This window comes from Miscanthus floridulus, chromosome 4 (assembly GCF_019320115.1).
Source record: "Miscanthus floridulus cultivar M001 chromosome 4, ASM1932011v1, whole genome shotgun sequence".
Lineage (NCBI taxonomy): Eukaryota > Viridiplantae > Streptophyta > Magnoliopsida > Poales > Poaceae > Miscanthus > Miscanthus floridulus.
In genome coordinates this window covers 78,939,060-79,076,898 of record NC_089583.1, presented here as the reverse complement: position 1 = coordinate 79,076,898, position 137,839 = coordinate 78,939,060, and the positions used below count along the sequence as shown (strand labels likewise).

Here is a 137,839-nt window from a genome sequence, read left to right as displayed (position 1 = left end):
TTTTCCTCCTCTCCATGTGTATTTAAGCTATGGTATCAACCCTAGAGGCTAGAGTGAAGATGTCTTGTTCGTTATTGTTGTAACTCTTTACCCCATGTGTTAGTTTTGTTCGTTGTGTATATCTCAGTTAGTCATATTGACCCAAACAATCAAGGGAACCTCAGGTTCAGTTATTACTTGAGGGCCAAGGTGCAATCTCATTCGGTGGACATGATTCATATCTTGGTTACTGTGGAACAACTAGTATAGTGCATGTGCTAACGCTACGGCTTTATTTCAGGGATGAACATGGAAACAATCAAACAACGATTTTTATTTCCAGAGTTCAACTTTCACACAATTGTATATGACCATGTATATACAATCCGAGAAACACTTACACGTAACAAGACATAATAAAGTTATTTCTCGCATTAACCATATAATTTACAATCTGCCTAAGTCCTTAAACATGTCTTGGAGATCTTTATGGCCACTTCATACAAACTTCATCCCAAATAATCAAAGATGTCGTACCAAGTGTGGGGGTATTAACCCCTACACCCTTACGGCTAGGCTTGGGCCGGCCTGGATCAGAGGGTCCGGTCCACCAAAAGACGACGCGCAACCTGGCTAACCTGTTCGGAGTCCTGCGCAAGGAGTCAAGACAGATTTGGCGATCAAGCAAGACCCTGGTCGGTTAGAATAAGAATCCTTATCCGGCCACCTATGACAATTGTAACTGGCTAGGATTAGTTTCCAGATCTGTAACCCTGCCCCTCGGACTATATAAGGCGGGCAGGGGACCCCTCTAAAAAATATCTCTCATTGACATACAGCAATACAATCAGACGCAGGACGTAGGTATTATGCCTTCTTGGCGGCCGAACCTGGATAAAACCTCGTGTCTGTCTTGCGTCACCGTCTTGTTTGTGGCTTGCGCATCTGTCTGCCGATAATCTACTATCTTGGGCATACCCCTAGGTAGACTGTCGACCATATTTCGTCGACAGTGGCGTGCCAGGTAGGAGGTGTGCGTACTGCTCTCTAAGCGAACAAGATGGTCATCATCCCCGGCTCCATGGCAACACCGAACGGCTTCACGTTCACCGTCGGTCAGATCACCTGGACCACCGACTCCGATGACTTCATCGCCATGACCACGGAGGAGGCGCGAATTCAATCTGCGTCGACCGCTACTTCACCTGCATCGGCTACGGCTCCGACCACGGTGGATACGGCTCCGACCATGGTGGATACGGCTCCGACCACAGTGGATCTGACTCCGACCACGGTACATCTGGCTCCGACCACACTCGCGTCATCTTCAGCCACGCCGACAACCCGTCGTCCGCTTCCCCGCTACAAAGGGAAGCAGATCGACAACACCGACCTGCTCGACTCCATCGATCGGGTCGGCACCAAACTTGCTGAAACCCTAGCTCTGGTAAGTTCCATTCAAAGTCAACCTAATGAGCAGGTAACCGCTCCCCACAACAGATCTACCCGACCAGCTCGGGCCAGTCGTTCTGCACGACTCGGTACAGATCTCGTGGTCATATCTACTCCTGAAGGGCGCTCCGCTCGTCGCCGGCCAGCCTTCGCGATGGGTCTCCGGCTCTCCGAGTATGAAGCCTCGATGGAGAACTACCAGGCCCAGCCCTACGGCCTGCGAAACGCTACCTCCAACTATGCATATAATATACAATGCCGCTCAGATCTGTGTTTTATACATCGACCTCGGCCGAAGCCACGCAACTTCGTCAACATGATACGGATTGAGGATTATCAAGAAGGATCCATCCATACAATCCAAGAGGGTGACTCCAGCTCCTCGTCTGGCATCGCATCTAATGCCTCCGTCCACATCGAGCTCCAGCATCACGACAATGAAGGCATCGAATACGATCTGGATATCCCAGACCACACCCTAGGGTTCCCACAATTCCCGTCTTTCCCACCAAGGCGAGGAGATTTGATCAATGTTGTCAGTACTGATGAACCACCAGTAGTCGGCGAAACAGAACAAGAAAGGATTGCATGCGAGGCACGCAATATTGATCGATTTAATCGCTGACAAATCGAAGCCGAAGCAGAAGAGGAGGCACGACGCATAAGGGTCTAGCCACGCGACCTCAACAATGCCTTCGATAGGGTGGGGGACAAACAGGTCTTCAGGACTCCAAGCGCCAACGTGGCTGTTGCTATGGCGACAATGCAACGGCTACCCAATACCCCAGAAACCCAGGCAGTTCGTGATGAAATACAAGCTTATCTGACGGCTGCTATGGCCCAGACCGCAGAGATTGTAAATCAAGCCTGGGCTCCATCCGTCTCAGTCGAGTCAAGCCACAGCCGCCAGTACTCAAGTCGCTCACAGCCACCCAACCAATGTGGCTCGCGCAACAATGACCCATCAGAAAACCATCGAGGCGGAAACGGTGGCCATGATGGTGGTCGGGATGACAACTGCCGTCGGGAGGACAACCGCCGCGACGTCCGGGACGACAACCAACAAGACAACCGCGATAATCGCCGTGATAACCACGGTTGCAGGGCTAATCTAGATGGCAACCAAGATCACCGCGATGGCAATAACGATCTCCGCCATTACCTCGGAGGACGTGATCTGCGCGATCGCATCAACCAGAGAGCCAACGATCGTGCATCCCACGAAAGTTATCGCCGTATGGAATATGATACCACCCACGGCCCGCTAGGTTTGAAGCAGTTTACTCCGCACCTTCGCCAAGTCATATGGCCCAAGAACTTCAAGCTCAAAAAACTTCAGAAGTACGACGGTAAGGAGAACCCCGAATTATGGGTCATGCTCTACGAAACTACGTGCAGATCAGCCATGGCTGACGAGCACGTCATGTCTAACTACTTCCCAGTCGTTGTTGGCCATGCAGGTCACCAATGGCTGGTCAGCTTACCGGCAAACTACTTTGATTCTTGGCAAGAGCTCAAGCAAGCCTTCATCGACAACTTCATTGCTACTTGCGAGCAACCCAGCAACAAATATGATCTATAGCAGATCTGAGATTGGAAGGATGAGCCACTGCGAGAGTATGTCCAGCGTTTCTTAGAGATGCGCATCAAGGTCCCGTCAATCTCCGACAATGAGGCAATCGAGGCTTTCATCACTGGCCTACGCTTCCACGACGCCCTAAGGGATAAGCTCCTCCGCAAGAGACCTGAATCAGTTACAGCGCTCTTGGCCACTGCTAAGAAATATGCGGACGCCGACGACGCTAAAAAGATAATTATCGAAGAAACAGCAAGGGTTCCACGCTCCGACCACCACCCACACCGTGATGACTACCGCGGTAATCATGGTCGGAATGACAATTTTGACCGCCACAACCAGCGCAACGACTCCCGCGATCACCACGACCAGCGTAATCAGCGGCGTAACCGCCGTGACGATTACAGGGGCAAGCGTGCTCGAGAAGACGACGGCGAGGTCAACACCGTTAAAAAAGGTGGCGGGCGTCGTAACTACGAAGAAGACTACGCCAAAGCATTGAAAGGGCCCTGCCAGCTCCATCCCAAGTCAAACCACACCATAGAGAATTGCCATATTCTCAAGTCTATCTACACACGTCAACAGGCTTCGGATACATCCGATAAGCCTAATGATGCAGGGGAACAACGCAACAAGGATAACGATGGTACAATGACCAATCTATTTCATCCGTGAGGTGCTCAATGAATCCAAGACTAGGTACCCATAGATTCAGAAATTGATCTATGCCATACTGATAACATCCCGAAAGTTGAAACATTACTTTAACGGATATCGTGTGGTGGTCATGACTGAGTACCCTCTGCGAGACATCATTAGCAACAAGGATGCGAACGGGCGCATCGTCAAATGGGCAATGGAGCTATGCCCCTTCTCCTTGGAATTCACAAGCCATACTACAATCAAGTCTCAGGCACTCATCGATTTCATCGTCGAGTGGACAGACTTAAGCACGCCTGCCTCTTAGGGGCCCATTGAGTATTGGAAGATGTACTTCGACGGTTCTCTCAACATCGATGGCATAGGAGCAGGAGTCCTTTTCGTGTCACCATCCAAGGAGCATTTCCAGTACGTCCTCAGGATTTATTTCCCAGCATCTAATAATGCCGCTGAATACGAAGCATGCCTGCATGGTTTGCGCATTGCGGTCAAGCTCGATGTTAAACGTCTCTATGTCTATGGAGACTCAGCTCTGGTCATCAACCAACTCAACAAGGACTGGGACACGACCAGCGAAAGGATGGATGCATACTGCAAATCGATCAGAAAGCTGGAAGGCATGTTTTATGGCATCGAGTACATACATGTGGTACGGGACAAAAATCAAGCAGCAGATGTGCTGTCAAAGTTAGGATCATTCTGAGCCAAAGTCCCACATGGCGTATTTGTCCAAGACCTGCTCATGCCTTCCATCGAGGAGGAAGATCCCACGGTCGATAAGCCTCTAGACAAGCAATTGGTGGCTACGGTTCTGGCGTCGAGCACCACTGAGCCACCTCTGACCACTCATGAGCCCGACTAGAGAGTACCTTTCATCAAGTACCTGACAGATGGCAGCGGTTACACTGATCGGATAGAAAACAAGCACCTGATGCGTCGCAGTAAGCAGTATCTGCTCGTCGATGGCAAGTTATGGCGCAGGAACGCAAAGGAGGAAATATTGATGGTGAACATCTCCTAGACCAAATCCACTCTAGCTCCTACGGCAACCACGCGGCCTCAAGAACACTGGTCGGCAAGGCTTTTCGAGCAGGGTTCTATTGGCCATCAGCGGTAGCTGATGTAGAGAAGCTAGTCTGGCACTGTGAGGGTTGTCAGTTCTTCGCCAAAAGAATCCACATACCAGCACATGAGATCCAGACAATACCAGCCTCTTGGCCCTTCGCATGCCGGGGACTGGATATGATTGGGCCCTTCAAACCGGCTCCTAGGAAATTTACATGTGTCTTTGTGCTGATTGACAAATTTTCTAAGTGGATAGAGTACATGCCTCTGATACAGGCATCCTTAGAAAAGGCTGTCACATTCCTCGACCAGGTCATCCACCGCTTCGGCATACCCAACAGTATCATCACTGATCTGGGTACTCAGTTCATCGGGAACGCTTTTTGGGACTTCTGCGATGAAAGGAGCATAGTAGTAAAATACGTCTCGGTGGCGCACCCTAGAGCTAACGGACAGGTCAAGTGGGCAAACGGTATGATTTTGGACGCATTGAAGAAGAGGATGTATAGAGAAAATGACAAAGCTCCCGGAAGATGGCTCAAAGAGTTACCAGTCATGGTCTGGGGCCTCAGAACCCAGCCTAGTCGTAACACCGGCGTCTCACCATACTTTATGGTTTACGGCACTGAGGCAGTTCTCCCAGCAGATATAGCTTTCAGATCAGCATGGGTCAAAAACTTTGACGAAGGCAAGGTCAACGAAATGCGAGAGCTAGAAGTGAATAGTGCAGAAGAGAAGCGGCTCGATTCTTGCTTACGTACAGCCAAATACCTTGCTGTTTTGTGTAGGTACTACAACAAGAACGTTAAAGAGCGGTTCTTCATGGTCAGGGACTTGGTCCTGAAGTGGAAGACGAATCAGGCTGGTGTCCATAAACTCGCAACTCCATAGGAAGGGCCCTTCATGATCAAGGAAGTCACATGACCAACATCTTACAGGTTAGCTCACCTGGACGGTACGGACGTACCAAATTTGTGGCACATCGACAAGCTTAGGCGTTTCTATGCTTAACTGCTGAGATATGTACTCCTCTTGTACTTTTGATTTAATTCAATAAAGCTATTATGATTTCTCCGACCACTATGATTGTGTCACTTCGAATTTTATAGTTATTCTAACTTAGCCAGTCAAAGCCGACCACCATTCCTTCCCGGGTTTTCGGAGCAGGCCCTGTCTCTGGTTCCTCCCAACGCGTGCATTGGATCCACTCTCTACGCTATGGGTGATCGGCAGGTCCCCCCTGGTTTGACTTGTTCGCATCTATGTGTGCACAGGTCACGCACCTCACACTCCGACCACACGCCAAATTAGGTTCGTACAAACTTTTTAGGATGACGTGTCGAGTAAACTGGTACAACTAAACAGAACGCTAACATGTTCTCACTTAGTTACACCAACATGAGTTTCAAGCTTAAATATGTTTCATACAAAACAAATAAGCTTATAATGACATACAGTTACATTATTACAAGCTTGCCTGAAGAGGTACAAGTTTACAATAACACAACTACATCCTTCTTCTACAGCTCTAGCCTATCCTATTGGCTAGTCGGGGCACGCGGCACCTGCTGCTCGCTACTTCTGACATCCCGCTCGAGTCTTGGGGACTCTTATACTGGTCGAGCTGAAGAGGATGGCCCCACCAATGCCTGGCTGGTCGAGACCGCAGGCTTCACCAGTTGGCTCACAACCGATGGCGTGTCCAGCTAGCTTGTTGATGGCGTACCCTGTATAGGTGCTGTCCCACCTCCACATAGGTTAATGTCGCCAATTATCTTTGAAGATAGGTCCAGCTAGGTCATTCGAAGCTCCTCAGCCTTGTCTGGATCTACCTCCTTCGGGTACCCAGCCTCTAGGTGCTTGAGATCGATCAGGGGGTAGTGGGCACGTACCATGCTTAGCACATGTGCGCCTGTGTACTCACCCACCTCCTTCACGAACTCTTGGAACCATTCCCATGCCTTTTGGCATCTCTCGACCAGTCTGAGCTGCGGCGTCCTCGGTACTTCCTCTGTAAGCGCTGGGTCGATAAGGTTGAGGACGGGCAAAATGCCAGTTGCCACTTCCTGGCACTGGTTCTTCCATGTGTCCCGATCCTCGGTGATCTCTAGACATCGCGCCTTCCAGCCATCACGATCTTTCATCACGGTTTCCAGATGCTTCTTGGCATTGACTTTCAAAACTACAAACTACACAAGACATTAAAATGTCACGCCACGACAAGATAACACGGGCAACAGAATGAGCAAGGTGGTCTAGAACACTTACTTTTCAGTTCCTCCTTCATCTTGTTTGTGCGGTCCCAGAGTTGCGACTGGTCGTGCGCCAGTTTCTTGTTGTCCACCGTCAGGCGACCACACTCTATAGCCACATGACTGTTCTCCTCTTGGAGACGGACTACTTCGACTTCTAAGCCTACACTACAGCTGTTACTACCAACAATGCAACAACACGTGTCATGCACTTGTTGTGATAAAGTGACAACTTACTTGTTTTTTCCTGCTCTTTGTTACTAAGCTGGACGACCAGGTTCTGGTTCTATGCCTCTTACTCCATCCTCTCCTGGTTGGCGTCCTCAAGTTGGTGGCACAAGCGTTCCACCTTGGCCACCAGTTCTCTATTGCTTGCTGTGATCCCCTCAATCTGGTCGAAGCACTTCTTTTGGTACCTTGCGGTCTTCATTAAGTCCTGCATGTACAAAATCTAAGTTAGACAAGTTTGACTAGATAGTAGGATAAAGTGGTCATGCAAAACATACCTGGACTTCCGTCACCAGACGTTTTGCCGCTCGTTCAACTTTCATGGTCTCTTCGACCTCTGGGATTTCTTCATGGACAACCCATTGGTCGTTCCGCCAGCGCGACACATATACATGTTGTCATTTGTCCTGGGGATGGCCGAGGACCTCCTCTACTTTGTCCTCTTCGGCCTCTTGTTTGGGTAGCGGCGTTGGTCTGGAGTTTGTAGCCTCTACGATCACTATGGCTTTCCCACGGGCCATAGCATCGGCAAACATGCTCTGTGCCACCTCCGTCTACTGCTCCATGATTTGGTCTATTACCTTTGGCGCTGATGTGTCCCCCTCAGTAGGGTTAGTGCTCGGAGCACCTGTACTTGGCTCGGCTCTCCCCTCGACCACCTGCTCGGGGACTGTTGTCTAGCCACTCATCTGCTGAGGCTCTGGCAGACTTTCTACTATAGGTTCCTCCATAGCCGACTGCTGGGCAGTTTTCTTTGGGATTGCTGGCGGAGCCATGTTGCACCTGGCTAGCTGGTCAAGATTTTCGGTGGACGCTGACCTAATATATCAGAGATAAGTTCAGAAGACAACAGTATTCAATATAAATTGTAAGCTTACATCAAGGTTACAAATACTTACAGCTTGGAAGCATGGAATGATGTGGCGAAGGCACGTCTCTTCGTCCGTGCTTGCTCCACGTGCTCTGCGGGTGCCACCGGGTCTCTTTCCATGACCAGTACTGGCGCTGGGGCTTGATGCTCGACCCCTTTGCCGCTTGTCCTCTGCATTGCAGTGGTCGGTGATGCGAGTCCCACTGGCACGAAGGAGCCACCCTGCTTCGTCGACTCCAGTTGTCTCCTCCTCTTTCGAGGGACGAGTCGGAAGATGTCTGCATCCTCTGTTTCATCATCTGACAATGTAAAGATGGCCTGACGATGCTTGCTGGCCGCTGGCCGCTTACCAGCAGCCCTGGCCGTTGCCTCCTCCCCAACTCCGAGTATGGCCCAGTCGACGTCTTCGATCCTAGCGCTGGTCTGGGCGGTTGGCCCGGCAACTTGCGGCCAATCCACACCAGGGGGTGGAGACACGAACACTGCTGCTCTATCACGACCATTAATCTAGGAAACATAAAGGCGATAACACAGTAAGTTTCTGTTATAACATAACACTACGGGTACAAGGCAGCATAATTTACCTTTGGGGGAGGTCGGGCCAGCTTGAAAGCGTGCTCGATGTCGCTCAACCTAACATAATTTGGATTAGCTAAGTTGAATAGCTCTCCAATCCTAGCTTTGACTTCTATCTTGTCAAGCGCTTCTTGCCTGGTCCTCGTTGGGTCTGTGCTGCCTTGGTACTCATAGCTAGGATGTACCCTCCTCTGGCAAGGCTGAATCCTTCGGCTGATGAAGTTCCCGACCATGCTTGGACCGTCCAGTTTCTTCCATGGGATCATCCCAAGAAGTTCTGAGATCTGTTCCAAGTGCTCGGGCTTCTCCGACCAGCTGTTCTTCTTCTCCGGAATGAAACCCACGTCGCACAATGTGATCGTGTTTGGCTCCTCGTGGATGTAGAACCACTTCTTGTACTAGTCGTCCAGCGATGTGTTCCAAGGGCAGTGCAAGTACTAGGCCTTCATCTCGTCACGCAGATTGAGGTACACACCTCTGGCTATCTTCGAGCCACCGCTTCCTTTCTTCCGCAGATAGAAAAGATGGCGAAAGAGGTCGAAATGGGGCTGGAAGCCACCATATGCTTCGCAAAGATGGATGAAGGTGGAGATAAGAAGAATCGAGTTAGGATGCAGATTGCAAATCCCAATCTCGTAATACAAACAGAGCCCCTGAAGGAAAGGGTGCACTGGAACCCCAAAACCCTACTTGAAGAAATCCTCGAAAACCACAATCTCACCTGGTTGTGGATCGGGGTAGCCTTCTCCTTTCGGCGCGTGCTATCCTGAGAGTGCCTTGTTGTGGAGTACTCCCATGATGATGAGGTCTTCGATGGTCTGCTCGTTGCTCCTTGACTTCCACCACTCCTTCGCCATGACTCCAGCTTTCTTCTAGGCGTCTCTCTTTGCCATGAATCCGCCCTTGCTAAGGGGGTGGATATGGTGGAGGGGTGATTGGTGATGATCTTGGAGGTATAGGGTTTGGCAAGAGGAAGAAGAAGGCTGCGGCGGCGAATGGTAATGGGGATCGGTAAAAAGTAACTTACCAGTTCTATGCTTATAAATAACCAAGAGTTCCGCCGTTTCATCTGCCCGAGATTCTTGGGAGACGTGCGCACGCACCGTAGATGGTTGTTTTCACAACCTCAAGATCTATGCCAATATTTGCGCCCCTTCGTTACTAGTGTACGCACCTCTTCGTTCCTAGTGTGAGAGGGCCCACACTGACGCACCTCCTTGCAGGTGCCAAGCGACTGTTTGCTTGAAAGGGCAAGAAGGCAGTATGATGTGCTATACCCGTCTGCTTTTTTGACCAAACGTGTCAGATTGGACTTGACAGAGAAAGAAGATAAATAAATACACCAAATAATAGTACAAGCGGTATTCGTTTCTTCGCTACATGTCTCGTGCTCAGGGATGGTCTAGACCACTACCGTGCTCAGGGACTATCCAGACCACTAACGTGCTCAGGGACTGCCTCGACCACTGTCGTGCTCAGGGACTGTTCCGATCACTATTATGCTCGGGGACTGCTCCGACCACTACCGTGCTTAGGGACTGCCCAGACCACTATCGTGCTCGGAGATTGCCTAGACCACTACCATGCTCGGGGACTGCCCAGACCACTACCGTGCTCGGGGACTACCCCGACCACTACCATGCTCGGGGACTGTTCCGAAGAATGCTCGGTGATTGCTCTCCTCTGCTACATGTGATTTGTACTCACATACAGTTGAGAGAAATTTATTTAGACCCTGGCACCACGTGACTGTGTCACCTACTACCAGGCTCGGGGACTAAGTGGGCACACTTCACCTTATAGTGAATGTGTTTATTTAATTGACCCCTATGCTTTGATTGATTGTCAGGATTACTATCGTGCTCGGGAACTGTCCCGACCACTGCTCGGAGACCGCTCTCCTCGGCTACATGTGATTTGTGCTCGCATACAATTGAGAGACATTTATTTAGACCTTGCTACAAGGCTTATACTTTGCCTTCCAGCAAGCTCGGGGACTACATCGGTACGATACATCTGCCGGTGCATCTCGTATCGCTTGTATTATGATTGGATTTTCAACTTAAATGGGAATTCTTTTTAGACCCTGGCACCACGTGTCTACGTCACCTACTACCAGGCTCGGGGACTAAGTGGGTACACTTCACCTTACGGTGAATATGTTTATTTAATCGACCCCTACGCTCTGACTGTTGGCCATAACAACTACTGTACAAGGGTCACTTACATTTCTTTTCAGAAATACAAGTGGGCACACTTGATCAGGAAAGAAATCTTTTTCTTTTTTCTTTAAAAGCACCATGCATTCTTCAGACAACCGGGATTTTCGGCTATAATCGTGGTCTACTGCTCTCTATACTGATCAGAATGTTGGCGCATTTGATTGGTCAATGTTTCAATCAGTTGCAAATGACATGAAGACGGATTGCATTAGTCGAAGGAGATCAAACGGCGTGTCGCAGCATAATACATGGTGCTCGGGGACTAGCTGTGGGGGTATTAACCCCTATACCCTTACGGCTAGGCTTGGGCCGGCCCGGATCAGAGGGTCCGGTCCACCAAAAGACGACGCGCGGCCCGGCTAACCTGTTCGGAGTCCTGCGCAAGGAGTCAAGACAGATTTGGTGATCAAGCAAGACCCTGGTCGGTTAGAATAGGAATCCTTATCCGGCCACCTATGGTAATTGTAACTGGCTAGGATTAGTTTCCAGATCTGTAACCCTGCCCCCCGGACTATATAAGGCGGGCAGGGGACCCCTCTAAAAAATATCTCTCATTGACATACAACAATACAATCAGACGCAGGACGTAGGTATTACGCCTTCTTATCGGCCGAACCTGGATAAAACCTCGTGTCTGTCTTGCGTCACCGTCTTGTTTGTGGCTTGCGCATCTGTCTGCCGATAATCTACTACTTTGGGCATACCCCTAGGTAGACTGCCGACCATATTTCGTCGACACCAAGCTTCTTAAAGTAGATATAGCTTCTTAAAGTAACTCTATAATTCACTTTTGATAAATGAAAGAAAAAAATGTATTTGATCTTTTTTAAAATTAAATAGTAGATATAGTCGTAAATATATGTGCGCAACCACGATGGATATTTATCTGGTTGTTCCTCGGTTTCTCTCTCTCTCCCATCCTGTTTTTCTTTCTTCAGATGATTTTCGGGTATTAGAAAGCTAACTAATGAAAATTATTGGACAAAAGAAAAAAAACATTTTTTCTTGGCATAATCAACTGATTTATCAAGTAAGTTTTAAGTACTCCATCTGTTTTAAATTGTAAGCCATTCCAGCTTTTCTAGATACATACTCTCTCCATTCCAAATTATAAGTCGCTTTGACTTTTTTGGTTCATCTATTTTGCTATGTATCTAGATATATTATTATATCTAAATGCATAACAAATTAGATGTACCAAAAAAATCAAAGCGACTTATAATTTGGAATAGAGAAAGTAGTTTTCACTATGTATATAGACATAATGTATATTTAGGTGCATAGCAAAAGCTATATATCTAAAAATTAGAACAAAACTAATTGTCTCTAGCTTGCGTGTTCAATTTCATAATAGCCTTTTATTTTCATAATCACGTGTCAAGTCGGTTCGTTTATTTTGTAAACTCGGTCGGGGCGTGTAGTGTGTAACTTTTGTAACACAGTGGTCTAACTCCACTCGGATATTTCTTCTATTTTTTTTTAAATAGGCAAAACCAAATGTGCTAAACCTCTTCATCGATCTCCTCTCTGTGGGCCCGGACTATAAGTGACCCATTTTGCTTCCTTGTCCGCCGTTGGTATTTTATGAGAAGAAAGGGGTAGACCTTTCCAGGTTTAGCCATGCTGCAGACGCTCCACTGCTCCTACTGACGCGTGGGGTCACCAGACCAGGTCCCACGTGTTCTTGACGGAAACATGCGAGTGGGTATGTTGGTAGGTCTGTCGCTATTCCTTATTGACGCAATACTAGAACAACACGGAGAGTTTTGGAAGGGGCGCGTCAGATGGGGCCGGGCTCGACGTTGGGTTTTCTATTATAATGACAATTCTGGAAATTGCCTTGATCGAGTCACGGATCCCTCCTTCCTATTTGCCTTGACTGACTTCCATATTTGCCTTGATTGACTTTCATTTGTTTTTATTTTACCGTAGACTGCGGGATGTGCTGGAAATTGCCTTGATCGGAGTCACGGATCCCTTCTTCCTATTTGCCTTGACTGACTTTCATATTTGCCTTGATTGACTTCCATTGGTTTCCATTTTATCGTAGACTGCGGGATGTGTGAGGCGTGCGTTGAAGCCTGGGTGGGAGAGATCAAAATAGCGTTGGCCATCGGATCAAGTTGAAGCCTGTGAGAAAGGATTATAAGCCATATATTTTAATAATACGGTAATCCTAAGTACAATTTCGTTGGTGCACAATGGTTGTAGTCTCTCAGCAGGGGACCTTTTTTTTGGGAGACCTAGTATAGTTTTGATTGGTCCTTTGTAGTAGAGATAAGACTTGGGTCAGGGCAAGATGAGTCCATTTTTTGTTTGGATGAGGATAGACCGGCTAATTATGGCATGTGGGCCTACTTGACATTTATTCCTTTGTGAAAAAATATAATCATGTGCTCATTTGTATATTTAATTGCAACAGATACAATAATACAATCATGTCACAAATTAGAGATAAATGGTCGGGAAGACAAAATCATTTGAAGATTGCTAACAAAAAAAGCTAAGCACTTAATGCTATTGACCACATAAACGGCAACTAATCTAGTGTACTCCCTTTGTCCTCAAATATAAGGACCCTAAAAATTATAAATTATAAAAATATAATTTATAACGTACCAATGATACTAATTTGATGTCATAACTATTTTTTTTTATTTCTATAATTTTGATCAGAGTTAACACGTTTTGACTTAGGCCCTGAAGGCTACTTATGGAGGATTGAGGTAGCATGAAGAAGCAAGACGACTCTCCTAAAGGTCGAGAATGCAGTGGATGCCTTAAGGTATAACAAGAAAGCCCAAGGTTAGAGACCATGAGAGTACAAAGGTCCATGCATGTGGGCAGAAGCCTTTGGGGTCTCAAGGTTTGAATCGATGCCGACCTCGGCGGACTGGGCGCTGCTGCGCTAGCCTAATGAATTGAGGCAGGTGTAGCTGACGCGGGCTGCAGGATCAACGGCTCTAAAGTGGACAAAAGATCATTGTACCCCTTGAATATGGCAGGAATGTAGGGTGGACTGTAGAAAATATGGAGAGATTGTTTGCCTCTCCTATAAATGTCCCATTTATAACCAATGTATAAACAATGAATTTTACTTTTTACCAGATAAGCCCTATTTTATCTTCTTGTTCTCTGTTGTGTTTCCCTTCCACCCCTTGACCTTCAGCGTTGCCTGAAGGTGCAAGGAGAAGGTGTAATACAATCACGAGTGATTTAAAAATAAATTTGGGGGTTGCTTTAAATTTAGGGAAAGGTGTAATACAACCTCGCGTGTAACAGTTGAATTTGCTGGGAACGAAGGGCATCACAAGCCTACTCGATCACTCGTCATGCATGAACAGATGGTTTGCTCTCGAAGCATTTGGTAGGTTGGTCCGTCGTCGCATGCAGTTGCAACACATGTTTCAGCCCCTCGCCCGTAGCAGCATTGAACGAGAAGCTAACGAGACGTCGCCCTTTTTTGACCCACGGTGATCTGTGGAAACGTGACCAGGCACCTTAATTTGGTACGAACGTGCCCCCTCCAACCACCACCGCTCTGATCGTGTGTGCAACACGCACGCATGTCTGCTGACTGCTGCGAGCCTTGCTACATGTTTGCATTGTCAGAGTTCAGCTGTGTTGCTGCTAGCTGTCGGATCGATCGGAGAAACCGTCACGAGGAAACTAAGCAAGTGCGAACACATCATCCTTTTAATCTGTGCGATCTTTGGAGAAGAAAAACGTCGCAATCGCGAACGCGAAATGTAGGTGCGCGGTTGCAGCATCTTACGATCGACGCAAGTTTTGATCTAGTTGGCTTGGGATGCGTGCTTTTGTGTGGTGTTGTGATGCATGGTTGGCCCGTAGCCTGAGATGATTAAAGCCAAATATGACTGGTTGCATGCGCGTGCAGCGCGCTACAGTGAATGTTAGGCCTTGTTTAGATCATCTTCAAATTCCAAGTTTTTTCACTCTCTCTCCATCACATCAATTTTTGGACGCATGCATGGAGCATTAAATATAGGTAAAAAAAATAACTAATTACACAGTTTGGTTGTAAATCACGAGACGAATCTTTTGAGCCTAGTTAGTCCATGATCAGACAAAGTTTGTCAAATACAAACAAAACGTGCTACAGTGTCCAGATTGTAAAAATTTGCAATCTAAACAAGGCCTTAACGTGGCCATATCATGATAGTCTCGTAGGATCTCTGTTCCTCTTGTCCTTTCTGACTCATTCTTTGTTTGGGCTTTTATGGGTGTGTTTGGTTGAGTGGTTTAGCCTCCAACTAGGCTTCCTGGCTGCACCCTGTGTCCATGTACATGTTTGATTGTCTGTTTTTCGTTCCTAGCCAGGTTTAGGCAATGCAACTAGAGCCCCTTAGCTAGGCTTCCGGGAAACACCGGGGGTGGCCGTTCCCCCTAAGCCAGGCTCTGTCCAAGCCATTCGCCCATATCAGGTCACCTCCCCACCACCCTGTGCATCTTGCTCCCACCCCTCCGCCGTTGGTACCTCGAAGGACCCCGCCGCCGCTGGAGCCTCGGAGAACCTCTCCCTGCCGCTGATGCGACCGACCCATGTGGTGTTGGCGCGTCGGCGATCTCGCCAGCGCTCAGAGACAAAGGAGACGGAGACGAGTGGGAGCTCTCCCGTCCGGGTTCACTGGCGGTGGGCGCCGCGGTCGAGGCAGATTTGAACCTACCGAGCCATCCTTCCCCAAGGTCACCTACATCGGTTAGGTCCGCGTCAAGGGCGTCAAGCCCAAGCACGCCTCCATCGCCGTGCTGCGCTCCCGCTCAACCGAACACCTCGCGGGAGCCACTGCTCTTTGGCGGCGCACTCCCACTTGACGGCGAGAGCGTGGACTGAGGACGGGGACGACTGCATCATGGCGGATCTACATCCACAAGGAGAGTTCGCTAAGGATAAAGCTCGTGGCCATGTCGCTGTGAGCTACGGTGCAGAGGATGGAACACAAGGTTCGCCGTCCATGGTGCTATCATCCATTGCTTCTATGTCTGTGCTAGGCTACTGCAGTCCCTCCCATGGCATTTGTGTAGTGGTGCTCTCAGTGCTCACAACATGTGCGCCCATCGTGCCCCGACTGCCCTACTCCGCCATCCCCGCGCGTGCCCCATCCTAAGCCGCCTCGCCATCGTGGCCATCCACCGCCATGCCCCAACCCATGCTTTCCCGTTGCGGTCACAGTGTTCACCGCGCCACCACCACCCCGGTGCCACTGGTAGAAGGTCGTCACCGGCCGGGACATCGTCTACCGCAGTCGGGCAAAGACACCTCGGCAGGAGGACCCGTATGTTGCAAATGCATGTTTCTAGTGTTTCAGATGTTTTAGAGGTATGTTGCAAGTGTTTACTATAGATGTTGCAAAAGTAGATCGCGATGTTGCACAAGTTGCAAGTGTTTTAGAGGTATGTTGCAAGTATTTCAGAGATATGTTGCAAGTGTCTATTCAAATTGTTTTATCGATTTCAGATGTAAGTTGCAAGTGTTTTATCTAAATGTTGCATATGTTGCAGTGGCTATATACATATGTTGCAAGCATATATCGTAAATGTTTCATCTGTTTCAGACGTAAGTTGCAAGTGTTTTATCTAAATGTTGCATATGTTGCAGTGGCTATATACATATGTTGCAACCATATATCGAAAATGTTTCACCTATTTCAGACGTATATTGTGAAGCTAGCGTGGGTGGTCCCCACCTACATGTGCAGTAGTTGGCACGGGCGCATAACAGTATGTGTATGCGTAACGGCATGTGAGGGTAGGCGAGCAGGTGCAGCAGCATGTGCGGCGGACGTACGGCCGGCCCTGAGGGTGGGCAAGCGAGGCGACTGCCCTGACCCCAAATCCCAAGGGGCCCCACCCCAGGTATACACTTAGTATGTAGCTGTATCAGTATATGGCTTGGTTGGCTCGTTAAGGCCCACGACAGCCTAGCATATTGGTGTTTGCGATTTGTTTGTTGACTTTGCGACTGCGACTTCTCATCTCAGAACCAAATCGCAAATCTGAAACACAACGCAGCAACTGCGACGCGATCACCCAACTCAATGGCGGTGCCATGGCGGGTGGCCAACTCGGAGTGAGACTCCAATGAGGCGTACGTAGCTTCATATGAACTAGGTATGCACTAATATTCGAAGTCCCTTAACCACCCCAACGGGCTATGCTAGTGCCGGGACGTCCGGACAAGACGCCCGCGTAGCCTACCCCCATCGCTGATGCTGATTTTTATTCCCGCCCCACATGCACACCCCGCCCCTATCACAGCGCCTACACGTCCAGACGACTCACCTCACCCCCGCAGCACGCCCTGTCCGCCTGGATTCGAAGCCGCCCGCCTCATCCCGCACGCACACCCCGCCCCCGTCATGCCCCGACCGCCGGTCTCCAGCTCGCCACGGCCCATTCTCCAGCACCCGTGTCGTGCCACCATCACTCCCTGTGCCCATTGACTCTCCAAACAGTATGAAATACATGCAACATGAAACATTTGAATGCAACATCCGTATGAAATGGATAAAACATTTAGAACATACACTTGCAACATATATGTGAAACATATGCAACATTAGATAAAACACTTGCAACTTGCGCCATGAAAACATGTACTGCAACATAAAACTAAAACAGCTGAAATATTTGGTATATATTCTTGCAACATATGTGTGAAACATGTGCAACATCCAGGTCAGAATGCTTGCAACATACGTCTAGAACAAATGAAACATTTTGAACAACACCTCTGAAATACTTGCAACATGCCTCTGAAACACTTGCAATATGTGCAACATTCTTGATCTACTTTTGCAACATCCATATGAAACAATTGAACATACCTCTGAAACACTTGCAATATGTGCAACATCCCTAATCTACTTTTGCAACATCCATATAAAACAATTGCAACATACCTTTGAAACATCTGAAATACTTGAAATATACGCTTGCAACATGTGCTTCCATCGCAACATGCCCTTGTTGAAGTCGTGCGTCATGGTGGCTATGGCATCGTTCATGTGTTTTTTTCTCGAATACCTAAAAGGCATTTTGTTTCACCCTGGGCCCCTAAAAATTCAGGACAGGCCCTAGGCGGACGCGGGGCGTTCGAACGGTGGCTAGTATCTAGACATCCTAGTGCTAGGCGCCATACCGTAAAAATTATGAAAATTTACTTCGATCTCATATATTATAAAATTAAGCCAAATAGAGATATATGTAATTAAGCAAAGAATGGAGTGACTCAATAGCATTGGAACTTTTTTTACAATAATGAATAGCGTTGGAATTTGGAATATGTATGCCGATCCTTATATCTTGGAACCTAAAACAAATATATAGTAGTTTAAAAAAACAAATATATAGTAGTACAATTGTATAACTTTTATTTAGAAGCCAAATAGATATTTAAGGAAGGAGAGAGAAAGCATGGCACAAGTTGACCATGAGGTATACATACTTACATAGTAGTATATACAAATGCCTTTTTTGAATGGTACAAATGCATATGTTGGATTTTTTTGAAAAAAAACTAAATGCATATGTTGGATTTGGATCCGAGCATAGACTCGCTCGGACAGCTGGTCTTGTTTCTAGAGAGGAAGACGCGACGATCTATGTGAGTGGGCCTAATGGGCTGCCTACTGAGTAAACAGCCCAGGTCCAACGGAAGACGAACAACTTTTGTCTTTTGATGATATATATATTTTCTAGAGACAAAGCAAGTGCTTGGGGAAACAGAAGAAACCAACGACGAAGCTGAAAGGGCCCGGCCCATGCGCTCCCAACCCTAGGAGCCCCTTGCCTCCTCGCTGCCACTGCGACGTCGCCGCCCTCACCTCCCCCGCCCTCCTCCTCCTCCCTCCCCTCCCGGCATCCACTTCCCTCTTCCCTCCTCAATCACGCTCGAATCAGCATGCCAGCACGGCATGGCCTCCAACGCCGCTAGCGGCGGGTTCCTCTATCAGCATGCCCCTGCCACCGGGAGCGGACGCTGCGACCACGGGCTCCCTACAGCAGCGCGTGAGTGCTGGATATGGGCCGCAGCCGCCTACCCCTAAACTACGCACGGATCCCAGCGTTGGCGAGGGTGTGGCTCTGCCGCCATCCGAGGGTCTACGACCCATCCTGGAGGCTCCACCACCCCCTTTGCTAGGGCCAGACACGACCTCCACTGCAACATGCGAGGGGGTCAGATCTGGCGCCTACGCTTGCGCTGGACGTTGATCTATTGCTGCTACCGGGTACTAGGGGCGTTGATCCGAGGATGTCACCCAGTCACCCCTAGGCTACCGCAGTGCTGCCGGTCACCCCTAGCTATTCCCCCCTCTCGGTGTCCGCCACTCCGTTCGACACCACCGCAGCCACCTCCTCCACCGGTGCTCCAGCAGTGGACCCCCTCGATACCTTCCTCATCGACATGTTCAGGCCTTGAGACGCTGGGCTATAGACTAGCAGGAGTAGCTCATCCCCGAGGCCATCGTCCTCCCTTTCCTCATGCCACTCCCTTTTGACCTAAGGGAAATTCGGCTAGGCGCACCAAGCCTCGTCGTTGGGCGGACGATGACCTCAGCAACTCTGATGTGGAAGCATCACGACCGTCTACCCAAGCACCTACCTCAATGTGGTTCTTCATGAGCCACAGGTGTCGAGGACATCACTGCTGCCTAAGAGAGAACAAACGTGCTCCATCATCGTTGTTGGCGCTTGCGGTCGTGCTACCGGTCAGGCATGCGCCGACCGTCGGCGCAAGCGCAACAACCATCGCCGACCATGCCCGTAACTCATTCATCAACTTCCTGTCCGAGGCAAGGAAGCGGCAATCGAACATGATTGCGAGCAGCATGTACCGAATCACATGCGGTTTGGTCCACACTGTGGCACCCGCCATCGCATCTCTGCTCCGGATACTAACGGCTGGTGTGAGGTCCTATTGCAAGGGTCGCCAAACGGCACCGACGGGGCATGCCCCGCCCGCACTGCATCTTCGACGAAACGGCAGCCCCCTACCCACTATTTGGTGGACCTACATGAGAAGTGCTTCAACTGTCTCTCCTTCGCGCATAGGGTGGCAACATGCAAGCTGCCTTCATGCTGCCTCAGTTGCAAGGGGTTCGGACACCTCGCGCGGGACTGCAAGCTGCGGCGGATGGTGCCTCCTTCTAGCTCTGGCACATATGGTGCCTTCTTCTAGCTCTGGCACATCTGATGCCATGAAAGGCCGGCCACAATAACCTGATCGAGTGCATACCTCGGGCACCCAGTCACCTGCTCGACAGTCTACCCAGGGTTGCCGTGACCCCTCGTGCACTCAGGGCAACATGCCGAGCTTAGTTGGAGCTATGCCGGGTACGGCTGCGTGCGACAGTGGTAGGCACCGACGTCAGAGGCGTCACCGATGGTTGAAGGGGGACAACACCACTATGGCAAAGGTCTCTAGTGTCATCACCGATAGTGCTGGCTGTGATGGTCATGGCGGGCCGACTAATGAGACGTGCCAAATTTGGGGCCTCTTCGACCTTGACCCATTGTTGTTCTCACCATGCCTGGACACCACGCATGGCACACTCGAAGTCTTAGAGGACCTGATGCTGGAGGAGGTTGCAGTCTCATTCATGGCCATCAATGCATGCACGTACGCCACTTTAACGATGGTCTCCCACCCCACTCATCTGGCAACGGATGTGGTTCTACCGCCACTTGAGGATGGTTAGTCTCAGGTCACGCCACCACTGGTGGTGCATACCACCACCTCAGGAGCTGACGCACCTACATAGGACAGGGTGGGCAGTCCGCCTAGATTCGGTCTAGCCGAGCCCACGGCGGATGCAGACATGTTCAGAATGCCACCTCGGGAGGTCCACATGGTCGGTTAGCGACACCTCCATTCGCACGCTGCCTCAAGAGCTTCACCAGGTGTGTGCTGAAGAAGGTCGACTCCCCACTTATTCGTGATCCTCCCAAGCAGCCTCCTGCTAAGCCGGTGCTGCCATGCCAGAGCAGGCGGTTGGTGGCCTAGAGCCTCTCTCGAGTACCTACTTCTAAGCGAGGTGAGGTGCTGATCATGCAGCGTATGGCCAACAGTGCCATCCGCATCGGAGGTGGACGCCTTTGACAAGATCTTCGACGGAAAGTTGTTGCGTCCAACATTGAAGCACTGGACGCACACTTTCCGAATGGTGGAAAGGGTCATCTAGGCAGCCACGAAGGCGCAAGGCCACCTTCTAGGTCGCACCGCTGCGTCGTTTTTTGTTGTTTTCCATTCATGTAATATCGAAACTAGAGATCTTTTGCTAGCATGGTCCACAACGCTCGATAGAAGCGTGTTGTCTGTATGTTTAAACTCTTCTACTTAATACAATGATACGTAAATCTTTTGCGTATTCAAAAAAATATATTTTCTAGAATATGTTTAGACCCTATTTGCTGCAGCTTCGGCTGTGGTTGTGGTTGCAATTTTTGAACTGCAGCAGCCAGCTCAAGCGAATAGGACTACACTTGTTCATAGGATGGAATGACATCTAGGACTAGTTGGTTGGTAGTTCCTAGGGCAAATGTGTGTGTATATAGGGAGAGTATATTCAGTAGCCAACTATAAAATAATTTATTCTGTAGCCACCTCCATTTACGATAATTTTATATACTAATTTACGATAATGTCAATACATATTTACGATAGTTGAGTTACTATAGCACATGGGGATATTTACCATAACGTTATAGTAAACCACTTAGTAAAGAGTTACTATAATCTCATAAATTAACATAGTAATTATCGTAACTTAAAGTGGCTATAGAATAAGTTATTTTGTAGCCAGCTACGAATCATGATACTACTAATAACTCTTTGTAAACTATAGCTATAGGACAACAAATTTAGATAAAACACATACTAGATGGCTATTTTTTTGTGAAAAACTAGATGGCTATATTTGATTATTACCCTTGTGAGCTTGTCTCGTACTGGTGTCGGGTACCATAGAACGGGGTACCCCGAGCGTACACCAAAAGGATCACTTAAATCTCATCAAAAAACAAAGCTAGAGGGTAAGTCATGGGCTCATCACCGGCCACGTCCGAGCCCACCAGGCTCTCCACCTCGCCTCGAGCCTCGCACAGGAGGTCTCAGCGTCCTGACGCAATCTCCGCCTCACACGAGGCCTCTCACGGGAGGCCTCGGTGGGGAGCCCAATCTCCGTCTCGCCCGAGGCCTCGTGTATACAACCTTGAATGAGATAGCTATTCTCCGTATCGCTCGAGGCCGGCTTGTCGATAGCCCATCGCCCCCGCCTCGACTGGTCCTCCCGACAGCATGTCACGTCCCATTAATACATCAACCACTCTCGCAATCTCAGCCGGACGGTGGCTCGACACCGTGGAGTGGCCGACAGGACACAAGGTCGCATTAATGCCATACCGGCTGAGATAGAGCACGGCGGGGATTACCGGCAACTGTATTTTGACGCTGTGCCCATGATCGGCACCCACACTACACTGTGCCCCGTGATCCCCGCCTCGAAAACAACACAACATGGGCAGCCTTTCCTGGGTCATCATCGCCTCCGAACCAGCACACTAGATCAACCGCTCCCTCTGGGCCTCGACACTCTGCACCAGGGTCTCGGCTATCTCGAGATTCACATCTGCCGAGACCCCCCACCGTGATTTGGCCTCGGCACCGACTGAGCCTTGGCCTCGCGCACAGTCAATCCACAACGACCCGCACACTGACCGCTGCACCCGCTCTGAGGCAGCCCAGGAGCTCCCATGACGCATAGGATCGGATATGACCGGCACGTCGCCCCAGCGCTCCAAGGACGGACCACTCCGACGACCACACCGCCATAGGAACGGGCTACAGGGCTTGGACACGCTGCCTCTATTCACATGACACCATATAGTTAGCACATGTACAATCCTTGTTCTCCCTTCAGACTATAAAAGGAGAGGACTTGTGCTATTTTGAGAGAGGGAGACAGACACACAAAAAACAACACCCTGTAACACGCATACTCAACCGCTATCTGAGAACAACATCTCAAGCAGCCCCCATCACTCTGTGTCGAGACCTGGGATCAGCTCCCTCTCTCACCCAGCTTGTACCCCCTACTACAAGCACCTCGGTGCAAGGAATACAAGATCAATCTCTCAGACTAGATGTAGGGCATCGATCACCTGAACCAGTATAAGCCTTGTGTCTCTTTACATCATCATCCGGGATTGGGAACACGCAGTACAAATTTACTAGTTGGTTGAGGACCCCTCGGTCTGAAACACCGACAGTTGGCGCGCCAGGTAGGGGCCTCTGCGTGTCAGTTTTGTCATCCCAACAAGTTCTAGATGGCAGACCCCGTACGACCATTGCGTCTCGGCACGGTGGTTTGGTTTGGGAGCCTAGAGTTCATGTCTCTAGGGCATGAGTATGACATGGTACTCCTCACGCCCCGAGCCCCACCGACCGACGACGAAGTCACGCACCGGTAGCCTAGGCATAGGCAGTGCCTAGGTGGCCGCTCTCGCCGCGCTCGCTAGGCACGACGCGAGCAGGATCACCCTGACGCTATGCGAATCCAGGGCGACACACCGCTCCCCGCCGATATCCTACGACCAGCTATTGGCGCAAGGTCCCTGGTTGGGGACCTATCTAGCCTGAGCTTGGATAGGGGAAAAATGCTGGTGGCACATGGCGACGCCCAGTCATCAAGCTCCGCTCCACCACTCCCTGAGGAGCCAACTCCGGTGGAGTAGAGCCCGGCGATGGCACCATCCCCATACCCCTTTGGGTTGAGAAATGCCACCGCCTCTTATGCTTACGCTTACACTGCCACTCATGAGGATCCCTTAGGACGCCGCCAGCGCTTTGCTCTCGACCTAGACACCCACGCTGACTCCTCGGAGGATGACAAGGCATGGCCCTAGAGTGGATTTTTCCAGACTCCATGACCCTGAAGCCATGCGTCGCTTCTTGGCCACAAGCGACTACTGCTTCGGCTACTCCAACTCCGGTGACGAGGGCACCTATGACCCCACTTGTGAGTGTTTCCACGTCAGGCTCGGAATGCCGAGGGCAGACAAGGAGGACGAGGGGGCGGGTAGCCGTTCCCCACCTCGCTCGGGTACAGGCGCCGCCATAACTCCGCGCGTTGTCCTATCGGCAGCACGGAATGAGAACCTCGCTCTTGCATGACCTCAACGCCTGAACTTGGAACAACTCCATGAGCTCTAGGCCAAGGTCGAATAAGACTGACTCCTTCTACAGCAGCTTCAAGACTCTCTCGAACAGGAGCAGTGAGGTCATGGCAACGGCGGAGGAGCCCGACGGAGGGCCCGCGATGTGCATCACCGCATCCACAACGACGAAGGGAGCGAGCAACCCCCAGTCTTCAATCGTGCTAGCCAGAACATCATGGCTGTGACAATGCTGGTCCACGCGATGCCCGAGCCTTCTACCATGGAGGGGCGGTGGGTCCGCGGTGAGCTCTAAGATCTCCTAGAGACCACCACGGTGTAGTAGGCCGAGAGTTCCGCCTCCTGACGGCACAGGGGTGCCTCGAACCTGCCCACAACACCACCTCAACAGGATAGGGAAGCCTCGGTTCGTCCCAAGCCCGCTCGAGCACCGATTGCCCACAGGGTCCCCCTGCTGCTTGACCGCCTCGGCAATCGACGTGAGGCGCAGGGAGACCATGAGGTTGTCCGCAGGCGACGATGCCACGACAACGAGGGGCCCACCCGGGGCTACCACCCACACCGAGGTGGCCGCTATGACAGTGAGGAGGACCGCAGTCCTTCTCCTAAACTGCCAGGCCCTCGGGTCTTCAGTAGGGCCATCCGCGCTGCTCATTTCTTGGCCCAGTTTCAGCAACCAGCCAATCTCGCAAAGTATAGTGGCAAGACCAACCTCGAACTCTAGCTTGCCGATTACCACCTGGCCTGCCAGCTAGGTGGCATGGACGACGACCTGCTCATCATCTGCAACCTCCCCTTGCTCTTATCAGACTCGGTGCGAGCCTGGCTCGAGCACCTTCCTCCCTCACAAATCCACGACTGGCGCGACTTGGTTAGGATCTTCGTCGGGAACTTCCAGGGCACATACGTGCGCCCTAGGAACTCCTAGGATCTTAAGAGCTGTCGCTAGAAACCAGACGAGTCTCTTCGAGACTTCATCCGGCGCTTCTCCAAACAATGTACTGAGTTGCCCAGCGTCGGTGACTCAGAGATCGTCCAGACTTTCCTCTCCGGCACCACCTGCCGAGACTTGGTCCGAGAGTTAGGTCGGAACATGCCGTGCTCAGCTGCTGCGCTCCTTGACATTGGCACCAACTTTGCCTCGGGCGAAGAGGCTATTGGAGCCATCTTCCTCGATGGTGACGCCAAGGGGAAGCAAAGGGACGAGGCCCCCGAGGCCTCAGCCTCCCACCTCCCCAAGAGAAAGAAAAAGGGCCGCCTGGGGAAGCAGGAGGTCCTAGAGGCCGATCTGGTCATGGCCGCAGAATGCAAGAATCCTCGAGGCCTCAAGGGCCCTAGGCCCTTCGACGACATGCTTAGGAAACCTTGCCCGTACCATCAGGGCCCGGTAAAGCATGCCCTCGAAGATTGCTCCATGCTCCGGCGTTACTATGCCAAGCTCGGCCCCCCCCCCCCCCGACGACGACACCAAGCCAAAAGGGGTCGGCAACCGGAACGATGACAAGGACGAGGGGTTCCTCGAGGTTCACAATGCCTTCATGATCTTTGGTGGACCCTCGGCGTGCCTCATAGTGCGCCAGCGGAAGAGGGAGCACCGAGAGGTCTTCTCGGTCAAGGTGGCCACTCCCTGATACCTCAACTAGTCTCGGGAAGCGATCACCTTTGATCGAGATGACCACCTCGACCATGTCCCAAATCCCGGGCAGTACCCGCTTGTTGTCGACCCAATCATCGGCAACACCTGGCTCACCAAGGTATTGATGGATGAAGGCAGCGGCCTCAACATCCACTACGCTAGCACCCTGGAGCTCTTAGAGATCGACTGTTTGTGGCTCTGGGGTGACGTTGCGCCCTTCCATGGAATCGTGCCGGGGAAACGCACGCGACCCCTTGGGCGCATCGACCTTCCCGTCTGCTTTGGCACCCCGTCCAACTACCGCAAGGAGGTACTTACCTTCGAGGTGGTCGGATTCAGGGGAACCTACCATGCCATCCTAGGGCGGCCGTGCTACACCAAGTTCATGGCGGTCCCCAACTACACCTACCTCAAGCTCAAGATGCCGAGACCCAATGGTGTCATCATGATTGAGTCCACGTACGAGCATGCATACGACTACAACATCGAGTGCATCGAATACACCGAGGCTCTCGTGGAAGCCGAGACCCTCATCGTCGACCTCGACCGGCTCGGTAGCCAGTTGCCCGAGCCTAAGCGTCGAGCCAGGACATTCGAGCCCGCGGAAGCCATCAAACTCATCCTAGTCGACCCCACCTGCCCCGACGACCGGGCGCTGAGGATAAGCGCCACCCTCGACATCAAATAGGAGGTCGTGCTCATTGACTTTCTCTGTGCAAACACCGACATGTTCGCGTGGAGTCCCTCGGATATCCCGAGCATACCAAGGGAGGTCGCCGAGCATGCCTTAGACATCTGGGCCAGCTCTAGACCGGTGAAGCAGCGCCTATGCCGATTCGACGAGGAAAAGCGCATGACCATCGGCAAGGAGGTGCAGAAACTTTTGGCGATCGGATTCATCAGGGAAGTATCCCATCCAGAGTGGTTAGCTAACCCTGTGTTGGTCAAAAAGAAAAATGGGAAATGGAGGATGTGTGTAGACTACACCGGTTTGAACAAAGCCTATCCAAAAGTCCCCTTCCCATTACCTTGAATCAATCAAATCGTTGACTCCACTACGGGATGCGAGACTTTGTCTTTCCTTGACGCGTATTCTAGTTACCATCAGATCAAGATGAAAGAGTCCGACCAGCTCGCGACTTCTTTCATCACCCCATTCGGCATGTACTGCTACGTGACCATGCCTTTTGGCCTTAGAAACACAGGGGCCACTTACCAGCGGTGCATGACCTAGGTCTTTGTCGACCACATCGGGCAAACCGTCGAGGCCTATGTGGACAACATCATGGTCAAGTCCAAAAAGGCCAAGGATCTCATCGACGACTTGAAGATAGCCTTCAAATGCCTTAGAGAGAAGGGCATCAAGCTCAATCCTAAGAAGTGTGTATTCAGGGTACCCCGAGACATGCTCTTGGGATTCATAGTCTCAGAACGTGGCATCGAAGCCAACCCAGAAAAGGTCTCAGCCATAACCAGCATGGGACCAATCAGAGACCTCAATGGAGTACAGAGGGTCATGGGATGCCTTGCGGCCCTGAGCCGCTTCATCTCGCGCCTCGGCAAAAAAGGCTTGCCTCTGTACCGCCTCTTGAGAAAATCCGAACGCTTCTCTTGGACCCCTGAGGCCGAGGAGGCCCTCGCCAAGCTCAAAGCGCTGCTCACCAATCCTCCCATCTTGGTACCACCGGCCAGGGATGAGGCCCTCTTACTATACGTTGCTGTAACAACCCAAGTGGTCAGTGCGGCCGTAGTGGTAGAGAGGTAGGAAGAGGGGCACGCTCTACCCATCCAATGACCTGTCTACTTCATCAGCGAAGTGCTCTCTGAGACCAAAGCGTGCTACCCCCACATCCAAAAGCTCATCTACGCCGTAGTCTTGGCTCGACGCAAACTATGCCACTACTTCGAGTCCCACCCGGTAACGGTAATATCATCTTTCCCCCTTGGAGAGATAATCCATAACCGGGAGGCCTCGGGTAGGATAGCCAAATGGGCCGTCGAACTCATGGGGGAAGCCCTAACCTTTGCGCCTTGAAAAGCAATCAAGTCTCAGGTCTTGGCCGATTTTATGGTTGAGTGGACTGACAACCAACTGCCAGCTGCTCAAATTCAGACGGAGTGCTAGACCATGTACTTCGACGGGTCCCTGATGAAGACCGGGGCAGGCGCGAGACTGCTCTTCATCTCGCCCCTTGGAGTACACATGCGCTACATGGTTTGGCTCCACTTCGCCGCCTCCAACAACGCAGCCAAATACGAAGCCCTCATCAACGGCTTGTACATCGCCATCGAGCTTGGAGTTCGGTGTCTCGACATCTGGGGCGACTTGCAACTCATCATTGATCAAGTCATGAAGGAGTCAAACTGCCTCGACCCCAAAATGGAGGTGTACTACAGGATGGTACGTCGCCTAGAAGACAAGTTCGACGGTCTCAAACTCAATCACATCGCCCAAAAATACAACAAGGCCGCAGATGAACTGGCAAAGATGGCCTCGACATGGGCTCCGGTCCCCCGAATGTCTTTGCCAGGGACCTCAATAAGCCTTTCGCTAATTACACCTCAGCAGCAGAAGAGGGCCCACCAGCTGAACCCACAGCGGGGCTCGACGCCCCCTCGGTTGCCAAAACCCCTTCGGCCGAGCCTGAGGTCATGGAAGTGGACACGGGGCCTCCCTAGACCGACCAGAACATGGACTGGCGAGTCTTGTTCCTTGATTGGCTCGCTTAGGGAGAGCTTCCTAGCGATAGGACCGAAGCCCGATGGCTTGCGTGCCGAGCCAAGACTTATGTCCTCTACAACGACGAATTGTATAGGCAAAGCCCATCCGGTGTCCTCCAACGATGCATCACCACCGAGGTAGGCTGAGCCCTGCTTTGGGGCCTGCACATAGACAGCAACGAAGATGGCCGCCTGTGCGATGGAGTTGGGGTTGAAGTTGTGGAGCTCCATGCCATAGTGGTGTGGGAGCGCCCACATGAACCGATCCACTAGGACGCCGAGGCCGCGCTCATGAAAGGAGACGAAGCTCACGACATAACCATCGCGGGGCCTCAGCTCTGGCTCGCCTGACAGAGTGATCCACTCTGGCCTCTTGGGGTCCGTCACTAGACAAAGGAGTCCACCATCGACGAGTGACTAAAGTATCTCCTCAGTGACGTCCAATGGATCCTAGGGGTCCGCCTTGATGACAACAATGTCGCCGGCCATGGATGCGGTGGAGGGATCAAATGCGGCGGTGAGTTTTTCTCTCTCTCTCACTCTCCCGCTCTTTCTCGCTTTCTCCCTAGCTCGCTCTTCTCCCTTCTTCTTCCCAACACCCGCTGCTCTAGCGACGGCTCGAGGGAGGTAGAGCTAACGCAGTCAAGGTAAGGTGAGGAGGGGCGAGACTCTTTGAGTATTTATGCAGGGTGAAGGTGAAACGGTTGGGCGCTGAAATCAGGGAAGTTTCCCCTCGATCCGGCACGGTTAACCATGATCCGATTTTACTGCCCATGCGCCCACTTCTTTCTCATTAATTACGAGAACAGTTACGTCCCATCCACCACATCGCGCTCGGCCACTACGGCAGTAGGCGTTGTTTCGCCTCCCTAGGAAACTACCTCAAAAGGCGCGCCACCCGTTGCCGAGCTAATGGGGAAGATATTCCCCCCACCGTATTCCTTTCAGATGAAGGAATCGGGCTCTCTGAGCCTATTACGGTCCAAGGGTTCAAAGGCTGGGCCCCTAGGGGTTTCGATAGCTGCCCCAGGACAACAGAGTCAGGGACGACCGCGGGCGAGCCTATACGGGGCTAAGGCCCAAGCAAGCAAAACACTTGGGACGCCCTAAGTAATGTTCGAGACCGGCAGGGAGGTCTCCGAAATGGGATCCCACCGTAGGGAGGCATCGAGCCACAGAGGCCCAGCGAACGGCCTCGGCACCCACTAGAGAAACCCTCCGGTACTTTTGGAGTGCATTTCTGGACCGCTAGCCGTCCCTAGCGAACGGGGCACGGGCCTCCACTCGGACTTACCCGATAACAGCTCACCGGAAGTGCCAACGCTCGTGCCCACCGAGGGTAGCCTAGCACATTCCACCCCTCCTTCCAAGCAAAAAGGAAGCGTGAGGGTCATACAAAAAAGCCATGGGAACCTCCGACGGACCTCTTGCCCCGTGCGGAGGCTAGGGGGCTCTTCCTACAATCTTGTCGAGACCTAGCGACCCCAGTTCGCACTCGAGGGGGCTCGGCAAAACAACCCCTCCTTCTGAGCAAAAAGGAAGTGCGAGGGTCGTACAAAAAGCCAGGGGAGTTCTTGATGGCCCTCTTGCTCCGTGCGGAGGCTAGGGAGCCCTTCCTGCAACCTCGCCGAGACCCCGTGACCAAGGCTCGCACCCAAAGGGGCCTCGGCAAACAAACCCTCATGCGCGAGGGGCGTATAAAAAGCTAGGGGAGCTCCCGACGGCCCTCTCGCTCCGTGTAGAGGCTAGGGGGCTCTTCCTACAACCTTGCCAAGACCCAGCGGCTCTGGCCCGCACCCGAATGGGCTTGGCAAACAAACCCTCCGTCCGAACGAAAAAGATATGTGAGAGTCGAATAAAAAAGCTAGGGGACCCCTGACCGCCCTCTTGTTCTAGGCAGAGGCTCGGGGGCTCCTCCTGCACCCAAGACAAAGACAAACGATCTGAGTCCACGCTAGAAGTTTCGTTACAAATACGATAAAGGGCACCGAGCCCGTTACGGTCCAGGGGTTCAAAGGCTGGGCCCCCTGAGGTTTCGACAGCCGCCCTAGGGCAACAGAGTCAGGGACAACTTTGGGGTGAGCCTACGAATGGCCGAGGCCCGAGCGAATAGTCGCTCGGGGCGTCCCAAGTCGTGTTCGAGATCGGCAGGGAGGTCTCCGAATGGGATCCCACCGTAGGGAGGCACCGAGCCACCGAGGCCCAGCGAACAGCCTCGGCACCCACTAGAGAAACCCTCTGGTACTCTTGGAGTGCATCTTTGGACTGCTAGCCGTCCCCTAGTGAATGGGGCACGGGCCTCCACTCGGACTTACCCGATAATAGCTCACCGGAAGTGCCAACGCTCGCGCCCACCGAGGGTAGCCTGGCACATTCCACCTCTCCTTCCGAGTGAAAAGGAAGCATGAGGGTCGTACAAAAAGCCAGATGAACCCCTGACGGACCTCTTGCTCCGTGCGGAGGCTAGGGAGCTCTTCCTGCAACCTCGCCGAGACCCCCACGACCCGAACTCGCACTTGTGGGCTTAGCAAATATGATAAAAAAACTCCTCACTCAAATGAAAACAAAAAAAGCCCCTGGAGGAGTAACTCCACTCCTCCAGGGCCTCGGGGGCTACACTCGGTGGGTGCGCTCACGCGCACCCACCGAAACCTCAAGAAACAAAACATTATCCCTATGGGAGCGGCTACAAACCAAGCCTCAACAAACACTCAGAGAGAGTGCACGCACTCCCCCTGAGGCTCGGGGGCTACTGTCGGGTACCATAGAATGGGTTACCCCGAGCGTACACCAAAAGGATCACTTAAATCCCATCAAAAAACAAAGCTAGAGGGTAAGTCATGGGCTCATCACCGGCCACGTCCGAGCCCACTAGGCTCTCCACCTCGCCTTGAGCCTCGCACAGGAGGTCTCGGCGTCCTGACGCAATCTCTGCCTCGCACAAGGCCTCTCACGGGAGGCCTTGGTAGGGAGCCCAATCTCCGTCTCGCCCAAGGCCCCATGCATACAACCTTGAATGAGATAGCTATTCTCCGTATCGCTCGAGGCCGGCTTGTCGATAGCCCGTCGCCCCCGCCTCAACCGGTCCTCCCGACAGCATGTCACATCTCATTAATACGTCAACCACTCCCGCAATCTCAGCTGGACGGCGGCTGACACCGCGGAGTGGCCGACAGGACACAAGGTCGCATCAGTGCCATACCGGCTGAGACAGAGCACGGCGGGGATTACCGACAACTGTATTCTAACGCTGTGCCCACGATCGGCGCCCGCACTACACTGTGCCTCGTGATCCCTGCCTCAAAAACAACATGACATGGGCAGCCTGGCCTGGGTCATCATCACCTCCGAACCAGCACACCAGATCAACCGCTCCCTCCGAGCCTCAACACTCTGCACCAGGGTCTCGGCTATCTCGGGATTCACTTCTGCCGAGACCCCCCACTGCGATTTGGCCTCGGCACCGACCGAGCCTCGGCCTCACGCACAGTCAATCCACAGCGACCCGCACGCTGACCGCTGCACCCGCTCTGAGGCAGCCCAAGAGCTCCCATGACGCATAGGATCGGATGTGACCGGCACGTCGCCCCAGCGCTCCAAGGACGGACCACTCCAACGACCACACCGCCACAGGAACGGGCTACAGGGCTCGGACATGCCGCCTCTGTTCACACGACACCATATAGTTAGCACATGTACTGTCCTTGTCCTCCCTTCAGACTATAAAAGGAGAGGACTTGGGCCATTTTGAGAGAGGGAGACAGACACACAAAAAACAACACCCTGTAACACGCATACTCACCCGCTGTCTGAGAACAACGTCTCAAGCAGCCCCCATCACTCCGTGTCGAGACCTGGGATCAGCTCCCCCTCTCACCCAGCTTGTACCCCCTACTACAAGCACCTCGGTGCAAGGAATACAAGATCAATCTCTCAGGTTGGATGTAGGGCATCGATCGTCTGAACCAGTATAAGCCTTGTGTCTCTTTGCATCACCATCCAGGATCGGAAACACGTAGTACAAATTTACTAGTTGGTTGAGGACCCCTCGGTCCGAAACACCAACAACTGGGGTAGCGCTTTCACGACTTTTCGATATGGATTCTAAATTGGGCGTTCCACATATATGCATTTCGTTCGGCTCACTACTAAAAAACATTTGTCGTAATGGGATAATTTTTTTGTAGGGGTGGCTGGTGATGGAGCCACCCCTACAGTGGGCATGCTCGGGACCCACGAGACCAGCTATCCCTATAAATAGAACAGTAGGGGCGGCTGGTGATACGAGCCGCCCCTACAAATGGGTCGATTTATAGGGACGGCTCACTCACCAGCCGCCCTCGGTGTTGTGATTTGTAGGGACAGCTCAATCACCAGCCGCCCCTACAAATGTCCCACATATAAATACCTGTGATTTGTAGGGGCGGCTCAATCACCAGCCACCACTATAAATGACCCACGTATAAATACCTACATCCCCTTCTTCCTCAATGGGTCACTCACTCCAACCCGTGAAAAAAAGGTAGGGAGGCCTTGGATACCTTCCAAAAATTACTCTACTAAGAGGAAAAGGTTTTGGTCTTAAATCCTTTAGTGAAGAGGTTGTAGAAGGTAAGAAAATGCTATTCCATACTTTTTTTGAAGTTTTAACGGTTAGTTAGTGAGTAATTAGAGTTTTATTTTTCTCTCTCTTCTATGGTGCTTGAGCTACTTATGAAGCAAATTAGACCCAAGTTTTGAATGTACTAGGATAAATTAGGTAGAGGAATAAGATCATACCCTTATTTGGTCCATGTTTCTTGATTTTAGTGAATAATTAGTTAGTTTTATGGATATTTCATGTGCATGTAGATCTAGATCTGGAGTTTGTTTTTTTTTATTAATTTCATTTTTGTAAATTTATGTTTGATGAAATTGGACTAGGGTTTGCATGAAAGATATTGAGTAAAATATAATTGTTGCTGATTGTTGTCTTTGAAATTGTTTATTGTAATCAACAAATATGTATTTTAATTATTTATGGATAAATGGGCCATTAATTAATTTTCCTCTACCATGGTGTGTTTGTATGCTTCATGTAATTATATTTGATTTATATTCATATATATCTGAAGTATATACAATTATTCTCAAGTAATTATTAATTTGATTCATTTATATATATATATATGAATAAGTAGTCCTTTAATGTTTCTTTTGTTGTTGTTGTAAAAGATGGAGTATAGGAACTCTTGGATGTATGGTTTATTAAGGTTCAAGGCAGGTTTCCGTGAAGAGGTGGATAAATTTATTAAAGCCGTAGAGAAGCATGCAATAATGTTGATAGAGAATAAGAATATAATTATTTGTCCCTATAAAGATTGCAAGAACCATATGGCATGGATAGATGTGACTATCATCAGATCACATTTGATTATGCGAGGATTTGTTGAGGACTACACAGTGTGGATTCATCATGGTGAAATGGTTATTGTTAATGACGAGGATGAGGAGGAATACGACGACAAAACCCTAGAATCCCTGTCCCAATATTCAGCAGAGCTTGATGCATGAATGAATCCCGAGTTTGGCAATGAACAAGGTCATGATGCTGGTAGTTGGGATGGTAATGACGAAGGTGGTGCCAATAATGATGGTGGAGCATGTGTCAGTGATAAAGATGATTTGGAGGATATGATTCAAGCCTGTGGACCAGAGATTTTACTAAAGAGCCCAAAAGGACTAGAAAATTTGGAAAGGGTGATAAAAGCATCGAAGGAGACTGTGTATGGTGTTGAAAAGGGCTATCCGACACATTAGACATTGCTACATTTTATGCTTGAGCTACTCATCCTAAAGGCTAAGTACGGCTGGTCAGACTATAGTTTCAATGATCTATTGTGTCTCCTATCATGGGTGCTGCCACAACCAAACTCAGTTTCCACCAACACATACCAAGCGAAGAAGGTCATAAGTCCATTGACATGGGGGTTGAAAAAATCCATACATGCTCCAACCACTATATCCTTTTTCTTGGTGAAACGTTTAAGTCACTGGATAAATATTCTTGGTGTGGGGCTAGCCGGTACAAGAACAATGACCTTTACGGTGGGGACGAAGCCTCCACGGGGAAAAAAGAGGAATAAGAAGGGTACAAAAAAGGTGGTATAAGAATCTTAGCTCCTAGAGGACACTCCATTAGGCAACGATGCAAAGCAGAGAAGAATTCCTGCCTTGGTAATGTGGTATCTGCCAGTGACCGACTACTTGAGATGTATCTTCCTAAACCCTAAAGAAGCCGCACTCATGACATGGTGGGATGATGAGCGCAAGGTGGATGATGATAAGATTGCACACCCGGCTGATTATAGTCAGTGGCAAAGGATCGATGAGAAGCACAAAGAATTCAGCGATAATCCAAGGAATGTACGGTTTGGCTTGAGCACTGATGGAATGAATCCTTTTAATGAGAGGATGAGCGACCACAGCACTTGGCCAGTGATCTTGACCATGTACAATATCCCAACATGGTTGTGTCAGAAGAGAGTACCTTCTCCTCACTATTCTTATTTTTGGCCCTAAACAACCAAGCATTGATATAGATGTGTTCCTCGAGCCTTTGATGCAAGAAATGGAGAGGCTATGGAGGCATGGGGAGCCGATGTACGATGCATTTCGAAAGGAGGACTTCATATGTAGAGCAATAATATTTGTTACTACCAATGATTACCCCACGTTGTTTGCTTTGTCTAAACAGATCAAAGGGAAGATGTGGTGCTTAATTTGCTTGGATGGTACTACATGGGTGTTCCTGGATGTATCCAAGAAGATAGTTTACCTAAGGAACCGACGCTTCTTAAAGACAAGTCACAAGTACCACAGCAAATTGTTTTTTAGATTTTATGACAACACCCTGGAGATTGAACCCCCTCCGGAGAGACATCATAACGAAGAACGCGTGTACAGAATGGTGAAAAACATACGCGTCGTCTATGGAAAGAAGAATCCGGATAGGACGAATAGAGATAGAAGCACACCTCCTGTCGAAGGCGTACCTTTCAAGAAACAATCGATCTTCTTTCAGTATTTGCCTTATTGGCCAGACTTGGAGGTCCCCCATGCCATTGATGCTATACACGTGTAGAAGAATATCTTTGAGAGTCTCATTGCTACCTTGATGGACACAGACAAGTCAAAGGATGGTCTGAAATCATAGAAAAACATGGTGCAGCTAAACGTGATGCCACAGCTTCACCCGGTACCTAAGGCTAATGGAAAATACACTCTGCCCACGGCGTGCTTCAACCTAACACCAGAAGAAAAGAGAGCTATATGTACTTTCCTGAGGGGGGTCAAAGTTCTAACTGGGTTTTCAGCGAATATGAAGAAGGTAGTGTCGATGAAGGACTTGTCAATAACACACTACAAGGCTCACGATTGTTATGTGATGCTGACAGTGTTTCTATCTATTGCAATCAGGGCTATAAAGCCAGAGTTCTTGAAAATGGCCATCACTCGCGTATGCTACTTCTTTTCGAAGATCTCACATAAGACGATTGGCAAGAAAGAGCTAAGTGACCTATATGAATTTGTGGTGGAGACACAAAACTAACTAGAGATGTGTTTACCTCTTACTTTTTTGATATAATGCCACATCTCATGATTCACATGGTTCATCAGATACAGGCGCTGGGCCCTTCCTACTTGCATGAAATGTGGTCCTACGAGCGGTTCATGTTAGTTCTAAGCCAATACGTGCATAATCAAGCATACCCAGAGGGCTCCATGACAGAGGGTTACAGTACTGAAGAAGTCATCGAGTGCTATCAAGAGTACTTAAAAGTATAGAAAGGGATTGGTAAACCTGATTCTCGTCACAAGGGTATGCTGGCTAGGAAGGGCACCAGTGGTAGAAAAGTGTTCATCGACCATGATTACAAAGAAGTGAGTTGGGCGCATTACAGTGTCATGCAGAGTACATAACTGATGCAACCGTACATTGATGAACACTTGGCTATCATTATGGCGGAGAGAAATGGTCGTTCAGATGATTGGGTCATGAAATAGCACAAGCAACAACTAACTACATGGTTGAAGGACCAAAATATACCGCCTAGAGAAACCATAGACTCTATTACCATCAGTAGGTTGGTGGAGGGGCCATCGAGACAAGTGATATCTTAGAAAGCTTATGACATCAATGAGTACACGTACTATATCCACGCAAAGGATAGTAAATATGCGAACCAAAATAGCGGCCTTTGAATAGAAGCTCTCAATGGAGTGATGCGAAAGATCTAATACTTTGGCATCATTAAAGAGATATGGGAACTTGACTATGGAAGGGATATAATGGTGGCCCTATTTCAATGCCACTGGATCAAACAACACCAACTGAACAAGATCAGATTGAGAGTCCTAGACCTCGAGAATCTAGGCTACCAAGATGATCCTTGGGTGCTCGCTTCACGTGTCACACAAGTTTTTTTATATGTCTGACCCACAAAGTAACCTCCCCTTGAAGAAGAAGACAAAGCACGTGGTTGCCTCTGGGAAACAACACATTATCGGAGTTGATGGTGTGGACGATGTTGAAGCTTACAATAACTACGACGAGATGCCGCTATTCACAGACTTTCCTAAGAAGATCAGTGTTGTGGAAAAGAACCTGTCCAAAGATATATTGCCATGGGAATGAAAATGTGTCAAGAGAAAAGTTGTTATAGCGGGCTAACTAGTTGTTGAACGTGTAGTGTTTGTGTAAGTGTGTGTGTTTGTAAGACTTTATTTATGCATGTGTATGAGACTATATATTTATGTATGTGTATGAGATTATATATTTATATATGTGTGTGAGACTATATTTATACATATGTGTGATACTACCCTTTGCAACATCCAGATGAACCTACTGCAACATCCACTCTATTACTACTAAAATAGCCGTAACACGTAGATACTTGAAACATGCACTTATTACTACTGCAACATGTTCGGACTACTATTGAAACACTTAAAACGAGCACTTAACATTTTATGAAATAAAGAGATGACCAAAATAATAGAGCATGATTTTAGAAAAATTTAGAAAAAAATCCATCATATTTGGAGTTAGTATGAGGGAGAAAAACTAGTTATAAATTTCAGCCACAGATTAAAAAAAGAAATCACACTTGTTCATCATTGATCATCATGAACCGTTGTGATTTTCTTTTTAATCTCTGGGTAAAATTTGTAACTAGTATTTCTCCCTCATACTAACTCCAAATGTGATGATTTTTTTCCTAAAATTTTCTAAAATCAGGCCCTATCAAGTTACTGTGTTGATTTGGTCATTCTTTTCGTTTGACAAAGTTTGAGCAATTCAAATTTTCAAATTTTAAAAAAAATGATTTTGTTCTAACAAGATTTTGAAACACCAAATGATTTCAACTGAAAAAGTGATGAATACCAAAGATGTATAACTCAAGATCTACAACTTTTATTTTGGTTATTTCTTCTTCTAACAAAGTGATAGTAAATATTGTTCACAGATCAACATGTCTCTCATATAGTTAATGAAACTATGAGTGATATATGAATTTATAAACAATGTTTACTAATACTTTATCAAATGAAAAAGTGACCAAAATAAAAGTTGTAGATAGTGATGAGTTCAACATCTTTTATGTTTATAACTTTTGTAGTTGAAATCATTTAAGGTTTCAAAATCTTATTTGAAGTTGACATTTATTGAAATTCAAAATCTGAACTGTCCAAATTTGGTCAAATGAAAAGATGACCAAAATAAAAGTTGTAGATAGTGATGTATTAAACAACTTTTATGTTCATCATTTTTATAGCTGAAATTATTTAGTGGTTGAAAATCAGGTTTGAAGTTGTCATTTTCTGAAATTCAAAATTTGAATCGTCCAAAATTAGTGACAAAGATAGATGACCAGACTAATATGATAGAGCATGATTTTAGAAAATTTTAGGAAAAAAATCATCACATTTGGAGTTAGTATGAGGGAGAAAAACTAGTTACAAGTTTCAGCCACAGATTGAAAACATAAATCACACTTGTTCATCGTTGATCATCATGAACAATTGTGATTTTTCTTTTTAATCTCTGGGTAAAATTTGTAACTAGTCTTTCTCCCTCATACTAACTCGAAATGTGATTATTTTTTCCCTAAATTTTTCTAAAATCATGCCCTATCAAGTTACTGTGTTGATTTGGTCATTCTTTTCGTTTGACAAAGTTTGAGCAATTCAAATTTTCAAATTTAAAAATGACTTTGTTCTAACAAGATTTTAAAATACCAAATGATTTCAGCTGAAAAAGTGATGAATACCAAAGATGTATAACTCATCAAGATCTACAACGTTTATTTTAGTTATTTCTTCATCTGAGAAAGTGATAGTAAACATTGTTCACAAATCAACATGCCTCTCATATAGTTCATGAAACTATGAGTGACATGTGAATTTGTGAACAATGTTTACTAATATTTTGTCAAATGAAAAAGTGACCAAAATAAAAGTTGCAGATAGTGATGAGTTCAACAACTTTTATGTTCACGACTTTTGTAGTTGAAATCATTTAAGGTTTTAAAATCTTATTTGAAGTTGACATTTATTGAAATTCAAAATCTAAACTGTACAAATTTGGTCAAATGAAAAGATAACCAAAATAAAAGTTGTAGATAGTGATGTGTTCAACAACTTTTATGTTCATGACTTTCTTATTTGAAATAATTTAAGGTTTCAAAATCTTATTTGAAGTTGACATTTATTGAAATTCAAAATTTGAACTATTCAAATTTGGTCAAATGAAAAGATGACCAAAATATAAGTTGTACATCTTGATGAGTTCTACAACTTTGATGTTTACAAAATTTTCATTTAAGATCATTTAGTGGAGATGAAATTGTTTTAGTTGTTTTAAATTTTAAATTTTCAAATTTTAAAATATTCTTTTTGTAAAGAACAAAATATATAATTATACCTGTATATATATATCATGAAATTGTTTATATATATTTTTATTTATACATATATAGAATAATAAAAAAGTATTATATAAATTTACATTGTGTTCTTTACATATAAATTACAAAATTATTAATTAAAATAAATTGAAAAATATTTGTAGGGGTGGCTTGCTCAGGGACCGCCCCTACAAATCAATTTAAGCCGCCCCTACAAATCGCGTTGACTATATATGCCGCCGCACGCCCAGGGCTGACATTTGGCTAAGTCCTGGACGTGCCGCCTCCCTGACCTTTCCGCCGCGGACGCGCTCCGTGAAGCCACCGCCCCGACGCTGGCGCCCGATCTCCTCACCCTCGGGCCGGAGCTCGACATCCCCAGGCCGCGACGGTGCCACCCCATCTCCACGACAGCTAGGGTTTGAGAGGCCAAGGCCGGCTGGTCCACCGTCGCCCCATCTCCGACCTCGACCTCTGACGCTGCGACCTCCATCCCTCGGCTCTGTCCTTGAGGTCTCTCGGCCCACTATCGCGCCCTTCCAGCGTCGCCGCGCGGGGTTCTTCCTCTGACCCGGAGAGCCGCCGACCTTCCTCGCTAAGGCCTCCGTCCCTTGGGCCGGTCTTCTCCAGGTACGCCAATCCCCTTCTCCATTCCTGCTTGTTTCAGACTAAGGTTATATGATGACGTGGAGCATGAGATCAAAGCTTTACGTCCAAAATTCCATCCTTATAGAGGAGATAAGTTGCTTGCACTGATTCTTTGGAAATCTAAGAATATCAAAGGTGCTCAGAGAGTGAAAATACACAATCGTGGGGCACCAAGGACGCTGATACTTACTCCACTTCTTTAGTTCCTAGGATATAACAGTAAGACATTTCGTGGAACACGATAGCATAGCGTTGATAATGAAGAATGTTGTGTCTGATTACCCAACGTCTCTAGTCTAAACAACTCATTAGCAAGTAGTACAACCCTAGTCTAACAACTCACTATCCTAGTATAGAATGACTGCTACAGTGCTGCCTCTTTAGCAAGTACAGCCCATCCCTCGTTTCTAGCTTTTCATCCGCTATTAGACCAGAAAGAAAACTTTGGAGCTGCTGCAGTGACTTCTCGTATGACGGCTCAGCAATACAGAACATCTGAAAAATGAGAAATTTAAAAAGAGATCAAAATGCGAAGTAGAGAGAAAAAAAGGCCATGTTTTGGTCTTACCTTTAAAGTGTTATGTATCCTGTCCAGCGACATACTCCCAAAATTGGTTAGCATTCCGATGATGAATTTCTGCAGGGCATACGGCATCCCAATGGTTGAAAAGTGAGCACAAACAAAATGTAAATATATATTTATTCAGTATTTCTTCCTTTCGATCCATACCTCGTAAACTGTCATTTCTTTCTTAAGTTGATCCTCCACTGAAGCCACAGAGCTTTCACCTGACTCCTCAGTCATCTAATACTCTGCCAAGCGTTCATTCACAATACTGTTTTTGTTGACATCAGGCATGCTATCCAAACAACATTGAAATACTTTAGTTATTTAACAGTTGTGATGACATATTCAGTAATTAATGAAGCATATGTCTGTTGATTCGACAAGATAGCATGCTAATTGATGCAGAACTGATCTTGCCAATTCTGAAAATGGCTACTTCCATGTTTCTAATTTTTCTTTTCCATTGCGCAAGCTATTACTTATCCTGTTACCTATCTAGCATTTTTTTATCATGTTACCTGACTACCACCTGATGCTATGTGAATATGCTGTCGTGTTGAACTAGTTGCTGGAATGTGTTGCTCGTGATGAGGCAAGGTTTCGATTAAATTTTTATTTCAATTGGATTTCATTGGAGTAAAGGTGCGATCATCGGCATCTGGTCCTGCTGATTCAGTCAGGACCCCCTATATCAAATTACAGAATTGTTAAATCTGCTTCTTAAACAGATCGAAGCTAACAATTATACAAGGAAAAATGATTGTACAGACATCATGCAGCCTAGGGCATGCATAAAATTGAGAATATCTAGAATTTATTTCCACATATAATGAAATGCAAATTATATAGCTTGTGTACAACTCTAGATCAGTGTGTGATCAACTATCTAGTCCATCAAATTTTAGGCCAAACAGCTAATATAGATTAATATTGATTACACTCCAGTTTCGATGGTCATGTTACCATGATCTGCATAATGACAAGCATATTTCACATAAAAAAATAGAAGTAACAATTAGTCACTGATACATGTGTGCCAGACCTTGCTTGTCCAGAAGCTTATTCTTCTGTTAAGAGAATCCATAGGTATGCCAATTTCTGTAGCAAGTGCCTTTGAAGTCCAACTGCAAAGTTCGATAGATTAGTCAAAAGAGTATAGATGATACATACAATAATATAGTTCTTTAAATACCTAAATTTTTCTTGAAATTGCATTATGATTGCAGCATGCACAGGAGCTACAGTAAACTGCATGCTTCTTCCCTCAAATTGCAGTTCTAACTGCAAAAGCAAAGAGAATGTTATAGCTTATACCCACTTCACATACCAAGATATGTTTTCATAGTACCCATTAACTAAATCTGTTTTTCCAACCTTGACTGTTCCAAGATTTTTCTTCCATAATAGCTTTCGTGGAGTTTTTATCTGGTGAAACCGTTTTGCGTAATCAGATAGCAACTGATTGTTATCTGGTGAAACCGTTTTGCTCAAATTACAGTATCTCCAAAAGATTCGACGTTCCATCACGAAAACACTAGTGTTAAATAAACTAAGATATAAACAACAAATGTTGGTGTAGAATTTTTTTGACAGTCAATTATCCAAACAACATTGAAATACTTTAGTTATTTAACAGTTGTGATGACATATTCAGTTATTTCCTTTAGATTCAGATTAACTAACAAATTAAAAACCTCATTTAGATTTAGATTACTATTGACATTCAGAGACAGAGAGATCTAGTAGTTACCTGCAGCATGTTACAGGACACCCTTCTTAGTAGTTGGATCCCTATTGGATGAACATATATAAGCTATCTTGAGTTTTTGCTGCCTTTGTTTTACTGCTTCTTTCATCCCTCTGCGTGCAGTGTGTGATCAATTTTTCTACTGTTCTTTGCCATCTTTAGAAAACCTCCTAGTCATTTATGGCCTAATATGTTGGAAACTGGTCTCTCTGCGCATGTGAGCAGCAGCAGCTCACTCACCCTCTCATGGCTCACAATTAGAGGTAGAAGATGAACTTGAGCACAGAATGCAGCACGAACACGCCTCTGCTGGTGCAGCAAACTGAACTGCTTTCCATTGCTAAACAAGTTGATTGATATATATACATCTCTAGACAACTGTAACCACATCTAGTATGCCTGCTACTACTATATCCACTACTAGCTACAGCTGGCCAGTATCGGGCTGAAATCAGCCACTACTTACGGCAATACTGCTGCCACTGTAGATAGAGAAGACAACAAAGATGACCTATTGCCAACTTCCTGCTGCAGCAAAGGTGGAGTGTGCAGCAGACTACATGAATCCCAAACATGCATTGGTGCATGTTCTAAGTGTAGACGAGCAGTAGAGAACCACCCAAAATATGCATGTAAATTTAGTTAAGCAATTTAATATAATTAGTTAGGTAAGTTATTAGTAATCTGGTATAAACTGCACAACTAGATGAAACAAGCATTTTTTTCCCTTTCTAAATTTTCCTGCTTGCCTGTGTTATCTGGTGTTCCTCAAACCAGTCAAGGTTTTCAGAGCTTCTCTTTCAATGAATCAGCTTCATTGAATAAGCATTGGGATCTGTTGTAGTGCTAGAGTTGCAAGAACTACTTGCAGTGCCTGATCAGTCCTTGCTACTTGATTGATTTAATAGTTATTATTGTTTTGTTACTTCACTGCTCTATTGCTTCTAAAAATTCAGATTAAACCCATTTTCAGTGAACTGCTCATTTCAGTCAACAGTTTATATAGTTTGCTTTGTTCTTCCCCAACAGATAGCTGTAGTTTGCTATTCCTGGCTACATTCTATGGTTGCTGGCTTGCTGCTGTCCTAAACTATAATTCAGTACTATTAACTATATATTTTTATTTTGTTCAGATTTTTCTCTGTCCAATATGCAGCTTGGGGGCATAGGACCAGTGGGCCACTGCTGTTTTTTGGCTATTTTTGCCATCAGCTGCTGCTCTATGTTTGCTAAGCAGTTGTTGCTTTTTTTGCCAAATATTCCCTCACCTCTCCTCTCCTTTGTTTTGCCGATGATGAAATTGTCCAAGTCCATATATTATATAGAATATGAGCTGATGATCAAGAACTTGTGAGGAACTTGGCATCATTACCAGCCGCCCCTATATTACCTTCTCCTCTCTTCTCTGTTATGATGCCTTGATGCTCTAAGTTTATGATCAAATGATGATTGACATGTTTTTGAGGCCTCTACTACTGCTACTACTCGTTTTTTTTATATATTGTTGTTTTTATAGGACTACTTTGGTTTATATACCTTTTTGATTTCTTATACCTTCTCGCATATCTAAAGCACACTTTCTTGCATCTATTAGAACAAAGCGTGAAATAATGTCGCGGACACCAGACAGTGCAGCCCGATACCCCGAGCATGATGAGCAGCTAACCTGTGAGGAGCAAGCACTAGAAGACTAGCTTACTCAGGAGCAGTTCGATAACGAGTTAGAAAAGGATTTAGAAGTGATGCTTACTCAGAAGTAGTGTGACGAGGAGGAAGGGGGAGCAGAAGGAAGAGCAGGAGAGGCTATTGAAGGCAAAGAAGAAGAGGATGATGATGATGACTCAGAAGAGGGATATGTAAGTCCTGAGAATCCTTTCTCACATGAAGCCAGAAGAAGGCCAACGGAGGAAGATTTGGACAATAATTTTGACCCGAACGAGGAGGTATGGATAAAACCTTAGCTTATAAATTTTTCTAAAGCTTTGGCTGTGTTACCTCTGCTAATACTTTGACCTGTCGTATACACAGGTCCCTCCTGAAACTCGAAAAAGACAACGTCGACGTCCGTGACATCTCGCCGGACAAGACAGAGTAGAGGAAAGAAGAGCAGAGGCAACAGCCATAGAGACGGACATTGAGGCCTCTGCTCCACAACCTCAAGACACAACCACGAACATGACTACCAAGCCAAAGAGGAAACGATGTGATAGAAAAGCAAATCAATATCCAGATAAGGCATGCTATGTGATAACAGAGGTCGGGCCAGCAGGGGAGATCCTTGAGCCGAAGGAATTTAGAGGGCAATTCCGTAATGCGATCAGGGCCCTAGTAAGAGATAAATTGAACCCAGCAATCCCTAACTAGAAAGAGGTACCAGAGAAGAAAAAGGATGAACTATGGGATAAGCAGCTGAAGCTCAATTTTAGATTTCCGGAGGGTAAGCAAGAATTGGTAAAAAATGCTTTCAAGATCGTAGGAGAGTCATTCCGACGTTGGAGGTCGGAGCTCAATAAGAAGTATATCCAAAAGAGGTTAACTCCCTTCAACGAGTTCAGCAACATAACTCCTAGTCCATGGGAGGAGCTCGTGGCTCAGAAGACTTCACCGGAGGCATTGGAGCTCAGTGCCCGTAACACCGAGCCGGCGAAGAGGAACAAACATATTTGGAAGCCCAATCAGAAAAATTATCTTTGACTTCAATGACATGCAGACATGCTTTCACCTCGGAGCAATGGAAATGAATCTAATTCGCACGTGGTGCCTGTAAGTCCTTGTCCTCCCGATATAATATGAATATAATCTTTGAATTTTGTTGTAACTAACCCACGTCGTGATTTGTAGAATGCAAGTGCATATTATAAAACAAATGCTAAGTGTGAAAGCTGGGTATATAGACCCTCAAGCTATAACACAAACAAATTTTAATTACCCTAGACAGTAGAAACTAGATGACAAAGAGCTAGCTGCTGGAAAGACCCTTGGGGAGAAAGAGGACATCCGTACGAAGAAACTAAGGCAAGAGTCCCTTAAGGTTTCGGCATACATTGCCCTGACTTTTAAGAATCTCCAACAACACTCTACTATATGGCTACCATACAACTTCGAGTAAGTTCAACTCTATACTGAAAGCTTTGTTCGATATATTTTATTCTATGCAAAAGAGCTTATCTAATTCTATGATTAAATCCATGCAGCAACCACTAGATTTGTATAGGCATCGATGTTGGGAGGAGCATGGCATGGGTCTTTGATTCAATGGATAGGGACCCGGTGATATACAAAGACTTCATATCGATTCTCAAGACGTATACATATCGACAATCCTCATTAGCTTATATGTTTGTATACATACTTGTAACGTTCACTTTTAGATACTAACAAGTTATATTTACTAAAATAATTCAAACATGACATTTAGGTTCTATGTCAATAAACATCACGTAAGGCATGATCTAGTAAGTAAGGAAAGGCTGGCTATAAAAACACTATGTGCGGTAAGTGTAACTTACTTTAGTACTCCATTATATGGCTGTTAAAAGCATTACTTAACATTTCCATATGCAAAACACAGTACCTTAAGCAGAAGCCTGGGAGTGTACATTGTGGATACTATGTATGTTCTATGATGAGTAACATCGGTGTCTACAGAAGACATCCCTTAAGGGTAAGTTTGAACATCTTCACCCATAGTATAAAAACTTCGCATATGGTATAAAATACTAAACCAAAACTTGTTCTCTTGTAGTGGAAAGAAGAGAAAGAAATGAAAAGAGACTCATACAAGGATGATCAACTCTTAGAGCTCACCGGCGACCTTTATAACTTCATATTGGACCAGATTGTACACGTTAAAGGCACTTACCATGACCGAGATTCTGACTTAGGTAGAAATCCTCAGTACCAACACCTTCGTGAGACTGAAAGGCTAGTTCTAGGCCGTTGATAACAATGTATATAGAGTTTAACATTAGTCTTACCTTGTGGAACACCTATGCCGAGCGCCATAGCCACCAAGGTGCCACCCTTGGCCCACCGGTGAACTCGCCGTGAGCGCACGAAGCCGTAGAGCTTCCTAGCAGCCTTGCCTATCCACCCTAGCGCGAGAACATGTGAGCTCGCCGCCGGTGAGGAGCGCCGCCGCGAGACAGAGAGGAGAGAGAGCTGCTGCGCCACTGTCGCCCCGTTCACCCAGTGCACCGTGTGCCAAAGAGAGGGGAGGGAGAAGTGGAACGAATTAGACTTGTGAATTATGTCTATTTAATGATGGATTGTATATATTCTTGTGAATTAGACTTGTAATTGTAGTTTATATAATACTCTTGTGTTTGTGGTCAGATTTGAATTATATATGTTCTGGTCAGATTTGAATTATATATATATATATATATATATATATATATATATTCTGGTTTTGAATTGTAAATTTAAATTTTTTTTGACGGAAAATGTACTGTAGGGGCGGTTCTAGATTGAACCGCCCCTACAAATAGGTATTATAGGGGCGGTTGGTACTCGATTTGTAGGAGCGGCTGATAACACCAACCGCCCCTATAAAACTAATTTATAGGAGCGGTCTGGGAACCGCCCCTATAAATCAGCGATTTGTAGCCACGCTTTGGTAGGGGCGGCTGGCCAAACCATCCCTACAAATGCCCATTAGCCGCCCCTACAAAGCATATCTGGCGTAGTGTCTAGACAAAGCGACACAATGGTGGAATCCAATCATTGATTTGATGCTTTTAAAAAACCGAACCATCCAGTATAGCAATATCGGAACATCCTTGTATATATTTCCATATTGCACATAACTTGTCAATTTTAATTTGGTTGCAAACTTATCCCCCCTCCCCTCCCCCTCCATTTTTTGCAAAGCTTTCGTGCAAAAAATACTCTTCTATCTCAAAATTGACTAAGAGCCTGTTTGGTAGGCCTCCTCTCCGGCTCTAACTCTCAGCAGTGGAGCCCTGCCAAACATTTTTTGAGGAGCCGTTTTTTAGTAAAAACAGATGAGCTGGAACCGTTTTGGAGGAGCCACAAAAACGGCTCTGGCTCCTCCGGAGGAGCCCCTCAAGAGGAGCCATGCCAAACACCCCCTAAATGCAATAATGAACATAAGATTGGCCACGTACATGATCAATGGACTATCACTACAGCATGACTGTTTGTAGAAGACGTTTAAAGATGCCTTTAAAAGTCATCAAAATGCCTTCAAAAACCTTTAGGCGTACTTGAGAACGCCAGCTATACAATGGACTCAAAAGGTCTTTTAAGGCATTTTTTCAAAATGCCTTCCAATGTCAATATATAAAGGCATTTTGTAGCCGCCTATAATAGTTTTTAAAGGCGTTCTGTATAAGCCTTTAAACATTGATAGAGGCGTTATTAAAAATGCCTCCAAAACCAACTCACACATGCAGAAATTTGCTAGTAATTAATACCAAAACAACACAAATCCATCGAGAAATTAACCAATGAAAGAACATGTTAACAGCACAATCCAAACATTTAAATCTTTCAGGCATACACAATTATATTTGTAACCAAACACAATCAATAAGGTAGAAAAATAATCAAATATCTATCTTCAAATGATGTTCCCAAGTCCTTTTGTTTAGGTCCCCAATCCTGAATGATGCAAACGGAAGTAGTGGCAACAAAAGATGTAGACAGAGAAGTAGAGGGAGAGAGCTTCCATGATTCAGATCACCCATAGCTGATATATCTCTGAATCAAGTTGATTAAACTTGCACCAGCATCATCAGTTTTAAGACTGAGAAATAATCAAGCTGTCTGCAATGAAAACGAAAAGGTTAGTGCTAAATTTTGAAATCGAAACTACAACTTAGTAACTCAGTATTTAACTCATAATGATTCTGAAGAAAATATGTGTGTGCTGAGCCCAGCAGAAAGCACTGCGCGATTTGCTTATGCACAAGCTGTTAAGTGTGCCTGTGAGGCTGTGACTGAGCTATGTGTGAAGAATGTGTGCCTGTGACTGAGCTATGGAAGCCACAGTGAGGAAGCAATTACCCCACAAGAGGCTCAGGCCATCAAAATACCAAGGTGCTAAGGGACAATGTCATCTAAGAATTATAAGCTATCTATTCCAAACTAGTCCAAAATGCTTTTCAATAAAGGAATACTAAAATAATGGTGGGAAAGTGGTGATACCACGAAATTACTCAGTGTGAACTATAAACTGTGAAGCCTGCTCTATCGCCCTTTTAGAGGGCCCTGACAGTCTAGGAGAGAATCACTTTACCGACACTTCCCATTCACTAAACTAATAAAGAGATTCTTCTTACCTCGAAGCAATGTTAAAGAGATTCTTCTCTCTTCCATTGAGTTGCTGTGCTCTACTGGACTTGTTCTTCTCAGATTTAAGCTAAATAAATACATTAAGTTCAGGAAAGAAATTAGCTAGTATAGCAAGAAGTCTATGAAGCTTTAGTACAGCAAAACAAGCACCAATAGAAATAATTAAGCTAGCACAGCATACTTGTCCCTCATTTGACTTCCAGTGATTCACCAGCCACTCCCATTGAGGTGCTGGAATCCTTTTCCCACAACTATTACTGATATTTTGTCTCCTAGATAAATCAGATCAAAGTACTTTCTCTTCAAAACAACCTTGAAATCTTTCCACTTTTTGCTTGCAGACTTCAAAACCCAAGGCTTGTAAGACTCATCAATGTCAAAAAATTCCTGCATGAATTTACATTTCTAATCAACATTAACTTTCAAAATCAAGTAAATAAGTGCAAGTTGTGCCTATGTACCTTTACGTTGTCCACAACTTGTGAAAGCTCTAGTTTGGTTTTGATGAATTGATGAAACCCTAAGTGCTAACCCTTCTACTCTAAGTGATCATGAGATAGGGTAGCACATTCCAAGTGGTAGAGCTAATGGTGAAGATCATGATGGTGGTGATGGCCATGGTGATGATCAAGTGTTCGGGCTTGGAAAAGAAGAAAGAGAAAAATAAAAAGCTCAAGGCAAAGGTGATAACCATATGAGCTCTTTGTTTTGGTGATCAAGACGCCTAGTGGGTGTGATCACATTAAGGATAGATAGCCGTACTATTAAGAGGGGTGAAACTCGTATCGAAATACGGTTATTAAAGTGCCACTAGATATTCTAACTCATTGCATATGTATTTAGATTCTAGTGAGTGCTAATACCCTTGAAAATGTTTGTGAAAAATATGCTAACACACGTGCACAAGATGTTACACTTGGTGGTTAGCACATTTGATCAAGGGTGGTGGAGTTAGATATCAAAAGGAGTGAAAACAGGGCGTCGGACCCTGGTTTTCCAGGGCGTCGGACTAGGCTGACCCTGGGTCCGACGGTCCCCCTGCGCGTCTGAGCAGAGACCGAGAGTGAGGACTTCGCGTCGGACTCAGCGTCGGACCGGCCTCTGGCTGGGTCCGACGGCTGACCCTAATGCGCACACAGAGAGAAGGCGGCGTCGGACCGGGGCTCGCGGGGGTGTCGGACCGACCGTGTGCACTGTTCATTCAGTGCCGCGCGTGCAAGTGAGCGCGAGCGCGACGTGTGACCGCGTCAGACCAGGGGCTGCATCCGATGGATGGCGTTGGACCCGGGTCCGAGTCAAAAACTCGTTTTGAACCCTCACTGCATGATTTCGGAGGGTGTCGAACCCTGAGCTCCCGTCGGTCCGACAGTGGAAATTCAGCGCATGTCAGTGGCAACGATCACTTTGTTTTGAACGGGATGCGTGGCAGCTTGCGATTGGACGCGGTAGAGCGTCGGACCGAGCGTCGGATGGTCCGACGGCCCGTACTAGAGAGTCCGACGGTCACTTATGTAACCCAATGGCTCTATTTCGTAGGGGCTTCTATTTAAGCCCCATGGACGGCTCTAGCTCTCTCTTGGCCATTTTCATTGACATAGCAACCTAGTGAGCTAAGTCAAAGCCCTCTCACTCATCTCCATCATTGATTCATCATCTTTGTGAGATTGGGAGTGAATCGAAGTGCATTGCTTGAGTGATTGTATCTAGAGGTGCTTGGTGATTGTGTTTCGCTGTGGGATTCGCTTGTTTCTCTTGATGGTTGCCGCTACCTAGACGGCTTGGTACAGCGAGGATCGTCGAGCGGAGGAAGGTGCTTGTCTTCACCTCCGATCGTGGTGATTATGAGGGGTCATTGACTTTTCCCCGGCGGAGAGACAAAAGGTACTCTAGTGGATTGCTCGTGGCTTGTGGATCCTCATCTTGTGTGGATTGTGTGGCACCCGATTGCGGGTTAGGCATGTGATGCTTATTAGCGCGTGAACCTTTAAGTGAGTGGATTGCTACAACGAGGACTAGCTTGCCGGCAAGCAAGTGAACCTTGATGAAAAATCATTATGTCATCTTGTCCCGAGGATTTCATTGGTATTGATTGTGATTGATTGAACATCGCTTGCCACATCGGTATATCTTCACTACCTCACCCTTGTACTTACATTTCTAGTGTAGCTAAGCTCTTTAGTGTAATTAGTTTTGAGAGCTAGCTTGTGTCTTGTCTAGTGGTTAGTGAGGCTCTTTAGTTAGTCTTTGAGAGCTCACTAACTTAGTGGTAGCGACATTGCCTCTTGTGTGTCAAATAGATATCATAGCAACTAAAATTGTCGATAGGAGGCTTGCATTTTTAGTAGGCTAGCGCAACACTCGCTTTGCCGTTTAATTGACTAACCACTTGGCTTAAGTGTTGTTGTAAATTTTTAATAGACTATTCACCCCCATCTAGCCATTAGGACCTTTCAACTTATCTTTATGAGATTTATCTACCTTACTCCAATTTTTATGTCCTAAAGAGATTTCCTTCCCTCTAACAAGATATCCAATGAAGCTTTTAATTTGTAGGTCTTCAGTCCACATGGCTGACCGTATCTATTGAACTTCAACTGGATCTTGCTGTTAGGATCATACTCTTTCCACATCCTCTTCATCTTAGTTAGCCCTCTCACATTCCTTTTTTATTCTTTTGTTATGTAAAAACAAATTATTGCATCAATGTTTGATATGAAAAAAAACTCAATTTTCAGTGTTCAAAGACTCACCATGCATATTGATCTCATGAAAGTTATTTGCATGTTCTAAGCAAGGTTTAAATCTCTGGTTAAAGGTATTTAGCGGATGACCTCTAAAACAGCTATAGCGGAGGCTAAATGGGGCTATAGCCGCTAAGTTCTACATAAACACAAATAGCTTGATCAGCCTCAAAAAGCTATAGCTGGCTATAGCTTCGCTATAGCCAGAGATTTAAAACATTGGTTATAAGTCATCTTCACTTCCATCTTCCTCAGTGTACTGATATTCATTATCATCTTCGTCTTCGTCTTCGTCTTCGTCTTCATCCTCACCACTGTTGCTCAATTCATCTCCTTCTTGATTCTGCAGAAAAACTAGCTGTTCATAATCTCTCTGTTCATCCATGAATTTTCTTGGAAAGGCATCATCATCACTTCCTGAGGTGACCTAGAAAAACAAATAACAATCATTAGAAAACCGAAAGAAGAAAATTTAGCAAATTTGATGGTGCGATCCATTATCACCTTCAACATGTTTGATGGTGCGATGTTGGCTTCTCCAAGTCTATATTTAAATTTCTTATTAAGCCTTCTCTTGTTGCTAGTTTCAGGCTCTTCACAAGGATATTTACCGACGTCTCCTCTTGCTCTTTTTCTGTCCATCTTTACTGCAATTGTTTTATCCAATATATATTAGTAAAAGTAGCAATACTAGTGAAACAATATAGCATATGCAGAAAACATCATCTTTAAATATATATAGTCAGCACACAGACTAGTGAAACATCATGTATTTTCATACCACACAAATGATTTTGCAGCTAATTATTTACAGCAGTCAGTTCTTCCAAACAATCAAACTTTTAATATTGCAGCTAGTCATAAAAAAAGCTCAAGGAGAGAACTGCAGGTGGCGAGTTTGGGTTAGTGGTAAGGTTATGGTCTAGTAGAATACATGTTACTTCAGCTTAGATGAATGTACGTCTTTTTTATTCAGTTACTGCAGTCTTGTGGTAGTACTGTAGTAGTAATACACATGGAGTTCAGGAGATGTAGGAAGAGGAGAGGCAATGCAAGTACAGTCAGGTTGGTATGGGCAGTGGTGTGTACAGGTAAAAAGTAAAGCTTTTGTTTCTATAAAAACAGCCTGAACATGAATGGTCTTTTGGATTTTGTATTCTCTGCACTATACTTTGGCCTGAGTTTGGTAATAAGCATAATTGCAGTTCAGTACAAATAATTGCGGTCTTCGATCTACTGCTAAGATGTTCAGACATGTGGCATCCAGATCAAGCAGCTGACCCCCATGATTCAATCTGCACTGATTTAGCTCAAATGTATTCTAGAACCACAATTGCAAGCCTTGGGTTATCCAACTTGAGTATGTATAAATAATGGACAACTAGTTTCAGAATAACATCTCTGCTAAGCTAAAACTGTTTCAACTACTGGATCATCAACCCGCACTAGCACAAAGCCAAAAGACAATAAACCGAGAAGATCTGATAAATGTCCAGGAAAAGGTTTGAAACAGGTTGCAAGAAAATCATTTAAGTGTCAATGGCTCACTGTCAATTTACAGAAATTAGTATGACCATGCCTCATCTATCCTTTCATTCCTTATGTAAACAAAAAATTCAGGACTAGCTAGCAGCTTCCTTCAGTAATAGCAGTTCAGAAACAAAGTAAACATGGAACAGCAAGCAGTGACAAGCAGTAGAACTGAATGTCCAAAACTCCACAATCACTTATCTGCTGCCTCCAATTGGCAGGTAGATCAAGGTGTCTTGTAAGACACTGGTGAATGTATCCCACGCATTTAATAATAACCCCAATAGACCCAAATAATCATCACTCCCCAAGTCCGAAACCAGCTCTCGGAATATCTACTATACAAATATAAGCACCACATCCACTAGGAAGTGCACTATCAGAGTTTAGTCAGCACACAGATAAAGACAACCAGCAATGTCAATGAGTAATCCCCTATATTTACTAGTCAGATTAGAGCACTAGGGTCAGCGGTACCTTTACCTTAGTAGATCAATAGTGGTCCCACCAATATCATTCCTAATCCACTGCTTGTCCACCTAAGATGCAATGATGAAAATTCTATAAAGTTACGGAGGCCTTCATCATACTCGACTGACCACCTAAGATGCAACGATGAAAATTCAGCTTGTTATGGATTTGTACTCGACACAGGGGAAAAACAGGAGCACTTTCTAACTAGTATTACCTAGGTGCTTTCATCCACTGCTTGTCCATGATGGCTGAGACACTGTAAATCTCTCTACAGCTAATGTAGGTTGCCTAGTGCTGAAAGGTGAAGACAGTGACACCTATTAAAACTGAACAATCATGTGTAGTATATTTTTCCTATTATAACTGAACAAATAGTATAACTAGCACCATTTATTTAACACAGATCAGTCAAATAGAAAAAATTGGGAACACATTTTGAATCAATCAACATCTCAATAGAGGATTCAGAAAAAAAATGGGAACACATTTTGAATCAATCAACATCTCAATAGAGGATTTAGATGATTGGTGGCTATGGGGATATACCTGGATTAGTAGTCGTAGCAGGGAACAGCGTTGCTTGTGTAGGAACTCAGCGATGCTTGTGGAGGAGACCTTCACGATCTCGGTGGACACAGCGTACTCGGTAGAGAAAAACCTCCGCGTCGGTGACTTCGGCGTAAGGGCACAGCAACCTGACCTCGGCGAAGGGGAGGCACGGTGATGATACTGATGGTCGACGTCGGTTAGGATGTAGTGGAGGACCTCCTAGTCGGCGAGCTCGCAAGCCCTCGCGGCCGCCTCAGGCCGGCGTGATTCCTAAACATGAGCCCTAGCGGACGCCTAAGGCCGGGATGTAGTGGAGGACCTCCTTGTCGACGAGCCCTCGTGGCCGGCTTAGGCCAGGATGTGGTGGAGGACCTCCTCGTCGGTGAGCCCGCGCACCCACCTCAGACCGGCGTGACTCCAAATCGCGAGCCTAGCGGCCGACTCCTCCATCTCTTGCGATTTTGGGGAACGATGCAGCGACAGGTGTGCTACCTCTCCGATACTTTTTGTTTGAGAAGGTCCCATCGATGCGCGAGCAACGCTAGTTCAAGATATGAAAAGTCCACATTATCTCCCTCAATTTTTAAGAAAGTCTATTTTTCCTCCTGAATTCTAAAACCAGGTAAACCAACTCCTTGAACTTTTAAAACCGTTCGTTTTACCTCCCTGACTGGTTATAAGCGGTTTTCAAAGATAGTTTTGTCCTTTTCTTTTTTATTTATTTCGGCTGAATCTTTGAAAAATCATAGTAAATTATAGAAAAATCACAAAATAAAAATTCTAATTTTGCTGGCCTCCACATGAGTAGATCTACACAGTGAATATATAGTATGATATGCTTTAGTATAATTTTTTTGTTGTAGCTTTAGATATATGCTTTTCTGTAATTAATTCATAGTTGCAGTTTCTATGGTCTGAGCTTGGTAACTCCCATTCTACTCTAATGGCAAACTGCAAATAGACACAACTCATTGATACATATATGCATAATAAGTGGGAGTCGAAGAAATGTTCAGTCCTTTAAGTAGCTATCATACACACATGTACCATGCCCTTGGGGTACATGGCATGACACTCCAACTCATGGTGGCTACCTATGACCTTGTATGTTATGGTATGAGGGATGGGAGCACCCCTATATATAGGGCTAGGTGAGCCATGGACAACATGACAAGTGTCCATGCTCTAAAATATTCTTAGATTCTACACTCTTCTGTATTTATGAACCAAGTTCTAGAATCATCCAAGAGAACTCCATATCCTTTTAGAACTTTCTAGATTTTCTCTTTATTTGCTATGAAGTTTACTCTAGAATCTTTCATGACAAATATCTTAACTCATGTAATTTTGATAATCTTCTGGAATCTTCTAAGTATGCAGTGCAATTCTCAACAATTTAAAATGTATTAGAGTCAATGAGCGACCATTGAAACCATGATACACCGGTGACTCTGAGTAAGTTGCCACAATTGCGTAGGTTTGTAAGTGCAATCAAGCCCTAAGTGGGTTTTTGGTGATGTTGATCGTACAATTAAGGGACTAATGACTTTTGTGAAGTGTTGACAACACATTAATCATCGTGGGTGCATGTCATGTAAAAAGAGGTCCCTATTTCAAAAGGAATGGCTTGCAAGATCAAGAGGAATAGTTTAAATATATTTTATCTTTTGAAATTGCATATAGGACAAGTCGTACTATAAGAGGGATATCACTGGTAAGCTGGGATGAACTAAGTGTTCACAATCCTATACAAAACACAACAACATCCAGCCTACCGTAGCCATAAGCTTACTCTTTCATATCTTCTCTAGCTTACGTAGAACCTCCATGCCCGAGCATGGCATCTCTGCGTATTATGGGCGGAGCCTCTGCGCTCTGCTTGGTCGGCCATTTCTATGGGAGCTAAGGGGTATTTATACCTTACCCTCTCTTCCCCAATGGCCATCTTCTCCAACATTTATTCCCATCCGACCAACACTCACTTCTCTCTCCTCCATTGATGCTCCTAACCACCAAGCTCTAGATCTTAGTGATTCCTTGTGCTGATTGGCCTTAAGAGAGACTTGAGAAGCTAGAGAAGAGAAAGCTTGTAACACCCTAGGTGTTAGGCTCGCATAATTGCACTTGCATTACATAGCATAAGCATCATTCATTCATGCATAAGCATTTCTATGTGAAACATTGCTATGAAACATGTGAAACATGACTTGTATATTGTGTTTTTCCTATGTGTATGCTTGTGATCATGGGTGATTGAGTGCAAGTGATTGATGTTGGTAACTAAAATACCTTAGCTACACTTAGGATGTCTAATGGAACAATGTTCATGTTAATGACTTTGCCTAATTATGCTTTTAGGGTTTAGTTTGACTAGATGCTCCTCTTGAATGCTTGTGTTTGACTGAACTGGAACAATGCCTTAGAATGTTTGCATGTCTGAGCAACCTAAAGGAAAGTTGTAGAAAATTTTATATGGAACAAATTTTGTTTAGAGGTCAAGTCATGAAAATGTGTGGAACAGTCCCAAACATAGCCCACAAGTCAGATTTGGGGGATGATTCTACACTTAGGAAATTTTCTAAGTGTTGACTGCGTTTACAGTTTGACAGGCGCTACTTTGAGTTGATTTTACTCTCTATCCATTGCGAATTAGACTTTGATCTCTAAATGAGTTTTGTAGCTGGTACATAGGGCTTCAACTTTCGTTTAGGAAGTTTGCGCTAATGATCAAAGGATTAGGAAATTGATCGACTCCAAAACGCGTCGTCAGGCGGTTGATCGCAGGCCTAATGGCCGTCTCCGTCAGGCCGAGTGGCCGACCGGCGTCTGGCCGAGCGCACCAAGTGGCGGCCGTACGTCGGCGCTGCCCCCGCTAGTCAGGCTGTTGCTACCACAACAATGCCACGCGCCCGATGGCTCGCTTCTTTCCTTCATCCACGCCTCCTCGCCTCGCCAGTTCGCCAAAAGCAAAGCACCGCGCCTCACGTGGCCGCACTCCACCACTTCACCGCATCCAGTGGCAGTAATGTAGGGAGGTCTGCCTTGGTCCCTGGAAGCCTATGCGCATCTTAACTGGGCATTTAGCGCCGGGGTTCGCCGGAGCTCCGCCGTGCACCATGGCCGAGCCGCCGTCGCCATGGCCGATGCACCTAGAGGCCGATAGAGTCTAGGTTTAGGAGGCCAATCGACGTGGGAGGTCGAGGCGTACACGGAGGTACCCTCCTTGTTGCCAGAAAATCTCACCGCCAGCGAGCTTTGGCCGAGCAGCATAGCGCAGCGTCGCTCCCCTATTTTGGTGCCGATGACATGCGGGCCCTCCTGTTTTGTGGGCCCCGAATGTCAGTGACTCGGCTCCAGAAGGATAGTTTATTTGTCCAGTTTTGAATGCAACTTTGTAAAAATTTATATCTCGAGTTTGGTAGATTCAAATTGGGTGGTTCCAATTTGGTTAGGATCTTGGTGAAGTTTAGTATTTAGAAAAAATATAAAATGAGCACTTGTAGTAAAGTTTCTGGGAGAATTAAATTGGAACTTAAAATGTGTTTTTAAATGAATGCAAACTTGTTTAACTCATATCTAGAGTTGCAGTGCTCCACAAATTATGAAATTTGTATGGTGAGCTATTCTTGATGAGTATAAGCTCTGGTAAAAATTTGAGAGTCATTGCATGGATAGTTTTTGAGTTATTAATTTCCCTTTTATAATTAGGAGATTCTTGTGCTATTTTTCATGGTAAAAATATGTATCCAGTGAGCATGAAACTTTTTGTACAGTGTTATGGTGTTATGATGAACCTAAGAAAAATATAAAATCTGTTGCTTGACACTTTTCACTAGGGTTTTCTATTTATGCTATTTTAAGTCCTGCGGTCTTGTTATTTTTGTGTAGGATGTTATACTTGTTCAAATGATGTTAAATTTATACAGTAACCTATTGGAGACATGTGTAAGCTACTGTAATTTTTGTGGAATTTTATGTACACTTTGGATATGTGTTTATTATTTAACCTAAGTATCTAAATAAATTAATAAATGTATGAAAATAATTTATTTAGGAATGACCACTATGTTTTCTAGTGTTCATTTGATGTATGTTAACTGTTGGTAGCATTGGTAGTACTCATGGTGTTATTCTTGTATATAATGAAATATTATTTTCACTATAATTCATTTATAGTGACTTTCTGAACAGATTTTAGAGTTAAGCAAATTAACTGGTGAATTTGATGTTTGCTGTGAAATTGGTTAATAACAAAGTTGTCGGAAACTTGTTTATCTAGCTTGTGTCAGAATTTCAAGGCATTTGGCCTAGTAGTTTGAGAGTTATCTCAGTTGGAAGACAGCACTCCCAATTGCCTACTCTCCGGAATCCACAGATAGTTTTGTAATATTCGTCTATTTGACCTAGTTCGAGTTTGAATTAGACTGTTGTGATTAAATAAAAGTTGTAGACAATTTTATAAGCTTTCCAAAAAGTCTTAAATCATGGTATTTGGACCTGTAGAACTCCAGTTATGGATCAAACTTGTAGCTGCTGTTTGCATCCTGAAAACTGTGATTTCAGTGAATAACTTGTTTGCTTGATATGAGTCGATGTGATAAGTTAGATGCTAGGCTAATTAAAATAACTTGTTAGTTGCAGGTGCTAGACCCCTTACTGAAGATGAATGACTTTATCTTAGGTTATTAGAGCTTGGTGAGTGTGCCGTTCTTATTTTCTAAAAGAGATATGCACCTACTCAGTAAAATCGATGTTAATCTTGTATCATCATGTCTTTCATACGTCCGTCCATACATGGCTGTACATTTCATCATCACCTTCCATCTCTTGTGCATGCATGATTCTTATACTATGCATATGCATGCAATAGGTGTTTCGGAGGGAGTCACGCTTCTGGAATTCGAGCAAGTACTTCCGAAGGAGCAGCAGCAAGCTCAGGAGCAAGAGGTGCAGGCCCCCAAAGAAGGAGTCAACGAAGAAGTTCTTGAGTGCCCTTGTGACAGAACCGCCCAATTTATATAAGATCAAGTACGGTTGTCCCCGCTAACACGTTGACACACCCATACTTTCACTCATATAAACCCGGTAGTCCACCGAGTGTCCCGAAAGACCTCAGTAAATCAACATCACAACCAAGATCGCGTGATTAAGCAAATACACATCACATACACCGTCTTCGGGTTCGGCTCCAACATCACGTCCTTCATGTGGTTCATCTAGCGTACCTAGATGCGATGCAATATGCAAGTGCATAAATATGAAGAATAGTACCATGAGACACATCACAAAATAGCAAGCAAGACAAGCATAGTTTACACTAACACACTTAAGTACTTTGCGATGCTTAACTTAAACATCACACAATCTATCATGCTAAGATGGCAAAGAAGACGACAACACCAAGCATGACACAAGTTTCCCAAGATCTCAAGTGCTCTAACTCAGTCATCATTCAAGGCATACGTCACACTTAACAATATACAAGCAAGCGCTATAATTGGAATCTGTTAATTTCTGAACATGCAAACAGCAGCTACAAGATTTAGCTATAACTGGAGTTACACAAATCTAAATGACTTGCAAGAAGACATTATGGAAAGCTTATGAAATTTTCTACAATTCATCTTTAATCATCTTAGCATGATTCTCAAGTTAACTAAGTCAAATATATCCATTTACAGAAACTAGTCCACAATTGACAGAAAGCAACCATTTCTGAAACCCAACTTTAAACAGCTGTAACTCTTAAACTACTTAGCCAAATAACACCAAATTTAATAGAAGCTAGATACATGAATTATCTACAACTTTTGTATAAACAAGTTTCACAACAAAGCACATTATCATGAAGAACTTTGCTAAGTTCCCAGATCTGTCCATAAACCACATCGGCAAGAAAATAATTATTAACGTATGTTGCAAATACATAATTGGGCAAAACCAACTTTACCAACATTTCACACATGACTAAAGAACATCAGAAAACCTAGTGTCCATGACCAAATAAATTCTTTTAATGCATTTCTTAATTTATTTTAGATAACAAGGTGACTTAATGAACATATACCAAAAGTATACAATAACTTCTACAAAAATTACAGTGGCTCACATATACTCTCAATAGTCTAATGTACAAATTTTACTCCATTTGAATATGTATAGCAACCTCTATGAAAAGGACAAGTTGATAAAGCAAGAAATCATGTGAGAGCAAGATAAACCAATAACTCACTCATGCAGCAACCAATGACCATGAAATTTTTACCACACATCAACAATCACATGAGTAGCATGCCACAAAAATTTCACTTCATTTGGAGCCCTAGATCTGCAGTGGTGGAAAATAACAAATTCAACTAGCATTACAACCTTACTGCACAAATCTATTTTTACCGCAAAATATTTAAACTAAAATATGCCATATTATAGATCTAATGCATAGACAATTCCACAGGGATTCCAAAAAGTCCTTATTTGCTATTTTACGAATTCCCTATGATTTATTATGATTTTCCAAACTTTCAGCCAATTTAAAACAAATAGGTCCCTAATGGCACTATTCACCTGAGTCACGGCTTCGCAAAATGACCCCTGCTCTTTTTTGAATTGCTGTAGGAGGTCCTTGACGCGAACATGAACAGAGGAGGCACTGGAGCTTGTCGATGTCGGCCGGAGGAGGCTTGTCGGCGGCGGGGGAGTGATGGGGAAGCATCAAGGGCCTAGCGCGCATCCATAGGGCTACCCAGCTCGGCTCGAGGCGGCTTGTGGTGGTGCGGCCACGGCAGCCAATGACGGCGATGGCAGCGGCAGCTTCGGCGATGGCAAGCAGGGCGGCGAATCCGACCGGAGAAGAGACGCCGGCGAAGGAGCAGCGTGGCCGCCACATGATTGGGAACTAGAGAGGTTGGAGGAGTTGGAGGAGGCGCGCTGCGGGGGAGGAGCGGCGGCGGCAATGGAGCTCCCGCTTGCCTCAGCCATGGCGAGCTTGACTGAGAGGGAGAGGGAAAGAATGGGAGAGAGTGGAGAGGAGGTGCCGGTCCTTTACTTGAGCACGGTAACGAGACGAGCTGGCGGCCATGCAAGCAGCGAAGGCGCCACACGACCTGCAGCGCCTGAGCATCGGTCGGCCACTGTTCATCAATTTCAAATTTCCAATTCTACCTCAAACATACCACTAAAACCCGATGTTCAACCCTCCATATATCCTAAACCACTTAGTTTTGGCACAATCCGTAGTAATCAAAACTGTAGAGCTACGCGACATCTACAACTTTTCTTAAAGCGTCAAAGTCTGATTCAGCCTGGTTGGAGAGATACACGGCTACGAAGAGGGGTACATGAAAACTGAAATCGTGAAATTCAGGCATCCCAGACTTAGCCAATTTTTTGGACTCTGAAAACCGCAGTAGATTCAAAGTTGGAGCCTCGGTTTGACTTGCTTACAAGATGATCTAGCTCTTGGTCCAAAAACAAAGTTTGTTCTACTCCACTCAAACTTCAACTTTTATTTAGGTTCCACTGCCATGCAAACATTCTAAGCCATAGTTCAAACTAAGTCAAAGTAGCATCACGATAAAGCTTAAATTGCCATTTTTGATCTATTGGAGCATTTTCTGGCCACTTGTTCAACATGAACCCTTCATAACTTTTATTCACGAGTGTAAGTAGAGTTGTTTGAGCAAGGTTGCAATGTTTGTTTGTCATTACATGTTCTTATTCACCTAATAAAGTAATTCAGGCGAGGACATAACTTGTCATTTCATGTGATTTCTTGATTCCAAACTTTATGAAACTTTTCCAATCATCCATGTGGGTGGAAATTGATGTGAGGCACATGAAAGAAGCACCTTCAATATTACTTAGGTATATATATCTGAAAAGGGCCAATAAGCAAGCAAAGGTGTGTTGCCCAAGTTTAAGTTGGAGCTCGCTCTTGTAGAATTGATCTTGACACCGTCATCACCACTTAACATGTCATGTTTGAGCTCAAACCCATTGCTTAACTGGTGGCAAACACCTGGGGTGTTACAGCCATGATCACCAACCTTCATCTTTTCTGAAAGGCAAGCCCCGAAGCATTCTAAGTCTCCTATATTTTGAAAATGGTTACTTTGAGTATCTTTATTTATTGATGCATTAAGTGATAGGAATTGGATGCAAACACTTGCTGCATATATATCTATTCCTTGTCCAGTAAACGTACCCTGAATCCTATTTAGGTCCAATAGCGAATCAAAGCTTAGTCTTGCTTAGACCGGTAAAAGTCAGGTGATTTCCTATCACCTACAAGGTAGAATGATGTCTGGTCACGGTTGGCTATAATTGCTATCATGGAAAATAATCATGTGTTAATAATGAATTATGACTGGGCGGGATGTCGATAGAAGAAGCAACAAGGCAAGGAGGTCTTGGTGTGGATCTATCCCCGTCTGTGTCGGTTAAGGACCGATTCACTGTATGTCCCCATGTCATGTTGAACGCATGCCTGTCCCTTAGTTGGCTGGATAACTTGTTCCAACCGCGAAGCCGAGTAGCTCAACTTAGGCAGGGAACCAAAAAGTGAAACTGCGCACTCTAGAGGTAGTAAGGATGTGCGGGGAGCCATTGGCGTAAGTCCTAGGTGAGATTGACCCCCTGGCAGAGTGGACTCTCTGAGGGTGTGGGGCTGGGCGAACCCACGACTTTGTTCCTGAGTTGTACCAAAGGTGACCTAAGGCTGCCTTCGCGTGGTATGCCTGGGTTTGTGTTAGGAATACCCCTCCAGCTGGATAGGAATCGATTCGAATCGTCGTCTCTCCCGGATAGTGAGAACTTGACTGAGCAGCGGCAACGTAGATGCACTTAATTGAACTTGATGGTTAAATCGATGATGATGATTATACAACATTATACCGGATATGGTTACTAATGTTTGGAGTTAATCAAGTAATTGCTCTAGTATAGGTGCTAATCTAGTTGACAGGTTAATATGGATAACTTGCTGCTTACTAATAATTTAAATTATGCTCTCATATCACTAAAGCTTTTATGCAAAATGGTTGTCAAGCAAGATCCACCGAAAAAGCCTTGCATACTCCTTGGTGTCATTTATTTTTGGTTTATGATGGGTAAGTCTAGCTGAGTACATTCTTGTACTCAGGGTTTATTCCCCCTTGTTGCAGATGACGTGCTCTATAACGGCTACTGCAAGTATTGTCTCCACCCTGCGGGGGATGAAGACTAGATCATAGGCATGATCATCTATGTTATCTTATCATGTTGCTTTTGCTGGATATGACTATGGAACTGGCTTGTATTTGAACTAAGTGTGTGTGATGGTCTCAAACTACTTTGCTTCCGCTATTTGTGAACTCGTTTTGTAATAACTATGTGAACTCTGATGTATGAGGTACTTGTGAACTACTTGTGAAATGGATGTAACATGTGGCTTGTTATGTTGAATTACTATGATCTTGGTTGTATGCAAGTTGGTTTGAAATCCTTCGTGGTTTCAGTTGACTACCGAGTTTATATGGGTTCAAGTATGACGGTTTGATCACTCCGGTGATTGCTTTCGTACTTGTGCTCTTATAAATTGGTCGGTTCTGTTACAGCTGGCATCAGAGCTAGATTCAACATTAAACATGTCATATGTGTATTTAAAACAAAGGTTTTTGTTTGCGAAAATGAGTTTTGACAACTTATAGCTACTTATATATAGGTGTGTTCAAATCTGAAATTTTACTTAAGTGTGCCAGTGGTCATATCCTCTATGCCCAAATAAGGACTTTTAGGTGGCTTATTTAAGTAATGACTTTGGGGGGTAATTGCTTGCATTCTATTTTGTCGTCCATATGGCGTGCTATTGTATGGATGCCATCCACTTGGGTGGTAATGTATGGATCAATTGCCTCTACGCCCAGGTAAGTGTGAGTTGTGAGAGCATGACCGTCCAACTGTCGGTCTAGGGGAGAGTTAGTTGTGGTTACCGGAATGTTTACATGTTGCACACATGTACATATGAAGGTACTTAATTGTGGGTATATCTATCGGGTAGCTTTGGATACCAAAGTATATATATCCAGGGATGTATATATGGAGAGTATCTTAGTTTACTGCTTTCATTGTGTGCTTATTTCTCTTTTGTTGTGATGGACTGCAATGAATTTGTCTATAGGTACACTAACAATGCAACGTGTAGCTCGATTAGATACGTATATGAGAGAACGTATGTATGCCACCGTCTATGTCGCTAGAATTTTAAATTTTTCTTAAGATTCGTGAGGACGTACGAAACGTGCATGCATCATGTTCACTCATGCCATTACATTTTTGCATCACTCCCTCCCTTATCCTTAATTCTTCCATTATATATTTCTCATCCTGTAAGATAATCCCCTCACACCCAAACTGCAATGTTACTACAGATGGCTGCACCAGCACTAGCGCTCAGGAGCAGCACATTCCTGCACATGTTTGGCACTCCAACCCTGTTGTGGAGGGTGCTACATTCAGTGGGATATGTAGAGCCGCCTCATTATACTTGGAAACAAGGGGAGGTCGAAGGTGGGATGCCGTGGTATGACGTTGAGGTGGTTGTCCCGCCTCACGCAAATAGTCCCTAGTGGCTTGGCTGGAGCGTTGAAGCTGATGGACAAACCCCTTGGGAAGGGGCACAGTTGGTAGCTTTGGAAGTTCTACTTGATATTTGTCAGGAGTTTGGTGATGAGTTGATCAATGGACCAGCTGAGTCCATTCCTCGAGTAGCCCTGTCTGAGGTAGAGTGGCTGAATTTGGAGGATAATCCCTTGGTAATGGCTGAGGCAGAAAGGGCACAGAGCTCAGGGCCAGCCATGAGTGCTATGATGGTTGTTCTGAAGCTGTTCTAGGATCATCAGGGCACTTATGTCAGTGCCTTGACAGCCCTTCGGCATGCACTAAATGAATAGCTCAAGTGGAAGAAGCGTGCATGCAAGAATGGCAAGGAGTTTAGGATAGCTCGAAATGATATTGGTGGTCTTATGAGTGCTTTGGAAAACCATAGGCAGCAGTTTGTACATGCTGTTAGGGAAATGTGGCAGAACCGCCCAAAATAGCACACTTACGAAGGCGCTCGTCTTCCACCAGACACTAAGCACCCTGAAAGCAAGCTACAGCAGGCGGTATCCGTCGGGCACACCCCAAGGGAGAACCCGAAAGATCCACATTTTTCCCAAGGATCCAATAATGAGAATGAGTTACAATACTTATCCATTTCATACATTAGAGTTTCTTAAAAGTACATTATTACAATACCAAATATCAGAGTGCGGAATGATAACAGCGGAATTTAAAAATAACATCTAGCGGTAAGGGGCGAGGATTCCGTCTGAGCCCACCAGAAGGATCCTCCACACAAAGGTACTCTTCAAGCATCACCTGCAACAGGGGTAAATAAACCCTGAGTACACAATGTACTTGCAAGACTTATCCGACTAGTGGGAATAATTTTCCGACTCCAAGGGATATGATAAGCTATATGGCTTGCTGGTTTCTTTTGGTAGAAAGCAATACTAATAGTGAGTCCTTAGTTATGTATTATTATTATCAGCCGTATTAAGTTATCATCTAGCCAGTCTATATAAGCACCTATTCTACTTTCAAGCAAGAGTTGAGCAATCAATTCCATTTCTTCTCCTTTTAACTTTTAGTTCTTACTACGGTGCTAAACCGTAGACAAGCCGTACCGGATTTCTCGGCGATTCGCGAATCAATGTGCCTAGCCGGGTGCCCCGAAGACACACGCCTCGCTTGTACCCCAGGCACAAGCAGGACTAACCCATCACTCTCCTGTCCCGGGTGTCCAGGTCCCCGTCCAAACTTGGACTCCAAGCCCCTACATCCTGAGTCCTGAACTCAGTGTGGTGCAAGGACCTCCACCACCTCCTCTTCCCATCAGTCGGTCTAGAAAGAGCCAGATCCGCGACAAGAGAGCGACAAGTTTTCCCTACGCCCATACCCAAGTATGTGCTCGGGACAATAGATTTGTGACTTGCCTAGAGCCATATGCAACGACCGGTCCTTAATTGACACAGACAAGGAAAAAGTGTAACCGAGCTATGCCCTGTTGGCCGCAGGACACAACCCTTTACACCCACCAGAACCCAACCATATCCCTGCCCGGTCACCATTTTCCTTTCCACCATTTTATCATGAGTGATCATATTTATCACCTATTTGCGAGTAACGGCAGGTTACTCACGCTACCGAGATCCTGAGTATAGCAGCTACTCGACCTGTACTAGTAGGACTCATAGGTAGATATATTTATGCATGTAGTTTCCATAAAATGCCTGTAACGTAAATGCACATCATAGATATATATCCAGTTATTATTCAAAGTAAGGGTTATGCACCAGGGCTTGCCTTCAGTGGGCACGGTGTCAGCAAAGTCAGTGACGGGCGGCTCCGAAACGTCCTCCTGCATGAGGATCTCCTCCTCGTACTCTTCGACGACTTCGTCGTACTCCTGCTCGCCGAAGGTCACGATCTCCAGTGGTGCATTTTCTATATGCATGCGGTGATGATGATGCAATCCTTAGTAATACAGCAACAACAACTCTTAAAATAAGAATACATCTACCAAGCTACTAAGCTAACTCTAATGACTAATACGCAAAGTTACCTGTTATTCTCACTAAACAGGTATAAAACATTTCATGTATTATCTTAGCAACTAAAGGCATCCTTATTGTTAATATCAATTTACTATATATATGATAAAACAAGGTGCACTAGCTACCATATTTATCAACCTATTCTAAGGCCACAAAAATTATAGTGAGCACATAATAATACAATGAACCTACTGTAAAAGAATTCTAGGGCTAGCACTTCTACCAATGCATCACAAAAATTCATTCTCTAAATAACCATAATAATAATACACATCTTGAAATAATAAAGTAATCCTAAAGGTATCACTGAACTATACGAACTAATTACACTAACAGATAGATCATGAATTTAGGAATCTAACAAAATTTATTTCACAATAAATAAATTCAAATGAGCTCTTAGAGATGAAGAAAATGATATTATTAGAGGAGGATAATCATGCTATTGGACTTGTTGACTTGCACATGACTGTGGGTCTAGAAATACTAGATGAGACTGTGGGTCAAGAAAATAATAGAGAAGGAGGATGAAGGAATTCTTGTAGGCTAGCTACCTCGGAATTGAATGAAGTGCCGCCTACGGTGATCGATGTGCGGAGGCAATGCAAGAGGAGAGACACCAGGGTGCTTAGCAATTGCTTGCCCTACGTGGAGCGGAGCAGAACCATATATAGCACTGGTTGTGGGTGGTCATGACAAGTTAGGTAGTCTGGAAGCATGAAACGAGTTGGCAGGGTTGTCCTCTGGCTCCGTGCCGTGTGCGGTGGTGTGGTCTTTGGTCATGAGAGAATTAATTCAATGATGGACTTTGAGTGGTCTTGGACTTACGAGCACATCAGGACTGGAGTGTGCTTTGGGCGAAACGTGCTTGGCGGTGGGCGCTGGTTCATTCATGTAGGTCAAGAAATTAATGGGGGAGGAGACCACAGGTCAAGGAAACATTAGAGAATGAGAAGATCAATTGCAGACTAGCTACCTCAGCTAATTATAGCTCGAGAGAAATCGATAGACGCAGCTTTCACGGGCAAGAACAGAGAAACTTGATTTAAGAGAAGCAAGTGAGCAGCGGAGCGGGATGGCTCGGCGGCTCGGCGTGTCCTTTTAAAGACAGGAGACGCAGGAATGGAGAAGCAAAGGCGCGACAGCAACACGTCATAAGGTTAGTGGCTAACTAGCTTGCTTAAAGGTAATAAAGCGTCGTGGGAACGACGTGCTGCTGTGGATGAACAGTGGTTTCTGTGGAGCTACAGTGTTTCCCACAGGTGAACAGTGGTTTCTTCGCTGCTACGGTGCCGTCGTGTGGAAAAAGGATGTCTGACCTTCGCTTGCAAAGTAACTGAGTAGCGCGCAAGTGGAGTGTTTAGCGGGCCGAGCTTGCGAGTGATATTAATGCGTAGCGTGTGCGACACACTATGGCAGCAGCAGCGCGTCATGCACTGATAATTTTGCAAGGTGATTAGCAAGCGAAGTAAAGGCGGGATAATTATAACAACGAGAGATGACAGTGGCGCGTCGCGAGATTGATGGAGATATAAATCTTGCCAAGTGGTATGCTAATAATTCATGAATGATAATAATTTATCATTTGACTTTGTGGCTATGGAGCTCTCACGTGGAGAGAGATGACGTGCTGGAAGGACAACTTGGACAAGGAATAAATTAGAGCTCAATTTGAGAATTAGTACAATAAAATTTAATTTCTCATTTACCACATGCAATATATACATAAACATGATGCTCATGACATGGTTTAGTATTTTGATTAAGGCGTAACACCGAGGGTGTTACAGGAAAGAGATGCTAATCATGAGTAGATCCTACAGTTGACTCATGAGCGAGATGACGCACTCCGTCTGGCTCAAACCAGGGACAATGCTAGGGTCATGACAGGAATTCGAACTGAAATAAGAGAGAATGAACTCCTCCGCCAAATTGAAGAATTGCAGATTGATGTTCACCGTCTTAATAATTAGCTCAATCCGATTCCTCATCCTATTCCAGTGTTTCCCATGGTGGGAGGACCACAGGTGATCATTGCTAATGATGATGGCATGGACTTAGATGCTAATGTTGTCATAGTCCTAGAAGCTAAAGAAGATGAAGAAGAGGAGGAACTCGATCCTATCGAGGATGAAGATGGTGAAGGAGTGATCGACGCTGACACTGATGATGATGTGTAGTTTAGCTATAGCACCAAGCTAGATGCACTAGTGCTTATCTTTTGCTTTCTTTTGGGTGAACATGTAACTTAATTTTAGTTAGAGACTTGGATGTAATCTCTAGAACTTGCATGTTGGCTCCATATGGATGTGAGCTTAAATAAAAGTCCAGCTTTGATGTTGGCAAAATTTGGCATGTAAGCGTATGCATCGCGTGATGTGCGGAGTAAAGTTATTGGCGATGTTATGAGGATGAATTATTGTATGAATTTAATCTCTCCAATAAGTTTAGTTTGGCATAATTCTACAATTCATCTGTAATGTATCTAACATCGTCCATCGTTACTCACAAATGCACTTCTGCAGATGTCACGCAATCTACGTTCAGGCCGTGCTGGGGGTAGTGGAGATGATGATCTTCCACCGCCACCACCACCCACACTGTCTGATCTATTCGCCATGCTCGTGGAAGGTCAGCGTGCGTTGGGGGACGCCATGCGTACTCTAGCCCAGCATCAAGCACAGGGCCGCAATCAACGATAGGGACCAGAGCCCAATCAGTTTAGTGATTTCAAAGAATTCCAAGATACTAAGCCACCAGTCTTCAAAGAAGCTGAAGAGCCGCTCCAGGCAGAAGAGTGGCTGAACACGCTCGAGCATAAGTTCTGTTTGCTCAGGTTGACAGAGCAAATAAAGGCGGAGTATGCTTCACATCAGCTACAAGGACCAGCATGTATTTGGTGGCATCATTATAGGTCCACCTTACCTAAGAATGCCCAGATCACATGGAATCAATTCTAGGAGGCTTTCAAGAGTCATTATATTCCTCTCGGGTTGATGGCCATAAAGCATAATGAGTTCATGAAGCTGGTACAAGGTACTAAGACCCTCACTAAATATCTTCATGCCTTCAATCATCTAGCAAGATATGCTCTAGAGTTTGTTGATTCAGAAGCAAAGAGAATCGCTAGCTTTAAGACAGGACTTAGTCCCAAACTAATGAAGTCCATGGGGAACAACAAGAGTGTCACTTTCAATGAGTTCGTAAATGATGCTCTTACTCAAGAGAATAACAATAATGTCTATGCAGCTTCCAAAAATCGCAAGAGGGCCTTTGAGGCAAGTGCCTCTCAAGCTAAAGCTCTCATGTCCAAGACTTAGTTTCGCCCACCGGCTACAGCTGTTAGGTACCGGCCGCCACAGAAGAAGAATCAGGCAAAGACTAGTTTCAAGAAGGCATTTACTGTACCTCTTCTAAAGGGCACCATAGGACCAGGGAATTCTTTTGTTTTGCCAGCTAATAGGCCCTGCTGGAATTGTGGCAGGACAGGTCATTGGTCCAAGAATTGTCCATATCCTCAGAAGAACAATCAGAAGCAAGGGAATTCTGGTGCTCGTCAAGGACATGTTAACTACACAAATGTGATAGAGATACCCTCAGGAGAGGTGGTTACTGCGGGTAAGTTTCTTGTGAATCAACATCCTGCAGTTGTACTATTTGATTCTGGTGCTTCGCATTCATTCATGAGTCTAGCTTTTGCATCAAAGTACAATCAGGAGGTAATTACACTCTCCACAGGTAGTTATTGCATTAGTGCAGCTGGAAGTAGTATTTCTACCAATCTGATAGTGCAGGCTATGAGTATTGAAATAGTGGGATGAGTGTATACGTCGGATCTGGTAATTTTGCCAGGATTAGGTATAGATGTAATCTTGGGAATTAAATGGATGAGCAGTCATGGAGTGCTTATCAATACTTCCACTAGGGTTGTTATGTTAAGAGATCCTAGTAACAAGGAGGCTTTCCTAGTGCCGCTTCCTAGAGAGCTGGAACTCCACAACACTGCTAATGCTATCCAGACCCCAGGAATCGAGGATGTTCCGATAGTTTGTGAGTTTCCAGATGTATTTTCTGATGATTTACCTAGTTTACCACCGGATCGAGATATAGAATTCAAGATCGAGTTAGTGTCGGGCACTACGCCTATTTCTAGAAGGCCTTATAGGATGCCGCCTAATGAGTTGGTAGAGCTTAAGGTGCAGTTACAAGATCTATTAGAAAAAGGTCTTATCTGACCTAGTGCTTCTCCTTGGAGTTGTCCTGCTATATTTGTGAAGAAGAAGGACAAGTCATTGCGTATGTGTGTGGATTATTGTCCACTCAATGCTGTGACAATCAAGAACAAGTACCCATTGCCCCCACATTGATATTTTGTTTGATTAGTTGTCTAAGGCAAAGGTATTCTCCAAAATTGATTTGAGATCTGGTTATCATCAGATAAAGATTAGACCGGAGGATGTACCTAAGACCGCTTTCTCCACCAGATATGGGTTGTATGAGTATCTTGTTATGTCTTTCGGCTTGACCAATGCTCCTGCATACTTCGTATATCTGATGAATTCTGTATTCATGGAGGAACTGGACAAATTTGTGGTTGTCTTCATTGATGACATCTTGATCTTTTCCACAAATGATGAAGAACATGCCGAGCATCTGAGAGTTGTTTTATCCAGGCTATGAGAACATAAGCTTTATGTCAAGTTCAGTAAATGTGAGTTTTGGCTAAAGAAAGTACCTTTCTTGGGTCATGTGTTGTCCGATGAAGGGATTTCGGTTGATCCGTCTAAGGTGCAAGAAGTCTTGGATTGGAAAGCACCAACTTCAGTGCATGAGGTTAGAAGTTTCCTTGGTTTGGCTAGATATTATCGTCGATTCATCCCGGATTTCTCTAACGTAGCCAAGCCCATGACCAGGTTGCTTCAAAAAGATGTGAAGTTTGTTTGGACTCCGGAGTGTGAGACTGTTTTTTGCACTTTACGGACCTTGTTGACCTCAGCCCCTATTTTGGCACAACCTGATATCGAGAAACCTTTTGATGTGTTTTGTGATGCATTAGGTACCGGTTTAGGATGTGTCCTTATACAGGAAGGCAGAGTTATTGCTTATGCCTCACGTCAGCTAAGGAAGCATGAAGCCAATTATCCAACTCATGACCTTGAGTTAGCTATTGTGGTTCATGCCTTGAAGATTTGGAGGCATTACCTGCTTGGTAACATGTGGCATATCTATACTGATCATAAAAGTCTCAAGTATATCTTCACTCAACCAGAATTGAACATGAGACAGAGAAGATGACTAGAATTGATTAAAGATTATAACTTAGAAGTCCATTATCATCCGGGTAAAGCAAATGTTGTTGCTGACACTTTGAGTAGAAAATCTCATTGCAAATCTCTCTTGGAAGTAGATTATCATTTGGCACATCTGTTACATCCTGCTGTGTTGCACAGTATTACCCTTAGTTGCTCTTTGGAAAGTAAAATCATCGAGCTTCAAACAACCGATGTGGGTGTGTTCCACATAAAAAGGAAGATGAAGGAACAAGAAACAAAACACTTTCATGTAGATGAGAAGGGTGTTCTGTGGTTTAAGGACAGACTTGTAGTACCGAAGGACAAAGAGCTTAGAAACCAAATTTTACAAGAAGCTCACTCATCCAAGTTATCTATCCACCTAGGAAGTAGCAAAATGTATCAAGATTTGAAATCTCGCTTTTGGTGGACCAAGATGAAGAAAGAAATCGCAGCTTATGTTGCAAGGTGTGACAATTGTTGCAGAGTCAAAGCAATTCACTTGAAGCCTGCTGGACTTCTTCAACCATTGTCTATACTAGGGTGGAAATGGGAAGAGATTAGTATGGATTTCATTGTTGGACTTCTCCCTACCCAAAAGAATTTTAATTCCATATGGGTAATAGTGGATCGTTTAACGAAGTATGCTCATTTCATACCAGTTAGAACCGACTATCGACCAAGTGACTATGCTAAGTTATATTTTAATCAGATAGTGCGTCTCCATGGTGTTCCTAGAACCATTGTATCTGACAGAGGACCTCAGTTCACTGCTCATTTTTGGGAACATTTTCACAAGATGTTAGGCACCAACTTAGTCAGAAGTTCTGCTTATCATCCACAAACCTCCGGACAGACGGAGCGGGTGAATCAAATATTGGAAGACATGTTGAGAGCTTGTGTCATATCTTCCAAAGGTTCATGGGATAAGTGGTTACCCTTGGCTAAATTTTCCTATAATAATAGTTATCAAGAAAGCATCAAGATGGCTTCATTCGAAGCGTTGTATGGCCGCAAGTGTAGAACTCCTTTGAACTGGGTTGAATCTGGAGAAAGGAGATACTACAACATTGATTTCATCGAAGAGGCCGAACATCAAGTCCATACTATCCAGAAACATATGGAAGCCGCTCAAGCTAGGCAGAAAAGCTATGCGGATAAAAGAAGGAAGCCCATTGAGTTTGAAGTGGGTGATCACGTTTATCTGAAGGTATCACCGATGAAAGGTGTGCAACGATTCGGAGTAAAGAGGAAGCTTGCACCTAGGTATGTAGGCCCTTATCCGATCATAGAGAAGAGTGGGAATGTAGCCTACAAGATAGAGTTACCTTACGAGATGAGAGCTATCTTCAATGTTTTCATGTTTCTCAATTGAAGAAATGCCTCCGTGTTCCTAAAGAACGAGTCTCACTTAGAAATATCAAGTTAAAATCAGATCTATCCTATGAAGAAAGGCTAGTGCAGGTTATTGATACAAGAGAGCAAGTAACCCAGAACCATGTGGTCAAGTTTTACAAGGTTATGTGGAGTAACCAGGGTAGTGAGAGCGATGCAATGTGGGAACGGGAAGATTATTTGAAGGATGTATACCCTACCTTTTATTCAAAATGGTACACTTTTCAAATCTTGGGGCGAGATTTTTATAAGGGGGAGGGCTGTAACACCCTAGGTGTTAGGCTCGCATAATTGCACTTGCATTACATAGCATAAGCATCATTCATTCATGCATAAGCATTTCTATGTGAAACATTGCTATGAAACATGTGAAACATGACTTGTATATTGTGTTTTTCCTATGTGTATGCTTGTGATCATGGGTGATTGAGTGCAAGTGATTGATGTTGGTAACTAAAATACCTTAGCTACACTTAGGATGTCTAATGGAACAATGTTCATGTTAATGACTTTGCCTAATTATGCTTTTAGGGTTTAGTTTGACTAGATGCTCCTCTTGAATGCTTGTGTTTGACTGAACTGGAACAGTGCCTTAGAATGTTTGCATGTCTGAGCAACCTAAAGGAAAGTTGTAGAAAATTTTATATGGAACAAATTTTGTTTAGAGGTCAAGTCATGAAAATGTGTGGAACAGTCCCAAACATAGCCCATAAGTCAGATTTAGGGGCTGATTCTACACTTAGGAAATTTTCTAAGTGTTGACTGCGTTTACAGTTTGACAGGCGCTACTTTGAGTTGATTTTACTCTCTATCCATTGCGCTAATGATCAAAGGATTAGGAAATTGATCGACTCCAAAATGCGTCGTCAGGCGATTGATCGCGGGCCTGATGGCCGTCTCCGTCGGGCCGAGTGGCCGACCGACATCTGGCCGAGCACGCCAAGTGGCGGCCGTACACCGGCGCTGCCCCCGCTAGTCAGGCTGTTGCTGCCATGACAATGCCACGCGCCCGACAGCTCGCTTCTTTGCTTCATCCGCGCCTCCTCGCCTCGCTAGTTCGCCAGAAGCAAAGCACCGCGCCTTCGCCATTGCCGCCGAGCTAGCGTCGCCGTCGCGCGGCTCCTCCGCTGGCCAGCCACTGAGAAATCGCTCACGCGCATAGAAGCACCCTGCACTGCTCTACTCGCTCGAGCTCTCCGTAGTCGTGTTCGTGGTTAGGTGAGGGCCCATTGACCGATCCTGTAACCACCGCCATGACCGGCGCCTCGCCGGAGTGCGAGCTCGCCATGGAACTTGCTGACCAGCGCTCTTCCGTGTTCCTTTTCTTCTACATCATCTTCTCCATCACGTGTAGTTGCTCTAGTGAAGATGTTTCCGACAATGCCGGTCCGACCGAGCCGAAACACGGCCGCGCACCGCCGTGCGCCATGGCCGCACCTGTGGCCTCACGTGGCCGCACTCCACCACTTCACCGCATCCAGTAGCAGTAACATAGGGAGGTCCGCCTTGGTCCCTGGAAGCCTATGCGTGTCTTAACCGGGCATTTAGCGCCGGGGTTTGCCGGAGCTCTACCGTGCGCCATGGCCGAGCCGCCGTCGCCATGGCCGACGCACCTAGAGGCCGATAGAGTCTAGGTTTAGGAGGTCAATCGACGCGGGAGGTCGAGGCGTACACGGAGGTACCCTCCTCGTCGCCGAAAAATCTCACCACCGGCGAGCTTTGGCCGAGCAGCGTAGCGCAGCGTCGCTCCCCTGTTTTGGTGCCGATGACATGCGGGCCCTCCTGTTTTGTGGGCCCCGAATGTCAGTGACTCGGCTCCAGAAGGATAGTTCATATGTTCAGTTTTGAATGCAACTTTGTAAAAATTTATATCTTGAGTTTGGTATATCCAAATTGGGTGGTTCCAATTTGGTTAGGATCTTGGTGAAGTTTAGTATTTAGGAAAAATATAAAATGAGCACTTGTAGTAAAGTTTCTGGGAGAATTAAATTGGAACTTAAATGTGTTTTTAAATGAATGCAAACTTATTTAACTCATATCTAGAGTTGCAGTGCTCCACAAATTATGAAATTTGTATGGTGACCTATTCTTGATGAGTATAAGCTCTGGTAAAAATTTGAGAGTCATTGCATGGATAGTTTTTGAGTTATTAATTTCCCTTTTATAATTAGGAGATTCTTGTGCTATTTTTCATGGTAAAAATATGTATCCAGTGAGCATGAAACTTTTTGTACAGTGTTATGGTGTTATGATGAACCTAAGAAAAATATAAAATCTGTTGCTTGACACTTTTCACTAGGGTTTTCTATTTATGCTATTTTAAGTCCTACGGTCTTGTTATTTTTGTGTAGGATGTTATGCTTGTTCAAATGATGTAAAATTTATACAGTAGCCTATTGGAGACATGTATAAGCTACTGTAATTTTTGTGGAATTTTCTATACACTTTGGATATGTGTTTATTATTTAACCTAAGTATCTAAATAAATTAATAAAGGTATGAAAATAATTTATTTAGGAATGACCACTATGTTTTCTAGTGTTCACTTGATGTATGTTAACTGTTGATAGCATTGGTAGTACTCATGGTGTTATTCTTGTATGTAATGAAATATTATTTTCACTATAATTCATTTATAGTGACTTTCTGGACAGATTTTAGAGTTAAGCAAATTAACTGGTGAATTTGATGTTTGCTGTGAAATTGGTCAATAACAAAGTTGTCGGAAACTTGTTTATCTAGCTTGTGTCAGAATTTCAAGGCATTTGGCCTAGTATTTTGAGAGTTATCTCAGTTGGAAGACAGCACTCCCAACTGCCTATTCTCTGGAATCCACGGACATTTTTGTGAGATCAGTCTGTTTGACCTAGTTCGAGTTTGAATTAGACTGTTGTGATTAAATAAAAGTTGTAGACAATTTTATAAGCTTTCCAAAAAGTCTTAAATCATGGTATTTGGACCTGTAGAACTCCAGTTATGGATCAAACTTGTAGCTGCTGTTTGCAGCCTAAAAACTGTGATTTCAGTGAATAACTTGTTTGCTTGATATGAGTCGATGTGATAAGTTAGATGCTGGGCTAATTAAAATAACTTGTTAGTTGCAGGTGCTAGACCTCTTACTGAAGATGAACTACTTTATCTTAGGTTATTAGAGCTTGGTGAGTGTGCCATTCTTGTTTTCTAAAAGAGATATGCACCTACTCGGTAAAATCGATGTTAATCTTGTATCATCATGTCTTTCATGCGTCCATCCATACATGGCTGTACATTTCATCATCACCTTCTATCTCTTGTGCATGCATGATTCTTATACTATGCATATGCATGCAATAGGTGTTTCGGAGGGAGTCACGTTTCTGGAATTTGAGCAAGTACTTCCGGAGGAGCAGCAGCAAGCTCAGGAGCAGAAGGTGCAGGCCCCCGAAGAAGGAGTCAACGAAGAAGTTCTTGAGTGCCCCGATCACCAACCTTCATCTTTTCTGAAAGGCAAGCCCCGGAGCATTCTAAGTCTCCTATGTTTTGAAAATGGTTACTTTGAGTATCTTTATTTATTGATGCATTAAGTGATAGGAATTGGATGCAAACACTTGCTGCATATATATCTATTCCTTGTCTAGTAAACGTACCCTGAATCCTATTTAGGTCCAGGAGCGAATCAAAGCTTAGCCTTGCTTAGACTGGTAAAAGTCAGGTGATTTCCTGTCACCTGCAAGGTAGGATGATGTCTGGTCACGGTTGGCTATAATTGCTATCGTGGAAAATAACCATGTGTTAATAATGAATTGTGACCGGGCGGGATGTCGATAGAAGAAGCAACAAGGCAAGGAGGTCTTGGTGTGGATCTATCCCCGTCTGTGTCGGTTAAGGACCGATTCATTATACGTCCTCATGTCATGTTGAACGCATGCCTGTCACTTAGTTGGCCGGATAACTCGTTCCGACCGCGAAGCCGAGTAGCTCAACTCAGGCAGGGAACCAAAAAGTGAAACTACGCACTCTAGAGGTAGTAAGGATGTGCGGGGAGCCATTGGCGTAAGTCCTAGGTGAGATTGACCCCCTGGCAGAGTGGACTCCCTGAGGGTGCGGGGCTAGGCGGACCCACGACTTTGTTCCTGAGTTGTACCAAAGGTGACCTAAGGCTGCCTTCGCGCGGTATGCCTGGGTTTGTGTTAGGAATACCCCTCCAGCTGGATAGGAATCGATTCAAATCGCCGTCTCTCCCGGATAGTGAGAACTTGACTGAGCAGCGGCAACGTAGATGCACTTAATTGAACTTGATGGTTAAATCGATGATGATGATTATACAACATTATACCGGATATGGTTACTAATGTTTGGAGTTAATCAATTGCTTGCTCTAGTATAGGTGCTAATCTAGTTGACAGGTTAATATGGATAACTTGCTGCTTACTAATAATTTAAATTATGCTCTCATATCACTAAAGCTTTTATGCAAAATGGTTGTCAAGCAAGATCCACCGATAAAGCCTTGCATACTCCTTGGTGTCATTTATTTTTGGTTTACGACGGGTAAGTCTAGCTGAGTACATTCTCGTACTCAAGGTTTATTCCCCCTTGTTGCAGATGACGTGCTCTATAACGGCTACTGCAAGTATTGTCTCCACCCTGCGGGGGATAAAGACTAGATCATGGGCATGATCATCTATGTTATCTTATCATGTTGCTTTTGCTGGATATGACTATGGAACTGGCTTGTATTTAAACTAAGTGTGTGTGATGGTCTCAAACTACTTTGCTTCCGCTATTTGTGAACTCGTTTTGTAATAACTATGTGAACTCTGATGTATGAGGTACTTGTGAACTACTTGTGAAATGGATGTAACATGTGGCTTGTTATGTTGAATTACTATGATCTTGGTTGTATGCAAGTTGGTTTGAAATCCTTCGTGGTTTCAGTTGACTACCGGGTTTATATGGGTTCAAGTATGACGGTTTGATCACTCCGGTGATTGCTTTCGTACTTGTGCTCTTATAAATTGGTCGGTTCTGTTACAAAGCTTCTTCCCATTTGAGCACTTGGCGAAAACCCTAGCCGTTGTGGTGTTTGTTACTCTTGGAGAAAAGCCTCCTAGCCAACTAAAGGTTGCCTATGTAGCACTCCAAGCTTTGTGAGGTTCTCCGGGAAGTTTGTATTTCCTGGATTTGCTTAGTCGAACCCTCAAGTTCACTACTCGGTGGTGATCTTGAGAAAAGGTAAGAGTTGGAAGAAACTCCAAGCCTTTGTGGCTCCCTCAACAACGTGGACTTACGCAAGCCTTGGTGGCGAGCTAAACCACGGGATAAATATTGTGTCTCTTGTGTGTTGTGCATCTGTTGCTATTACTTGTGTTTCAATTGCATTTCCAGGGTTTGTACCCGATCTACTTGCTCCACAAGGTCTAGGTGCAACCACTTGTTTGGATAGCTCAACACAACCTCCAGGAAGACTGGTATAACAATCGATTCAAGTTTCATACATTTTATTCTGAAGTTATAAGTTGTGCTCTATTGTGCAGAGGCTCCGAGCATCTATTCGGAACCTTTGCGACACGGAGGTTCCATGGGGATACTCGGAAACTCCGTGGTCTGCTAATCAGTTTTGATTAGTCATGATTTTTAGAATCAGACCTACTCACCCCACCCCCCTCCTATGCCCTTACTAGATCCCTTCAAGGTTCTATTAAGAACTTGCAAATATATCTTAAATTTGTAAGCCAAGGAAAATAGACATGACAACATTCTCAATGGACTTCAGGTGAGTGGCATATGAGTTCTTTTGAAATTTAAAGATGACCATGACAAATGAGTAAAATTGCATTAGTTAACACTTATCATTATGTTTTAGGTTCTATAGGACTGTGTTTAATTCTTATTGGTGTCTCTACGCCTGCCAATAATGCCGCCACGCATGACTAATGGGCTATAGTGTCGTGTCTAGGCTGAGAAGGTGGCACGGCGTGCCAACATGGCAATGGCATGGAACGAATAGGTCATAGTGTTGATCAGTGTTGTACCTAATAGTACTAGGGTCTTGCCAGAGCGGACCGTTCATTTGGCGAAAGTCTTTTTTTTCTTTCTGAACTCTAAAACCGGATAAACCACCTCCCTAAACTTTTAAAACCGTTCGTTTACCTCCCTGACCAGTTATAAACGGTTTTCAAAGGTAGTTTTGTCTTTTTCTTTTTTATTTATTTTGGCTGAATCTTTGAAAATCATAGTAAATCACAGAAAAATCATAAAATAGAAAATCCAATTTTGTTTGACTCCACATGAGGTTCGGATTTGGCCTGTGGCATACTCGTTACTCCCTACAAAAGAACGCAACTTGCTCAAAAAATACAAAAGAACACAACTCTCGCTTTTTGAGGAGGCAAATGCTTTTAAGTTTGATAAAGTTATGCAAAAAATACTAACATTTATGATATAAAATAAGTATTGTTAGATTAACTTTGAGATATATTTCACAATAAATCGATTTGAAGACATAAACGTGAATACTATTTACTATAAACTTCAACTACTTTGACTGAATGGATACCTTATTTGCATTCGTTCGTGGACGAAGGTACGCTTGGCGGCGGTGTGGACGTGTCATCCTGGTGCCGGTGTCGTTTGACCATGGCATTGGCAGCGGTGCTTCTACCAAACACTATATGGAGAAAATGCCAACATCTCAAGGAGGAAGTTTCTCTTCTCATAATTTCAGAGCGGTGGACTATGTGGCTTCAACTACATTGCAGAGGGGTCCTCGATTATGTGGCTTCAACTTGCGTTGCTCCATTAGGAACTTTCTCTTGTCATAATTTTAGATCCCTATATTGCATTGCAGAGCGCCTCAACTTGCAGTTGCAGAGCTGTCCTCGATTATATGATTTTGTTTTAGAGGGGTGCTCATAATTTCAACTAAATCGCAGAGTGATCTTTGATGATGTGATTTTATTTCAAAGCCGTTCGACTAAATTGCGGAGCGGTTCTCATAATCTCAACTTCATTGCATAGCGGTCCTCGATTTTGTGATTTTATTTTAGAGCGGTCCTCGATTCCACCAAACTTTCTCTTCTCATAATTTCAGATCCCTACATTGCAGCTACCAATGCCAACACCTCAGCATCATGGAGCCACACAAGTTGAAGCTGCGACGCTTAGCAACTAAAGAAGAATATTTTTCTTGTATTTGGGGAGAGAGGAGAAGCTTGTGATGCCAGACGAAACAGAGTAGTCAGCATGTATATGGATCCTGTGCCTGTAGATAAGTAGATTGCTTCGGTTCCAATTACTCTACTTGCACACTATGGAATGTCTCGGGCAAGTTTTGCCTTACCTAGTAGCACAAGCCTCGAGAAGCTTGTCAGGGCTGGCCAACGATCCAAATCAGCTGGCTAAACATAGCAAGAAAGTTTTCTAGAAAATATGATTTACACAAAAACCAAGATAGTTAGCAAGCTAACCAAATTCATCCACTAGCCTAACATCCTCACTTGGCAAGGCTAGGCAAGGCTGGGCAGAAGAACCAAAGACCCACGGATTTAGCGTCTATTTGGTTCAGCTATCAACTATTAAAAAAAACTGGTGTGAGGTGTGAGCTATGAAAGACTATTGTGAGCTATGTGATGCAAAGAAGTTATAATCTATATTTGGTTAAAGCAACGGTGAAACATGTCTCCTTTCTTTATCTTCCTTGACTTGAAACAACGATAAACCATCTCTCTATTATTACCTATTTGGAAAAGATGAAAGCTAAAAACAAAAACGGAGTTTAAGGTACTGCGAAAATCATACTACATGAAAGTGGTTATTTCTGTCAAGACAGTTTCAGAATCCATCTGCTTGGTTAGCATTCTGCTTTTTAGCAACAAAAACAATTTCGAGAATCAAACTAAATATACAGCCTTAGCTTAGGTAACAATAGCTAAGAGGACTCTTAGAGCAACCACAATGTAGGCAAAAACTAGTCCATAGGTAATAAAAAATTTAGTATCAGCTAGCTGATACATTGTCAGGCCGGTCCATAACAAAGAAATAGGAAAAGGTAACCATTGCGCTATGGCCAGCCCACAAGAAAATAAAAAAGTACAAATGGGCTGTACATCTAACACAATACATTAAAGTAACAGGTAGCCGTTGGCTTGCAAGTAACCGTTGCCCCTCTTCCATCTCCGTGTCCCTCCACACCGTCTCTGTCCACATGCACCATACTTGCTGAACTCCATCTTCTGCCTACAAAAGTGGATGATCTTGCTGCACAATTCTCAGCAGCAACTGAGATTGGAGTCTAGAACACTAGTAGTTCCAATGGAACCCTCCCCTAGAAACTTTTCCAATCTCCTGAATCATGACTCTCCAACCCAATACTCAGAGAGTAGTGGCCAAATCTCACCACCTACACCCCAATCTCAGTTTCCCTTTGGAACATCCAATTTTCTACAGAACTTCAATCCTTTTGGTCCTCCAGGAATCCACCCACCATATGGCCATTCTCCTCCCAGATTTCAAGGTGTTCATCAGCAAGGGAGTTGGCTACAGCCCCCGCCACCAAGCTTTCAAGGATTTCATCTCCATGAAAGTGTTGTTCCTTTGGGTGCACCTACTGCCAATAGGCCACCATCAGTGCTGCATTTCGCCCATTTTGGTGGAGCGGCAGCCAACACTTCTTCCCATGGATCCGAGACTAGTTCACGATGCTCTGCACAACAAGAGAAGCAATCAGTCAACATTGAAGAGTTAAGTGATAGCAGTGAAGAAGAACCAAAGAGGCGTCAACGCATCAATTGGAGTGAAGAAGAAAATGAACGGCTATTTAGTTCATGGACACATCACTCCACTGATCTTGTAATCGGCAACGACAGGAAATTTGAGTACTATTGGAAAGTTGTAGCTGCTGAGTTCAACGACAATGCGCCAAAAAATGGCCACAAGAGGTCAGTCAAACAATTGAAGACACACTGGGTGATGTGAAGAGGGATATCACAAAGTTCAATGGGGCTTATGCTAAAGCTATGAGTGCACACAGCAGTGGGCAATCTGATGACATGGTACTGAAAACTGCCCATGAGATGTTCAAGGGACAAAACAAGTGATGCATCCGGCCCAAGTGGGGTTGGCCGAGGCCCAATAAATTAAGGCTGCCCGAACCCCAACAGTTCTCAGGCACACCCACTCGGGGAAAGGCCCAATATCCCTAAAAGACTAGTCCAATAGGGGAAGGGTGGCTCTCCCTTTTAAGGTGGCTTCCTCCTCCCAAGCTAAGCAAGGTGGGATTATTCAGAGGCTCACACGGTCGCCGCCCGACTACAACTAGGCCACTTGGCCCCTTTGTTGCGTCTTTGCCAGCGGTTAATAGTGGAGGATGTCCTCATCATTCCCACCCCCTTAAACAAGGGCCCAGCTCTGATACCAAATGATGCATCCGGCCCAAGTGGGGTTGGCCGAGGCCCAATAAATTAAGGCTGCCCGAACCCCAACAGTTCTCAGGCACACCCACTCGGGGAAAGGCCCAATATCCCTAAAAGACTAGTCCAATAGGGGAAGGGTGGCTCTCCCTTTTAAGGTGGCTTCCTCCTCCCAAGCTAAGCAAGGTGGGATTATTCAGAGGCTCACACGGTCGCCGCCCGACTACAACTAGGCCACTTGGCCCCTTTGTTGCATCTTTGCCAGCGGTTAATAGTGGAGGATGTCCTCATCAACAAGGGTAGGTCTTTCATATATGAGTACCTGTGGAAAGTGGCCAGGGAGATGCCCAAATGGCGTAGAATCATCCAAGAGGAGAGCACAACCAAAAGGACCAAGATATCTAAATCAGGAGCGTATACTTCTTCATCGAACCAAGACACGGAGGAGGAAACCATGAGTAAAGAGGACGTCCTGAGGGGCAGAAGAAAGCTAAGGCAAGACTGAAAGGGACAGGAAAATCTGTTGCACCATCTCCTTTGAGCAACCAACCAAGTCAGAATATGGTTATGTATCATGAAGCTATGTCAATGAAAGCAAAAACAGCAAGAGACAAAAAATATAATACCTATTTGAAGCTGCTTGCAATAGATACCTCGAACTTCAATGAAAAATAAAAAAATAGGCATGACACTATACTGGACCAGATAGCAAAAGACTTGGCTGAGTAGAAAAGTAGCAAGAGATTTCAAGTGTTGTAAGTGTATCTGTAAGCTAAGAGTTAGTTTATGTATTAGGTTGCATGGTTGTACCCCTAGTATTAAGTGTTATTTTTCTTAGTGTTGGCAGTGTATTTGTAATTTTAAGGTAGCTTATGTTTTAGTTTGCAACGTTGTACCCCCAGTATTAATGTACACCTAATATTAATAAAACCAGCAGATGGTTGTTGCAAAATATAGCTGTTGAGAAAAAGACAAGCAAAATATAGCTGTTGAGGTCATGCCAAAAGCAGCAGATAGCTGTTGAGAAAAAGACAAACAAAATATAGCTGTTGCATAGTGGACACTAGCTACAAATATGACCACCACTCCAATACACCACTCCCTCATTCACAAGATAGCACTCCCTCATTCACTAGACACCAGTGGACAGCCACTGTCTCATTCACAAGACAACACTCCCTCATTCAGTAGTAAAAATGTCAACTGACTCCGATGATTCTATTGAGTCCGAGCTTGAAGCACAGATTGAGGCTGAGCTTGAGCAGGAGATTGAAGCTGAATCAGCTAGGTCCTCTATTCGACGTGGGGGTTACACAAGGAGGTACATCAACAGAGACCATGAAGGTGATTACAACAGACTAGTTGCTAAATATTTTTTAGATAATTCCTTGTACACAGATAATCAGTTTCGTAGAAGATTTCGCATGAGAAAGCATTTATTTTTGCGCATAGTCGAAGCTCTAGGTGTTTGGTCTCCATATTTTCGTCTACGGCGAGATGCATTTAGCAAAGTGGGTCTATCACCATTACAGAAATGTACTGCTGCCATTAAAATGTTGGCATATGGTTCACCAGCTGATCTTATGGATGAAACATTCGGGGTTGCTGAGAGTACAGCAATGGAGTGTTTGATTCATTTTGTGCATGGTGTTAGAAGCCTATTCAGTGCGCAATATCTACGCAAGCCTACTGATGCAGACATCCAACGTTTACTGCAAGTAGCAGATCAACGTGGTTTCCCTGGGATGTTGGGTAGTCTTGATTGTATGCATTGGGAGTGGCAAAATTGCCCGGTTGCTTAAAAAGGGCAATTCACTCGAGGTGATTATAAGGTACCTACCATAATGCTAGAGGCTGTTGCGTCTTATGACCTATGGAATTGGCATGCTTTTTTGGAGCCGCTGGTTCAAACAATGATATTAATGTGCTTGACCAGTCACCTTTATTCACAGAACAGCTACAAGGCAAAGCACCTGAGGTTCAGTTCACTATTAACGGGACACAATATAGCATGGGTTACTATCTAGCTGACGGTATCTATCCAGAATGGGCTACATATGTGAAGACAATCAACAGACCACTAAGTGCTAAGCATAAATTATTTGCAAGTTTTCAAGAAGGAGAATGAAAAGCTATGGAACGAGCTTTTGGGGTGTTGCAAAAGCGTTGGGCTATCATATGTCACCCAGCAAGACTATGGGAACGGGAAGAACTCGCCAATATTATGTATGCATGTGTTATATTGCACAACATGATAATAGAGGATGAGAGGCATCTATGACATACCAGATGATAACACATATGAGCAAGGGCAATCTTCCCCAAATATAAGCGGGCTTGCACATGGACCAATCTATGGATTCACAGATGTACTAGACAAAGACATGGAAATTCACAATCGATCAACTCACATTCGCCTCAAGGAAGATTTGATAGAGCACATATGGCAAAAATTCAGTACACAACAGCATGAAGCAGACCAAGAGTAGAGTCTCATCCATGTATTTTTTTTTGGAAGATCATTCATGTAATTTTACAGTACCGCGCCAGCTAGATAATGGCTTGTCCAATTAGTTTAGTATTGTGTGTTTTTCTTCAAATGCTTTGTAATCTAAAGTAAGGCAACTGTACTTCTTCGTTTCATTGTTCTCAGTTTTACAAAAGAACTAGAACTACTGTCTTCAACCAAGTGTAGTTTGTTTGGCTACAAACTAAAGATTCTAGTTTTTCCTAACTAAAACTGAAGTAGTAACTTAGCCGAGATTATACCTGATGAGATGCAGAAGCACAGATCATGCTCGGTCTTCAGCTTGGGAGTCCCCCACGATGTCAATGCCCCAGCGTCCCCAAGCCACAAGAGGTCGCCACCTCTAGAGTCCGTGCGACCCGGCCGTCCGCGTGCGGCGTGCCTGTCATGTCGGGCGTCCGCGCGCCACGCGAGTCGCCGCCCAGGCATCTGCGGGCAGGTCGCCGCCCTCCAGGTTGCCGCGCCGGCCATCCGCGGGCAGGTTGCCGCTCTCCAGGTTGCCGCGTGAGCCATTCGCGGACGCCGGCCGATCTGACTTCGTAGGCTACATAAGGGCAGGGAAGTTGCAGATCCTAGTAGATGCGATACTTGAGGAGGTATACATGGAAGGCCATGGTCCAATTTGATGGAAGGAGTGAGATCGGGGACGGAGAAGACGGAGGCGGCGACAGCGGCGAACAGGTTGAGGGCGGAGTTCTCCATCCACTCGCGTGAAGGGACACGGGAGGTTGAGGTGAGATTTTTTATTTCATCGTGGGACCCACTCCTATAGACCGGCTGATCCAGATACATTGTGGCTTGCAATTTTACTATTGCCACCTGCTGTGGGGCCCACTCTTATGGACTAGTTCAGCCAGATACATTGCTCTTGCTCTTATCAATGGATCTTTGAAAAGTCAGGTCATTATTCAACTAGATCAATGTACCACAATCTTGTGTTTAGGGGTATTTCAAACAAAAGAATAAAATGCCTGTGGAAGAATAAAGCCCCTTTGAAAATCAGAATTTTCATGTGGCTGGCTATTCAAAATAGATTACAGACTGGTCGTGCCGGGTGCCTGGGGGTACACAGTACACCTAGTAAAGTCCTATAAGCTGCTTCGCCGGTCACGCACGGGCACCCGCTGCCCACGTCGTCGCCTCGACGGGCCTCCGCGCCGGTGCCGCCCCGCCAGGACGCAGCTAGCGCGCGCGTCCAATCCAAACCTGCCGGTCAGCGCGCGCGTTTAATTCCCTTCCTCCGTGCCCACGACCCAGAAGCTGACGCTCGCGACGGCATGACGTGTTGTTTCCACCGGCGCCACGGCCGCGGTGACGTACGGCACGGCACGAGCAGGCGAGGTCGCGAGGAGGGAACGTGTCATGGCAGGCAGCCACATCTGCTGTCGCGGGTGCGAGCGCCTCTGTCACTGCCCGTACGGCTCGACTTGACTTTCAACGTTCCCTGTCCGTCGCGGTTGATCGGTTACGCTGATCGGAACGGCGGTGGTGTTCATCCTCGGCGACGGGCGGACAAGAATGTAGTAGCTGCAAGTCTCGAGTTGGGTTCGCCTTTCGGATCGTAGGACGACAGCCTCAGGCGGGACTCGCTCGTCGGTCTTCCTTGCCACGCCCTCGTGTTCGTCTGCTCGATCCATGAGTCGAGACCGAGCGGCGGCGAGCGCCAAGAACGCGCGGGCGTTCCGCCGTTGGACGGCGTCACACCAGGGCAACGCAAACGACTGCAACAAAATCGCCTCCTCCACTGACGACTTGTGCGCATCCAAATTCCAGAGCAGTAGGCGGCCTTTTGGATCGAAGGAAAAACCAGATACATTTTCTGAAAGTTTGTGGAAAACCATTCACAATCATACCGTCTCATCAATCAGAAAATAAAAAGACCAAAGGGGCACAATACAATACAGAGTGGAGCCAGATAACCAGGTTCTGCAGATCACTGACCAACAATATTAGGGCACTTTTAGATGCAAAATTTTTTGGGTTTTGGCTACCGTAGCATTTTCGTTTCTATTTGGCCATTAGTGTCTAATTATAGACTAATTAGGTTTGAAAGTTTCGTCTCGCGATTTCTCATCCAACTGTGCAATTATTTTTTTTCGTCTACATTTAGCACTTCATGCATGTGCCGCAAGATTCGATGTGATGGGTCCTACGCAAAAAAATTTTGGAACTGAACAGGGTAGTGTTTAGTTCCCAAAATTTTTCAAGATTCCCCGTCACATCGAATCTTTGGACTCATGCATGAAGCATTAAATATAAATAAAAAATAAAACTAATTACACAGTTTAGACGAAATTCACGAGACGAATCTTTTAAGCCTAATTAGACTATAATTGAACACTAATTATCAAATAACAACGAAAATACTACAGTGCCATTTTCTCAAAAATTTCGCCAACTAAACAAGCCCCAGCCCCTTACTGAACATGATCCGATTTCTCAATGGCTGGCACAGGCACCATGCACCAACCAGCCAAGTGCTGTCAGTGATGGTCTCGTCTCCAAACAAAAGCTGCGGAAGCACCAACCAGTACTGCACTGCAACAGTACAAGCTGCTACTTTTCTTTTTATAAATAAGAACGCTGCTGACTTCTCAACAAAAGCACAACTGCACAAGTAAATGGACGACGGCCAACTGGACCGGCCTTGATGCATGCACGGCGCAATGGCTGATGATTCATTCAACTGATTCTTGTAGCTTCAATTGACTATAGCCATGGAGCTCTTAAACAATTGACAACTACCATTAACTGAGAGTGAAGGCGCCCGGCCCGCCGGCCAATCCACAGCCCGTTCGGCTGGGCAAAAGCGGCTGGCTGGGCTGATCAGCCCAGCCGTTCGGCTGGCCCAAGTCCAGCCGAACGGCTGTAAAGCCAGCATCCCTCCGCGTCTGAGTCGCTCACTCACTCACTCCGTAGTCCTCCCTCCCTCACTCCGTCCCCCGCGCACCCACGCCTAGGGTTTCCACCGTGCGGGTCGCCACCGGTGTGAGCTCCGGTTCTCCGTTCCTTCCCCGGTGCCGTCGAAACCTCCCACACTCTGGACTCCACTTCGTCCCCGCGGAGCCCTCCCTCTCTCTCCTCACTCCTCTCCACAGCACTACCTTTCTCCACCGCAAGAAAAAGGCGAAAAATCCTACGCAAATCCGCCGTCCTCTCCACCGCCGAAGCTTCTGGGTCCTCGCCGCCGCTACGCGTTAGATCGGCTCGCCGTGTTCGGTAAGCAGCCCAAAGATCCCTGCTTTTTTCCCGATTCTTCTTGTCCCCCGTCCTTGTTTTTGTTTTACCGTTTTCTTTGAGGCCGTGGGGGGAAAATGCTGTGGTCGGTGGCCGCGCCCGCGGTTCCTTGGTCCGTCCCTGTTTTCCGGGTAGCTACGGGATTGGCGCTTGCCCGGCCGGCATAGCACGGCGTGGTTGAAGCGGTTAGGCCTTTAGCCTTTACCCCGCAGGTGGTTTCTCTGTGACCCGCCTTGCGGATCCGACGCCGCCGTCGTCCCCCCCCCCCCACCCCACCCCCACTGGATCTGACACCCACGTGCTCCTATTGCAGCTGAGGTCGCCCGGCGCCAACGGATCCGCCTGTCAGTTCGCCGGATCTGGCACACTGGCGGCAGCGTCCGCTTCGTCCTGCTCCTCTCCTAAAGGCAGGCACTGCATCCGCCGTTCAAAACGCGCGAGGACTTCTGGCAAGGCAAGTCCCCTTGTATTACGACCTAACTCCCCTGTTTGTCACTCTTACAATTGCTGCAAATTTGCTTGTATGCTGCAATCATCGTACCATACAATTTCGAAATGCCAACAGATGTCTACTGACCGTGCTAACTGGGATGAAGCCACCTTGAGAATCTTTCTCAAATTAGTCATAGAACAGAAAAACCTCTTGCACTGGAGCCAACGAGGCCTCACGACCGTCGGGTGGAACAATCTTTACCCACAATTCGAAAACAGAACAAAGTTGGGTTATGACAAGAAGTAGCTTCAGAACAAGTTGAGTGACCTGAAGCTGTCATATTTCGTTTGGCGTGACCTTCAAACCCACACTGGCTTGGGCCGTGACCCGATCACAGGAGGCGTCGCAGTTGACCCCTCATTTTTTGAGGATGGCAATGGGGTACTTCCTTCGACCTTTTTCTTTCTAACCCACTCACTACCAATTACTATGGACGCTCCTATTCTATTCGGCCTAACTTGTGGAACCATGGCACTTGTGCAGAAAACTAGCCACTCGGTAGTGCAGCGGACCAAAGTTCCCAAATGCCTTGACTTATTAGTCACTCTTTGGGGACGCACCCCCCGTGAAAGGGGCACCCTGCTCGCTGCTGGTGGCCATCAACGCGAGAGGACACCGAGTACTCCTACCAATGCAAGTCCACACGACATGTCCCAGGAACCTGTAGGTACACATAGTGTCAGCCGGTCCTCCAAACAAACCCATAGAGAACATTCCATCAACAGCACCCCCCCAGTAAGAAAACTGTTTCCATTGAAGAGTGCCTTGAAGACCTGACCCAGTTCATTAAGAACCAGCAGCAGGAGAAGGCGGGGTCAAGCAAGCACGAGGAGGAGATGGCCAAAGTGAAGCAACTTATGAAACAAGATGGGGTCGCCGAGTCTGATCCTGCGTTTGCTCATGCGTTAGTTGTGTTCAAGAACACAGTTGACCGTAGGAACTTTATGACCATGGAAACCAAAGAGGGCCACATGAACTTGATTGAGGCCTGCTGGGAGGTTCTGAGAGCTAGATACAAGTAGTCATTATCCCAACGAACGTTCCTACTGCGCCAATCTATGTAGTTTTATGTTTGAATTGTGCATGTTGAGGATGTATGTTTGCCCTATGTTCGTTTCGTTTTTTAATTGTAATTGTAATGTTCCCTGGACATTGTTTGCTTAGTTGCATCGATATGTTGTGGCCTGTGGCCTGAACTTTGTGTACTCATTTTTTTTCGCTAATCAAATAAATTGTGTACTGTGATGTACATGCGTTGGTTGTAGGTTCACCTACAACTTGTAACAAGACAAGACTCTATTAATTGGAGTTTTATGTTATCTTGCTAACTCGCTTATTGTGACTTCTCACATTATCCTACTTTTCCAGTTTGTAGCGGTGGTGCTGTTTCTCTGGACCATCCCATCGGCTGCTGTGGTCACTTTGAAAAACTAAAGGTATTTGTGTCTGCAGGGCCATTCTTATGCAAATCCAAAGTATTTCAGTTTAGTTTCATTGTTTTCATTGCCTTTTAGGTCAGTGGCAGTGTGGTTGACAGGGAGCACATTTAGGTATGAGTTCAGATCCTTGCTCTTTTATTTGCCTTCTTTGTGTTTCTGTCCATGTTGCAAAAACTATATTTTTGTGATTTGCTCCCTTTTTAGGTCATCAGTTCTATTTTGTTTTGTATGTTGGCATAATTTTTATTGGCCACCATGTGTCTTCAGTGTTATTGTGTTAGATCTGTTATAAGCTAAGCTATGCAGCTTGAGTGCTTTCTTAGTTTGAATAATTATTTTAATAACATCTCAGTTTTCAAGATCTGTGTTAGATATGAACTGGACGTCTACTGAGACATATTATGTTCAGCTTTATTGTCTCAATTAAGTTCAATTGTTAGTTTTATTTTTTGTTCAGTTTCATAATTTTTAGTATTCAGTACGTCATGCACTGAACCTAGATTGTACTACTTAGTCAATACTGCACAGCTTAGCAATACAATGCTTGTTGTGACCAACTTAGACAAAACTGCTATTTTGTTTGTCAGCCATACCTAATTTGTATATCATGCTCTCGCCAGGAGCTGTGCTAGTGAAAGGTGCTGTGAAGCCACCGGCTCGACAGGCCCTGTCACCGTCAAGCAACAAAGAGAATGTGCCACCAGTGGGAGCTGTGAGGGATGCACCGAAGAGGAGCCTGACAATTTAAATGTGCTTAAATTTACAGCAAGATTCAGTACTCAATAAGGCCAGTTAAATCTAAATTTATTGTTCACCCTTTTACTTAATGTCATCCCTTGCTGAGCATCTTATTTGCAACGACTTTCAATATTGGCAGTTAGTATTCTTGGCTGAGCTACTTTCTGGACTGTTATTTTGTTTACTAGGCATACCTAATTTATATATCATGCTCTTGCAGATGAGCAGCCCTGAGGACTCCGACATCAGCGACACCTCGAGCGAACGAACAGTAACTTACAACATAGTGGCTGCTGCTGTCCTCCTCACATGGTTAAAAGCAGCAGTGGACAATGCGGTTCCAATGGTGAACCCAGCCGTCCCCTTCCCAAAGATGAGCGGGCGTCAGTGGATGGAACTCAATCTGCAAAACGAACAAAGGTGCAAAGAAAACCTGCGTATGTCTCCTGATGCTTTTCTGCATCTGCACAATATTTTAGTTGAGTATGGATTGAAGGGTACACAACAGACTGGATCCATAGAAACTTTAGGTTTGTATGTGTGGACTTGTGCTCACAACGGGGCAGCTAGAAGGAGTAGGGATAGATTTGAACGGTCTTTAGATACAGTAAGCAAGAAGGTTACTCATGCGGCCGAGATTGTTAGTAGATGGGCAGATAGTATTTTAGTTCCAATTGATAGTACTTATGCTGGAGTGCACGCTCAGTTTGCAACATATGCACCATTTTTTGATGGTTGCATTGGGGCGTTGGATGGAACTCATATTAAAGTGTCGGTGAACAAGGAGGACAAACTTGACTACATAAACAGGAAAGGAGATGTGACAATTAATGTTTGTGCCATTGTGGACATGGATATGCGCTTCACGTTTGTGGGGGCCGGGATGGCGGGGTCAGTGCATGACATGGCCGTACTAAGAGAATGTTGGCAGCAACCATCGTTCCCGCATCCACCAGTAGGTTAGTGAGTAGTGCCATGCAATCATTGTCCCATTTTTTCATACTTGCCTTTGAGGAAACCGAAACTGTTTCAACTGAAATGTTGCATGTGTTGCAGGACGCTACTATTTGGTGGACGCAGGATATGCGTTGGACACTGGCTACTTGGCTCCATTCAAAAAATACAAGGTACCATCTCGACGATTTTAGGGGTGTAGACACGGACACATTATCTAGACAAGAGAAATTTAACTTCACTCATTATTATGTCATGCTTTGCATTGCACAATTTTTTACGCAATCGTGAGATTGGAGTTGGTTCGCCTACGTACCCACCGTCGGATTGGGTTCAGATCAATGCTAATTCCACTATGTCATTAGTGAGGGACTACATATCTTTGGCTCTCTGGGGGCAATGATGCAACAAAGGTAATTTATGCCGTCCCATGTATTTGTGCCATGCATAAAGACTGGGTTATGCTGCCCTTAGTGGCCATTAATATAGGATGGGTTCTTCTTTTGTTTTATAGGTTGCCCAGGACACACTTGTGGTGCTGCATAGGCTGGTTTGCAAAGGTGATCCTCATTCTGTTAATAGTTTTCTTTGTGGCTGTGTAGTTGCATTGTGTACACTATCGGTGTTTCATGGTTTAATTAATTCGATTTGAATGCATGTCTAAAGAGGGGGTTAAAGGTTTAGGTACCAATGCTGAACATGAGGCAGTGCCCATTTAAGTAGCAACTATGTTGTGTTTGTGAGTGTGAATATTGTCCAGTTTGTTGCATTGATACGAATTTGGGTGACAATGTTCGTGAAATATAAGATCTAAACCATTTGTGGCAATTGCATAGGTTGGGTCACAAAGCAGTGATAGTGCATTGCTCAGTTCTTCCACAAACACCTTTGCAATCATAATGCAGTGCTCAGTTCTTTGCTTGCAACCAATTGAGCAACTTGTTTGTGCCATACATCTTGATCGCTTAACGTCGTGCTTATGGATTCTTGTTTTACTCCTGATTTCCTTCAGGCCATGGTTCCTGCAAGTTATCTATCTCGTTTGAATGTTGATTGCCTGCCTTGGAGGACAGAGGTGGCAAGAAGACCGAATTCGAATCTTCATTTTTGTGTAACCTGCAGGCTACATGATTTGTCAGCAAGAATTGTAATTTGAATTGGTGTATGTAATTTGAACTATTGTACAACTTCTTGCAGGCTTCAGTTATGTGTAGTGAACTTGTAATGGATTAACTTCTAATGGACTGTTAGCAGCCCTTAAGTTGACTGTTATTTGAGATGATGTATTTTTATTTGAATGGATGATGGGTTTGGCACCACTGAATGAAAGATCTGTTGGCGCCATTTTTTTTTTGGGATGGACACATCCTGTGCTGTTCGCGCCATCTGTTTGAAATGAGCTGGGTTTTCTATTGGCTGCATGTGTGCTGGCTGGATGGAACTGTGCTGGCTGATGTTCCCTGTGCCAGCTGGTTTCCAGCACCAGCCGGTTGTTACCAGCCGAACAGGCTGCCAGTCCAGGCCAGACATTTTTGTTCAGCGATGCTGACTGGTGGCTGCCGTCCAAGTTGCTCCCTGCTAAAATGCAGACAACATGGCTTAATTAACTTGGCCCTTTTATTCTTCTATCTTCTATTAGTATAGTGGGCTGCAACAATATTGTGATTGACAAATATACTTCCAAATCCAAAGTTGACTTTACGTATTGTATACAGGTACGTTCTGGGATAGCAGCCGCAATACGTCAGTGCCCGTGACCATATTTTTCTGAATGAGGTTGGATGCAGAAAGTTACGGCTTGACTTAGGGAGACGTCATCGTGTACACGCGCAACGCAGCAGATGGATAGCGTGTTGGACGATCGGTGGATCGGAGCCGGAGCCGCCGCTTCACTCGGGCCTCTTTGGCACGCTCGGGCTGCCGACACTCTCGTTACTGTTTACCAGAGTTGTTTTTCTTTCTCCTTCTTTCATCTCTCACTGATACAACTGGAGCCGAAGAAGCTCGTTTTTCTTGCTCCGCGACTCCGGCTCCTGTAGGCACCTGTCGGTTGCTGGGCGGCCAACACCCGGCTACAGTGCAGGAGCCGGAGCCCTGCCAAAGAGGCCCTTACACTCCCTCTCTGTGAAATTTGACTTGACATGGTCACATGAGGCAGCTTGTTCGTTGGTTAGTTTCTGGACTAATAAGCTTGACTGGTGCTAATTTGTTGTGAGAGAAAAACATTGTATCATGGCTGATAAGCCCTGGCTGAAACCAACAAGTTGAATATATATTGTGCACTTGCTTATCCGCAGAATTTCATGGACTCCCATTCGGCCATTCCACGTCGGCGACACACACACGCACCTTTGCGCTGTTCTGCAGCGTAGACAACATCGGCGGCGGCGGCGGCGAGCTTTTCACGTGCTCCGGAGAGGAAAACAAACACTTGCCGCACCGCAGCGGTTAGGAAGGATCGATCAATCATTCTGTAGGCCCAAGAGTGTTTTCCCCGCAGACAGGCGGTAAAAGGGGAAAAAATAGTCCAGCCACGCACGATGCATCCATCCAGTATTCCACCACCTTTTGGTCTTGACTTGGAAAGAGCAAGGGCCAAGGGGGAAGGCGCATGGAACGGACGGGAAAGGTGCCGACAAAAAGCCGCATCACTCCAGTGTCACAGAAGCCGTATATGCTGCCGCGCTCCCGACAAGCGCGCAAGAGTTTCCACGGGCCAACTGTAGTTTAAACCCTTGTTAACCAAAAGCTGTCAAACATAGCCCGTGCGTTGTCGTGTGGGATTAACACATCATCCAATTACTTATGTAAATGGATAAACTATTATTCCGTCCATTTCTTTTTAAGGCGCAGCTTGATATGATATGATCTTCCAAATTGCACTTTGATTATCTATTTATTTGATTTTTATATTATTCAGTTATAAATTTATGGTAATTGGATAGTAGATTTAATTGCAAATCTAACCTTAAAGTTTTATGTTGTAGTAATTAAAATTTATTAGTTAAATTATTGCTCAAGGTTTTTAAAGCTTAAATCTTAGTATGCCGTGTGCGGCTGTGCGCCTTATAAACGATAATGGAGGTAGTACAAATTAATGTTACTTGATGACGTGCTACGCTGATGTGAATAACTAATAGTGTATTTGGTTTGAGGAGCCACTCCGTCTTAGATGAGGTGGTGTATAATGAGTCCATTCCTCAATTGGTGGGATAACTCCATCCTCGTACTAGTACTGCTAAATATTAGCTTGTGAGGATTAAGGTAATGATGCATCTAACCTGTTCGCAAGGGACGGGTAGATGGTGAACTAACTCATTCCTCGAACCAAATACCCTATATATGTAGGTTAGTGAATGATATATTACTAATTTGTAGCCCCTTCGTCCTAAAATAAATGTCGTTTTGAGTTATGTGTTAAGTTTGACTAGATTTATAAAAATAGTAACATTTCTGTCTCCAAATATGTTTATTATAAAAAATATATTCAACAATTAATCTGATCTATGATATTTATTATGTATATAAATATTAATATTATATATATATATAGTTAAAGTTGAAAGGGTTGACTTCACATAAGGTGAGAATGACACTTATTCTGGATCAATGAAGTATATCGTAATTGCATAGGCTAGTGAGCTATAATTGCGACTAATAGTTGATCGTTGAGATAGACAACTTATATATTACGAGTAGATGGTAAACTAACTCATTCCTCGAACCAAATACCTTATAAATGTAGGCTAGTGAGCTGTAATTACAACTAATAGTTGTTGAAATTTGGCGTAGGCCGATTTGCCGGGGGAGAAAACACTGTTTATCAACTGGAAAGTACTGTTCTGCGCACCAGGGCACGCCAGTCGAGTTACCACGGGCGAACGACAGGGCATGCTAGTCGAGTTACCACGGGCGAACGACAAGCCGGATCGCAGCGTCTTTCTCGTTCCCTCCATGTGCCAGCGCACGTGAGGACGATTAGCCGCAGGCGTTAGATTAGTCGATGCACGTCAATTAGACAATTAACCCCATCCCCTTCCCACCCGCTCTTTATAATAAACCATCACCCTCCCTTCATAGCGCGCCGCTCAAGCACACTGCAGACCAGAGAGGCAGACACAGACACACACGCACCCGCGCACAAATCAGAGCGGGCGAGGATGAAGGTGGAGGTGGTGGAGACGACGCTGGTGCCGCCGAGCGAGGCGACGCCGCGGCACGCGCTGTGGCTGTCCAACCTGGACCTGGCGGTGCCCAAGACCCACACGCCGCTCGTCTACTACTACCCGAGGCCCGATGCGGCCGCCGGTGCCGGTGCCGGGGAGGAGCGAGAGGGGGAGGGGTCGTTCTTCGACCCGGCGCGCCTGCGGGAGGCGCTCGCCAGGGCGCTGGTGGCGTTCTACCCGCTGGCGGGGCGGCTCGCGGTGGGCCAGGGGGGGCGGATCGAGATCGACTGCACGGGCGAGGGCGCCCTGTTCGCCGTCGCGCGTGCCGACTTCACCGGCGACGAGATGTTCAGGGACTTCGAGCCCTCCCCCGAGGCGCGCCGCCTGCTCGTGCCCTTCGCCGCCTCCGGCGACCCGCCCTGCGTGCTCGCCATGGTCCAGGTGCGCTCGCGCTGCCTTCCTCTTCCTTGGCTCCTTGCTTTGATTGTTTCATCCCCTCCCTCGGGCCGCGCTACCGCTAGGCTTGCTTGCTGAATCAGGGTCTACGATGTGCACGTTTTCAGTTTTTTCACCGCCGTGATCGGCCGGTTCCGGTGCATAATTAAACTGTCTTTCCAGCCGGCTTCCGCTTGGCACGTCGGTCCGTAAAAGATGAAAAAAACAAATCTGGGTCAGAATTCAGAAGACACCTAGGAGGATGCTAGAACCTTAGGATAATCAACTGCTGGCTCGTGGGGCCAGCCACTTGCTCTCGTGTCTCTATTGCTCGTGGGGCCCACCGGGACAGGACAGCGGGGTAGTATGGTGCTCGGACACTCGTACTGTACCACTAGTTAAGCCCGAATCAATACGTGTGGAGCGACGGATGCTCCAAGAAGCTTTACTTGTACTATAACCGTCCATGCCAAATTGAATAAGTACATTTCTTTTTATATATATAGATAAACATTAAAATTAAAACCTTAATCTAAGAATCAATCACTCCGTTCACAAATTTTTAAATAAGACGAGTGATCAAACTTAGGGTAAGAAGAGAAAAGTCAAATGAATTCTAATTTAGAATGTATCTAAGTAGATTCGCGACAGGTACGTGTTGAAAAGCTTTTTTTTGCCGAGAACCAAAAGAGCGTGGCGGATATGCCGCTGCGCGGCGCGCAAACTCACCGGTCACGGCAAGACGTACGGCGTCCGCGAGGGACCAAAACCAACAGGGCCGGCCGTAGGGTATGGGTTCCCCCTGGTCACCCGTCACAGTTTCGCGCCTGCCCCGGTCGACGCGGCCGTCGAGTGCATCCCTTTTTTTTAATCTGATGTCTCGGAACCGGGCGCGGCGAGCCGAGGCCGGTGGCGCCCCCTCGTGTTAGCCACCTCGAACCAGCAGCAGCAGGCACGTTACGCCTACGGAATGAACTTCGTCGCAGTTGACTTTTGTTTAAGCCGTTTCGTAGGTTACTGGGAAGAGCAGTTTTTTTTTTGATCACTACTGGGAAGAGCAGTTGGCTGAACATCCAACCGACGATCGATGGGGCTTGTCTCGTCCCAGAACACACGGATGAGCAGCAGTTTTCGCCCCTGTACCCTTCCCACGGTCTTCTCCTAGGACTAGCAGGCCACTGCTGCTCAGGACAAAGGACGGCTCGGGGTCAATAGCTTGCCCGCCGGTCGGTGCAACGAACTGTCAGCTAGTATGCAGTTATCAGTACGACAGTACTCACGCAGTGTACGCACTGGTACATGTATGGGGTCACTTTGACGGTGGGTGATCGTGACAGCCAACCGCTGTTAAGATGCCGCACTCCAAGCAGCCGAACAGGCCCATTTTACTAGTTTTCACCGTCAAAAGATTCCTTTCGTTCACCGAAAGCAGGAAGACGATAGTAGTACTAGTACGAGTTCGTGCACACGGGCCATGGGGAAGTTACTAGTGTTGGGCACGGGAAGGCTAGCTACAAATCGGCCAAAACGCTCCTGATTAGGATGCCAAATTTGCTCAAAATTTAATGATACGAAAGTAAACTGCGGCGCATGATATTGCAGTGTCTCTCGTGCACGCAGGGAAAGGCAAACTAATCATGCCCGTGCGTGCCAACTCTCCAACTCGTATCTATCCGGATTTCCGGTGTTCCAAATCCCCTTCCCCTTCCCCATGCAGAATAGCTCAGAGACCATTGCGTTTGCTTCTAGAGTGATCCAATGCACATAGATGGGTTGTGCCCACCACTCTTCTCCCTGCCCCCCTTATCCCTTTGCCCCGAATGCGACCGCCTCGCTTTACGTACCTCGCACACAGACGGCCATGCTTCCTGGATCAGGAGGAATTCTGGATGTGCTTGCAGACGTGCTCGCTCCGCTCAAAATGAAGTAAAAAATGAAAAAAAAAACCCCTCCTTGCCACGCCAGAACCGTCATGATCGATAGTGCCATCGATCTCAACCAAACCAAAAAACAAACAAACAAAAACAAAAACAAAATCCTTCCCACGCCATAACTGTCGGGATAGATTGCGACGGCGATGCTGATGTGTCGAATCGATCAGAACCGCCGCTGCCGTGTGGCCGGCACCGGTATGGGGATGCCACGACGAAGCGCCGCCCGTCGTTGATGGATGCCTGACGGTGACAACGAGGTTTATCGCGGCATGGTCCTGGCGCGTGGCCGATGTTTGCAAATTGGCCTAGCGATTGCTGTCATGATGCGAGCAAGCTTGATTTGGATCCTCGGGCGGTGGACTACAACGGCCAACCGTCATGTACAGAGACTCAGAGAGAGACAAGATACGTGTGTGATTAGAGCGCGCCTTTTTTTTTTATCTTACCATCATAAGGTTTTTATTACTAGTAGATAAGTTCAGAGCTTGGTGGCTGCAACTTGCAAGTCAAATCCACCTTTGGCGCTCCTAACAAATTGGGACCCTCTTTGAGTGCCCAATTTTTGTTATTTAATAATGGAAGAAATATACAATACATTGAACAATTTGGAATCTGCTGTCTGGAAATCCGTTTTGCATTGATCTGCTGCTTTTGGTGGGCAGATCGATAAACAATTAAAAGCTGGTGTGGTGTGAGTCAGAACTTCATTCAGAATGTTATGCAAGTGTAACCTGGAAAAAAAAAACTGATCTTTGCAGGTGACCTTCCTCAAGTGCGGCGGCGTGGCCGTGGGCACGGGCATGCACCACGTCACGATGGACGGCGCCGGCGCGATCCAGTTCATCCGGATGTGGACGGCGCTGGCGCGCGGGGAGTCCCCCTCTTGGTCGCCGTTCCACGACCGGACCCTCCTGCGCGCGCGCTCGCCGCCGCACGTGCCCTTCGAGCACCCGGTCTACTCGCCGGCGTACCTCAACGGGTCCCCGCGGCCCTTCGTGACGCGCGTCTACACCGTCCCGCCCAAGCTCCTGGCCGACATCCGGTCCCGGTGCGCGCCGGGGGCGTCCACGTACTGCGCGGTTACGGCGCACCTGTGGCGCGCCATGTGCGTGGCCCGTGCCCTCCCGGCCGACGGCGAGACGCGGCTCCGCGTGCCCGCCAACATCCGGCAGCGCCTCCGGCCGCCTCTCCCCGCCACCTACTTCGGCAACGCGATCGTGCGGGACCTGGTGACCGTGAAGGTGGGCGACGTGCTGTCGCAGCCGCTCGGGTTCGTGGCGGACCGGATCAAGCGCGCGGTGTCCCGCGTCGACGACGCCTTCGTGCGCTCCGTCGTCGACTACCTGGAGCTGGAGTCAGAGAAGGGCAACCAGGCGGCGCGCGGGCAATTCATGACGGAGTCCGACCTGTGGGTGGTCAGCTGGCTGGGCATGCCCATCCACGACGCCGACTTCGGGTGGGGCCGCCCCGGGTTCGTGGCGCCCGCGCAGATGTTCGGCAGCGGCACGGCCTACGTCACGCAGGGCTACGACAAGGGCGACCCCATCAACGTGCTCTTCGCGCTCGAGCCTGAGTACCTGCAGACCTTCGAGAAGGCCTTCTACGGGGAGTGACCGTGAAAGAGGTTTATAGAGGAGTCGGGCTGTAGAAGCCTAGAAGGGAAGAGCTAGTCCACTGTGGATGCGATGTAATTGTCAGGCCGTCGTGGTAACTTCCATCGGTTCGTGTGGAGAGTTGGTCCATGTGCATCTGTACTGTACTATGATGGTGCTGCAACTCAATGCTTACTGTGACACTGATGTCTGGGTGATTGTATAAGGTGGTGTTTGATGCGATGACTAAAATTTAGAAGGTGTATCGGGAGGATGTTGCATGGGGTGTTCAGATATTAATAAAAAAATAAATTACATAATCCGTCAGTACTCCACGAGATAAATTTTTTAAGCCTAATTAATCATTTCATTAGCACGTGTTTACTGTAGCACCACATTGTTAAATCATGGACTAATTAGGCTTAAAAGATTCGTCTCGTAAATTAGTCGCAAACTATGTAATTAGTTTCGTAATTAGTCTATATTTAATACTCCATGTATGTGTTCAAATATTTGATGGGACAACGACTAAAATTTAAAGGCGCAACTAAACACCACCTAAGTGTGATAAGGTGCTTGGTTCCAGGTTTCTAGTATGCCAAGTCACCAAACACATTCTGTCCTCTACATAAAAACTGAATGACAAATTGAAAATGCATGGCTGGAAAAGGCATGTAGTTTCGGGTACCTGTTTCTACTATCTTCCACGTTGTGGTTAGCCAACTCACCAAAATTCTACTACACACACACATCACTAAGGCTTTTGCATTTTGTACAGCTGCTTGGGGAAAAGATTGTTTGGGTATTTGATTGATGGGCATAGTCGCCTCGCCGGTCGCCGCGTTGGTGCGAGCGGCCACAGGCCCAGAGCACGAACTAGCAACGGGACTGCGTGAGTGTAACGGCCTGTTGTACACACGCTCGGCTTTCATGGGCCGTACAGGCTGCTATGAATGTGATCACTGATTAGGCTTCTGTCCCCGTGTCATGGGCCCTCGGCGGGAGCTCTCTCAACTAAAATGGTCTGGGCATACGATAATTGTTTTGATGTTGTATTTCAAAATATCGCAACATTGTACCTAGGTTTTAATAAAATAAAAAAACCATTGTAACTACGTTGTAGTACTTGTGCGTGTGTTTTGCGAACGTGCCTCGCATGTTTTTTTTATTAAGAGGATATAGTAAACACATGTTACAAATTTCCACCGGCTGCTAAACCTAGGCTTATACCCCCAGACAGAAAGTTACTAGTATACTTTTAAGAGAAATTTTACTAATAAATGAGAGCCCTCCGTTTCGTAATATCCGATGGTTTAAAAATACGAGGGGAGGAACTTAGAGCCTGTTCGCTTAAATTTATCAGTCAGTTAGAATCTATAGTATTTTTTTCTCACAATAAAAAATGTTTTAGCCGACTTTAATATCAGCTGAACGTGCCCTTAAATTGTGGGCCGGAACAAAAGAGTACGTGGATCCGGAACTGTTTTTTAAATAAATGCGGAGGGTATAACAGTATTTTGACGTCTCTGATGCCGCTTTTTGAATCAGAAAATGAACTCCTCATCGCAGCACAGAAACAGGAGCTGCTTCTCAAATCCGCGCGTGCGCTCTGTCTCTCTCTCTCTTATATCGTCTCCCGGAGCTCCTGGCGGGCGCGGGTGGTCACCGGCGCGCGGCCTCCGGTGGCTGGCGTGGGGGCTCGCCGGCGCGCGGCCCCCGGTGGGCAGGCCCCGCACCTCCCTCCCTCTCCTAGCGCGATATCGTCTCCCGCAGCTCCTGGCGGGCGCGGGTGGTGACCGGCGCGCGGCCCCCGGTGGCTGGCGGCGGCGCGGGATCTCACCGACGCGCAGCCCTCGGTGGGCAAGCCCCGCACCTCCATCCCTCTCCTAGCGCGCGGAGGCTGACCAGCGCGCGAGCTCTGGTGCAGCTCCGGTGGCAGCAGCTCCAGGCCTCCAGCTCGGACGGCGGCGCGTGCGCGTCCGAGGTGAGCGGCGACCCAGAGAGCCGGCGTGGCGGGCGCCGACCCTAGGGAGACGCGGTGGTGAAGGCGGCGCCGACGCGACTGGCAGCGAGGCGAGCGGCGAGCCGGCGACCTGGGAGGCGGCGAGGCGCGCGGTGAGCTGGCGAGGCTGGCGGCGACGCAGTGCTCACCAGCGCGTGGCCCCCGGTGGGCAGGCCCCGCACCTCCCTCCCTCTCATAGCACGCGAGGGCTCACCAACGCGCGAGCTCTGGTCCAGCTCCGGCGGCAGCTGCTCCAGGCCTCGAGCTCGGGCGGCGGCGCGTGCGCATCCGAGGTGAGCGGCGGCGGCTGCTGCTCCAGCTCGAGTCGTCGGCTCAAGTTTCAGCCTCCAGGTCTACGCGAGCAAGCAAGCGCGTAGTCTATGGCCAAGCTTCAGCTCCAGGCATCCGCCGTGGCGAATGGTGAGCTTTCAAGTCTTAAGAGTATCTGTTGCTGCTGCATCTGTCAATTGAAGATTCATGAACACAATGACCTGTGTCAATAGTGTTAGAGCTGTCTGCTACTATGTGTTAGTACATTGGATGCACCTATCTCGTATATCTCTTGTGGTTTAGCTTGTCTGGCTTCTTTTTGTTGAATTTGTTGGCAATCTCTGGTTACACAGACATTCGAGCTTGACCCTTCGTTCCCTAGGCAGATTATTATTCTTGGCTTGTGTACTCGATTAATGGAAATATGGGCCCTGCAGCTGAGGCAAATGTGAGGGTTCTCTTTTAATTTCTATGATACATTCTGTAGTCCTTAGTTATCGGGTAAGTAAGTAGTTTCACTCGAGCTCTGCAGATGAGCTGGCAAGTACCGCCATTGAGATAATACAGAGTAACATTTCGTTAATTGGAGTTGTAACATCATGGCGCCGTAATGAATGTAGAGAAAAATAAAGTTCCCTCTAAATTAGGTGATGCTTAAGCAGAGCATCACTTTGCTTCTTGTTTCAGAGGCGTCACTAACGAGTTCATGTTATCAACAGATATTTGGGGATCCTGCCGCGGCAGATATTGTGCTCACCTGCGGTGCTGATATTTTGGCCATGGGACTAAATGTAACACACCAAGTAGGTGTATCAGGTAATTCTGCTGCACTTGAGGGTTGCATTCTTTCTGCTCTGGATGTATGTTGCATCAAGAACTTCAGACTTACTAATTACCAGAGCATACACGCACAAGCATAAATGATTAGAGTATTTTATAGCTGAACACAGTTTAGTCTTTGCATCAAGAAGTTCAGACTTACTAATTACCAGAGCATACGCGCACAAGCATAAAGGATTTGACTATTTTATAGCAGAACATGGTTTGGTTTAGCTGCCAGGTGAATCACACTGAAATTGACATTTACAAGTTTGGTGCATATCTTACATCAAGGATTGAATTGTCCACTAAATTGTGATGAAGCACACAAAACAAATCTAGGCAGTAGGATCGCTACACGGCTTGCAAATAGAGGAAGGTAGCAATCTTCAGTGGGCTCCAGGTCCTCCGTAGCTCCAGGAATCACATAGCCTGGACTCCAGAGGAAGAAAGGCTGGTAGAACTGAAAAGAAAACGAAAAGGAAGGTTAACTAACAGCATGTCCGAGACTTCCTAATTAAGAGTAGCTTTGAACGAAACAAATCTGACTAAGAAAAATTTTAGAGAAACTTGTTGCATACCCTTTGACCATTATGGCTGCGTATACGGGCTCATGTAAAACTGGCTTGGAAGGGAAACTCTGCGACTTTCGCGATGCACAGTTGGAGCAACTGTGTTGATATTGTCTGTGCTATTTTGGTGTGTTGAAGCCGTCATTTTCTGTTCATCTTTCCTTGGCCGTCCACGTGTCCTTGGCGCTTGAGATGATTGACCTGGTTCTCTTTTTTTTTTTGTACCACTGGTGTTCTTTGCTCCAATCTTGTGTTTCTTTCCACCAGTTTGTGAGTCAACTATGTAGACATCTCCATTCGAAGACTTTGCATCTGGATTGTTGGCCAAATATTCTACCTTCTGAAAAAATAAATAGGAAACCTTTAGGACGTGTTTGCTGAAAATTTGAACGAAATAAAAGAGAACAGTAGCCAGGAAACTAAACAAACCGTGATGGGTTGCTTATACGAAGCTCTTCGACTTTTGTTACTCTTTGAATGCAACAACCTAGTACATATCTTTCTTTTGAAAATGTTAATTTGATCCTGAAGACGAAGCCATGACGTTTAGTGAAGTTTTAAATGTATCGAAATAGAAAAATTGAACTGTCAGTTGTAGCTATGCATGCACCTGTGAGAAATTATGACCCATTTGATGCCCATTCCACTCCAGCATGTATTTTATCACAAAAATGCCACAAGAAGTGCTACATTGTAAAGGTGATTTGTGAATCACCATGTGAGTAGGAGGCAATCATATGTAGAGCATTATACTTACCTGTCCGTTTGTTGGGGAATGTTTGGATAGTCTTGTTTGTGCCAAAGAGTAAGGTTGACTGAATCTGTGATTTTTTCCAAGCCAGTCTCAACAGCTTCCTCAATATACTGGTCAATACACTGTTGTAGGTTCTTCACCCATTGCATATTTCATAATTAGTAAAACCATGGTGATTGAGAACATTTGTGCAAAGAGGTATTAGTGGTAGAGGCAAGTTACCATAGTATTTTTCATTTTCTCATTGCGAAAATGAGGTATAGATGCTAAGGAGTTGAGAATCTAGACCTCCTTGCGATTCTTATTCAGCACTAATAAGCTCCAATGGCATCCACAGACATTAAAAAGGGCGTACCCAGTGCAGAGAGCTCCCGCTCTGTGCGGGGTCTGGGGAAGGGTGTAAGTGGCAAGCCTTACCCTCGCCTGTGCAATACGAGGAGACCGTGACTCGAACCCGGGACCTTCCGGTCACAGGCGGTAAGACTCTACCGCTTGCACCAGGCCCGCCCTTCTGGCATCCACAGACATTCATGGGGACAAATATCTATCATTGGAAGTATATTAGCTCTCCTAAGTGGAGTGGTTGGTACTAGAAAATATGTATACAAAACACTAGATGCATTGATGCTAACCATTTGTGGTGTTAAACATCTTTTACCAACACTTTTGATACATGACCTTTCCTTTTTAGGATCGAATGCACCATGTTCGCCTGATAACTCTTGGCTTTGGAAAGTGGAAATGAATGCTGTTTTGTCATTTTCTACATTAGCAATGTATGCATAAACATTAATCACCTGCAAAAATTGATAAGAAAACATATAAGCGACAAGGTGGCAAACAATGTACCCACAAGCAATAAGCATACTTACATCATCATATAGCCATCCATCATTGACATTTCGCTTTAAGAGACTAACTATAAGAAGAATTTGCGCAATATCAACCACAACAGCAAATTCATAACTATGCATGATAAAATATTAAAATGTATTGCATCTTCATCGTCCTTTGTTAGGGTGTAGTCATTGTCAAAACCTGTTAGTCAAACATATTGAATGATGTAGTTAGTCTTGTTCATAGAATTTGTGTTGTGGTTAGAATTCAGAAATGATGTTGAAACAGATCCTTACCAAGATCTTCGGTGGAATCAGTTTTGTCCTTGTCACTAGTAAATAAATAATGTGCTGCGCTTCGGTCATAGATGTCACGGCCTCCGGTCTTGCGTAGTAGTGGTTTGCTAGCTAGCATTGACTTTCCTCCAGTAGAAGTTGTCCCCTCAATTTTTGCCTCTAACTTGTTGAACGTTTCTGACATTTTACTACATTCTAGAATGTCAGGCTGGACGATTTTGGATGTATGGGACAATGTTGGATTCTTGGCTGCTGTCTGTTGACCAGGTACATGTTTCTGTGATGTGTTGGATTTGAAAGAATCCTTCACTGGTGTATTGTACTCATTGAAGCTGTGATGTGTTTCATCAGGGGAAGTTGGAAACATCCTATCGAAATTTGTAAAGGCTTTCTGTTGTTGAAGAGGTGTGCATGTGTTGCCTGGATGCACATCTTTCTGAAAATGAAAAAGGTGGGTTTAGATGGTCAAATGTCTCAATATAGTATGTGGCTGGACTCATTTATTTGACATGTAAGTATCACCTGTTCATATTGATGACCCTTCATTGCTGAATTTTTGTCGGCGTATGCATAATGAAGTTCCTGCAAAAATTTATGTCTTGTTAAATTTGGACAGGCATATTTGCTAATTTAATATGTGTACAATGCATACCTTCACATCCCTACTCATTTTTCCAATCTCATCTTCCATAGTAGATAGCCTAATACGCAGATCAGCATCCAATCTCCGATCAGCCAACTGTTCTTGTAGATCGAAAATTTTGGCACATACTCTTTGTTCCATCTGCATAACACAGCGCTCCATTGACAGCCGATTTTTGGTGAAGGCTTCAAGTATCATTTCCATCTGGGACAGAAATATAGACGATTATCATATGAGTTACGATTAACATTAATACAACCAGGGTATTAGAAAGTAGTGAGATGGCTGGTTCTTACTTGTTGGTTAGTCATATTAAACTCTTGAGAATGATCAAGATGGCTGCCCCTTTCTGTAGGCTCTATTCCTTCTTGTCCTATTTTTGGTGCCTGATAACTTGAAGTGTGTCCAGGCTCTATTCCTTCTTGTCCTATTTTTGGTGCCTGATAACTTGAAGTATGTCCAGGTGGGATCGGTGAAGACAGATACTCAATAACCTTGCATTAGTAATCATATATAAGTGATAGTAATATAAGGCTGCAAGCATAAGACATAGCAGCATGAATTTACCACTCCCCCGTCTATGTTGTCAGCTTCATAAGCATCCATTCTAAGATCTGTGTTTAGCTGATCCCACCGATCCATCAATGGATGCGGCACGGGAGAGTAGGAAACACCGCGGTTGCTGTAAGCATGGACATGCTCCCATTACCAGTACTAATAATGAAACAGATGAACATAGTGAGTCATGTGCTACTTATATTGATATCTGTAATGTAAGCATTTGTCTATATGGTTTCACATAGAGAAGTAGCACCTACTTGCAGCAAAGCCAAATTGCCCTGAAGGATTTTTTGCTCTTCCTTTTTGAAATTATGTAAGCAGCTCAATAGATTAGACAATGTGAATTGGCCCCAGTTAAAGTGCTCAATGTCTTTCACTCTTTCAACTAGTGCCAAATATTTAGAATGAACATGGGCTTTCGTCGTAGGTGCCAAAATACGTCCGACAGTGTACAAAACAAATTGACATATGAAGTGATCATCAGGGTACTTGGACTTAGCAATACTCTGCTCAAGTGCCTTTAGAGTACTATGATTCTCACCCGGGGATTGGCTTTTGTATGCATAGAACAATTCTTTATTGATCTCTATATTGTCATGAACTACTATTTCATTGCCATCTATCCGAAGACCCATGATGTGGTATACATCTGCTATAGTCATAGGAAGGTGAGTACCACCGAGTAAAAATTTCTGAATTTCCATGTTATACCTGCCCACAAGCTTGGACAGCATCGTACGGCGAAGAGTTATTTCCTTCATGTGGAGCATTCCTCCAAAACCGATCTTAATGGCATCCTTGTGTGCATCAGATAGGCCTTTGATGGTCTTGGCGTATCTACTAGGTGAACAAACAACCTTCATATCTCCGCACTGCCAAGATAGGATCTGCAATTAGATAGTCAGTGCATTTTACTTAGCGGACCCCATTTCTTAAGTGTTCGGAAACCAACATATACCTGTGCTTCGGTTTCAGCTTCAATTGTAGACTTTTGAGATGGAGACTGAGCTGCATTCTGATACTGTACTCGCTTAGACGCACTGGTGTCGCCATCCCTGCCTGTCTTACGCTTTGATGTCATTTTTCTTGCATGCAAGATTTCATTCAACAGTGACCACACTTCTGCTTTAGAAATTGAATGAAGTAAGTTGTATGTGTCGCATATGTGCATATCATTAATACATAGAAAACTGCAACTAGCAATTCAATGAGTACAGAACATAATAGTTATGTAGATACTGAAAAAAGAATCTCGTGATTACCAGATAGATGGTGTTAGCTATGATATTTGATAGTATTGTTCAAGAAACACCGTCAGCTATGATATTTGATAATATTGTTCAAGAATATGTTTTCTTTCTGAACTTGATGATGGACAGGACAGGCACTGAAGCAGTTGCCCCGCGAGAAGGTGCAAGTGGCCACCAAATGTGGCCTCACAGGCCTAGAGGTCGAATACATTGACTCAGCAAGTAGGAAAGGTTTGCAAATCTGATAGCATGTCTGAAGCAAGCATGGATACCATAAGGCACACTAATGCGGTTCACCCTCTCACTGCAGTGCAGATAGAATGGTCTCTATGGGTCAGGGATATTTTGAACATTCTGATGAAGTACAGGATGCTAGGAGCCTAGGTTGAAATAGCAGAGTAGTAGCTGAAAACTGGAGTGCTAGCAGCCTAGCAATCAGCAGCCAAACGCTTCTTTTCCTCTTGGTTGTATGAAATGAATAATGATGTGTAGAAGACACACGTAGTAGACTTCAAAGCATTGTGTACAAGTACATATTTTTAATCCGGCCGGTGGTTTCCCAGAATGAAGCCTGGAGAACCGAATTAGAATAACATGCTGGATCTACTTTTCAGGAGGGAGTAGGTATCTGATTGCAGATCTAAGAATCCAAAAAATATTCAGCAAGATACACAAGGTCGAGAAGCTTTTCAAGGTTCGTGGCCCATGAGTTCAGTGTGCCATTGCTTTCTGGGTTGCATTCTGAGACTGAAATTTGTCAATTGATTCACCAAGGGAGAACAGATAATCTTGATTAAATTGTCTTATCATTTCAAGGTTATTACCAGAGCGTGAATGTGCTCACCTGATTTTCCATTTGTTTTGCAGGCACGGACGTCCGCAGCAGCGCCCAAGGAGATCCCGCAGTAACAGCTGTTCTGAACTGAACCTGTAGATGTATAAAACAAGTGTAATGACGAGTAGTAGTTCAATAATCATGAACAAATAAAAGAATAATTTGTGCCTGGACTTGCCTTTCTCTTCGAACGCCTCCAGCAGCAGCAGGAACAAGGGCAGCTTATTGGCAGGAGGTGAGAATGCGTGGTTGTTCTGCGAATGAATATACGGGCACTTTGTTGGTAACCTCCGGTGTCACCCACGAACGAAAGTTGAGCTTACACGTTCGGAGGTGAGAAAGCAGTTGCCGCCACACGTTCGGAGGATGGCACCTACGGGGGCCGGGGGCTGCTGAAGCCTAAATGGGCCAAGGCTTGATAGGCCCAGATTCAAAGTTGAGCTTGCTGCGCGCGACCTCGGCGGAAACCGTGGTCACCGAAGACGCCGTCGCTTCGTCCGTTCTGCGCCTCGTACCCATCTCTCGTGCTGGTGGGCCCAACCAACAGAGCATCGTTGAGAATTTCAAATTGAATTTTAGGAACATAAATCATTTCAAACAAAAATTTCGTAAAATACAAAGTTGTAGAACTCATTGATATCTACAACTTTTGTATTAGTCCTTTCTCCATATGAATTCGTTTGGACAATTCCAAAATTTGAATTTCAAAATATGGTAACTTCAAACAGAATTTTGGGATAGTACATAATTTCAAATGGAAAAGGCCGTCAACAACAAAGTTGTAGAATTCATCGAGAGGCACAACTTTTGTTTTTGTCATTTCTCCATGTGACTTTGTTTCAACAAATTGAAATTTGAATTTGAAAAGATGAAAACTTCGAACAAAATTTAGGGATAGTAAATGATTCAAATGAAAAAGTCGCCAACAACAAAGTTATACCGCTCATCGAGATCTACAACTATTGTTTTGGTCATTTCTCAATCCGACACAATTCTAACAAAATGGTAGTATACATGGAGAGCAATTAGATATATGTTTCATATTGTTCACGTATAAGTATACGAGAGATGTACGAATTCATGAACAATGTGCAATACTGCTTTGCTAAAAGCATTTGAAATTTTTATGCAATAATTATACACCCAAAATCATGTTATCATGCAAGTTTGTAGTTTTTTCTAGCCAAGTTTACATATTATTACATTTCTTACATGTTAATTCAACAAATAATTGGAATAATAAATAAATTTGGTCTGATAATTGTACAAATTGACACAACGACGTATTTTTGGTCCATAATCATTTCATAAAAAATTCAAGCAATTTCACTAAAGTGGGACCATACACCCTTCACGATAGAAACATGTCTCACTTTCTCATATAACTATGTGCAGAATATGTCCATCTGTGAACAATGTCTAGCACTGCTTTGTTGAAGTTATTTGAATTTTTTATGCAATGATTATACACCAAAATCATGTCCACACGCAAGTTTGTAGATTTTTTGAACCAAGTTTAGATATTATTATATTTGAATTTCTATATTTGAAAACTTATAACATAATTCTAGGAGCATAAATGAATTCAAAAGAAAAAGTTGTCAACTACAAATTTGTAGACCTCACCGAGGTCTATAACTTTGGTTTTAGTCATGTCCCCTTATGAGTTCTTTTGAACATTTTAAGAAGTTAAATTACAAATTATGAGAACTTCAAAAAAAATTGGGACATTAATTGATTTCAAATGGAAAAGTCATCGACTACAAATTTTTAGAACTTTTGTTTTTGTCATTTCTTCATTCGAGTATGTTTGAATATTCACAATGTGCCTTTTCATTTTACTTGATAATGGAAAAAACTTGTAATGGGCCAAGGATTGGAATAGGCCTAAAATTTCGGCCTAGCAATTCAAGAGCATGTAATGTTGATATCCTCTATAGGAGAAAACTCATAAGCACTATTGCGTTTCTCTAGAGAAACAAATCACATAATTTCACAAAGCAAACAAATAGTGAAGGAAAAAATTTACAAAAAAAATTGTGCTATATAGAATTTTACAAAGCAAAAGAACTGTAGGATTTGGATTTCAAAACCCAAAATAAAAATTTGAGCTCTGGGCTGAATAAGGCAAACTTACCTAGTCAAGCTGAACCGAGCCGGCCCGGCCCAATCAAACTTGATACTACGCAAACTTGATTCTACGGACATCAAGTAAGCAACGCAGTAGTACATTAATGCAAAGAGTGTGTTCTTGCTTTTAACTTGAGCTTACTTCTGGTAGGTAAGCGAGGTGGTACTACATTTTGCAGTTTTCCTATCCCGCTCCAATGCATAGTCCAGGAACTTTGCAGATTTTCCTATCCATGCGCATGGGTCGGCCCGTTCTGCAGCTCACGCATGGGCCAGCTAGCAAATTCCAGGTCCTGCTACGCCACTCGCGCATACAAGCGCGCCCGAGCTTGCGCATGGCCCATTCATCACGTGAATACAAAGAGAAGGAAATTTGTTAACAGGCCATGGCCCACATGCATGCCCAGCAACTCGCGCATGCAAGTGCGCTCGCTCTGCAGCTCGCGCATGGCCCATTCATCACGTGAATACAAAGGGAAGGAAAACTGTTAGCAGGCCGTGGCCCACATGCATGGCCAGTGAGTGTTTCTGTGTGTGCAACAACAACCGGAGAGAAGTCAAAGCCACCAATCTTAAATTCTCACATGTCACGAGCCATGACCATTCAAGTGCAGGTCACCAAGAATTCACCAGCAACGAAGATTACAAGACTAACCAAACACTTGGGCTAAATGAATGCCCTCAAAGCAGACAGCTTGTCTGAGGTAGAGGACAAGCAAGCTGATAAAAGTAGAACACCATGCATTCCAGCCCGGAAACAAGGCTCTGACCTATTAGAATTACAAATGGTTTAACAGAACCATTACTTTTTTTTCTCCCACAGCAGTGACCACAGCAAATGCAAGATCATTTCAATTCAATCTACAGATAATGTTTGAATACAAAGTAGTCCTCTGTCAATATAAAAGCTACAGGCTGAGTTTCTTATTAGCAACAGAGAACGATACTACAGGAAACCATAATAGGCTAGCAACCAACAAACAGCTGCCCAACGTGAATGGCCAGCAACAGCAGTCCTTCGGAGCGATTACCAGACCATGGCCTTTGTGCACGCTCCTGTAAACAATCTCAGGTACTACTGCCATCCCTTCATCCATCTAACATTATAAAGACAGTCAGAATAAAGTCAAACAAATAACCACTAGAATTTCAGAAACACATATGGTTAGTGTGAGCAAACCATATGCCAACTGAGAATTCCATAAATAGACAAGAACTCATAGATGGCTATGTCATCCTTAAAAAAGAGCAAAATTGAGACAACAGAGCAGATCATATATTTATTGGTTGTGAGCAAATGCGCCTGGTGATGTCCCACGGACGCGTTCGGTATGAAGTCAATCCACCAATTTTCAGTCGCTAACCATTTTGTAAGTTGGTCTCAAAACTGGATTTAATAAGGTCTAGCATAGGCAGTTTGCAAATGGACAAGTGAGAATTTCTGGAAGGACAAGGCCCAAACATATGATTTACAGAAAGTGTTGATGAACCTATAAGATGAATACTTCACAGAGTATAGATATATGCTTATAACTACTGTTAAGGCACACAAAACAGAATACAACCATTACAATCAAGGGCGTACCGTGATTCCACGTAGGTACGTACTCCAGCTGCTGCTGTCTGGACGGGTGAGCGAAGACTGAATGGGCGGCACCTGAGATTTTTTTTTATTTTTAACACTTTTTGTAAACTTATTTCAAATCTTTTTTTTTCAAAACTAACATTTTTTGCCGCGTCTATTGTCAGCCGGAGGATGACGTGACGACGACCGGGGCTGCTGACCGGTGACGTGGCAGGGTCTGCCGCGCCACCGATCTTGGTGCGGCACTGACGCGCCATAGTCCACGGCGCGGCAGGCCCAAGTAAATATCGCCCGCGAGCCGCGGTCCCTGCTCGCCCGCCCGCACGCTGCGCAGCGCCCTCCCCGCTCGCCGCCGCACAGCGCCCGTCGCCCCGACGGCCGACCACCCACGTCGGCCGCGCCTGCCTACTCCCGCCGCGCAGCGCCCGCGCCGGCCGCGCCACGAACACCGACGCGTCACGGCCGCAATAGCCCGCTCATATCAAGGTAAGGCAGCTCCCTCACTCGATTTCATGTTATTATGATTGTTGTTTTAGTTAGGGCTAGTGATTTAGGATAGTTAGGTTAGTGAATTTGTTTATTTAGGTAGGTAGTTTTTAGGGCTTAGGTTGTGTGTTGTGGTATAGTTAAGGTTTGGTTAGGTAGTTAGGGTTTAGGTTACTGTTAGGATTTTGGGTTTAAGGATTGATTAGGTATTTATTATTTAGTTGGTTTATAGTAGTAAAGGTTGTCAGTATAGATACTAGTTTTCAAGTGTCGGTACTTAATAGTGCGTGATATGACGATTTGGATGACTTGATGAAGTTTCGTCAAATGCTTATTTTACTAGTGAAGTTGTTTAATATGTCTGATAATGTTACTTTCAATATATACATGTGCTTTCATATTGTGTTCGTATTGCATAACAAGTAGTTCAAATTTTGCAATGCTACATAATATTAATTTGAATATTGTTAATTTAAATACTCTAACCCTTTGTGTTATCAATTTCTAACAGGATGGCCCCTCCCACGCAGCAGCCGTTGTTTTCCCTTCTTGAGGTGGAATACGACGATCAGCACCAAGCACACATCTTGAGTGACATCGACGTCGTCCGTGTTGTCAACTATGGTCTTTCGCCCCTTGACCCAGCGCTACTTACTGCAGCTGTAGACAGGTGCGAGTGCCTTCTTTGTACGTAAATATTCTTATAACAAATTTGAGGCAACTAACAATCGTTCTATTTTTATAACAGGTGGAGGCCTGAGACCCATACGTTCCACCTACCTTGCGGCGAGATGACCTTGACCATGCAGGACATGATGGCTATCTTTGGCCTTCGGTTGGGGGGACTTCCAGTGATAGGTATAGTTGACAATGATCACTGGAGGGAGCTATTGGCTCAGTTCACTGGCTTTCTTCCACCGGACGACGAGGTTTCCAAGAAAAATAAGTGAGCAATTCAAGTCTATTTAATACTTGCATTGCTTTCCTACACCCATCGGGTCTCATTTTCTTTGGTGAATTTTAGAAAAAGTTCTGGTGTTTTGTCGTCCTGGATCACAGAGCGCTTTGATTACTTGGGCCCACAGGCTGATGAGGCTCAGATCGACAGATTCGCTAGAGTGTGGCTCTGGCACTTCCTTGGTGCTTTCCTATTTCCAGACGCCTTGGATAACACCATCAGCTGGATCTTTCTTGGCATACTATGTCAGCCGTGGGAGAACATAGCGGCATACAGCTGGGGCAGCGCAATCCTAACATGGACGTATCGACAGCTATGCGTTGCCTGTCGTCGCACCTCAGGGTATGCAAACCTTGGGGGTTGCTCCTACCTACTCTAGGTTTGGTGTTGAGAATGATGACCCGTTGGGAGGCCCCTTAATACTAGTTTACCGGTAAGTACTTCAGTTCACTATATTCTTCGAGACATTTACATATGATAAAATTATTAATGGCTAATTCATTATCATGTTCAATGCAGCATTGGAACGGACAGGATACACTCCCTACTGCTTTGTATATCTGGACGGAAGCAAAGTTAGTTAGAGGGAATGCGAGGCGCAAGTACAGGGAGTACACGGACAGTCTCGACATCCTGACACAGCACCAGGTTACGCTCTCTTTACTATCATACATATGTCTTGTTCGATGTACACTATATCACAACCTAACTCAATTACGAAATGTTCAGGTGCATTGGTGTCCTTGGGATGCTTCGGAGCTCGAGTACTATCTGAGTCCTGTCACTAGGGATGAGTCAGACGAGTATCGCTGCAACGTCCCTCTTATTTTTTTCCACGTGGTCGAGATTCACTTGCCCATCAGGGTTTGTAGATAGTTTGGAAGAATGATAGGCTACCCACCACCGCTTTACTCCACCAACCAAGAATTGCACGGGTGCGTTATTGATTAATAACAAAGCTATAATTCAGAAGTGTGTGTGGTACAACTAACATCGTTTTGTTCCAGGTATGACCGTAGGAAGAAGTACAAGACCAAGGATTAGCGCGTGACACACACCGCATACCTCCACTTATGGCAGAACAGGGAACGGCGGCCAGTCCATGCGGGTCCCCCACACGACCAGCACTCCTTCGACGAGTACCTGCAGTGGCTTCACTAGTCTACGAGGACACATATCAAGCCCCCGTACACTGAGGAGACGATTGACGAGGACTCAGAGGAAGATGTGATCAAAGATGTGTACGGCGTTGCCACTAGGGACGACACACAACTATAGAGAGCCCTGCTTCAAAGATACGTGGTAAGATACTCGAATGGTACAATTTGTTATCCATTTGATATTAAGTATGTGTACTAAAACTGTTTAACCACGTTTCTGTACCTAGGCGACACAATTGTCAAGAATGTCCAACGAAGCAGCGTTTTGGCTTCACGAGTCTAGAGGGCAGGGATCAGGCGTTCTCGAGGCTTTTGTGGAGGTAAACATAAACTTGTCTGTTCCGAAAATATATCTTTAGTGTATATGCATTTGGAAAATACAGTAACTTTAATGTCTATTTATGCAGAAGGTGAAGCGGGGCTGCAGGAAGTTAGCTCAGAAGCTGAGCTATATGGACACTCCTTGGGTGGAACCGGCAGTCCCGGTGCGGTCGGATGGCACGTCTTCTGGCTCTTTGAGAACACCAGCCGGCTCTTCTCAGCCGGTGACAGGTGCCACTTCCGCAGTGCGTACACCACCACATCATAGCGCTGAGAAGGACCCTGCAAACGTGGACGACGATGACGACGACCGCCCGGGCTTCCGTAGGCAGCACCACCAGTGGGACGATTGGCCGTAGGACGAGATCGGCATGTCTCAGCTATGTGGTGTCCTGCTTGATATCCAAGGAGCCTCACAGGCAGTAACAAAGGTAGTTTTTTTTAAAAATATGTAGGCTCCATGAACTAACGATCATAAAGATTATAAGTAATCGTGCATATCATATACTTGCAGGGTACGAGCCATACGCACCGGCAACACGACCACACCGACGTTGGCTATACTCCCAATGTGTTGCCAACAAATCCGAAGAGACAGAGGCGTCCGAGGGATCCTTACACTCCTGGGTCTTAGTTTGTTAGGTCGAACGAATATTGTCGTCCGAAACTTGCAGGCTTAGTTGGTTATATTATGTTTAACTTATGTCAAACCAATGAAAATGTTATATGGCAGCTTGTCAACTTGCGCACAAACTTTATTTATGTGCTTCATATTCGTTTCAATGCGTCGCGGCAGCACTGCCGACGAGATTAACTAGCCACTAGTTCGGGAACCGACAGTCCCAGCGTATCTCGCCACCGGTGGCCGGCGTCTTGATCCCGATCCTCCCGAGCTTGGTCATCGCCGCCACGAAATCGCCGAAGAAGGCACCCTGGTTGGACGCGCAGTAGTCGACCGTGCTGTGCGACCTCATGTCGGACTAGAACACCTGCTCGGAGCCCACCGGCGAGGGGTCGAGGAAGGCGAAGGCATTGGGGTCGGAGCTGCAGGTGCCGTTCAGCTGCGACGGGAAGCCGGGGTCCATGGTCGCGTCGCTGCCGATCCTCACCGACAGCAGCCGATCTTCTGCCTACGTCCAGGTCCTGCCGCGCAGTGGTACTTGGCGCGGCAGTGCTGCGCCATGGTCTATGACGCAGCAGACCCTGCTACGTCACCAGTAAGCAGGCCCGGTCGTCGCCACGTCATCCTCCTGCCGCGCCACCATGCATGGCGCGGTACAGGCGTTTCGCCGCGCCATGACAATAGGCACGGCCAAAATGTTAGTTTTGAAAAAAAAAAACAGTGTTAGATTTGAAATTAGTTTATAAAAAGTGTTAAAAATTAAAAAAAATCGCACCTGGGATATGGATTTATTGGCCTCACACACCGGCCGGCTCGCAGTTGTCGGAGGCACCAGATTCCACCCCTACTCCCTTCTCGCTTTGTTGAAAATTAGAATGCCGTCTCGTCTCGCGATAGTGACGCCACGACAACGGCTCGCACAGGTGGCGATGGCACATGCACGTGTTTAGATCGTGTTAGACAGAAAATCTTCTTTGAACATGAACGCCACGTCAGTCGAGTTTTCTGAGAGCTGCGGCGGACAGTGCCACTGCGTCGTCAAAGAGGAGTAGGAGGGACGCCGGACCGGACACTGCTGGAGCTGGAAATATAATGGAGGAATATATCAAACATAGAAGAGGATCGGTTAGGTCTGCCGTCGTCACGCGCATGCCGATTGCCGATGCTGTTGACGAACGAACTGCAGAAGGGACTGAACGGCGCAAGGGTAGGAGGTTTCGCCTGCATTGCTTCTGTTAAGAGTCGATGGCAGCCCAGTGTTCAAATTGAAAACACAGCCAAGGAACGGACCCTACACTAGTACAGAAACAGGCTTTACTCTAGTTGGAAAACCCCTTCAGTCTCGGTTTCTCAACTGGGAGCACGAATCCAGGATTAAAGGTCTCCTCCTTTAGTCCCGATTTCTCGCCCACCTTTAGTCCCAGTTGGTAATACCAACCGGGACTAAAGAGGCCTCCCGGTCTGGCCACGTGGACCGGCCCTTTAGTCCCGGTTGGTGGTTTTCTTTCTTCTTTTTTTTCTTTTCTTTTTTTATTTTCAATTGATGATTCGTTTTGGTTTTCAAATAGGTATAAATTAACCATAATCATCAAATGCGACAAAATAACTCACATTGCAATCCGGACACTTGTAGAAGATACGACCCATGTTGGGACACTCCTTTCTCACCCGGTACTCCATCATAATTTTCTCCTCACACTTGCCGCATGCAATGAAAGGGAGGTCCGGCCTACTCTCTACTCTCTATGCTTTGAAACCCGATGAGAGGCCGAGGACCCGGAAGCAGTTGTCATCTACTCTATACTCATTTTTAATATAATATAAATTTCTCATTTTATAAACAAATAAAATTAAAAAACTCTAAAATTCTCTATATCTCTAAACCATGAAGTGTGCTTGCATGCTAGAAATGAAAGTTGAATACTAGTTTTGAATAACTACTTTAACCTTTTCTTCATCCAAATATGCAAACTTTAAAGTGATTTTGTGCTTAAATGACTTACAAATAAAAAAAATCCACCATAAAAAACTACATATATCTAGTCCACAAAATGAGATAGGCTACTGATAAAATATGAGAGTATAAAGTTGGTAACCTTTAGAACCGAAGAATAGATGAGGAATCGAAGAAAGGCGATGAGAAAGAAGAGAGGCCGGCGATGAAGCAAGAACACTGAGCTCGAAGTGGCTCGGGTTCGGGGAGGAAGAAGGGGTATATAGGAGGGGACCTTCAGTCCTGGTTGGATACAGAAACCGGGACTAAAGGTCACTTTCTAGTCCCGGACGGAGCCTCCAGCCGGGAGTAGACTTTTACTCCCGGTTGGAGGGACCAACCGGGAGTAAAAGTTAACCTTTAGTCCCGGTTGATAGCTCCAACCGGGACTAAAGGTCCCCTGCAGTAAAAGCCTGCCGCGGTAGCCATTGGGCAGGGACCTTTAGTCCCGGTTGGAGCTACCAACCAGGACTAAAGGTTTCTCTAGTCCCAGGCGCGAAAAATATCGGGACTAAAGCCAAATTTCAAAGTGGATCCAATGTTGTTTCTCTATCGGTGCTACTAGCTGCCTTGCTCAGCTCGTCAAGCTGAGTTTGGGTAAACCCACGTAGTTCCTCCCTGAGCACCTGTTTGGAAATGCATGTGATTGTGAGATCCGAATTTCTAAGCATATATATGTTCTGCTAATAAGTTGTTCTGTCTTTTTAAGGAGAGAACTAATTGAACAATCTAAATCACGTCTTGGTTTAGTAGCTTCTCCTATGTGCGTACGCTGTATTTGCGGATGCTGCCGTGACGAGACGGGGGGGGGGGGGGGGGGGGGGGGGGGGGGGGGGGGGGGGGGCATGCATGAACGCAACAACGCCACGCCGGCACCAATGCACCCATCAGGTAGAGTCACGTTCCTCGGCACAGCCCCACGTGTCAGTCGATCCACCGCGCCTGAGCAGTGCTACGAAAATCTCTCATCAGGTGTAGGCGTAGCCGTGTAGGTCGTCGTGGATGCGGGAAGAGGGGTTGGTGAACCATGCACAGCTAGCGTATCATGTGCCAGACACTGCTCGGAAGCGTGAAAGAGTGAGACAGATGAAACGACGATGGCCGATGTGTGTGGGGCTCATCATATACAAACGATCAAGAATTTTCTTTTTTTTTTCTGTCGATCGGACATCTCGCCCGTATTTCAACGATCAAGAAATTAGCGGGGAACCTCGATCGGCCTGCCCTAGACTTGGTTAGCTAGTCTCGAGTCTCGATCGGTATCGCGTCAAGCGAACAACCAGGCTCCAGTTTGTAGACTCTTGGCAGTTGTTGGCACTTCTTGCCAGTGTCGCGTTTATAGTCCCCGACGGAACAACTCTGTACTCGCTCCAGTGCCTTAATGGTTTGGATGTTAACTTTCCCGATAATAGTACTTGGATGGGAATGGACGAAAGATACGTCTTAACAGTGTCAAGCATATGTACGTGGCCATCAAAATCTGCATGTAAATTTATGACGTGTGATCATGAATGTGTTGGTGTTGATTCATCCCTACCAACAGATCAGCAATATCCCAACCGAAGGCTTGGTCCCAGCCCTTGATCACGGCATGTGTAGTAACTTTAATTTGTTCATGCTGATGATACCCTAGACATTTTATATTTAACATATGCTGTACAAACAGAAACTAACGCTCATATATATATACACGCACACAGGCGCTACCAGAAAACGGAGATTTCATGAGGGGGATAATTTTTAGTGAGAGTTTAAAACACTAACGAAATTAACCCTTTTCGTGGAGGTGCTGTGAATCCCGTCATGAAAACCTGTTTTCGTGAGAGTGCTCTGCAAACCGCCGCGAAATAGTTGTTCTCGTCAGGAAATATGTACCGCAAGCAAAACTATCTGGCTGAATTCATGTTCGCGCCTAAGAAGAGTAAAGCCGTGTGCTTTCGTTTGGCGTTCGCGCCAAGAAGAGAATAGCCCGCACTCCTTTTTTTGTGTTGGCCCACCATACAACACAACCCGACCTAAACACAGACCCAAAAAGTCCAACTCCAAACCCTATCAGCCGCTGCCCCCCCCCCCCCCCCCACTCTCCATCCGCCGCCACACCCCTGCTCTCCATCCGCTGCGTGCCCGACGCCGCCCGCCCCTTCCCATCCGTTGGCTGCCCCTCCGCTGCGCCCCTGCTCTCCATCCACTGCGCCCCAACTCTCCATCCGCCACCAGTGCCCGACGAATCCGCTGCCACGCAGTGCCTACGCCGCCCTAGCCCCAGTCCAGCGCCGCCCTAACCCGACTCCGGCCGTCACAAATGGCGCCGCCGCCCTAGGCCCCAATCTCGCTGTGGATTTCCTCTGCCCTTGGATCTGATCCTGCAGTGCTGGAGTCCTTGTGTAGGCCGCTTGGGATGGCATGTTTCCCTGTGGATCCGGTGACCCTTCTTGTGGAGGAGAAGGCAGCGCCCACAACAGAGGAGAGGAGACAGGCTCCATTGCTGCTGACGTCGTAGGCTTCAATAGGACTGAGGTAATGAAGTTTCATCCTTTTCCCTAATTTTTTCTGTGCTGTGCTCTAGCAACATTAGGATTTGTTGCATATACGAAACTGTGTGTTCTATATACTGATGCACTGAACTTAATCGGTGAACCCGGGATTGGAGAAGCTAGCACGAACACGTCCGATCTGTTGCTCGGCAACAACAGGCATTAGCAGCAGCGACCGGACGCTGAGCGAGGCAGTGATCGGACACATGGACTTCACTGTTTATCATCGCGACAACAACTCAGTAAGGACCGGACACAGCAGCTGTGGACGATCGGATGCGCCAGGCAGTGGCGTCCGATAGAGTTCAGAGAGGTTCTAGAGCGGTGCCAGCGCGACTCGGCCCAGAGTCCGATCAACGCGCACTCCAATGGTCGGTAGGACCGGACACGTCTGATCGGGACATGATTAGCGTCCGGTCACTAGCAGAAAGTTGGGTCTCGGGTCCAACGGCTAGTTCTCACTTGTGGGGCTATAAATAGATCCCCCAAATCAGCCATTTGAGTAGAGGAGAGGAGAGAAAACATACCAAGGGTGTTGATACACCACTTTAGTGATCTCCACTTGCATAGTGCTTAGTGATACATTTAGTGATTAGCGTAGGTGCTTTTGTGAAGTGCTTAGGTTACTTAGACCATCGCTTATGTGCTTGCTCTAGGTTTAGGCCTAGTGTTTTATGAGGTTTGCATACCTCTTACCACTTGGTGCTTGCGCGCACCATTGCTGTACATCGTAGGGGCTTGTAGTTTTACGAGACCACACCAACCACATTTGTGGTGTGACCGCCACCGTGTACCAGAAAGAACAAGGCCCGCGGCGTTTCGGCTAGAAGCTTGATAGTGAAGACAGCGGGGAGCGGTCCGGAAGAGGCTTTGCCACGAGTGGCTTAACCGGAGACCCGCTTGCGCGTGGGAAAGGCCCGGAGCTATCCACGAAGATACCCGACTGGGAGCTTGGCCCTTGCGAGGGATTCCTTGCGAGCGGCTCCTATGAGGACTAGGGGAAAGCTTGCGCGCTTCTCGATAGCTCGGTAAAAATATCAGAGTCGTCGATTGGAGTTTGTATATCTCCACCTTACTCTTTAACTTCCGCATTTACATTGCAATCTTGGTTTGTGCTTTACTTTTCTAGCTTAGTGATAGGCTAGTTGATAGGTTTGGAATATAGGTTGCATAACTCTTTTTTGTGGTAGAGATAGCAACACACTAGCAAAAACGTAGTTGCATATTTAGATAGTTTATCTTTTGTATAGGTTTTTGCTAAGGATAGAAAAAGAGGTCATAGTTTAGAGTTAGAGTTTTAAGTTGCCTAATTCACCCCCCCCCCCCCTCTCTTAGGCATCAGGGTCCCTAACATGCTTATCAAGCTGTAGTACATGAAAATGAGCAATTGAAGGACAGGAATGATGCACTGAATGAAACAAATAAGAAGTTGAATGAGAATAATGAGATTCTCATTGAGGAAAATAGTATTAATCATGAGATGATGCTGGTAATAATCATCCCTCTCCATGTTACAACTTACTGGTCATATGCATTGATCTGATTTTTTTGCACATCAAATTTCAGAGACTTTTCGAGGATCTTAAAAAGCCTCTACCTGCTGATCTGATGAACCGTCTAGCAAATATCGATGCCCGTCGTCATCAGGTAAATTGTTTTGCTGTTCTCTCCATGTACTGTAGGAGTATGTCAATAGCCATGTAGAGTAGTTGAGCCTAACCTTGTAGTTATTCAACTACTACACCTAGATGTATACTCTATGGAATGGAACTGAGAGAAGCAGTTCAGTTGCTGCACTTGTGTGTGTATGCTCTGTTATCACCCCTCTTTTTCCTCCTCTAGCCTATAACCAGTGTGTGGCTGGACTGCTGCTCTCATGTGCAGGGAGGCTGGCTACTAACATAAATGTTGTATTATTCATGTTTGAAATTGGTTAAACAAATGTGAGTCTAGTTTTGGATATATCCTTTACACTTGCTGTTTTAGATAAATAAATGTGACAACCACTTGCTGTTTTGGTTAAATAAATGTGGCAACCACCTGCTATTTTAGCTAAATAAATGTGGCAACCATCCTTTTTATTTGAAGTCTAAGACCATGATTGATCTTTTTCAGGTTTCTGCATCATCACATGTCAGCACTAACCCACTTGAAATACTTACTAGTGCTGATATCGTGGACACTAATGTTGATGATGATGACTACTATGATGAGATGAATGACAGCAACAGCTATGATGATGACAACCATAGTTCTGATGACTTTGATGAAGATGATGGTAGTGATGACATTAGTGGCAGTGAAGATGCCGACATGAATAGTGGTAATGAAGAGGACAACATCAATGAAGAGGATGATAGTGATGATAATGAGGATGATATCAATGATAATTGATGCAATGGATGTGAGTAAAACCTGAACATGGTACCATCGTACTTTTGGGCTCTTTTGATCCAAACTAATAGATGCTAGGCTTATTTTGCTAACCAGCGACCCTAGGTTGAAACAAAACCTTTTGGTGTTGTACTAAGTAGACCTCAAAGCTATGTAGGTTCTGGGACTTGTTAGTTGACTATGACTATGAGACAATATTGCCTTGCACCAATGTAATGGTGTTAGAGACTTTGTAATATGTTTGGAGTGCAATTGTTGGACACTTTGTGATATGTTTGGACTGAAATTAGTTGAATATATGCATGTTATGAAATCTGATTGTATTTGTGTTGGATTGACTTTTGAAATATGGGTGCATTTGGATTTGGGTTGAAAATTTTCATGGAGGTTTTACTCTCATGAAATAAATGTTCCTGGCAGCAGTTCTGGACTCCCAGGAAAACCATATTTCATGAGGGTTTGAACATGTTTTCCAGGTGGCGTTGGACTCCCAGGGAAACCATATACCATGAGGGTTGAACCTGTTTTCGTGGTGGTGTCTCCCTCTCATGGTTCAACCATTTTTTCGTGGTGATGTCTCCCTCTCACGAAATACTATTTTCCTATGAGTTTTGAGACTCACGAATTAATTTCATGACGGTGACCTCCGCGAAATACCGCCATAAAAAGCTACCTGCCCGATGACAATGTAATTTTCGTGGAGGTGGCCGTTCGCCACGAAAAAAAATCGTGAGAGTTAACCCTCATGAAAACTGTATATTCCTGGCTTCATTATCGTGAGGATTAATGCATGATGTTTGGTCGTCACGTATTAATTTTATGAGGGTAAAACCGGTATTTCCACTCTCACGAAATCTCAGCTTTGTGGTAGTGAAGTATCCTACAAACAAAGTAACGTCACACAATATTCTATATCCATCGACAGCTACGAGAGATGAGACAATGAGAGACCGGCAAACTGTGATTGCACCTTGAAACCATGATGTAATGCAAGCACAGCCGACTCAAGTACTCAACAACTCCACGACCTTATTTCTTATGATTTTCCGCTACCAAACCCACACGGCAACCCCTTATAAATCCCAGTCCCTCCCTTTGGACGGAGTCGCTGCACTCACTTCACGCACCACACGACCAAACTAGAAGAGAGCTATCACAGTCACAGAGGGCAAAACGCCGGAACAAGAGCGAGCCACAGACATCCTCCGATCGATGGCCGTGGAGGTCGTCACCACCGAGCTGGTGGCGCCGAGCGAGCTGAGCCCACGCCGCGGCGGGCGCTCTGGCTGTCCAACCTCGACCTCGTCGCGCGGAACGGCTACACCCCGACGGTCTACTTCTTCCGTCGCCGTCCCCAGGACGACCGGCCGCAGCCGAGCCCGGACTTCTTCTCGGCCGACGTGCTGCGTGCGGCGCTGGCCGCTGCGCTGGTCCAGTTCCACCCCTTTGCCGGCCGCCTCCGCCGCGCGGGCCGCGACGACGGCGGGCGCGCCGAGATCGACTGCAACGCCGCGGGCGCGCTCTTCGTCGTCGCGCGGTCCGCCGTCGCGCTCGAGGACTTCGACGGCTTCGCGCCGTCCAAGGCCATGAACGACACGTTCGTGCCGAAATACGACTCCACGGCCGGCCCCGACGCACCGTTGCTCCTGCTTCAGGTTTCTGCATCTGCATGCGCTGACTTTTCTGTTGGTTCGAACAAATCATCACTTTTCTCTGGATGGAGTTTGTGCCTTGTGCGGGCATCGGTGCATGTGCATGGCATAGTTCGAGTGCTTTTTTTTAATGATTATTAACCTAACGAATGATGTGACATGGGATAGATTACTTAATAACGAAAAGAACTTGACACTTTATTACTGAAACCGATAGTACCAAGGTGAAACGAAGTTGGTTTGGGTCGGGTTACCAACCATGGTTAACTCAGATCAGGCGCCTGTCTCCTCCACTCGCAGGTCACCTTCTTCAGGTGCGGCGGCGTGGCGCTCGGCACGGCGATGCACCACTTCGTCATCGACGGTCGCAGCGCCTTCCACTTCATCCGGACGTGGGCCAGCATCGCCCGCGGAGACACCGCCGCCGCGCCCCCGTTGCTTGACCACACGCCCCTCCGGGCGCGCCCACTGCCGACCGTCCACTTCGACCACACGCACGAGTACGGCGGCCGCACCTCCAGGCCAGCAACGACCGGCGGCGGCAAAGCGGAGTACGCCAGCGCGATCCACCGTGTGACCGGCGCGCAGGCCGCCGCCCTCCGCGCCCGCGCGGGCGCGGTGTCCACCTTCCGCGCGCTGGTGGGGCACGTCTGGCGGTGCGCGTGCGCGGCGCGCGCGCTGGCCCCCGACGCCGAGTCCCGCCTCTACACGATGGTGGACATGCGCGCGCGCCTGTCCCCGCCGCTGCCGGAGACCTTCTTCGGCAACGCGGTGGCGCGCAGCTCGGTGTCCGCCCGCGTCGGCGACCTCCTGTCCAACCCGCTGGGTTTCGGCGCGCGTCGGCTCCGCGGGGCGACGGGGCACGGGGACGAGTACGCGCGGTCGCTGCTGGACTACCTGGAGACGGCGGACCTGGCGGCGCTACCGCGCAGCGGGCTGGCCGGCACGGACCTGCGCGTGATCAGCTAGCTGGGGATGCCGTCGTACGACGCGGACTTCGGGTGGGGCGAGCCAGCGCTGCTGGCGCCGGCGCTCATGTACTACCCGGGGTTCGTGTACCTGTTGAACTGCCCCGGCAAGGGTGGCGCGCGGTGGCCGCCGCGCTGGAGCCCGAGCGCATGGAGCTGTTCAAGGATCTCTTCTACGAGGAGCTAGCCATGCTGGAGTGAGCGTGAGGCAAAAGATTCATGTGTACGCTTTGTTAGATTTGGTAGGACTCAATCGAGTCAAGTTCATCAGACCCGGTACATAGTAATAGAAATATATGTACACAGTAAAGTAGGGGTACATGTTCTTGAATCCCAATAATCAAAAATCCTAATACTCAATCTACAAAGAGGCAGAGAGAAGGGGAGTGAGAGGTTGCAGACCATCGAAGGCCGTAGTGGTCGAAGCAGTCAGAGTGGTGGAAGCATCGGCCGGGATCTCGTTAGCGGATGCCATCTACGCGCCGGCAGCGACGTTCGGTGGAGAGAGGAGTCGGTGCAGTGAAGTGGTGGCGTAGTGGAGACGGTGGCGGCTTCCCGTCACTGGCTGCGCCCCTCTCGGATCGGGATGGGGAATTTCGGTGGGGAGTCGCGGCTTAGGTGAACCTCGTATATCGAGAGCCTGCCGGCCCCCACCTTTATTTATAGCGCAGTGTGACGGGCCCACCAACCATGTAGGGTTGGGCGCCCCCGATCAGGGCGCGAGAACAAGGCCCAAAAGGTCGTTGGGCCTAACTGGTGGGAGATCAAACCTAACATTCTTCCCCTTGATCTCTCATCTATTCTTTGTTCTTTAATTTCATACTCAAAACTTTCAATTTATATTTTTCTTACTTCCATCCTATTTCATCACAGATTAGTGCATAGAACTGTCACATCGTCACAGCAATTAGTGCCGTTAGACTAACAACCACAATACACTTCTCCGTTTTGAAATGTAAACTTTCTTTGGGTCCTTCGTATGTTCGGGAATCATAGACTTTCCCTTAAACCCATGCCGGCTACGTGTTCTCTGAATACATTGGGTGATAAGCCCTTTGTTAGCGGATCCGCAAGCATTTTCTCTGTACTTATATGCTCAAGATTTATTATATGATCTCGAACTTTATCTTTCACAACATAGTACTTTATGTCAATGTGTTTGGCAGCACCACTTGACCTATTGTTGTGAGCGTACTGTATCACTGGATTGTTATCACAATACAATCTCAGTGGTTCATTCATATCATCAATCACTTTCAATCCGGGTATGAATTTCTTCAGCCAATTCACTTGCCCCGTTGCCTCATAGCATGCTATAAACTCGGCATACATTGTCGAGGATGTAGTTACGGTTTGTTTGGAGCTTTTCCACGATATAGCCCTCCTGCGAGAGTAAATACATATCCTGACGTGAATTTTCTTTCTTCTCCCGCATAATCAGAATCTGAATACCCCTCTATCTGCAGGGAATCAGATCTTCTATACGTAAGCATGAGGCCTTTCGTACCCTACAAATAACGCATGACTTTCTTCACTAATTTATAATGTTCAATTCCTGGATTCTTTTGATATCTGCCAAGTAACCCGGTAACAAAAGCTAAGTCAGGGCGTGTACACACTTGAGCATATTGTAAACTTCCAACAGCTGAAGCATACGGTACCGCTTTCATTCGGTTAATTTCATATTGGTTCTTGGGACACTGATGTTCCCCAAATCTATCGCCCTTGACTATAGGAGCAGGTGAAGGACTGCACGCATGCATACTAAATTTCTTCAGGACCTTTTCTATGTATGCCTTTTGCGATAATCCTAGAACCCCCTTTCTTCTATCTCGGTGAATCTCTATTCTCAAAACGAATGAGGCCTCACCGAGATCTTTCATATCAAAGTTTGAGGACAAGAATTTCTTTGTTTCCATTAGTAGATTGATATCACTACTAGCAAGCAAGATATCATCCACATACAAAATTAGGATTATGTACTTTCCATTCTTTAACTTTGCATAAACGCAATTGTCCTCAACATTTTCTTTAAACCCAAAACCTTTTATCGTTCTATCAAACTTTAAATACCACTGTCTTGAAGCTTGCTTCAATCCGTAGATTGATTTCTTCAGGCAGCATCCCATATTTTCCTTTCCTTTTACGACAAAACCTTTCGGTTGTGCCATATAAACATTTTTTTTCTAAATCCCCGTTTAGGAAAGCCGTCTTTACATCCATTTGATGTAACTCTAAATCATAGTGGGCTACAAGTGCCATTATAATTCTGAAGGAATCTTTACATGAGACTGAAGAAAACGTCTCATTGTAATCAATCCCTTCTCTTTGCGTGAAGCCTTTTGCCACAAGTCACGCTTTAAATCTTTCTATATTCCCTTGGGAGTCATATTTTGTCTTATAGACCCATTTATAGCCTACTGTTTTGGCTCCTTTAGGAATATTTTCTAAGTCCCAAACTTTATTGGTACTCATTGATTTCAATTCATCTTTCATGGCCTTAAGCCACTTTGATGAGTGGTCGCTTCTCATGGCTTCTTCAAATGAGGTGGGATCATCCCCCATCTGAAATTCTTCTATTTCATAAACTTCATAGTCATCAGTAATAGCTAATCTTCTTATTCTTTGAGACCTTCTAGGTGCCTCTGGCACTTGTTCCACATTGGGCTGTTGTTGTTCTTCCTCATGTGCAACATTTGGTTCTATAGGTTCCTCAAGGATAGGTTCCTCAAGGACACGTTCCTCATGTTCATTCATTGTCGCCACAGGAGAACTTGCAACAGGTGTTGGCACTACAGTGTCCTGCACTGTTGGTGCAACAGCAGCAGGTAGCGTGAAGAATGGTTCTTCAACCATCGGAGTGGGTACATGTACCCACTTTTCCTGTAGGCTGATTTCTCGTGCTACCATGCTCCCCCTGATCATGTTATCCTCTAAGAACACAGCGTGTCTTGTTTCTACAATCTTCGTATGTCTGTCAGGACAATAGAAGCGATATCCTTTCGATCTTTCTGGATAGCCAATAAAATGGCAGCTGACTGTCTTGGAGTCTAACTTTCCTATGTTTGGGTTAAACACTTTTGCCTCAGCCGGATAGCCCCACACACGCAAATGGTTAAGTGAGGGTTTCCTTCCTGTCTATAATTCATACGGTGTTTTAGGCACCGATTTACTTGGTACTCAATTAAGTATGTGAATGGCGGTTTTCAGTGCCTCCATCCATAAACTAATCGGTAATGTAGAGTAACCCATCATGCTTCTTACCATATCCATTAAGGTACGGTTATGTCTTTCAGCCACTCCATTCCGCTGAGGCTCCCCCGGTGTGTAGTACTGAGCAACTATGCCATTTTCCTATAGGAACCTTGCAAATGGTCTAGGAATTTGGTCATATGGGGTTGTCGCCCATAGTACTCTCCACCTCGGTCTGATCGTACTATCTTGATTTTCTTATTGTGCTGATTTTCAACTTCAGCTTTAAATATTTTGAATTTATCCAATGCTTCCGATCTTTCTTTAATTGGATAAATATTGCCATAACGAGAGTAGTTGTCTGTGAATGTTATAAACGAATCATAACCTTCCACACTTTTCACAGGAAAAGGACCACATATGTCTGTGTGGATTATTTCTAAAATTCATGTGCTTTGTTTGGCATCTTTCTTAATTTTCTTGACATACTTTCCTTTGATACAATCAACACATTGTTCTAAATCTGAAAATTCTAAGTGCGGGAGAATTGATTCCTTAACCAATCGTTCTATTCTCCCCCTCGAAATATGGCCCAAGCGATAATGCCATAATTTCGAAGAGACATAATCAATTCTCTTCCGCTTCTTAGTTACATTCACAGATGGGGAATCATTCACATTCTCATCGCATACATTGTTCGTATTCTCAGCAAGAGATAATAAATAAAGCTTGTCTTGTCGGAAGGCAAGACCAACACATTTATTATCAACCAGTATCTTACACTTGCCACCACCAAAGTGGCAATCAATTCCATCATCATCAAGTTTCGAAACGCTTATCAAATTTCTACGCAAAGAGGGAACATAAAGTACTTCTTTAAGTCTAAGTACAAAACTATTATTCAATTCTAAAGAAAAAACTCCAATGGCTTTAACATTGGCTTGCACTCCATTTGCAACTTTAATCGTTCTTTCTCCTCTTTGCAAGGTTCTCGTCCCACTTAACCCCTGTAAGGAATTTGCAACATGAGTAGTTGCTCCTGAATCAACCCACCAAGTGGATTTATCATAACATAAATACAAGGATTCATCTACAAATATAATAAATTCATCACATTTCTTTAGCAGAGATTTCAGAAAGTTTGGACAATCCCTCTTGTACTATCCCTTCTTGAAGCAGTGCTTGCACTGATCTTTTTCAGCTCCACCATACTGCTGATTCTCAGAATCCTGGGGTTTCTTTCCCTGTGAATTGGAGCAAGAGGCCTTATCCCACTTGGGTTTCCCTTGTGGTTTAGAATTCTTATCATTAAAATTCTTTCTTTTGTTATCCTTCACAAAATAAGCGGATTCATCCTATGAGGATTTTATCCTCTTCTCTTCTTGAGCACACATTGAGATGAGTCTTTCTATGCCCCATCTTTCAGGCTGCATATTGTAATTCACAATGAAGGTGTCATATTCTTTTGGCAAAGAAGCAAAAATCAAATGAATCAGGAAATCCTCCTCCTTCAAATTCATTTCCTTTAGCTTAGATATCGTAGTGTTCATCTTCAAAATGTGCTCTCTTATGCTACCATCAGTGAATTTCTCATTCACAAGCTTCTTAATCAGTGATCTTGCTGTGGCCTTGGTAGACCCAGTAAACTGACTCTTGATTTTCTCAAGATATTCTTTGGCAGTAGCACATTCAGGGATTGAGCCCCTTATCTGTTCTTCTATGGTGGCCTTGGCCACCAACAGGCACTTGCGGTTGGAGAGATTCCATTGCCTATGTTCAACGTCATATTTTATTCTTATTTCAGCATGATCACGCTTTCGAGCGGCGAAATCAGCGTCAGATTCATTTTCACCTCTCACTGGGTCCTCTGGCTCAGTAGGACACGGTGAGGTGATGGCAAAATCGACCTCTCCCAACGCAAGTTCCAATTCGTACTTCTCCCGCCACACACGATGATGGGTCCCATTGAGTGTCGAGATGTTGGCAATGTTTACAATGCATTTGCCTCCTGAAATCACACCAGAGTAAATAAGAAATATTTATACATAAAATTTCATGCTTTAACTCAACGTTGGTCAAATTAAAACTTATAATTCATCCATGCAAATATTTTACATCACCGTTGGGCAGAAGTAAAATTAATGCATAATTTCTCATGGATCAAAATTATAATATTGTTATTAACAACGTTGGTCAGAAAATAACAACATCATAATCTCATCAAAATTATCAGAAATTCATCACTTCTCTTAAAATTAAATTATCCCGTTGGTTCAAATTTAATCAAAGAGAACAATAATTATCATGCACAGCGGAAACATTAATAATCTTTCATATTATTATTTTCTAGAAGCACCGAGTACTTTACTGTTTTTTGGCAAAATATCGTTGGATAATATTTGCACAGAAAAAATTGTATCAAAATCATTCAAATTCATCAAAAAATATGCATTAAAATTGCTCCTGAAAAAAAATAACAAACATTTTTCTTTTCACTTCAGCCCAGCGCGGCCCAGCTGGCCCATGCGCGCGGCCTGGCCAGCAGCGCGCGCTGCAGCAGCCCAAGACGGCCGCGCGCTGTCCCGCTTGCTCCCCCCCGCGCCCAGGCCGCAATCTGGGCCTGGGCCGAAAATTCGGCCTTGCGCGCTCGCCCGCCTGGGCCGCGACGCTGGCCCACGCATCTAGCGCCGTTGGATTCATCGGACAGCGGCGCGACGTCTTCGGGCGAACAAAAACCGCCCCTGGCCGCGTCCTCTCGAACCCTAGAGGCCATTCGCTCCTCCCTCTTCTCTCTCTACTCTCTCTCAGCTGCAGTAGTGAGGCGAGCGCAACCGAGAGCGACTCGAAGGCGGAGGAGCGGGCGATCCATGGCGTCGTCGCCGGCCCCCTCGCCGGCGCGCGTGCTCCCCAATGGGTGAGCACGCCACCGTCGAGCGGCCTGGCCACGGCGCCCCCTTGGCCGAGCCAGGCGAGCGGTTGCCCCCCCTGGCCCTTCTTCTCCCGCGCCGGCGAAGGGACATCCGTCGCGCGGCGAGGTAGACTTTCTTCTCCCTTCGGATTCGATTTCTATCTTCTTTCTTTTCACTCGTTCACCCGAAAAGGGGATCTAGGGTTAGGGTTCGGTTGAACCCGATTCGTATTTTTTTTGTTTGATTCGAGTTCTCCAAGATTATCCCCTTTCCCCTCTTCGGATTTGGGTCTGCTTTTCTCTTATCCGAACAAGGATTTAAATCTAGGGTTCGGGTTCTAGTCTGGCACGTCGGCGAGGGCCGACGGCTCGGTCTTTGTCCCGCGCGGTGGGGATGCCGCCGGCGGGATGAGGGCCCAGATAGGACCCCATTCATCCATTCATGTTAGGGTTAGGGTTAGGGTTCGTTCATGTTCTTTCCCGATCTGAAATTGGTTCAATCGTTCGATCTTTCTTTTCAATAAACCTGGCTCCGGTACCAATGTTAGATTTCGTAGGACTCAATCGAGTCAAGTTCATCAGATCGGGTACATAGTAATAGGAATACATATACACAGTGAAGTAGGGGTACATGTTCTTGAATCCCAGTAATCAAAAATCCTAATACTCAATCTACAAAGAGGCAGAGAGAAGGGGAATGAGAGGTTGCAGACCATCGAAGGCCGTAGTGGTCGAAGCAGTCGGAGTGGTGGAAGCGCCGGCCGGGATCTCGTTAGCGGATGCCATCTGCGCGCCGGCAGCGACGTTCGGTGGAGAGAGGAGTCGGTGCAGTGAAGTGGTGGCGCAGTGGAGACGGTGGCGGCTTCCCGTCACTGGCTGCTCCCCTCTCGGATCGGGATGGGGAATATCGGTGGGGAGTCGCGGCTCAGGTGAACCTCATATATCGAGAGCCTACCGCCCCCACCTTTATTTATAGCGCAGTGTGATGGGGGCCCACCAACCATGTATGGTTGGGCGCCCCCGATCAGGGCGCGAGAACAAGGCCCAAAAGGCCGTTGGGCCTAATTGGTGGGAGATCAAACCTAACACGCTTAACGCGCACTTTATCCACACGTTAATATATGATGTATCGCCACGTTCGTTTCGCTTATAAGTCTGTACTTTTTTAGTCAATCAACGGTATTTTTTTTCACAATAAATCAGCCAACAGTATTTTTAGCTATAGCTTATAAGCCAAACGAACAGGGCATATATATCTGTCGCTATATATATATATATATATATATATATATATATATATATATATATATATATATATATATATATATATATATATATAATCTATAATATTAAAAAAAACAAAAATTTGTGCCCCTACGAATTTCATCCCACACTTCGGCATTTATCTGTCACCGAAACCAACCGTCCACTCTATACATTGCCCATCAGCACGGGCGGATCCAGGGCCCGGGCTGCCCGGGCTGCAGCCCGGGGCGAGTCCATGTAGCCCCTTTAACATATGTGGCGTTTAGCCTAAAAAACTATGATTTTAATTAGACAAAAGGAGACCTAGAAAGTAAGATCAGACTGTTTTGAACGTGAATCAACAGCTCAGCCTGGGACGCAGCCACGTTCTGGATCCGCCCCTGCCCATCAGAGCAGCCCAAACGCTACATGCTCGCTGTTAGCCCCAGTCTCCATGTCTGCGTAAAGGCTCCAGATGTTTCGCATGTGTCCGTATTAGCTTGCAGAAGCAGCAGGTGCTTCGACTAACTAAAATTTGAAGCACTCTTTCAATTCGCATTGTAAACAAGGTCACTGGCATCTTCATCACACGCTTTCACAATTTGAAGGTGAAACGGGCATAGGACTTTGACAAAAGTTAAAGCCGCTGCTTTTCGTAGAGAAACAATACACTACGATGGAAGATGTATAGCCTCGTTGATGGCTGCCTACTTGGCCTTGTACCTTTTAGTTAAGGCATATGGTTTTGACTGCCTGCGTTGCTGCTGCAATCATCCGTCTCCTACTCTCCTTCACTTGCTTCTATGTCGAGTCTCTACCAAGCGTGCCCATAGCCACGTAACAAACCAAGCTCGGCTGGATATTATGTGAGCCTACAAAAAATGTGTGGGAGTTTTACGAAAATATGTGAATACGTTCGACAATCCTACAACATAGATGTAATATACGACCCAAATCCAGTTGAGCGGTTATTCACTGGATTTCTTCCCCGCTAACGACCCGTTATTTTTCGTACATAGTTTCATATTTCTGCTATTATGTTATGATATTAATTTGTACAACTAAGCTAAGGAATATAACTTATACGTCTAACTTTACATCTAAATCATTCATCAAGTTATATATATTTAAGTTATACAAACAAGTTATACACTTAACTTTTCTTTTCTCCGGAAAGTTACTAAGCTATACACATAACTTTTATGCACAACATATTACCACAACTTATATGTCACAACTTTTACAATATAAAATTTTATAGAGCAGAACTTATTAACATAAGTTTTATCTTAATTTTTATTGGACAACGTTCGCAAGTTATATAGAATAACTTAAGTACTTAAATTTTTAGAATAACTTATTAACATATATTGTATTTCATAACTTTTTTTACATAAGTTGTGTTTTCATAACTTTTGTATTTACAAGTTTTTGACATAAGTCATATACGTTATGAGTTATTACACATAAATTGCTACTAGAAAAAAAAATTCAAAACACATGTAAGTGGGGTCTAGTTTTATTCACCTCGTTGCGTAGAACACATAGGTGCAGATAGAATTAAAAATAGATACATCATTAAGAAGTTATAACATTTTAAAATTACTTTTTTTAATGATGTCTGCAGCTTTGGAAAGCGCGCCTTGAGAAGAGAATCACCATGATCGCTTGTTGGTTTCAGCTAAAGCTTATCAGTCATGGTATAATATTATTTTCTCACAACAAATTATTATTGGTCGGACTTATCAGCCCAGAAACCAACCAATGAACAGGCTGAATGGCTGCTACGCGTGGTTCCATACAGAAAAGGATACAAACGGGATTTTTTTTTCTAGAAAAGGAAAGGTAGCATGTCCAAAAATCATTTGCTAGATTTAGTTTAGGCAAACGTTCACCATTTAGTCTGGTCGAATATAAGAAGCATGTAGACTCAAACAAAAAGAAAAGAAGATGTGGCTTGCAATGTTTTGAAGTTGATAAAACATGGTTTTCTAAATAAAACATGCAAGTAAAAATCTGATTGTACAATTAAGTTTCTTGCTACAAAATATTTATAATAAGGTTGTGTTTGTTTTCCCTCCTAAACTTTAATCCCTGTTACATCGGATGTTTGAATACATGAATAGAGTATTAAATATAGATTAATTACGAAACTAAATGCATAGATTAAGACTAATTTGCGAGATGAATTTTTTAAGCCTAATTAGTCCATGATTTGACAATGTGGTGCTACAGTTAACATGTGCTAATGATGGATTAATTAGGCTTAATAAATTCGTCTCGCGGATTACTGATGACTTTCGTAATTTATTTTATTATTACTATCCGAACACTCGATGTGACACCTCCATATAACACCCGATATGACACCCTTAAACTTCAGCTACTGAATTCAAACACCCCTAAATCAATTGATTTTATTCTAATGATATTTTGTATCAAACACTTTATTTTATTGGTTAGTACAACATTATAGGTCAAAAGAAATACTCTATATTCAATGTACTAATGTTCTAGATGGCAAAATAGTCACTTTGGTTCATCAACTATCAATTCGTCTCTGAATTTTCAAAATAACAATTTTATTTTTAAAAAGTTTTTTTCTCAGTTTCATCATTGAACTATCAAAGTGACCATTTTAATCCCTAAACTTTGTATTCTGAGCTCAATTTCATCCATTAACTTCTAAAAGTGTATTTTAATCCTTAAAGTTTTATTTTCAACTCAACTTCTATTTTTAGCGGCTATTAATAATTCTAGTGTCTTATGAAAGCATCTAGGCTGCTAGTTGGGTTTCGGTGATTAATGACAATACGAGATTACTATGACTAACGTGTGTTTTGCAGAGACAATTAAGTTAGGTCATGGTAATAACAATTGATTGGGCAATCATGGTTGTCATGCCCCTACGATAGAAATCATTTCGATTTTCAAAGGATGGACAACAGGGTTAAGGATGCACTAGTTCTAAGTGTCGTTTGGTGTTGGAGAGACAGTTGGAGTAGTTTAGGGCTTTGTTTTTTCTTTGACCGTACTATTAAGGGAGGTATGGGCTAGTAGCTTGACCTAGGTGAGTCTAGTGGGTTAGGTGTGGTGCACATTTGTTAAATCTAGCACTAGGTAGCTCAGGAGTAGCCCTAAGATCAAGTGGAGCAAATTTCATTCACATATGATTTCGAGTTGGAAGTGAATGGAGGGTCAAATGACTGACCGGACGCTGGTCTGGTTGTAACCGGCCGCTGAAGGGTGAGTCCCGGTCAGTTCAATTGATCAACTGGAGCCATCTGGTTGCGAACGGACGCTGAGTGAAAAGTGGTCGGGCATTGGGTTCTTGCGTCCGGTCAACTCCAGAGAGGTTCTAGAGAGGGAGTTTGCTGATCGGACGCATCCAGTCAGTGCTGACCGAACGCTGGTGAGGATCCATGCCAACGTCCGGTCAACATCAGTAAGGTTTCAGAGAGTAGTTTTTATGACCAAACGTGTCCGGTCAGTACTAACCGGACGCAGGTTAGAGTCCGGTCACAACTTAATGGCTCTGTGGTGGGGATAACTGACCGGATCGTCCGGTCACCCCGCAGAGTGCTGACTCAACCTCTTAATGGTTCATTTTGAATGAGGGGGTATAAATAGTTCCTCTATTCATCCAAGGGAGGTCTCTTGCCCATTTGTTCAGCTAAGAAACACCCTTGAGACTGCAAAGGAGAGTAAGAGCCTAGTGAGGTGATTGAGATTTGAGAATCCAAGATTAAGGCCTCATTAGTGTAAGGAGAGTAGCAAGTGTGCATCCACCCTTATCATTAGGCTTGTTGTGGTCAAGTGAGAGTTCGTGCTTGTTACTCTTGATGATCGCCATCACCTAGATGGTTTGGTGGTGATCGGGAGTTTGGTGATTATCCGGTGGAGCTTGTGGATGACCCAACTCAAGTTATGAGTGGTTGTGGGTGATTTACCATGATGGAGTGTCAAAGAATCGGCCTGTAGAGAGCACTTGATCTTTGCATGGATCAAGGGGGAGCTACACTCTTGCGCGGGTGCTCTAACGAGGACTAGTGGGGAGTGACGACTCTCCGATACCTCGGCAAAACATCGTCGTGTTCCTTCTCCTCTTTTTACTGTAAGCATTTACATTTGAGCAATTCAATTCTTGTCTTTACATTCTTAGAATTGCCATGCTAGAGTAGGATTGGAACCTAGGGTGTAAAACTTTTATACAGTAGAACAATAGGAACACATTCTAGGCACAAGGGGTGAAGTGGGCTAAGTGTAGAGTTTAATTATTGCAAAGAATTTTAGAATTAGCCCAATTCACCCCCTCTTGGGTATCTTGATCCTTTCAATATGTATCGGAGTCTCGTGCTCACTAAATTAGGCTTAACCGCCTAGAGAAAGATGTCCCATGGGGATGTACCTCCTCCTATCTTTGAGAGAGATGATTTTTCTTATTAGAAAATCCACATGGAGGCTTATTTAGAAGCTCTAGATGTTGGAATTCTTAGAGCCGCCTCTCAAGGTTTCCCAAAACCTAAGGATCCCACACACCTTCAAGGCGATAAGGTCAATTATGAGAAATGGAATGCAAAGGCTAGAAACACCATCTTTAGATGCCTTTGTAAATATGTGTTTAACCATGTGCGGAACCACAAGGATGCCCATGCACTATGGTTG

General features: G+C 45.6%; 4 protein-coding genes, 4 long non-coding RNA genes and 3 pseudogenes across 11 annotated transcripts; 6 read left to right on the top strand and 5 right to left on the bottom strand.

The window, feature by feature from the left end:
* Positions 1-26,099: 26,099 nt before the first annotated feature.
* On the top strand, positions 26,100-26,402 carry LOC136548680 (uncharacterized). The gene has a single exon (XM_066540118.1). It carries the CDS (start codon positions 26,100-26,102, stop codon positions 26,400-26,402), a length of 303 nt encoding a protein of 100 aa, XP_066396215.1.
* Positions 26,403-40,302: 13,900 nt separating this feature from the next.
* LOC136551807 (uncharacterized) lies at positions 40,303-40,822 on the bottom strand. The gene is made up of 3 exons (XR_010782675.1): positions 40,766-40,822; positions 40,604-40,672; positions 40,303-40,530 (listed from the first exon to the last, which is right to left on the bottom strand). It is a non-coding gene; the product is annotated as an uncharacterized lncRNA (long non-coding RNA).
* Positions 40,823-41,238: 416 nt separating this feature from the next.
* Positions 41,239-42,066, bottom strand: LOC136551806 (uncharacterized). Its single transcript, XR_010782674.1, has 4 exons — positions 41,978-42,066; positions 41,796-41,884; positions 41,646-41,727; positions 41,239-41,289 (listed from the first exon to the last, which is right to left on the bottom strand). It is a non-coding gene; the product is annotated as an uncharacterized lncRNA (long non-coding RNA).
* A 9,510-nt stretch (positions 42,067-51,576) lies between these two features.
* LOC136551805 (uncharacterized) lies at positions 51,577-54,090 on the bottom strand. Its single transcript, XR_010782673.1, has 3 exons — positions 53,960-54,090; positions 51,914-52,056; positions 51,577-51,836 (listed from the first exon to the last, which is right to left on the bottom strand). It is a non-coding gene; the product is annotated as an uncharacterized lncRNA (long non-coding RNA).
* A 15,674-nt stretch (positions 54,091-69,764) lies between these two features.
* LOC136548679 (uncharacterized) lies at positions 69,765-83,347 on the top strand (annotated as a pseudogene).
* Positions 83,348-83,868: 521 nt separating this feature from the next.
* Positions 83,869-85,161, top strand: LOC136548678 (protein ALP1-like; annotated as a pseudogene).
* Positions 85,162-96,128: 10,967 nt separating this feature from the next.
* LOC136549853 (putrescine hydroxycinnamoyltransferase 1-like) lies at positions 96,129-100,507 on the top strand. The gene is made up of 2 exons (XM_066541279.1): positions 96,129-96,667; positions 99,354-100,507. The coding sequence occupies exons 1-2, from the start codon at positions 96,221-96,223 to the stop codon at positions 100,206-100,208; spliced, it is 1,302 nt and encodes a 433-aa protein (XP_066397376.1). The 5' UTR covers positions 96,129-96,220; the 3' UTR covers positions 100,209-100,507.
* A 2,949-nt stretch (positions 100,508-103,456) lies between these two features.
* On the bottom strand, positions 103,457-105,928 carry LOC136549852 (uncharacterized). Of its 4 annotated transcripts, none has more exons than XR_010782065.1 (7): positions 105,738-105,928; positions 105,477-105,642; positions 104,608-105,401; positions 104,461-104,536; positions 104,280-104,375; positions 103,860-104,190; positions 103,457-103,741 (listed from the first exon to the last, which is right to left on the bottom strand). It is a non-coding gene; the product is annotated as an uncharacterized lncRNA (long non-coding RNA). The 4 variants fall into 4 exon arrangements; XR_010782066.1 differs by having other exon boundaries at positions 104,461-104,738; positions 104,827-105,401; XR_010782067.1 differs by having other exon boundaries at positions 104,461-105,148; positions 105,237-105,401.
* A 4-nt stretch (positions 105,929-105,932) lies between these two features.
* On the bottom strand, positions 105,933-108,311 carry LOC136548677 (uncharacterized). The gene is made up of 6 exons (XM_066540117.1): positions 106,948-108,311; positions 106,677-106,874; positions 106,390-106,584; positions 106,260-106,319; positions 106,061-106,173; positions 105,933-105,945 (listed from the first exon to the last, which is right to left on the bottom strand). The coding sequence occupies exons 1-6, from the start codon at positions 107,020-107,022 to the stop codon at positions 105,933-105,935; spliced, it is 654 nt and encodes a 217-aa protein (XP_066396214.1). The 5' UTR covers positions 107,023-108,311.
* Positions 108,312-122,177: 13,866 nt separating this feature from the next.
* Positions 122,178-123,462, top strand: LOC136551804 (rRNA biogenesis protein rrp36-like). The gene is made up of 3 exons (XM_066543345.1): positions 122,178-122,304; positions 122,382-122,462; positions 122,931-123,462. Exons 1-3 carry the CDS (start codon positions 122,296-122,298, stop codon positions 123,207-123,209), a joined length of 369 nt encoding a protein of 122 aa, XP_066399442.1. The 5' UTR covers positions 122,178-122,295; the 3' UTR covers positions 123,210-123,462.
* A 959-nt stretch (positions 123,463-124,421) lies between these two features.
* Positions 124,422-126,030, top strand: LOC136551803 (hydroxycinnamoyltransferase 4-like; annotated as a pseudogene).
* Positions 126,031-137,839: the final 11,809 nt, after the last annotated feature.

Coding starts and splice junctions, on each gene's coding strand:
- LOC136548680 (XM_066540118.1), top strand. CDS start 26,100: ATGGCGGTCCCCAACTACACCTACCTCAAGCTCAAGATGCCGAGACCC.
- LOC136549853 (XM_066541279.1), top strand. CDS start 96,221: ATGAAGGTGGAGGTGGTGGAGACGACGCTGGTGCCGCCGAGCGAGGCG. Junction 96,668..99,353: donor GCGTGCTCGCCATGGTCCAG/GTGCGCTCGCGC, acceptor TGATCTTTGCAG/GTGACCTTCCTCAAGTGCGG.
- LOC136548677 (XM_066540117.1), bottom strand. CDS start 107,022: ATGGATCGGTGGGATCAGCTAAACACAGATCTTAGAATGGATGCTTAT. Junction 106,875..106,947: donor ACAACATAGACGGGGGAGTG/GTAAATTCATGC, acceptor TACTAATGCAAG/GTTATTGAGTATCTGTCTTC. Junction 106,174..106,259: donor AGGGTCATCAATATGAACAG/GTGATACTTACA, acceptor TTTCATTTTCAG/AAAGATGTGCATCCAGGCAA.
- LOC136551804 (XM_066543345.1), top strand. Junction 122,463..122,930: donor TCGATGCCCGTCGTCATCAG/GTAAATTGTTTT, acceptor GATCTTTTTCAG/GTTTCTGCATCATCACATGT.